We start from the raw sequence: 144,179 nt of genomic DNA, 5'->3' as shown, positions 1-144,179 counted from the left end.
GCGAAATTGTTGTATGTGCATTCCTGCATAATTTGAGAATCAGGCAACAGGACAGAACAACTCCAGGAACCTCAGATAAGCTGTCTAAATTTTGTTTAATTTCTGGCCAGTAAATTCTTCATAAATGTAGGCAAAAGGGGAGATCCTGTACATTACACATTAAACTCCAGTCAAATTGGTGAGTGATATTAAGATATATTTTCCTTCTGTTATGTAATTGTGTATATATATATATATATAACCATTTATTATTTTAATATACAGTCCACAAAATTTACATATTTACCAGTATTCCTGGTTATACATATTTCATTGGTAATTAATAGGTCCAGAGCAACTTGTGGATATGACAGTGGTAGGTATCGAAGGGGGACATTTTTGCGACCTAGGTGTCCCAAATTCCTACTTGTCTAACTGATAAATAATAATTATCTATGTTCATTTATTGTTATGTACATAATGGTACATTCAGATAAATGGGAAAGCCTGCGTCTGCGCAGAAGGGCAGTCGCCATTTTGTTTGAATTGAATAACACATTAGTGTAATGGGAAGAATTTTTTTGTGCTCTAGAGGTTAAAATCGGGCTGACACCTCTCAAATAGGAGGCGAAATTGTTGTATGTGCATTCCTGCATAATTTGAGAATCAGGCGACAGGACAGGACAACTCCAGGAACCTCAGATAAGCTGTCTAAATTATGTTTAATTTCTGGCCAGTAAATTCTTCATAAATGTAGGCAAAAGGGGGGAGGGTCCTGTACATGACACATTAAACTCCAGTCAAATTGGTGAGTGATATTAAGATATATTTTCCTTCTGTTATGTAATTGTGTATATATATAACCATTTATTATTTTTAATATACAGTCCACAAAATTTATATATTTACCAGTATTCCTGGTGATACATATTTCGTTGGTAATTAATAGGTCCAGAGCAACTTGTGGATATGACAGTGGTAGGTATCGAAGGGGGACATTTTTGCGACCTAGGTGTCCCAAATTCCTACTTGTCTAACTGATAAATAATAATTATCTATGTTCGTTTATTGTTATGTGCATAATGATACATTCAGATAAATGCAATTTTCCACAGTCGGTACCTGACCAGCCGGGCTGTGGCTCGTACGTTAGTTTGCGTGCAGCCATCAGTAACAGCCTGGTTGATCAGGCTCTGATCCACCAGGAGGCCTGGTCACAGACCGGGCCGCGGGGGCGTTGACTCCCGGAACTCTCTCCAGGTAAACTCCAGGTATATATATATTACCTTGAGTAGCTCACTCATTTCCTTGCTGTCATCTGTGTAGGACCCATCTTGTTTAAGTAGGGGCCCAATACTGGACGTTGTTCTCGACTTTGAGTTGGCCTATATATATATATACATATATATATATATCTATATATATATATATCTATATATATATATATATATATATATATATATATATATAACCTAGCAACCATGGAGACGAGGATAGCCCATAGGTGGATTGGTAGCTCACTCAGTTCACACACTGAGGTCCGTGGTTTGATTCCCGGTGTGGAAAATACTGTATATATTTTCTGGATATACGGTAATTTATAGGTAAATAGATGCCCTATATTGTATTTTTAAAAGAAGTATGTTATCGAAAATGGGAAACCTGCGGCTGGGGAGGTCAGTCGCCATTTTGTTTGAATTTGGATTAGAAACGTTGTGTAATGGGAAGAATTTTTCGTGCTCTAGATGTTAAAATTGGGCTGACACCTCTCAAATAGGAGGCGAAATTGTTGGATGTGCATTCCTGCATAACTTGAGAATGAGGCGACTGGACAAGACAGCTCCAGGAACCCCAGCTAAGTCATGTCTATATTATGTTTATAGTTCTGGCCAGTATTATTATCATGAATGTAGACAGGGGGGTTTTCTGAGTATGATACACCTTAATCTCCAGTCAAATTGGTGAGTGATATTAATATATATTTTCTTTCTGTTATGTAATTGTGTATATATATAACCATTTATTATTTTTAATATGCAGTCCACAAAATTTATGTATTTACCAGTATTCCTGGTTATACATATTTCATTGGTAATTAATAGGTCCAGAGCAACTTGTGGAGATGACAGTGGTAGGTATCGAAGGGGGACATTTTTGCGACCTAGGTGTCCCAAATTCCTACTTGTCTAACTGATAAATAATAATTATCTGTATTCATTTATTGTTATGCACATAATGATACATTCAGATAAATGCAATTTTCCACACCCGGTACAGGCGAAACATTAGGACCTGTTTCCTTAAAACACCTGTTCACCTAGCAGTAAAACTGGTTAGTGGACTGGTGTGGGTCGCATCCTGGGGTCAAAATTAACCCAATTTGCAGGAAATGTTGTACATAACAAGGTTTCTATATAGTAAGTAAGCTTTTTCAGGTATACACAAATACAGTTACATAGAATTATCATGCATAGCAGCATATGTGTATCACTGGAATTTACCTGGAGAGAGTTCCGGGGGTCAACGCCCCCGCTGCCCGGTCTGTGACCAGGCCTCCTGGTGTATCAGAGCCTGATCAACCAGGCTGTTGCTGCTGGCTGCACGCAGACCAACGTACGAGCCACAGCCCGGCTGGTCAGGAACCGACTTTAGGTGCTTGTCCATTGCCAGCTTGAAGACTTATGGCCTTTGGCTTTATACATGCTCATGTAGAAATAAAGATTATTATTGTTATAGTGTAAGTTACCTGGATAACCCAAAAAGTCAAGAGTGGCTTATTTACACTCATGTCCTTAAACAATATCTAATTTGGATGCGAAACTAAATTGCCACAATATTATATAAATCAGGGATGGTGCCACATAATGCAATGTATCATAATTTGGTAATAAAATGAATATAAACAAATGTATTAATATAACAGTTTAAAAATTGATTGAGAAACGATTCTGCTCAAAATGGTTATGCATGGTAGTGGCTTTCTTTGTGTTAACATTACTTTATTACATTTAAACTACACATTATATACTATACAAAGAAATACAAATTTCGACTTTTTTTTAAATTTTAATTTTTTTAATGCGATTTCCCGCGCATTTTCCGAGTTCCTCCTGAGAACAACCACTGAAAACTCTGTAAATGAGAGACTCTGAAGCTTATCTGAATAAGAAATAAAAGCTCAGGTTTAGTTATATATGATGGATAAGGAGGTACAGGTTATATATAAGGTTTTATTAAGAATATTATTACAGAGGCCGGGGGGGGGGGGCGCATGCGCAGGTCCGCCATACTTGGCGCCATCAAGACACTCACTCGTATATTATTATCATTTACAACACTTGTTTTACTCCAAGATGACGGACAAAGAGGGCACCAAGGGTAAGCATACAACCACCAAGAAATCCAGTAGGTGCCAGTGAGGTTTTTGTTATTATTTGATAAGTAGAATAGGTGTGTTTTGTGAGTAAAGGAAATGTATGTGGCTGAGTTGTCTTTGTTGACAGGTGTTTTATGTTGTGTTTGTGTGTGTTGGTATTTGTGTTTGTGAAAGGTTGTAGGAGTGTGTCCAGACTGGTGTATACTGTAGTGAAGAAAGTAGCAGGAAGCAGTACTAGGAGAGTAGCAGTCGTGGTGGTGGGTCAGGCTTCATCATCACTTGTCTCCTCAGGTAGTCACTCTTTCTTCTTTTACTTTACTATTAATAAATCGCCTTTTTTTTTTGTACCTGCAGTGTCCGAAATGGGCATTGCTGCCCGATATACCCATTTCTGAAGTTGGTAAGGATCCCATTAGAAATAAGTCACTTCGGGTTAATCTAGGTAATTACACATGTGCCGCTATATATGATAATTTGTGTAACTGGATTAATGTGTACCTGTACCTGAATAAACTTGCTTATTCGTGGAAAAGTACTAAACCTGTAGGGGTTATACAAAGGCTGGAGAATGAGAGGTAATTAGGTTTGATCCAGGTACTAAGCAGGTAGCTCGGATTTTTTTAAGGGCCCTTCAGCAGCATCAAGGTACCTCCTTCAAGGTCCTGAGTCTGTGTTAGCAAGTCTTTCACTACATACTGAGGGACTCCACTGGAAATAAGTCAGACTTGTTTTTGGGCTACTCTGGGTAATTTACACTTTGATAATTATACTTGTGTACCTGTGCCTAAGATAAGATAAAATTTCGTTCGGATTTTTAACCCCAGAGGGTTAGCCACCCAGGATAACCCAAGAAAGTCAGTGCGTCATCGAGGACTGTCTCTTATTTCCATTGGGGTCCTTAATCTTGTCCCCCAGGATGCGACCCACACCAGTCGACTAACACCCAGGTACCTATTTGCTGCTAGGTGAACAAGACAACAGGTGTAAGGAAACGTGTCGAAACGTTTCCACCCACTGGGAATCGAACCCGGGTCCTCCGTGTGTGAAGCAGGAGCTTTAGCCACCGGGCCTATATGAACTTTCTAACAGGTTTACAGGTTGGTAGCATCCTTGGCTTGTACACTTAGGTCATTATGGGTAAAACATTGGGCATGTGGGGCAGTGGGCCTCTGGCAGCAACAGCCTGGTTAACCAGGCAAGCACCAGACTAACCTAGCCCATGGCTGGGCTCCGAAAGTAGTGAAACTCTCAAAACTCTTCAAAGGTATGTTTCCTCAGACCTGCTGCCCTTGTTCACTTGGCTGTAAGTAGGAACCTAACATTTTGTCAGTAATTCTACCATTATTACCAGGGTTAATTTAGATTGCTTGAAATGCTCTGCATAGCCAGGGGACTTCTATATAGTAAGCCAGTAATGTCAATTAGGTCTGTATCAGATGTATTATGTACTTGTAGAAAGGAAGATTATTATTATTACCTCAGGATAACTAGCTAGCAAGCAAGCTGTGTGATTCATTTCTGCTTGGTTCCCTTGGTTGTCACAAGGATGCGAGTCACAACAGGCACCTAACATCTAGGTACAGTACCTATTTATTGTTAGGTGAGCAAAGAGGCAACGGTATGAGGAAACTCCCATACTAAGTCTCGCCTCAACCAGGGGATTGAATTGGGGATCCTTAAGGTTATAAACTGAATGCCTTACTGCTAAGCTTAGTTACTTGTTTTTAGTTAGGAATCCATTCATTTTTTTTTTCTCAATTTTTTTTTTTTTATAGTTTATGATTCCAATCATCATACTATCACTCTTGAATGTAAACTTTTTGGTAATTTTTACATCTGTTTTATGGTTTGGCTTGCAAGCACCTGTGTTACTTAAAAGAATATACTACATACACTCTAGAATTATAAAATCCCAAATTATTATTATTATTAATTATTATTTCTTGCTAAAAGGTAAATTAACAGAAATTGCCAACCTCTATACTGCCTAGTAGTGCCTGTGGCCTCAAGAACAGTCATTTTCATTTTTAATACTTAGAAAATAAAAAATTACACTGAAAGGACTTGTAAACTAAGCACACACTAGATCTTAATTAAACTAGAGGCAAAAATGACTTTAGAGTTCTGGTTAACTGAAATCAAGCCAAGACAATAATGCTTCTTTCACTATAAAGCTAATACATATCTTGGCTTTGTATCATGTAGTATAAATAGTCCAACCTATCCTCTTAGGTACTCTCACTTCTTTACATAGGGTAGGTTATTCTGTACCCCAAAAAAAAAAAAAAAAAAAAATTATAACTCGATGGAAAAGCTATAAGATAAAAGGTGATAAAAAATTCTGCCATGGGAACAGAAAATGCACCCACTGCAGGTGACTGATTTAAGTCATATTTCAACTTTAAGGCACTGTCAACAGTCCCTCGTATGATTGGTTTTACCAGTGCCATAATGTCTGCGGTTAAGAGGATGGGTTGAAATAGTTGTAAGCTTCAACTTTGTATATCTTTAGTAAGGTCTTTAGATTATTCTGCTCATTTCTGGCCTTCCTATTACAGAATGGATGAAGCTGGTCCCCTGTATTCTCAGCAGCATATTAGTTAGATAAATTTAGATTTAGAAAGGGCATACGAAAGCACTGGTTTATAATAGCTGTAGACAGTAGAACAAACTCCAAGTATTAGGTAAATAGACACAGATGCAGTGAATGTGACATTTTATTGTGGCCACAGAATGTTGCATTCATGTTCATTTATCTAACATTTTGTCTGTAAATTCTACTATTACATGTATTCCCAAACTCCAAGTAGTCGTTGAAACTAGTACTTTTAGGTTGAACAAGTACATGAGTGAATAAGCTTGAGGGTGAGTATGCCCTACCTAGCATGGATCAGTAGACCTATTGTAGTGCTGCACTGTTTTCTGTTATTTTATGTACCAACCTGTAGCTCAGTGCTTGAAGAGTTTGCCTCAGTGGAAAGGATTTGATTCCAGAGCAAGATGAGATGTGTAGGAAAGACTTCTTACACCTTCTGCCCATTCATCTAGCAGTTAAGAGTTAGTCGGCTGATGTGGGTAGCAGCCTAGCAAATGGTAGTACAATAGTCTTTTTCAGAGATGATATATTATTGATCAAGGGCATTCCTCCCACAACAGAGCCCATCCTCTTGCCCATGTAGCAAGTGTATTGGTTCCATTGAAATTTAAGCAATGCCAGTGTCTCCCCCATTTCCATATGTTACTCTGGTCCATGTAATTTTGTTTTGGGTGATTATTTTGGGTGTATATTTAAGATAATGTAAATTAAAGTACATATAGCAATACCCTAACCTAACAAAATAATTTAATCCTTTGACTGTTGCGGTCGTATATATACGTCTTACGAGGTACCGTGTTTGATGTATATATACTCGTAAATTCTGGCGGCTTCAAATCAAGCAGGAGAAAGCTGGTAGGCCCACATGTGAGAGAATGGGTCTGTGTGGTCAGTGTGCACCATATAAAAAAAATCCTGGAGCACGCAGTGCATAATGAGAAAAAAAAAACTCCGACCGTTTTTTTTTAATTAAAATGCCGACTTTGTGATCTATTTTCGTATAGTATTTATGGTTGTACAGTGGACCCCCGGTTAACGATATTTTTTCACTCCAGAAGTATGTTCAGGTGCCAGTACTGACCGAATTTGTTCCCATAAGAAATATTGTGAAGTAGATTAGTCCATTTCAGACCCCCAAACATACACGTACAAACGCACTTACATAAATACACTTACATAATTGGTCACATTCGGAGGTAATCGTTATGCGGGGGTCCACTGTATTCTCGTTTTCTTGGTCTCATTTGATAGAATGGAAAACATGTTATAGAAATAGAGGTGATTTTGATTGATTTTACTATAAAAAGAACCTAGAAATGGAGCTCAAAGTAGGGTAAATGTTTGATTTTTGCCAATGTTCAAAAGTAAACAAATGATGCCATTGTCCAATAAATGTCCAACTAGCCATTCTAATATGCAGTCATGAATGGGTTCATGTTATTTATACAATTATTGCAGTATTGCAGTAGTCTGCATAATAGTAAGTCTTCTATTTTTTGTTTGAATAAAAATTCAAAATAGAAAGCAAGAGTAATATCAGAGGGGCTTGGAGACATGACTGATGAGCAAAGAAAATGTTATTTTAGAGCCAGGAATGTCTGCATTGTTCATTCTGGACCTTATTTTGAAATTGTCATATTTTTTAGTTTTCGTGAAATTGGCCAAATTGCAAATTTCTGACCATATTATTAGGTAGTTGAAATCGGTAAATGGGCAGTTTCTTGTACTCAATCGATAGACAAAATGGAGTTCTAAAGAAATAGCTATGAGTTTGGGCGACTGGAACAATGGAATTAGCCGAAAATAGGGCTCAAAGTGGGAGAAATAGCCGATTTGTAAACAGTGCCGAGGTCGCTAACTTCGCGAGAGCATAATTCCGTCAGTTTTCCATCAAATTTCGTTTTTTTGGTGTCATTGCAATCTGGAAGATTGTAATGACACCAGGAGACACCTCAGGATTGGGGGTTGCGACAGTCGAAGGGTTAATTAGTCCATGCATAGAATATTCAGGAATCGATTCACATTACTATTGTACATTAGATAAATGTAAAGTGCATTTTGATGCCTGGTTGTTCGTTGAGACTAGTATAGGCAGCTATTGTACCAGTATGAATTGAGGAAATTGTACAGTAGTGTACTGTACGTGTATTGGGGAAGTTGACTTGCCAAAGTAAAATAGCCTAAATGTTCATACCATGCTGTGCATTCATAGCAAAAGCATTGGTAAAACCTCTTTTATGAGTTCAATGCTGTTGAATGTATGTATGCTTACATTTTGTTCATTGGTAAAAGTACTTTTTAACCATATTTTTTTGTATTTTGCTTTGAACCAAAATTAAACAAAAAGAGGGAAAAAATGCATCTAAAAATATACACACTGCCACATTCATGGACCATTTACAAATACTTTACTGCAAATGATATCAGCTTTATTAGATCCAGTTGGCATATTGCTGACAGTAGTGAGGAAAATACACGTCTCAAAACAAACTTTTGTCTGGACATTTCGCTTTGCATAGAGTTTGTTCTGAAACATCTTTTCATGGTACCAGCTGTATTGTACAGATAGAAAGAATAGCCTGCTTAGGTGATTATTCAGTGAAAATGAGAGGGGAATTTCCTGAAGTTAATATTGAATACTATTACATCAACAGATGATAATTAACCCTTTGAGGGTCGACAGGCCCTCTCCAAGACTCGTTCTCAGAGTCGGCCAACTTTTAAAAAAAAAATAATAATTTTTTCTTTTTAATGGCACCAAAAGTATGAAATTTGATGGAAAACTTAGGGAAATATGCTCTCGCGAAGTTAGCGGTCTCAGTGATGGTTACGCATCGGCGATTTTGCCCACTTTCAGCCCCATTTTCGGCCAATTCCACTGTACAAGTAGACAAAAAACATGAATATTTCAATAGAACTCCATTTTTTCTATCGAATGAGTGCAAGAAACCACCCATTTACCATTTTCAACTATCCAGTACAGTGGTCCGAAGTTAGCAATTTTGCCAATTTCACACAAATTTCAAAAGATGCCAATTTCCGAATAGGGTCCAGAATAAACAAGACAGACATTCCTGGCACTAAAATGACATTTCCTCTGTTCATTAGTCACGTCTCAAGGCCCCTCTTACATTCTTTTGCTTTTCACTTTGAATTTTTATTTTCACAGAAAATAGAAGATTTACTGTTATGCAGACTAGTACTGCATTAGTGTAAAAAATGGTATAAATAATATTGGTGCACTTGCGAAAGAATGTTAGACTCACCAGTTGACGTGTATTGGACGCTTGGCATGATTTGTTTACTTTTGGACTTTGGTAAAAATCGAACATTTCTGCTACTTTGAGCTCAGTTTCCAGGTACTTTTCATTGTAAAACCAGTCAAAATCATCTCAATTTCTGTAATATGTCTTCCATTCTATAAAATAAGACCAAGAAAACGAGAATACAACAATAAATACCATACGAAAATACAGTGCAAAGTTGCTGTTTTATTCCCAAAAAAACTTCGTTTTTTTTTCTCATTATGCACTGTGTGCTGCAGGATTTTTTTATACTGTGCGCACTGACCACATAGACCCATTCTTTCATATGTAGGCCTACCAGCTTTCTCCCACTAGATTTGAGGGCGCTAGAATTAGGCGTATTAGTATGTCAGAAATCCTGGGTCGTAAGCCGTACTAGTACGGCCGAAACTCTCAAAGGGTTAAGTTAAATTTTATTGAATCCGGTGTGGCATGGCCTAGCTTTAATCTCGTTCCTAATTTGTTAGGATTCACAGGTAATAGGAGCCCTTATAATTCGTTATGAAATATATTTTTAACCTGACCGTTTACTTCATTGAAGAATGCTTACTTCCAGCCACTCTGGCTCAATTACAAGCTTCCTGAAGTTCTGGAAAAAAGTGTAGGAAGATTTAAATTTTTTTTTATCATGTTTGTAGGAAGTACAGTTTCTGCACTCTGAAAGAGGGGTGTTAATGTTGCAGTTTTATAAACTGTAGTGTAAAGCACCCCTCTGGCAAGACAGTGATAGTGAATGATGAAAGTTTTTCTTTTTTCGGCCACCCTGTCTTGGTGGGAATCGGCCAATGTGTTAATAATAAATAATGTACGTTTGTAGGTACTTTGACATGTGTATTATCAGTGCATTATATTGTTAATTACTATAAAACATTTTTATGCTTATGCCAACTCTGAATTCATAAAGTAATGCTAAATAAAACTTGTGTACAGTATATAGTTGCAGTAGTATTAGTTTGTGTATATTATGGTGTGATAAATGGCTTTTTGTGTTCAGCAGCTTGGTAGACATTTAGATGCACCTCACATGCCCTTGTTCCTGTGAAACTTTAAAACCCCATTCTTTTAATTTCAAGAAAATGTATTTTTGCTTCATAATTTTTGTAATGTCTCCTTTATTTCAAAGGCATTCACACTTTAGTTTTTGCATGTGATGTAAGTACAATAGTCAAGCTTGAACACAAATGTTAATTAATGGCTGCTCAGTTTGGCACATTTTTACATAAATTTTTTCTTATGACATTTTTCTTATGCAAAATTTGTTTGGTTGAAAGAAATTTAGCCACAAAGAAATGCACAGTGTTTTAGCTTTTGTTTGATGCACTCTTATAAATTCAGTAAATCTTGATATAAATGATTCCAGGTATTACTGCAATGGTATTTTGGGAATGCCAGTTTTAGGGAGCTGCCTACTTTAAGTACGAATTGTGATTAAATTGTATTTTCTTTTTAATTTTATTTTATTTTCAGATATAGGCCATATGCTATCAGTAGTAATTGCCTACTTGTAGCTACAGGAACATAGCTATGCTTGTAGTGTCCTGTCTGCTATAATTTGTGCCTCATAATTTTTTAAGATTTCCAATGACGGAAACACGATATCCTCTTGTAATTTATTCCATTGATCTACCACTCGTTAATTCCTGGATGTCTACCCCTAGATATTATTTGAATATTTCCATAGGTTGTCTTTTATCATATATCGCTAATCTGTCTACTTTGGTACCTTAAGTCATTTTCATGTTATTGTAACTTCATGTTTATTGCGTAATAAATTTATTACTCAGTCTTTCTTCAGTTTTCTATTTGGTGTGAATTGTGATTGTTTGTGCAAGAGAAGGAATGAATGAATGAATGAGAGAATTGATGTAAAATTTTTGTAGAAATTACTGATCAGAGACATGCATGCATACAGTTTGGAGTCAAGAGAAGCTTTAAGTAATTTGTGGCTCAGATTTTGTTTGCTTTGCTCTAGTATTTTAAATTTCTTTAAATACCTGTAATTAAAAAAATATTTAAAAATTTTAATTGTTTGACAGAGGAGAATTTGCATATTTTTGCAGCAGTGCTTGTTCACTGCTGTGGCACACAAGGAAGTCATTTAATATTTTCTAGTAATGGATAAATGTTTGCTAGGAAATATTGAATTATATTTTTCAAATTTTGCATCAGTAACTAAAGAATTACACACATTAAAATTGAAATTGCATGTTTTCCAATATGAAAGTAAATGCAGAAGCATATACAGGTACAGTATTGCCAGTATGGTGAAACGAGGATTTTCCATTCATAATTCTGCCCGATAACTTGGGCATGGAATTTAAGAATGCAATTTTTTTTTTTTTTTTTTTAAGTTTAGAACTAGTGTTCTAGTATATACTTTATTTATAGGGTCACTAAAAGAGGATGTTCTTTTGTGTTATGTAGTAGGGGATGGCGGTGGCCCTGCGCCTGTGCGTGCGCCACCAGACCTCCCGACAACCGTGGCTGTGGCAGAGGTAACACCTGTGCAACGTCTGCAAGGTGGGCCACGGAGTCATTTGCTAGATTGGTGACATTTCACCTTCTTATCTAAGTGGCACTTCTGTGCTTTCCTTTTAAAATTACTCAAAGCTGCCCACTGTGGTAAAGGATTACACCTGATCCATGGCTGATGTTCACTGAGTTTATCATTTAGCCTTATAAATTGCCCATGAGGGGTTCTATTTTAACCTCTCTTTCAGTGTATTATAGATTGTGTTGGTAGTTTACATGGTGCTTAATCCTTTTGATTCTAAACCCTAGTGGGTGAATCAGGCACATTTGTAATGGAAAGGGCAACTGTTTAACAAGCACACTTAAATTATGTGCTACTTGTTCTATTTTTACATACAGTACTTCAAAACTTCACATCCGTTAGATGTTAATTATCTTTGACTTCTCTATCTAGCAGCGTATGCTACATGTGAATCTTTCATATTGTTACAGACACATTTGATGATGCCGTGGAGGAGCGGGTTATTAATGAGGAGTACAAGATATGGAAGAAGAATACCCCATTTTTGTATGACCTTGTCATGACCCATGCCCTAGAGTGGCCATCACTAACAGCACAGTGGCTACCTGATGTCACAAGGTACCTTAACCCTTTTGGTGTCTGTCCCGTTATTCAACAGCTTTGAAGCCAGTGTTGGTTCCGTAGTACTACGCCATGAACTCAGATAAGCGGTGAACCATAAATTTGGGCCTAGATATGAGAGAATGGGTCTGTGCAGTAAGTATGCACCATTTAAAAAAAAAAAAATATTGCAACATGCAGTGTATAATGAAACAAAGAAAGCTGAAATCATGTTTTTGGTCTAAAACAGTGACTTTGTGGTGTATTTTAGTATGGTTTGTATGGTTGTATTATGGGTTTCTTGGTCTCATTTGATAGAATGGAAGACCTTTCAACAAACCATCCATATCCTACCAAGGTAGGGTGGCCCAAAAATTAAAACAAAAGTTTCTCTTCATAACATTAGTAATGTATACAGCAGGAGTAGTTACTAGGCCCTTGCTTCCAACATTTTAGTTGCCTCTTATGACACATGGCTTATGGAGGAGGAATTCTGTAGAATGGAAGATATACAGGTTGGCCATCACTAATCCGGCAATCGGTTATCCGGTTCTATCAGTAATCCAGCACTAATTTTGGCTAGTATATTTTAAAATTTCATCATTATCCTGACTCAAATTTCATCATTATACTAACTCAGAAATTGTGCAGATAGTTGTAAATCCACAGAAGCAAGCCAATAGAGGAGAAATCAGTGATGAAAATGAGGGAGATGTGGCAGTCTGTTGATAGGTTTATTAAGTGTATTCTAACCTAACCACTCTGTAATCCGGCAAACATGATAATCCAGCACACTACAGGTCCCAATGATGCCGGATTAGTGATGGCCGACCTGTATTACAGAAATAATGATTCTGACCAGTTTCAGAACTGAGAGTAGCTTGAAATTGAGCTCAAAATAGCAGAAATGTTTGATTTTTGCCGATATTCTAGAGTACACAAACAATGTTACTTGTCCAATACACGTCCAACCAGGAATGATTGGACATAGTTCACAGTGTACCAGTAATTGAATTGTACCTATTAAAAACCTATAAATCAGACTGGGGAATATAGAGGGCCTCGCCCATCAGGAAAATCGACAAAAATAAAATTTCTGCTACTTTGAGCCCAATTTCAAGCTACTTCTGGTCCTGACACCATAAAAAAAAAAAATCTGTTTCAGTAGTACATCTTTCATTCTATCAAATGATACCAATAAAATCATGAAAACCATTCTAGAAAACACTCAGTCCTTATTTTAAACCCAACACATGGTCAGGGTTTTGTTTTTTCCCATCATGCACTGTGTGTTGGGAGCAGGGCTTTTTTTTTTACATACATATATATATATATATATATTTTTATATATATATATATATATATATATATATATATATTATTTTCTTTCTTTCTTTCAACACACCGGCCGTATCCCACCGAGGTGGGGTGGCCCAAAAGGAAAAACAAAAGTTTCTCCTTTTACATTTAGTAATATATACAGAAGAGGTTACTAGCCCCTTGCTCCCGGCATTTTAGTCGCCTCTTACAACACGCATGGCTTACGGAGGAAGAATTCTGTTCCACTTCCCCATGGAGATAAGAGGAAATAAACAAGAATAAGAACTAGAAAGAAAATAGAAGAAAACCCAGAGGGGTGTGTATATATGTGCTTGTACATGTATGTGTAGTGTGACCTAAGTGTAAGTAGAAATAGCAAGACGTACCTGAAATCTTGCATGTTCTTTCTTCTTTCTTTCAACACACCGGCCGTATCCCACCGAGGCGGGGTGGCCCAAAAGGAAAAACGAAAGTTTCTCCTTTTACATTTAGTAATATATACAGGAGAAGAGGTTACTAGCCCCTTGCTCCCGGCATTTTAGTCGCCTCTTACAACACGCATGGCTTACGGAGGAAGAATTCTGTTCCACTTCCCCATGGAGATAAGAGGAAATAAACAAGAATAAGAACTAGAAAGAAAATAGAAGAAAACCCAGAGGGGTGTGTATATATGTGCTTGTACATGTATGTGTAGTGGGACCTAAGTGTAAGTAGAAGTAGCAAGACGTACCTGAAAACTTGCATGTTCATGAGACAGAAAAAAGGACACCAGCAATCCTACCATCATGTAAAACAATTACAGGCTTTCGTTTTACACTCACTTGGCAGGACGGTAGTACCTCCCTGGGCGGTTGCTGTCTACCAACCTACTACCTTTTTTTTTTCAACAAATAATATATATATATATATATATATATATATATATATAAATAATATATATATATATATATATATATATATATATATATATTTTTTTTTCAACTGTCTCCCACCGAGGCAGGGTGACCCAAAAAATTAAGAAAATCCCCAAAAAGAAAATACTTTCATCATTCAACACTTTCACCACACTCACACACTATCACTGTTTTTGCAGAGGTGCTCAGAATACAACAGTTTAAAAGCATATACATATAAAGATACACAACATATCCCTCCAAACTGCCAATATCCCAAACCCCTCCTTTAAAGTGCAGGCATTGTACTTCCCATTTCCAGGACTCAAGTCCGACTATATGAAAATAACCGGTTTCCCTGAATCCCTTCACTAAATATTACCCTGCTCACACTCCAACAGATCGTCAGGTCCCAAGTATCATTCGTCTCCATTCACTCCTATCTAACACGCTCATGCACGCTTGCTGGAAGTCCAAGCCCCTCGCCCACAAAACCTCCTTTACCCCCTCTTTCCAACCCTTTCGAGGACGACCCCTACCCCGAATTCCTTCCCCTATAGATTTATATGCTTTCCATGTCATTCTACTTTGATCCATTCTCTCTAAATGACCAAACCACCTCAACAACCCCTCTTCTGCCCTCTGACTAATACTTTTATTAACTCCACACCTTCTCCTAATTTCCACACTCCGAATTTTCTGCATAATATTTACACCACACATTGCCCTTAAACAGGACATCTCCACTGCCTCCAACCGTCTCCTCGCTGCTGCATTTACCACCCAAGCTTCACACCCATATAAGAGTGTTGGTACTACTATACTTTCATACATTCCCTTCTTTGCCTCCATAGATAACGTTTTTTGACTCCACATATACCTCAACGCACCACTCACTTTTTTTCCCTCATCAATTCTATGATTAACCTCATCCTTCATAAATCCATCCGCCGACACGTCAACTCCCAAGTATCTGAAAACATTCACTTCTTCCATACTCCTCCTCCCCAATTTGATATCCAATTTTTCTTTATCTAAATCATTTGATACCCTCATCACCTTACTCTTTTCTATGTTCACTTTCAACTTCCTACCTTTACACACATTCTCAAACTCATCCACTAACCTTTGCAATTTTTCTTTAGAATCTCCCATAAGCACAGTATCATCAGCAAAAAGTAACTGTGTCAATTCCCATTTTGAATTTGATTCCCCATAATTTAATCCCACCCCTCTCCCGAACACCCTAGCATTTACTTCTTTTACAACCCCATCTATAAATATATTAAACAACCATGGTGACATTACACATCCCTGTCTAAGACCTACTTTTACTGGGAAGTAGTCTCCCTCTCTTCTACACACCCTAACCTGAGCCTCACTATCCTCATAAATGCTCTTTACAGCATTTAGTAACGTACCACCTATTCCATATACTTGCAACATCTGCCACATTGCTCCTCTATCCACTCTATCATATGCCTTTTCTAAATCCATAAATGCAATAAAAACTTCCCTACCTTTATCTAAATACTGTTCACATATATGCTTCAATGTAAACACTTGATCTACACATCCCCTACCCACTCTGAAACCTCCTTGCTCATCCGCAATCCTACATTCTGTCTTACCTCTAATTCTTTCAATTATAACCCTACCGTATACTTTTCCTGGTATACTCAGTAAGCTTATTCCTCTATAATTTTTACAATCTCTTTTGTCCCCCTTCCCTTTATATAAAGGGACTATACATGCTCTCTGCCAATCCCTAGGTACCTTCCCCTCTTTCATACATTTATTAAACAAAAGTACCAACCACTCCAACACTATACCCCCCCCTGCTTTTAACATTTCTGTCATGATCCCATCAGTTCCAGCTGCTTTACCCCCTTTCATTCTACGTAATGCCTCGCGTACCTCCATCACACTTACATTCTTCACTCCTTCACTCCTAAAAGATGGTATACCTCCCTGGCCAGTGCATGAAATTACCGCCTCCCTTTCTTCCTCAACATTTAAAAGTTCCTCAAAATATTCTCACCATCTACCTGATACCTCCCTCTCCCCATCTACTAACTCCCCTACTCTGTTTTTAACTGACAAATCCATACTTTCCCTAGGCTTTCTTAACTTGTTTAACTGCAAAATTTTTTCTTATTTTCATTAAAATTTCTTGACAGTGCCTCTCCCACTCTTTCATCTGCTCTCCTTTTGCACTCTCTCACCACTCTCTTCACCTTTCTTTTACTTTCCATATACTCTGCTCTTCTTATAACACTTCTGCTTTGTAAAAACCTCTCGTAAGCTACCTTTTTCTCTTTTATCACACCCTTTACTTCATCATTCCACCAATCACTCCTCTTTCCTCCTGCCCCCACCCTCCTTTAACCACAAACTTCTGCCCCACATTCTAATACTGCATTTTTAAAACTATTCCAACCCTCTTCAACCCCCCCACTACTCATCTTTGCACTAGCCCACCTTTCTGCCAATAGTCGCTTATATCTCGCTCGAACTTCCTCCTCCCTTAGTTTATACACTTTCACCTCCCTCTTACTTGTTGTTGCCACCTTCCTCTTTTCCCATCTACCTCTTACTCTAACTGTAGCTACAACTAAATAATGATCTGATATATCAGTTGCCCCTCTATAAACATGTACATCCTGGAGCCTACCCATCAACCTTTTATCCACCAATACATAATCTAACAAACTACTTTCATTACGTGCTACATCATACCTTGTATATTTATTTATCCTCTTTTTCATAAAATATGTATTACTTATTACCAAATTTCTTTCTACACATAGCTCAATTAAAGGCTCCCCATTTACATTTACCCCTGGCATCCCAAATTTACCTACTACTCCCTCCATAACATTTTTACCCACTTTAGCATTGAAATCCCCAACCACCATTACTCTCACACTTGATTCAAAACTCCCCACGCATTCACTCAACATTTCCCAGAATCTCTCTCTCTCCTCTACACTTCTCTCTTCTCCAGGTGCATACACGCTTACTATAACCCACTTTTCACATCCAATCTTTATTTTACTCCACATAATCCTTGAATTTATTCATTTGTAGTCCCTCTTTTCCTGCCATAGCTTATCCTTCAACATTATTGCTACTCCTTCTTTAGCTCTAACTCTATTTGAAACCCCTGACCTAATCCCATTTATTCCTCTCCATTGAAACTCTCCCACCCCCTTCAGCTTTGTTTCACTTAAAGCCAGGACATCCAGTTTCTTCTCATTCATAACATCCACAATCATCTCTTTCTTATCATTTGCACAACATCCACGCACATTCAGAATTCCCACTTTGACAGTTTTCTTCTTATTCTTTTTAGTAATCTTTACAGGAAAAGGGGTTACTAGCCCATTGTTCCCGGCATTTTAGTTGACTTTTACAACATGCATGGCTTACGGAGGAAAGATTCTTATTCCACTTCCCCATGGATATAAAAGGAAAAGTAATAAGACCAAGAACTATTAAGATAAAATCAAAGAAAACTCAGATGAGTGTGTATAAATAAACGTGTACATGTATGTGTAGTGTGACCTAAGTGTAAGTAGAAGTAGCAAGACATGCCTGTAATCTTGCATGTTTATGAGACAGACAAAAGACACCAGCAATCCTACCATCATGTAAAACAATTACAGGCTTTCGTTTTACACTCACTTGGCAGGACGGTAGTACCTCCCTGGGTGGTTGCTGTCTACCAACCTACTACCTATAATATAATATATATATATATATATATATATATATATATATATATATATATATATATATATATATATATGTATATATATATATATATATATATATATTGGCAGTTTGGAGGGATATGTTGTGTATCTTTATATGTTTATGCTTCTAGACTGTTGTATTCTGAGCACCTCTGCAAAAACAGTGATAATGTGCGAGTGTGGTGAAAGTGTTGAATGATGATGAAAGTATTTTCTTTTTGGGGATTTTCTTTCTTTTTTGGGTCACCCTGCCTCGGTGGGAGACGGCCGACTTGTTGAAAAAAAAAAAAAAAAAAAAAAAAAAAAAATATATATATATATATATATATATATATATATATATATATATATATTTATATATATATTTATATATATATATATTTATATATATATTTATATATATATTTATATATATATTTATATATATATTTATATATTTATATTTTAAACTCACACACATACTATGCACGTTCACCGCATAGTGCCATAATTTCACAATTTACCACTCGCAGCTTGTGAGTGAGCTGAGCTCATGACGTAGAACTACGTGAGGGAGCCCTGGCCTTGGTGATGTAGTTCTATATGATGGTCACTAAAAGGCTAAATGATACAAGGAGGGAAGAGTATATGGAGAGAAAGAGAGGTTAAGAGAGTGGTGAGGCAATGTAAAAAGAGAGCAAATGAGAGTGGGTGAGATGTTACCCACAATTTTGTTGAAAATAAGAAAGTTTTGGAGTGAGATGAATAAGTTGAGGAAGCCTAGGGAACAAATGGATTTGACAGTTAAAAATAGGAGAGGAGAGTTATTAAATGAAGAGTTAGAGGGAAGATGGAGGGAATATTTTGAGGAATTGTTAAATGTTTTTGAAGATAGGGAAGCTGTGATTTTGTGTATAGGGCAAGGAGGAATAACATCTTGTAGGAGTGAGGAAGAGCCAATGGCGAGTGTGGGGGAAAGTTTGTGAGGCAGTGGATAGAATGAAAGGGTTGGTAAGGCAGCTGGGATTGATGGGATAAAGATAGAAATGTTAAAAGCAGGAAGGGATATAGTTTTGGAGTGGTTGGTGCTATTATTTAATAAATGTATGGAAGAGGGTAAGGCACCTAGGTATTGGCAGAGAGCATGCATAGTTCCTTTGTATAAAGGCAAAGGGGATAAAAGAGAGTGCAAAAATTATAGGGGAATAAGTCTGTTGAGTATACCTGGTAAAGTATATGGTAGATTTATTATTGAAAGAATTAAGAGTAAGACAGAGAGTAGGATAGCAGACGAACAAGGAGGCCTTAGGAAAGGTAGGGGGTGTGTAGACCAAATGTTTACAGTGAAACATACAGGTGAACAGTATTTAGATAAGCATGATTTTTAACCTGATCATAATTGCTTCTGTTTTTTCCTGATACTGTTACTTGGGTAGAGTTTCAAATTGCTTAAACTGTTTTACAAGTATTAATAATATGCTTAATTGCAACTCATTTTATGTAGTTGCTTATTTTAACATTATGCTGTGTTTTCACAGGCCAGAAGGCAAGGACTACAGTATTCACCGGCTGATACTTGGTACACACACCAGTGATGAACAGAACCACCTGCTCATTGCCTCTGTTCAGCTTCCAAATGAAGATGCACAGTTTGATGCATCACATTATGACAATGAGAAAGGAGGTATGTATGAATGTTTTCCAGACCCCCTTCTTAGCCTCAAATTTTTGTTGTTACAATCCCCTTTCTTATTTTTTTATATATAAAATTAAAAAATTTGAATTAGCTTCTGTGATTACTGTTTAAATTCATTCTTTTTTCAACAAATCGGCTATCTCCCACCGAGGCAGGGTGACCCAAAAAGAAAGAAAATCCCCAAAAAGAAAATACTTTCATCAATCAACACTTTCACCTCACTCACACATAATCACTGTTTTTGCAGAGGTGCCCAGAATACCACAGTTTAGAAGTAGATATGTATAAAAATACACAATATATCCCTCCAAACTGCCAATATCTTGTATGCAGTGTAAATCAGATGAATTTGATGTGCATTTTAAGAAACTAGTTTGATACCCCTCCCCTTTATTTTATATATATATATATATATATATATATATATATATATATATATATATATATATATATATATATATATATATATATATATATATATATATATATATATATATATATATATATATATATATATATATATATATATATATATATATTATATATATTATATATTTATAGGTAGTAGGTTGGTAGACAGCAACCACCCAGGGAGGTACTACCGTCCTGCCAAGTGAGTGTAAAACGAAAGCCTGTAATTGTTTTACATGATGGTAGGATTGCTGGTGAAAGAAAGAAGATATATATTATATATATATATATATATATATATATATTATAGGTAGTAGGTTGGTAGACAGCAACCACCCAGGGAGGTACTACCGTCCTGCCAAGTGAGTGTAAAACGAAAGCCTGTAATTGTTTTACATGATGGTAGGATTGCTGATGTCTTTTGTCTGTCTCATAAATATGCAAGATTACAGGCATGTCTTGCTACTTCTACTTACACTTAGGTCACACTACACATACATATACACATTTATTCATACACACTCATCTGAGTTTTCTTTGATTTTATCTTAATAGTTCTTGGTCTTATTAATTTTCCTTTTATATCCATGGGGAAGTGGAATAAGAATCTTTCCTCCGTAAGCCATGCGTGTTGTAAAAGTCAACTAAAATGCCGGGAACAATGGGCTAGTAACCCCTTTTCCTGTAAAGATTACTAAAAAGAATAAGAAGAAGAAAATTGTCAAAGTGGGAAGTCTGAATGTGCGTGGATGTTGTGCAGATGATAAGAAAGAGATGATTGTGGATGTTATGAATGAGAAGAAGCTGGATGTCCTGGCTTTAAGTGAAACAAAGCTGAAGGGGGTGGGAGAGTTTCAATGGAGAGGAATAAATGGGATTAGGTCAGGGGTTTCAAATAGAGTTAGAGCTAAAGAAGGAGTAGCAATAATGTTGAAGGATAAGCTATGGCAGGAAAAGAGGGACTATAAATGTATTAATTCAAGGATTATGTGGAGTAAAATAAAGATTGGATGTGAAAAGTGGGTTATAATAAGCGTGTATGCACCTGGAGAAGAGAGAAGTGTAGAGGAGAGAGAGAGATTTTGGGAAATGTTGAGTGAATGCGTGGGGAGTTTTGAATCAAGTGTGAGAGTAATGGTGGTTGGGGATTTCAATGCTAAAGTGGGTAAAAATGTTATGGAGGGAGTAGTAGGTAAATTTGGGGTGCCAGGGGTAAATGTAAATGGGGAGCCTTTAATTGAGCTATGTGTAGAAAGAAATTTGGTAATAAGTAATACATATTTTATGAAAAAGAGGATAAATAAATATACAAGGTATGATGTAGCACGTAATGAAAGTAGTTTATTAGATTATGTATTGGTGGATAAAAGGTTGATGGGTAGGCTCCAGGATGTACATGTTTATAGAGGGGCAACTGATATATCGGATCATTATTTAGTTGTAGCTACAGTTAGAGTAAGAGGTAGATGGGAAAAGAGGAAGGTGGCAACAACAAGTAAGAGGGAGGTGAAAGTGTATAAACTAAGGGAGGAGGAAGTTCGGGCGAGATATAAGCGACTATTGGCAGAAAGGTGGGATAGTGCAAAGATGAGTAATGGGGGGGTTGAAGAGGGTTGGAATAGTTTTAAAAATGCAGTATTAGAATGTGGGGCAGAAGTTTGTGGTTATAGGAGGGTGGGTGCAGGAGGAAAGAGGAGTGATTGGTGGAATGATGAAGTAAAGGGTGTGATAAAAGAGAAAAAGGTAGCTTATGAGAGGTTTTTACAAAGCAGAAGTGTTATAAGAAGAGCAGAATATATGGAGAGTAAAAGAAAGGTAAAGAGAGTGGTGAGAGAGTGCAAAAGGAGAGCAGATGATAGAGTGGGAGAGGCACTGTCAAGAAATTTTAATGAAAATAAGAAAAAATTTTGGAGTGAGTTAAACAAGTTAAGAAAGCCAAGGGAAAATATGGATTTGTCAGTTAAAAACAGAGTAGGGGAGTTAGTAGATGGGGAGATGGAGGTATTAGGTAGATGGCGAGAATATTTTGAGGAACTTTTAAATGTTAAGGAAGAAACAGAGGCAGTAATTTCATGCACTGGTCAGGGAGGTATACCATCTTTTAGGAGTGAAGAAGAGCAGAATGTAAGTGTGGGGGAGGTACGTGAGGCATTACGTAAAATGAAAGGGGGTAAAGCAGCTGGTACTGATGGGATCATGACAGAAATGTTAAAAGCAGGGGGGGATATAGTGTTGGAGTGGTTGGTACTTTTGTTCAATAAATGTATGAAAGAGGGGAAGGTACCTAGGGATTGGCGGAGAGCATGTATAGTCCCTTTATATAAAGGGAAAGGGGACAAAAGAGACTGTAAAAATTATAGAGGAATAAGCTTACTGAGTATACCAGGAAAAGTGTACGGTAGGGTTATAATTGAAAGAATTAGAGGTAAGACAGAATGTAGGATTGCGGATGAGCAAGGAGGTTTCAGAGTGGGTAGGGGATGTGTAGATCAAGTGTTTACATTGAAGCATATATGTGAACAGTATTTAGATAAAGGTAGGGAAGTTTTTATTGCATTTATGGATTTAGAAAAGGCATATGATAGAGTGGATAGAGGAGCAATGTGGCAGATGTTGCAAGTATATGGAATAGGTGGTAAGTTATTAAATGCTGTAAAGAGTTTTTATGAAGATAGTGAGGCTCAGGTTAGGGTGTGTAGAAGAGAGGGAGACTATTTCCCGGTAAAAGTAGGTCTTAGACAGGGATGTGTAATGTCACCATGGTTGTTTAATATATTTATAGATGGGGTTGTTAAGGAAGTAAATGCTAGGGTGTTTGGGAGAGGGGTGGGATTAAATTATGGGGAATCAAATTCAAAATGGGAATTGACACAGTTACTTTTTGCTGATGATACTGTGCTTATGGGAGATTCTAAAGAAAAATTGCAAAGGTTAGTGGATGAGTTTGGGAATGTGTGTAAAGGTAGAAAGTTGAAAGTGAACATAGAAAAGAGTAAGGTGATGAGGGTGTCAAATGATTTAGATAAAGAAAAATTGGATATCAAATTGGGGAGGAGGAGTATGGAAGAAGTGAATGTTTTCAGATACTTGGGAGTTGACGTGTCGGCGGATGGATTTATGAAGGATGAGGTTAATCATAGAATTGATGAGGGAAAAAAGGTGAGTGGTGCGTTGAGGTATATGTGGAGTCAAAAAACGTTATCTATGGAGGCAAAGAAGGGAATGTATGAAAGTATAGTAGTACCAACACTCTTATATGGGTGTGAAGCTTGGGTGGTAAATGCAGCAGCGAGGAGACGGTTGGAGGCAGTGGAGATGTCCTGTTTAAGGGCAATGTGTGGTGTAAATATTATGCAGAAAATTCGGAGTGTGGAAATTAGGAGAAGGTGTGGAGTTAATAAAAGTATTAGTCAGAGGGCAGAAGAGGGGTTGTTGAGGTGGTTTGGTCATTTAGAGAGAATGGATCAAAGTAGAATGACATGGAAAGCATATAAATCTATAGGGGAAGGAAGGCGGGGTAGGGGTCGTCCTCGAAAGGGTTGGAGAGAGGGGGTAAAGGAGGTTTTGTGGGTAAGGGGCTTGGACTTCCAGCAAGCGTGCGTGAGCGTGTTAGATAGGAGTGAATGGAGACGAATGGTACTTGGGACCTGACGATCTGTTGGAGTGTGAGCAGGGTAATATTTAGTGAAGGGATTCAGGGAAACCGGTTATTTTCATATAGTCGGACTTGAGTCCTGGAAATGGGAAGTACAATGCCTGCACTTTAAAGGAGGGGTTTGGGATATTGGCAGTTTGGAGGGATATGTTGTGTATCTTTATATGTGTATGCTTCTAGACTGTTGTATTCTGAGCACCTCTGCAAAAACAGTGATAATGTGCGAGTGTGGTGAAAGTGTTGAATGATGATGAAAGTATTTTCTTTTTGGGGATTTTCTTTCTTTTTTGGGTCACCCTGCCTCGGTGGGAGACGGCCGACTTGTTGAAAAAAAAAAAAAAAAAATATATATATATATATATATATATATATATACAGTGGACCCCCGGTTAACGATTTTAATCCGTGCAAGAGGGGTAATTGTTATGCGAAATAATCGTTATGTGAATGAATTTTCCCCATAAGAAATAATGGAAATAAAATTAATCCGTGCAAGACACCCAAAAGTATGAAAAAAATTTTTTTTTACCACATGAAATGTTAATTTTAATACACACAAACTGAAAAAGGCATGCACACTTACATGACACTTACTTTTATTGAAGATCTGGTGATGATTGATGGGATGGGAGGAGGGGAGAGCATTATCTTCTTACTGTTTAGAAGGGGAATCCCCTTCCATTAGGACTTGAGGTAGCAAGTCCTTTTCTGGGGTTACTTCCCTTCTTCTTTTAATGCCACTAGGGCCAGCTTCAGAGTCACTGGACTTCTTTCGCACAAGATATCTGTCCATAGTGGCCTGTACCTCTCGTTCCTTTATGACTTCCCTAAAGTGTTTCACAACATTGTCAGTGTACAGGTTGCCAGCACGGCTTGCAATAGCTGTGTGAGGGTGATTTTCATCCATGAAGGTTTGCACTTCAAGCCACTTTGCACAGATTTCCTTTATCTTTGTAGTAGGCAACTTCTTCAATTTCTCTCTCCCCTCCTCTGAACCAGTTTCCCCAGGTCTGGCCTCTTGCTCTTGAAGTTGATCTATCAGCTCATCAGTGGTTAGTTCTTCATTGTCCTCCTCCACCAACTCTTCCACATCCTCCCCACTAACCTCCAACCCCAAGGACTTTCCCAATGCCACAATGGATTCCTCAACTGGCATAATCCTCTCAGGGTTAGCCTCAAACCCTTCAAAATCCCTTTTGTCTACACATTCTGGCCACAGTTTCTTCCAAGCAGAGTTCAAGGTCCTCTTAGTCACTTCCTCCCAAGCCTTACCTATAAGGTTTACACAATTGAGGATATTAAAGTGATCTCTCCAAAACTCTCTTAGAGTCAGTTGAGTTTCTGAGGTCATTACAAAGCACCTTTCAAACAGAGCTTTTGTGTACAGTTTCTTGAAGTTGGAAATAACCTGCTGGTCCATGGGCTGCAGGAGAGGAGTGGTATTAGGAGGCAAAAACTTCACCTTAATGAAGCTCATGTCCCCATAAAGTCGCTCTGCCACGTCTGTAGGATGACCAGGGGCATTGTCTAACACCAGGAGGCACTTAAGTTCTAATTTCTTTTCAGTTAGGTAATCTTTCACATTGGGGGCAAATGCATGGTGTAACCAGTTATAGAAAAATTCCCTAGTGACCCATGCCTTACTGTTTGCCCTCCACAGCACACACAAATTATCCTTGAGGACATTCTTTTGCCTGAACGCTCTGGGAGTTTCAGAGTGATACACTAATAAAGGCTTCACTTTGCAATCACCAGTAGCATTGGCACACATCAACAGAGTAAGCCTGTCTTTCATAGGCTTATGTCCTGGGAGTGCCTTTTCCTCCTGAGTAATGTAGGTCCTGCTTGGCATTTTCTTCCAGAACAGGCCTGTTTCATCACAATTAAACACTTGTTCAGGTTTCAGTCCTTCAGTTTCTATGTACTCCTTGAATTCCTGCACATATTTTTCAGCCGCTTTGTGGTCCGAACTGGCAGCCTCACCATGCCTTATCACACTATGGATGCCACTACGCTTCTTAAATCTCTCAAACCAACCTTTGCTGGCCTTAAATTCACTCACATCATCACTAGTTGCAGGCATTTTTTTAATTAAATCCTCATGCAACTTCCTAGCCTTTTCACATATGATCGCTTGAGAGACGCTATCTCCTGCTAGCTGTTTTTCATTTATCCACACCAATAAGAGTCTCTCAACATCTTCCATCACTTGCGATCTTTGTTTCGAAAACACAGTTAAACCTTTGGCAAGAACAGCTTCCTTGATTGTCTTTCTGGTGCCCACAATAGTAGCGATGGTTGATTGGGGTTTCTTGTACAACTTGACTAGGTCGGCGATACGCACTCCACTTTCATACTTATCAATGATCTCTTTCTTCATTTCAATGGGAATTCTTACCCTTATTGGTGTACGGTTGGCACTAGAAGCTTTCTTGGGGCCCATGGTCACTTATTTTCCAGAAACAGCACCGAAAACACTGTAATAATACGAAATATTCCGAGTGTATGCTTGGATGTTACCGCGGAGGCTGGCTGGTAAACAATGGCACGGGCGGCACATGTGAGGCTGGCTGAGGGCGCACATTGGACGCGTCTCGGACGAAAATCGGTGAGCGGGTTTTTAATCGGTATGCGCGGCAAAAATTTTGCGATTAAAGTAAGCGGTATGCGAAATAATCGCTATGTGATGCCATCGTTATGCGGGGGTCCACTGTATTATATATTATATATATATATATATATATAATTATATATATATATATTATATATATATATTATATATATATATATACACTATATATATATATATATATATATATATATATATATATATATAGGGATTCAGGGAAACCGGTTATTTTCATATAGTCGGACTTGAGTCCTGGAAATGGGAAGTACAATGCCTGCACTTTAAAGGAGGGGTTTGTGATATTGGCAGTTTGGAGGGATATGTTGTGTATCTTTATATGTGTATGCTTCTAGACTGTTGTATTCTGAGCACCTCTGCAAAAACAGTGATAATGTGCGAGTGTGGTGAAAGTGTTGAATGATGATGAAAGTATTTTCTTTTTGGGGATTTTCTTTCTTTTTTGGGTCACCCTGCCTCGGTGAGAGACGGCCGACTTGTTGAAAAAAAAAAAAAATATAATAAATAAATAAAAATATATATATATATATATATATATATATATATATATATATATATATATATATATATATATATATTATTTATTTTGATTTATTTATTTTATTTTTTTATTTATTTTATTTTTTTATTTATTTTATTTTTTTATTTATTTTATTTTTTTATTTATTTTTTTATTTATTTTTTTATTTATTTTTTTATTTATTTTTTTATTTATTTTTTTATTTATTTTTTTATTTATTTTTTTATTTATTTTTTTATTTTTTTATTTATTTTTTTATTTATTTTATTTATTTTTTTATTTATTTATTTTTTTATTTATTTATTTTTTTATTTATTTATTTTTTTATTTATTTACTTTTATTCATTTATTTATTTTTTATTTATTTATTTATTTTTATTTATTTATTTTAATTAATTTATTTTTTTATTTATTTTTTTATTTTTATTTATTTATTTACTGTTATTTATTTATTTATTTATTTATTTTTTTAGGTGAAAGTGTATAAACTAAGGGAGGAGGAAGTTCGGGTGAGATATAAGCGACTATTGGCTGAAAGGTGGGCTAGTGCAAAGATGAGTAATGGGGGGGTTGAAGAGGGGTCCAACAGCACGTCAAGTATTAAAAACCATTTGTCTCCATTCACTCCTATCAAACACGCTCACGCATGCCTGCTGGAAGTCCAAGCCCCTCGCACACAAAACCTCCTTTACCCCCTCTCTCCAACCTTTCCTAGGCCGACCCCTACCCCGCCTTCCTTCCACTACAGACTGATACACTCTTGAAGTTATTCTGTTTCGCTCCATTCTCTCCACATGTCCGAACCACCTCAACAACCCTTCCTCAGCCCTCTGGACAACAGTTTTGGTAATCCTGCACCTCCTCCTAACTTCCAAACTACGAATTCTCTGCATTATATTCACACCACACATTGCTGTGAATATAATGCAGAGAATTCGTAGTTTGGAAGTTAGGAGGAGGTGCGGGATTACCAAAACTGTTGTCCAAGATCTATTGTGTAGATCTACATCATTAGCTCAGCTCACTCCAATAAGCTGTGAGTGGTAAACTTCGGCTTAGATACAAGAGAATGGGTCTGTGGTGAGAGTGCACAGTATATAAAAAAAAAACCTAACTTGCACAGTGCATGATGGAATAAATCAAAACTCTTGCCTTGTTTAGTTTATAATAGCGACTCTGAGGAGTTTTCTAGGATGCTTTTCTGGTTGTATTGGCTGTTTTTTGTTTGATATAATGGAAGACGTACTACTGAAATAGAAATGAATTTAGGTGGTTCCAGGACTAAAAGTACATAGTTTAAAATCTGACTCAAAATAGTGGAAATTATTCTAATTTTGCTGATATTTCTGAGGACAGGTTAGGCCTCCCATAACCCCCCACCCCCCCACTCAGTTTGTTTTATGGTTTTTACCAGGTTTATTTAAAAAAAAATTTTCTTATGAAATGGTAGAGAATTTTTTTTCTGAGGGTAATAAAACAAGAAGTGTGAAATTTGATGGGAAATTGACAAAATTATGCTTTTGCAAATTTTGCTGCATCAGCAATATTTACCCATTGGTGATTTTTGCCCAATTTTAGGACAATTATATTGTTCAAGTTGACCAAATCCTTTGCTGTTTCACTAGTATGTCTTCCATTGTATCAATTGAGCACAAGAAATTGCCTAATCAGCTATTTCAACTACCCAATAAAGTAACCGGTAATTTGGTCAATTTCACACATTTCAAAATATTCCAATTTTGAAATAGGGTTTAGAATAAACATTGTAGGCATTCCTAGTACTAAAATAACATTTCCTTTTGTTCATTTTATGCTTCCAGGCTTTACACGTGAATTTCATTTTAATTTTTATTCACACCAAAAGAATGGAAGATTTACTGTTAAGCAATATTGTAATAATTGTGTAAATATCAGCACATTCGAGAATGCATATTAGACTCGACAGTTGGACGTGTATTGGATGAGTGACGTGATTTGTTTACTCTTGAATATCAGCAAAAATCAAACATTTTTGCTACTTTGAGTTCAATTTCAAGCTATTTTCAATCCTGAAACCAATCAAAATCAGCTCTACTTCTGTACTAGATCTTCCGTTCTATCAAGTGAGACCAAAAAACTGAGGATACAACTATAAAAACCATGTGGAAATACACCGCAAAGCCACTGTTTTAAGCCAATAACACGGTCGTAGTTTTTTCTCATTATGCAGTACGTGCTGCAGGATTTTTTTTTATGTATTGTAGTGGGTTTGCCAGTGTTGGCCTGGCCTGGGTCTTTTCCAGGTGGTCACCTGGCATTTTTTTTTGTGGTGCACACTTATCACATAAACCCATTCTCTTATATCTAGGCCCAAATTTACCTCTCACAGCTTAGCTGAGCTCAGCTCATGGTGTAGTACTATGGCTCAGTCAGCAAAAGAGCTAAAGTTTACAATGAACCCTCTTAATTTTGGGTGTCTGGACATTTGTAAGGGTTAAATCACATATACAAGTATTTTAAATACTTGCTTCTCAGAGGCATTGCCAGTAAATAACATACCAAGGAGGTAATTCATTGCTTGCCCTCAAACAAATTCAGTGCTGTCACTAATGAACTGTATCACAAAAATTGCTGAACCTATTTTGTTCTTGTGCAGCTTGTGGTGTTCATATATATTGAGATATGACATTGTTAATTCCTCCTTACTTTTAATATTTAGGTACTTGGAGGTTTATTGGATGATTGTAGGTTGCAAGTGTTAATTGTGCATTTGGTCAGGAATCCCATCTTTTCCAGAGTTTGGAGGTTTTGGATCTGTCAGTGGAAAAATTGAAATTGAAATAAAAATCAATCATGAAGGAGAAGTGAATAGAGCTCGATACATGCCTCAAAATCCCTGTGTTATTGCAACTAAAACCCCATCTAGTGATGTCCTTGTTTTTGACTATACTAAGCACCCATCCAAACCTGACCCATCAGGAGAGTGTCATCCAGATCTCAGGTGAGCAAGGAAGTGGTTATCAAAGAACACCGCTCTATAGTTTTTAATGATCAGTCTTCAGGTCTAGGGCTCTTTTGAGTTAACAGCATATTACTATTTACAAACTAGATTATTCAGAGGAGGAATGATAGTCGTGGTAATACATTTTACTCGACAAGTTACAAAATGGGTCTGTATTATGGTTAAAAAATTATAATTCTGATTGTTTTAGTATATTATAAGGCTGTTGGAATTTAGCTTGTATGGACAGAATGTGCTCATGTTAAATTAAGGTTAGCCTTGTACACAAATTTACTTTTACTGTGGTAGAAGCATTCACGATAATTTGCATATTTGAGTTGTTAAAAATTTTCAACAGTGGTTTCGTTTCATATTCTATGAAAGGTGTTTCTTCACAGGCTACGAGGTCACCAAAAGGAAGGCTATGGTTTATCATGGAATCCTAACCTGAATGGTTATCTTCTTAGTGCATCTGATGACCATACTATCTGTTTATGGGATATTAATGCCACCCCTAAAGAAAACAGAGTTATTGATGCGAAAACTATCTTCACGGGACATACAGCAGTTGTTGAGGTGAGTTGCAGAATTAACCCTTAACGGCGTTGAACGCGCGCATATATATGTATATATATATATATATATATATATATATATATATATATATATATATATATATATATATATATATATATATATATATATATATATATATAATATATATATATATATATATATATATATATATATATATATATAATATATATATATATATATATATATATTATATATATATATATTATATATAATATGTATATTTTTTTTTTTTTTTTTTTTCAACAAGTCGGCCGTCTCCCACCGAGGCAGGGTGACCCAAAAAAGAAAGAAAATCCCCAAAAAGAAAATACTTTCATCATCATTCAACACTTTCACCACACTCGCACATTATCACTGTTTTTGCAGAGGTGCTCAGAATACAACAGTCTAGAAGCATAAACATATAAAGATACACAACATATCCCTCCAAACTGCCAATATCCCAAACCCCTCCTTTAAAGTGCAGGCATTGTACTTCCCATTTCCAGGACTCAAGTCCGACTATATGAAAATAACCGGTTTCCCTGAATCCCTTCACTAAATATTACCCTGCTCACACTCCAACAGATCGTCAGGTCCCAAGTACCATTCGTCTCCATTCACTCCTATCTAACACGCTCACGCACGCTTGCTGGAAGTCCAAGCCCCTTACCCACAAAACCTCCTTTACCCCCTCTCTCCAACCCTTTCGAGGACGACCCCTACCCCGCCTTCCTTCCCCTATAGATTTATATGCTTTCCATGTCATTCTACTGTGATCCATTCTCTCTAAATGACCAAACCACCTCAACAACCCCTCTTCTGCCCTCTGACTAATACTTTTATTAACTCCACACCTTCTCCTAATTTCCACACTCCGAATTTTCTGCATAATATTTACACCACACATTGCCCTTAAACAGGACATCTCCGCTGCCTCCAACCGTCTCCTCGCTGCTGCATTTACCACCCAAGCTTCACACCCATATAAGAGTGTTGGTACTACTATACTTTCATACATTCCCTTCTTTGCCTCCATAGATAACGTTTTTTGACTCCACATATACCTCAACGCACCACTCACCTTTTTTCCCTCATCAATTCTATGATTAACCTCATCCTTCATAAATCCATCCGCCGACACGTCAACTCCCAAGTATCTGAAAACATTCACTTCTTCCATACTCCTCCTCCCCAATTTGATATCCAATTTTTCTTTATCTAAATCATTTGACACCCTCATCACCTTACTCTTTTCTATGTTCACTTTCAACTTTCTACCTTTACACACATTCCCAAACTCATCCACTAACCTTTGCAATTTTTCTTTAGAATCTCCCATAAGCACAGTATCATCAGCAAAAAGTAACTGTGTCAATTCCCATTTTGAATTTGATTCCCCATAATTTAATCCCACCCCTCTCCCAAACACCCTAGCATTTACTTCCTTTACAACCCCATCTATAAATATATTAAACAACCATGGTGACATTACACATCCCTGTCTAAGACCTACTTTTACCGGGAAGTAGTCTCCCTCTCTTCTACACACCCTAACCTGAGCCTCACTATCCTCATAAAAACTCTTTACAGCATTTAATAACTTACCACCTATTCCATATACTTGCAACATCTGCCACATTGCTCCTCTATCCACTCTATCATATGCCTTTTCTAAATCCATAAATGCAATAAAAACTTCCCTATCTTTATCTAAATACTGTTCACATATATGCTTCAATGTAAACACCTGATCTACACATCCCCTACCCACTCTAAAACCTCCTTGCTCATCCGCAATCCTACATTCTGTCTTACCTCTAATTCTTTCAATTATAACCCTACCGTACACTTTTCCTGGTATACTCAGTAAGCTTATTCCTCTATAATTTTTACAGTCTCTTTTGTCCCCTTTCCCTTTATATAAAGGGACTATACATGCTCTCTGCCAATCCCTAGGTACCTTCCCCTCTTTCATACATTTATTAAACAAAAGTACCAACCACTCCAACACTATATCCCCCCCTGCTTTTAACATTTCTGTCATGATCCCATCAGTTCCAGCTGCTTTACCCCCTTTCATTTTACGTAATGCCTCACGTACCTCCCCCACACTTACATTCTGCTCTTCTTCACTCCTAAAAGATGGTATACCTCCCTGACCAGTGCATGAAATTACTGCCTCTGTTTCTTCCTTAACATTTAAAAGTTCCTCAAAATATTCTCGCCATCTTCCCAATACCTCCATCTCCCCATCTACTAACTCCCCTACTCTGTTTTTAACTGACAAATCCATATTTTCCCTAGGCTTTCTTAACTTGTTTAACTCATTCCAAAATTTTTTCTTATTTTCATTAAAATTTCTTGACAGTGCCTCTCCCACTCTATCATCTGCTCTCCTTTTGCACTCTCTCACCACTCTCTTTACCTTTCTTTTACTCTCCATATACTCTGCTCTTCTTATAACACTTCTGCTTTGTAAAAACCTCTCATAAGCTACCTTTTTCTCTTTTATCACACCCTTTACTTCATCATTCCACCAATCACTCCTCTTTCCTCCTGCCCCCACCCTCCTATAACCACAAACTTCTGCCCCACATTCTAATACTGCATTTTTAAAACTATTCCAACCCTCTTCAACCCCCCCACTACTCATCTTTGCACTAGCCCACCTTTCTGCCAATAGTCGCTTATATCTCACCCGAACTTCCTCCTCCCTTAGTTTATACACTTTCACCTCCCTCTTACTTGTTGTTGCCACCTTCCTCTTTTCCCATCTACCTCTTACTCTAACTGTAGCTACAACTAAATAATGATCCGATATATCAGTTGCCCCTCTATAAACATGTACATCCTGGAGCCTACTCATCAACCTTTTATCCACCAATACATAATCTAATAAACTACTTTCATTACGTGCTACATCATACCTTGTATATTTATTTATCCTCTTTTTCATAAAATATGTATTACTTATTACCAAATTTCTTTCTACACATAGCTCAATTAAAGGCTCCCCATTTACATTTACCCCTGGCACCCCAAATTTACCTACTACTCCCTCCATAACATTTTTACCCACTTTAGCATTAAAATCCCCAACCACCATTACTCTCACACTTGATTCAAAACTCCCCACGCATTCACTCAACATTTCCCAAAATCTCTCTCTCTCCTCTACACTTCTCTCTTCTCCAGGTGCATACACGCTTATTATAACCCACTTTTCACATCCAATCTTTATTTTACTCCACATAATCCTTGAATTAATACATTTATAGTCCCTCTTTTCCTGCCATAGCTTATCCTTCAACATTATTGCTACTCCTTCTTTAGCTCTAAATATATATATATATATATATATATATTATATATATATATATATTATATATATATAATTTTTTTTTTTTTTTTTTTTTTTTTTTAAAAATTCGGCCGTCTCCCACCGAGGCAGGGTGACCCAAAAAAAGAAAGAAAATCCCCAAAAAGAAAATACTTTCATCATCATTCAACACTTTCACCACACTCACACATTATCACTGTTTTTGCAGAGGTGCTCAGAATGCAACAGTTTAGAAGCATATACGTATAAAGATACACAACATATCCCTCCAAACTGCCAATATCCCAAACCCCTCCTTTAAAGTGCAGGCATTGTACTTCCCATTTCCAGGACTCGAGTCCGACTGTATGAAAATAACCGGTTTCCCTGAATCCCTTCACTAAATATTACCCTGCTCACACTCCAACAGATCGTCAGGTCCCAAGTATCATTCGTCTCCATTCACTCCTATCTAACACGCTCATGCACGCTGGCCGATTCCCACCAAGGCAGGGTGGCCCGAAAAAGAAAAACTTTCACCATCATTCACTCCATCACTGTCTTGCCAGAAGGGTGCTTTACACTACAGTTTTTAAACTGCAACATTAACACCCCTCCTTCAGAGTGCAGGCACTGTACTTCCCATCTCCAGGACTCAAGTCCGGCCTGCCGGTTTCCCTGAACCCCTTCATAAATGTTACTTTGCTCACACCAACAGCACGTCAAGTATTAAAAACCATTTGTCTCCATTCACTCCTATCAAACACGCTCACGCATGCCTGCTGGAAGTCCAAGCCCCTCACACACAAAACCTCCTTTACCCCCTCCCTCCAACCTTTCCTAGGCCGACCCCTACCCCGCCTTCCTTCCACTACAGACTGATACACTCTTGAAGTCATTCTGTTTCGCTCCATTCTCTCTACATGTCCGAACCACCTCAACAACCCTTCCTCAGCCCTCTGGACAACAGTTTTGGTAATCCCGCACCTCCTCCTAACTTCCAAACTACGAATTCTCTGCATTATATTCACACCACACATTTCCCTCAGACATGACATCTCCACTGCCTCCAGCCTTCTCCTCGCTGCAACATTCATCACCCATGCTTCATACCCATATAAGAGTGTTGGTAAAACTATACTCTCATACATTCCCCTCTTTGCCTCCAAGGACAAAGTTCTTTGTCTCCACAGACTCCTAAGTGCACCACTCACCCTTTTCCCCTCATCAATTCTATGATTCGCCTCATCTTTCATAGACCCATCTGCTGACACGTCCACTCCCAAATATCTGAATACATTCACCTCCTCCATACTCTCTCCCTCCAATCTGATATCCAATCTTTCATCACCTAATCTTTTTGTTATCCTCATAACCTTACTCTTTCCTGTATTCACTTTAATTTTCTTCTTTTGCATACCCTACCAAATTCATCCACCAACCTCTACAGCTTCTCTTCAGAATCTCCCAAGAGCACAGTGTCATCAGCAAAGAGCAACTGTGACAAATCCCACTTTGTGTGATTCTTTATCTTTTAACTCCACGCCTCTTGCCAAGACCCTCGCATTTACTTCTCTTACAACCCCATCTATAAATATATTAAACGACCACGGCGACATCACACACCTTTGTCTAAGGCCTACTTTTACTGGGAAATAATTTCCCTCTTTCCTACATACTCTAACTTTAGCCTCACTATCCTCGTAAAAACTCTTCACTGCTTTCAGTAACCTACCTCCTACACCATACACCTGCAACATCTGCCACATTGCCCCCCTATCCACCCTGTCATATGCCTTTTCCAAATCCATAAATGCCACAAAGACACCTTTAGCCTTATCTAAATAATGTTCACTTATGTTTCACTGTAAACACCTGGTTTACAGGTTTACATATATTTTATATGTATACAGTGGACCCCCGCATACCGTCGCCATCACATAACGTACAATCCGCATACCGCTCGCTTTTATCGCAAAAATTTTGCCTCGCATACCGCTCAAAAACCCGCTCACCGCTCTTCGTCCGAGACGCGTCCAATGTGCGCCCTTAGCCAGCCTCACATGTGCCGCTGTTGGCATTGTTTACCAGCCTGCCTCCGCGGTAACATCCAAGCATACAATCGGAACATTTCGTATTATTACAGTGTTTTTGGTGATTTTATCTGCCAAATAAGTGACCATGGGCCCCAAGAAAGCTTCTAGTGCCAACCCTACAGCAATAAGGGTGAGAATTACAATAGAGATGAAGAAAGAGATCATTGATAAGTATGAAAGTGGAGTGCGTGTCGCCGACCTGGCCAGGTTGTACAAGAAACCCAAATCAACCATCGCTACTATTGTGGGCAACAGAAAGGCAATCAAGGAAGCTGTTCTTGCCAAAGGTTTAACTGTGTTTTCGAAACAGAGATCGCAAGTGATGGAAGATGTTGAGAGACTCTTATTGGTGTGGATAAATGAAAAACAGCTAGCAGGAGATAGCGTTTCTCAAGCGATCATAAGCAAAAAGGCTAGGAAGTTGCATGAGGATTTAATTAAAAAAATGCCTGCAACTAGTGATGATGTGAGTGAATATAAGGCCAGCAAAGGTTAGTTTGAGAGATTTAAGAAGCGTAGTGGCATACATAGTGTGATAAGGCATGGTGAGGCTGCCAGTTCGGACCACAAAGCAGCTGAAAAATATGTGCAGGAATTCAAGGAGTACATAGACAGTGAAGGACTGAAACCTGAACAAGTGTTTAATTGTGATGAAACAGGCCTGTTTTGGAAGAAAATGCCAAGCAGGACCTACATTACCGAGGAGGAAAAGGCACTCCCAGGACATAAGCCTATGAAAGACAGGCTTACTTTGTTGATGTGTTCCAATGCTACTGGTGATTGCAAAGTGAAGCCTTTATTAGTGTATCACTCTGAAACTCCCAGACCGTTCAGGCAAAAGAATGTCCTCAAGGAGAATTTGTGTGTGCTGTGGAGGGCAAACAGTAAGGCATGGGTCACTAGGGACTTTTTCGATGACTGGTTACACCATGCATTTGCCCCCAATGTGAAAGATTACCTAACTGAAAAGAAATTAGAACTTAAGTGCCTCCTGGTGTTAGACAATGCCCCTGGTCATCCTACAGACGTGGCAGAGCGACTTTATGGGGACATGAAATTCATTAAGGTGAAGTTTTTGCCTCCTAATACCACTCCTCTCCTGCAGCCCATGGACCAGCAGGTTATTGCAAACTTCAAAAAACTGTACACAAAAGCTCTGTTTGAAAGGTGCTTTGTAGTGACCTCAGAAACTCAATTGACTCTAAGAGAGTTTTGGAGAGAGCACTTTAATATCCTCAATTGTGTAAACCTTATAGGTAAGGCTTGGGAGGGAGTGACTAAGAAGACCTTGAACTCTGCTTGGAAGAAACTGTGACCAGAATGTGTAGACAAAAGGGATTTTGAAGGGTTTGAGGCTAACCCTGAGAGGATTTTGCCAGTTGAGGAATCCATTGTGGCATTGGGAAAGTCCTTGGGGTTGGAGGTTAGTGGGGAGGATGTGGAAGAGTTGGTGGAGGAGGACAATGAAGAACTAACCACTGATGAGCTGATAGATCAACTTCAACAGCAAGAGGCCAGACCTGAGGAAACTGGTTCAGAGGAGGGGAGAGAGAAATTGAAGAAGTTGCCTACTACAAAGATTAAGGAAATCTGTGCAAAGTGGCTTGAAGTGCAAACCTTCATGGATGAAAATCACCCTCATACAGCTATTGCAAGCCGTGTTGGCAACCTGTACACTGACAATGTTGTGAAACACTTTAGGGAAGTCATAAAGGAACGAGAGGTACAGGCCACTATGGACAGATATGTTGTGCGAAAGAAGTCCAGTGACTCTGAAGCTGGTCCTAGTGGCATTAAAAGAAGGGAAGTAACCCCAGAAAAGGACTCGACACCTCAAGTCTTAATGGAAGGGGATTCCCCTTCTAAACACTAACACACACTCTCCCCTCCTCCCATCCCATCAGTCATCACCAGATCTTCAATAAAAGTAAGTGTCATGTAATTGTGCATGCCTTTTTCAGTTTGTGTGTATTAAAATTAACATTTCATGTGGTAAATTTTTTTTTTTTTTTCATACTTTTGGGTGTCTTGCAAATGAGAGAGTGGGTGAGATGTTCTCAACAAATTTTGTTGAAAATAAGAAAAAGTTTTGGAGTGAGATTAACAAGTTAAGAAAGCCTAGAGAACAAATGGATTTGTCAGTTAAAAATAGGAGAGGAGAGTTATTAAATGGAGAGTTAGAGGTATTGGGAAGATGGAAGGAATATTTTGAGGAATTGTTAAATGTTGATGAAGATAGGGAAGCTGTGATTTCGTGTATAGGGCAAGGAGGAATAACATCTTGTAGGAGTGAGGAAGAGCCAGTTGTGAGTGTGGGGGAAGTTCGTGAGGCAGTAGGTAAAATGAAAGGGGGTAAGGCAGCCGGGATTGATGGGATAAAGATAGAAATGTTAAAAGCAGGTGGGGATATAGTTTTGGAGTGGTTGGTGCAATTATTTAATAAATGTATGGAAGAGGGTAAGGTACCTAGGGATTGGCAGAGAGCATGCATAGTTCCTTTGTATAAAGGCAAAGGGGATAAAAGAGAGTGCAAAAATTATAGGGGGATAAGTCTGTTGAGTGTACCTGGTAAAGTGTATGGTAGAGTTATAATTGAAAGAATTAAGAGTAAGACGGAGAATAGGATAGCAGATGAACAAGGAGGCTTTAGGAAAGGTAGGGGGTGTGTGGACCAGGTGTTTACAGTGAAACATATAAGTGAACAGTATTTAGATAAGGCTAAAGAGGTCTTTGTGGCATTTATGGATTTGGAAAAGGCGTATGACAGGGTGGATAGGGGGGCAATGTGGCAGATGTTGCAAGTGTATGGTGTAGGAGGTAGGTTACTGAAAGCAGTGAAGAGTTTTTACGAGGATAGTGAGGCTCAAGTTAGAGTATGTAGGAAAGAGGGAAATTTTTTCCCAGTAAAAGTAGGCCTTAGACAAGGATGTGTGATGTCACCGTGGTTGTTTAATATATTTATAGATGGGGTTGTAAGAGAAGTAAATACGAGGGTCTTGGCAAGAGGCGTGGAGTTAAAAGATAAAGAATCACACACAAAGTGGGAGTTGTCACAGCTGCTCTTTGCTGATGACACTGTGCTCTTGGGAGATTCTGAAGAGAAGTTGCAGAGATTGGTGGATGAATTTGGTAGGGTGTGCAAAAGAAGAAAATTAAAGGTGAATACAGGAAAGAGTAAGGTTATGAGGATAACAAAAAGATTAGGTGATGAAAGATTGAATATCAGATTGGAGGGAGAGAGTATGGAGGAGGTGAACGTATTCAGATATTTGGGAGTGGACGTGTCAGCGGATGGGTCTATGAAAGATGAGGTGAATCGTAGAATTGATGAGGGAAAAAGAGTGAGTGGTGCACTTAGGAGTCTGTGGAGACAAAGAACTTTGTCCTTGGAGGCAAAGAGGGGAATGTATGAGAGTATAGTTTTACCAACGCTCTTATATGGGTGTGAAGCGTGGGTGATGAATGTTGCAGCGAGGAGAAGGCTGGAGGCAGTGGAGATGTCATGTCTGAGGGCAATGTGTGGTGTGAATATAATGCAGAGAATTCGTAGTTTGGAAGTTAGGAGGAGGTGCGGGATTACCAAAACTGTTGTCCAGAGGGCTGAGGAAGGGTTGTTGAGGTGGTTCGGACATGTAGAGAGAATGGAGCGAAACAGAATGACTTCAAGAGTGTAGCAGTCTGTAGTGGAAGGAAGGCGGGGTAGGGGTCGGCCTAGGAAGGGTTGGAGGGAGGGGGTAAAGGAGGTTTTGTGTGCGAGGGGCTTGGACTTCCACTTGACGTGCTGTTGGAGTGTGAGCAAAGTAACATTTATGAAGGGATTCAGGGAAACCGGCAGGCCGGACTTGAGTCCTGGAGATGGGAAGTACAGTGCCTGCACTCTGAAGGAGGGGTGTTAATGTTGCAGTTTAAAAACTGTAGTGTAAAGCACCCTTCTGGCAAGACAGTGATGGAGTGAATGATGGTGAAAGTTTTTCTTTTTCGGGCCACCCTGCCTTGGTGGGAATCGGCCGGTGTGATAATAATAATAATATTTCTTATGGGGAAAATTCATTCGCATACCGACCATTTCACATAACAAAGAGCCCTCTTGCATGGCTATATACATATATAATTTTTTTTTTTTTTTTTTTAAATATGCCACCTGCTAATATTTTTGACCTTGTCTTTATTTTTAACCACCTGACATAAAACAGTAATTGGTTTAGGTGAATTGTGCATGGCACTAGCTTTTATTTTGTCATCACAGGGTTAAAAGACGGCTCCAGGATGAACAGAACAGTAATTTGAAGCAGTTTTCTTAAGATATCTCATCTGTTAATCTCCCCTTAGGTTGTCTTGTTTACGAATTCCATGGTTACTATGAGGGCTAGTGTAAGTAAAATGCTAAATTCTTTCAGGATGTTGCGTGGCATCTTCTTCACGAATCGCTTTTTGGTTCAGTAGCAGATGACCAAAAGCTGATGATCTGGGATACACGTGCCAATAACACCAATAAGCCTTCCCACACAGTTGATGCCCACACAGCAGAGGTCAATTGCCTCTCCTTTAATCCCTATTCTGAATTTATTCTGGCTACTGGCAGTGCCGATAAGGTAATATATTTTTAGAAAGTATGTTAGTTATACAACAGATACATCCTATAATCTTCCATCCTCCCCTCTACTAGTATGCTTTTTATCTATGCATACAAAAGCAGAATGCCTTGAAATTTTTTATCACTTGGTTCACCAGTGGAAACATGGGTAAAGTATATTTCTATATTTGTATTTTAAACACAGCTTAAAGGATGGGGTAGCGAGGGTGTTTCTCATACATTAGATTTGAATTTTTATCATTCCCAGCATCCTGTGACTTGACTTTTTCATCTCTAGTGTAATTGTTCATTTTTCAGTTTTTAAAATGGATTTTGGGGTGGAGAATTGTTGCAGATTGTACTGCATGACCTATTTTATTTTCCCTTATCAGCCATCTCCCATCAAGGTAGGGGGAACAGGAAAAAAAAAATATTCACAATTATTCATTACCTTGTCTTGCCAGAAGTCTGGTTGTAAAAATTCAAATGGCTCTCCGAACTGCAACACCCACCCCTCCTTCGCAGTGCAGGCTCTGTATTTCCCATTCCCAGGACTGAAGTCTGGCTACCCAGTTTCCCTGATTACCTTTATAAGTGTTACCTTATTCTCATCCCACCAACACTTCAAGCCGTAAAAACAACTTCATCTCCACTCTGATCCAACACTCTTGGATGGTCAAGCCCCTAGCACTCTAAACTTCCTTTACCCTGTCATTCCAACCCTTCCTGCGATGACCTGAGATACATTGTCTTGGTCAGGTCATTCTTTCTAAATGCTCAGATCACCTAAACATCTGAGTTATGCCTTTAGTAATTCCATCCCATCTTCTGATTTCTGTGCTTCAAATCCCTGCATAATACTCACACCATATATTGCTCTTAATCATGACTTTACTGCTTCTAGCCTCTTTCTGTAACATTGAAAGCCCATGACTCCTACTTATATAAATGTTATTGCTGCTATTACTCTGGTACATTGTTTTATTTTTGCCTTCATAGTTAATTTTTTTTCTTTCTACAAATTATTCAACATGTCATTTATTTTGTTCCTTATCTGTTCTATGGTTTGCCTCTTTCTTCATAGCCCCAGCTGCTCAAATGTCCACTCTAAAATATCTAAATACAGTACATTAAAGAACCATGGTGACATTTATGCATTCCTTTCTATGACCAGTTTTCCCTCTTCTGTGTACCCTAACCTGAGTCTCTCACTTCTTTTTAAAACTCTCTACTGCTTTTCATAACGTACTAAAAATTTTATACACTTGCAATATCTGCCACATTCCTCCCCTGTCCACCTTATGTGTTTTCTAATTCCATAAATTTAACAGACTATTCCACACACTTATCTAGGAATTGTGTACCTATATGCTACATTGTAAGCATATGGTCTATCCTTTCTAAATCCTTGGGCCTCTGCAATCCTTCTTTCCTATCCCGACTCTTTCAATAATAATGCTATCAGGTATGCTCAACATAACATCTTTCATTACTGTATTTTATTGCTCCAGAATTTGGATGTAGTGTGTACAGCATATTTGAAAATAATTATAGTCATATGTATTATTTGAATATGATTTCTATTTACACTGGTGATGACATGTAACTAATTTTTTTTTCTTGTACTCGAGACTGTGTACCTGTCAGTTTTACATTTAAAACGCATTATAGTTTAGATTTTTTTTATAATTTACCCTTGTTTATCTTTTTTCAGCTCCATATTCTTGTAATTTGTGTTTATAATTCCTTGACAATTACACCTTTTATTGCATATCTTTCCTTGGTTTGCCAAAACCTATATACACAGTAAAGTAGCAGTATTGTAATCAAGCAACTACTGGGTTTTCTATTTTGCTGGTGTTTTAGAAATTAAAGCAATGGAACCAAAGTTGTAGTCCAAAATTGTTAGCTTTGTTTTACTATGTTTAGAAGCCTAAGATAATGGAGACCAATTTTCTAGCATAATATTGCATGACTAGCAGTCTTATTTACCTTATAGTTTGTCATTAGACTTGTGTAGAAATGTACAAACAAAGGGAGACTTTTGCAAGAGAATGCAGAGATTAGTGAAGAAGTTAGAGGGTGTGTATAAGGAATTTGCAACAGGTGAATAAGAAAGTGCAGTTGTCCAATCAAGTAAAACTGAATGTCATATTAGAGAGGCTATATATAATTTTTTTTATCCAGCCCCCCCTCCCCTTCCTATGAAGGTACAGTCACCTGACAAGGAAAACTTTCACTCACTCATAAGTCATGATCCCCACCCCTCCTGAGTGCAAACACTGTACTGCCTACCTTCAGGATTTGGGTCTGGATGACAAGTTTCCCCAAATCCCTTCGTAAATGTTACCTTGCTCACACTTCAGCAACTTCCACTCATAAAAATCACTGGCCTCCATTCCTATATTCATATCTAATGTGCTCATGCAGGCCCCTAGCACTTGAAACCTTAACTCCACTCCAGAAAAGGGGAAGGAGGTACTTACTGTGAGTCGATTGTTGAGAACTTGTCACCATGTGTAGCACACAGTATTAAGATAATCAAAACACTTATTAGAATCAGTTTCATTATATAATTTAAATATTTTCATTCCAATTTTTTATATAATTGGATGACCCTCTCATGCGTGATTGTACTGCCATTCCATTATTATGATTTTTGAAGTTTTTTTTTCATTGTAGTAAAACATATGCTCTAATGCACCCTGCCTTGGTGGAAAATGACCAGCATGATAAAAAAAAAAATTGTGCCTCGTAAAAATAATTTATTTCATGACTTCTTTTTACCTGAAATGTTGAATCACCCATTGTGGGGTTAAAGGTCAGCAGGTATAACAGGAAATAAGGGAAATGTATTTAATTTCTAACAGATCTCAGTGGTAGTAAACAAAACAGTCCAGGCTCAGTATAGTAAAAGTTCAGTGCACCAAGGCAGTCCTAACACCATTTCTCATACACAAATAACCTGCACATGAAAGAGAGAAGCTTACGACGACGTTTCGGTCCGACTTGGACCATTTACAAAGTGACTTTGTAAATGGTCCAAGTCGGACCGAAACGTCGTTGTAAGCTTCTCTCTTTTATGTGCGGGTTATTTGTGTATCGTTCCAGTCACGGTATTGTGCCTTTTTTTTTTTGTTATTTATTGTTACCATTTCTCATGCTTGTGGGAGACAGGGAACAGCAACTACAGCTTCATATCATCTTGTACAGGTGATATCAAATTATGAAAGTTACTGCAAAAACTACAGACATGACCAAAGCCTTCCACTGGGTCAGTGAAATAGAATGATGTTCAGTGGTGACAAATTTTAACTCTTAGGTATGAAGACCTTGAAGCAAGCATGGTATACAAGTCAGGTAGATCGAATCATAGAGCACAAGAAACTGGTGAAAACAGATAAAACTTAGCAATAATTGTGGAAGGATTTTTCCATTTGGCAAGTGCAGCAAACGTCAGGAAAATGATGGGTTAGGAAAACTTAAACTACGCCAATGATGTTTTCCAGTCATTATCATCGACACCATGCCCAGCCCTTCTAGGGTAGGGTAGGTGCCTGAGCCCGAGCTTTCAGCTCACAAGACTTTCATTCCCATTAGCCCCCTTGGGGGGGGGATGGCAGACCAGAGGCGCCTGGCTTCTCCCTACTAGCCCCGTGAGGGCGGGAAATGTGGCTAGGCCTGGGGACAGTTGGTCTCAAAGATGAGGGGGGTACTTGTGCCTCATCCCATGGGAGACTTGGGTCTCAGACACTCCCAAGACAGGGAGACAAGGCTGGGCCACCACTTGGAAAAGACCCGGGCCAGGAGAATACCGGCGAATCTTTAAAAAAAAAAAAAAAAAAAAAATTCCAATTGTGCTTTCTCGACATTGTTCTGTAATTACAGTGCCTTTCAGGGCAGGAGATATAGGAGAGCTGGAAAATGTACAAACTTGTACTACTATCGTGGGATCTATAAAACCTTTAAAGTATTGGGAATGCTTCAAAGAAGTTGGAGTGTTATCTCTGAAGTAAAAAGATACCTGATACTGTATATGTGTGTTTTAATATTAGCACACTGTTATTAAATACTAGATGAGATTTTTGTATAAATACACAAGGGCATTTATTTCTGGGAGGAGAATATTTAATACTTGAATGTTCATTGAGCAAGGAATATCCAAATATTTTCTCCTTGTCAGTAATAAAATTTAATTTTACATATGCTTTAGCTCAAAAGTACAAAAAAGCAGACAGTACAGATCTTTATTTTAGCCATTGTTGACACTGTTCATATAAATAACTATATTAGTGCTCATTCTCCATAGGGAAATGGAACAGAATTTTCTCTGCAAGCCAAGCGTGTCGTAAAAGGACACTAAAATGTCGGGAGCAAGGAGCTAGTATCCGCTTCTCCTGTATACATTACTATAGTTAAAAAGAGAAACTTTTGTTTTTCTTTTTGGGTCACCCTGCCTCGGTGGGATACGACCGCTTTGTTGAAAGTAGTAGTAGTAGTAGTAGTGTTCATAATGCTATAATTTATTAGTTTTTATCACCACACGAAATCAGATTTTTTACACCTTTTACCTTTATAATTACATAATCAGTGCATTTTCAGGACAGGAAAAGCAGCTGTAAGACAAAGGTCCATCTCTGGTTTGTTCTTAGTGAGGAGTATTTATAATATACGTATTACTGAAACCTCAGCAGCTAATCAGTAATCTTGACGATTTTTAAATTAATAACTATATTGTGTCTTCAAAGCCTCCTTACTCTAGACTATTTCATCAAAAAAAAAAAAATTGAGAATAAAAATTTTGTTAGAATTTTATAGTATCAGTAATGTAGTTCATTTCGTTCGTATACTGGAGTTAAAATTCAAGTAGTGTAAGTAATGCTGGTACACATAGGCTACATGCCAAAATTGTCGTTCTGTTGTGATTTTCGTTTCTTGAGGAGTTAGAAGAATGTGCGTGAGAACAGTTCAACATCCAGCTTCCCTTACAGACGGTCGCTCTGTGGGATTTACGTAATCTGAGCTTGAAGCTTCACTCGTTTGCCATGCACAAGGACGAAATCTTCCAGGTAAGTAGTGCTTGCATGCTCCATGTGTGTGGTGAGTGCATGTGTCCTCAGTTATAATTTTCCACCCACCTTGCAGACAGTTGCCTTGTGGGACCTGCGCAATCTCAAGCTGAAACTTCACTCATTTGAGTCGCACAAAGATGAGGTTTTCCAGGTGAGCTTGACCGAGTTGGAGCAGCCGTGGGTAATTATTGTCAGGACTTAATGAAGACAACAAGAACTGAACTGATGTTTGGTGTTAATCTTTTTTCTACTTTTGGAACGGGAGTTTCAGTTGTGTGAGAGGGTAGCATAAATTTTAGTTAAATGTTTTCTATGAATGTAGTTAATGGCTAGTTACATGTTCAAAATTTATAAAACAAACATTTAAAAGTACATTATCTCCTTATTCAAATTTTTATATATTTTTATTCCAAAATAAGACTAATATCTTTACTACAAGAATAGTGTATACTTAACATGCTCATTATACATTCTGCATATACGTATACACTAAAGTAATTGGGTAGAATGAGATGAGCGTCTTCAAAATGGGTAATCATTCATTTATTTTTACTGTAATAAAAATTTGATTTTGTCAACCTGCTTGTATGTGGAAGTGACTACCAATTGGTTTGCGTAGCTGTTTTGTGTTGGCTATTGAATATTATTATAGTACTCTGTTCAAATGTGAATAAAAAAGGTATCTTGGTTATATTTTTAACAAGTCCAATTTTATTACCGTTATCTGTTTGAGACACATTCACATAACCTGTATTTTGAGGCAGTCTTAACAGCTTTTGGCCTCTTCTGGTTGCACAGGTTCAGTGGTCACCTCATAACGAGACAATCCTTGCAAGTTCAGGCACAGATCGTCGGCTGCATGTGTGGGACCTCAGCAAGATAGGTGAAGAACAGAGTGCTGAGGATGCTGAAGATGGACCTCCTGAACTATTGGTATTGTATTTTTTAATTCGCGTAATTTATTTACTTTTAAGGATCTGTTCCTGACAAGTAAAGTTTATATATAATACATATATAATACCTTTTCCTGTGAACTCATGGCAGAAAAGCCTTCAAATAATTTCTTGTAAAAGAATAACTTGTGGTCTATCATAACTCACAAAATCAATAACATGACTGCAAGCAAACCATGGAATGGGTGACTTACACACTGGCCTAGAATTTTAGGACTTCTTTGCCATAGTTCAAACCCCACCCATTATGTGGTTTGTGCTCTTCCCTTAAATCGGTGTTGGGATGCATTTCTCCAGTATTTTTCATTTAAACCTTGCTGTAAAATAAGGTGTTGGACCTTCAAATAATCCCCTTCAGTCTCAGTCTCTTGTTTGCCTAACATTGGTTACTCTCCAGATTTCTGCACATAGATTTGTTGCTATGTCCTCATACCTTATACCAGGCACCACATGTAACCCACATCCTTCAATTACTTCATCCTATATTTATCAATATAGTATTGACAAATTTTTTTTGTGCATCTACACAAGTCTTGTGCACAGAAATAATTGTAATATTTATTTTTTCAGTTCATTCATGGAGGTCATACTGCTAAGATTTCTGATTTCTCATGGAACCCTAATGAGCCTTGGGTAATCTGTTCTGTCAGTGAAGACAATATTATGCAGGTATGTATGTACAGCTGTCTTGGTTTTGTACATTTTTAAGACAGTTGTATGGTTGTCCAGGGAAGGACTACTATCCTATCATTGTTTCCTGTAGGTTACCTCGAGAGGGTTCAAGGGTCATCACTTCTGCAGCCCAATCCCCAACCAGGGTACCCAGTTGTTGTCCTAATTGCCCAGGCTGTTGGTGCTAGCCACATCAACGAAAGGTGGTTATATGTTTTGAGCCTTAGGATTGCTGATAACTTGCAAAATTCTCTACACTCAGTGTAATGATCTTTTATAAATAGCTCTTATTCCTGCAAAATTTGCTTTACAGTTTAGGTGATCCAGTCGAGCTCTTGGAGCACTGACCCCTAAAATTATTGGGCTGTTTGGCTGGAAATGTTCTGAATTTGAATTTTCTTAAGACTTCGAATCTCTTTAAACATATAAATTATGGTAGGTTGCAAACGTAACAACTTTCACTCCATATTGCTGACTGATATCATCATTTATCTGTTGGTGGTACTGTGAATTATCTTTCCCATGGCTCAGTCTCAGACCAAGTCTCCTAGCGTGGAAAGTAAATGTTACACATAGGAAAGCAATGGTACGTTTATATGGAATGTTGGAAGTTTGTAAGGTTTAACTTACAATGAAGAAATAGAAGTCATGCAAGAAATTTAACCGGCTTCCCTTTTTAAAATATTTGACTTTACGGTAGTGCCTCCCTAAATGGTTGCAGGGAATACGTGCTTGATGTACATGTTTTGATTATTTTTCCTTCAAGTGTTCAGTTCTGAGTTTTTAGCTTTTTTTATCCCAAGAGGATGAACTGAAAGAAATGCAGATGTCAGTCTAGTTTGGAAACACTCAAGTTGCAGACTAAGATTTTAGTGGGATGTTTTGTTCATGTAGATAACACTGCACAATGAATATACCAATAAAAGGCTATGCAACCTGACCAAAAGGAAAAGCTTCTTTTTTTATTATCATAACTAGGCACTAAACCACCAGGCGAGAAATCTAGTGTTTAGTGTGTTACTCTGTTCACTATATCTGTATGTAAAGTGGGAAGTCTGAATGTGCATGGATGTTGTGCGAATGATAAGAAAGAGATGATTGTTGATGTTATGAATGAGAAGAAGCTGGATGTCCTGGCTTTAAGTGAAACAAAGCTGAAGGGGGTGGGTGAGTTTCAGTTGAGAGGAATAAATGGGATTAGGTCAGGGGTTTCAAATAGAGCTAAAGTAGTAGCAATAATGTTGAAGAATAAGCTATGGCAGGAAAAGAGGGACTATAAATGTATTAATTCAAGGATTATGTGGAGTAAAATAAAGGTTGGATGTGAGAAGTGGGTTATAGTAAGTGTATATGCACCTGGGGAAGAGAGAAGTATAGAGAGAGATTTTGGGAAATGTTGAGTGAATGTGTGGGGAGTTTTGAACCAAGTGTGAGAGTACTTGTGGTGGGGGATTTTAATGCTAAAGTGGGTAAAAATGTTGTGGAAGGAGTAGTAGGTAAATTTGGGGTACCAGGGGTAAATGAAAATGGGGAGCCTTTAATTGAGCTGTGTGTAGAAAGAGGTTTGGTAATAAGTAATACATATTTTATTAAAAAGAGGATAAATATACAAGGTATGATATAGTGCGTAATGAAAGTAATTTGTTAGATAATGTATTGGTGGATAAAAGGTTGATGGGTAGGCTCCAGGATGTACATGTTTATAGAGGGGCAACTGATATATCAGATCATTATCTAGTTGTAGCTACAATTAGAGTAAGAGGTAGATGGGATAAGAGGAAAATGGCAACAAGAAGAGGGAGGTGAAAGTGTATAAACTAGAGGAGGAGGAAGTTCGTGTGAAATATAAGCAACTGTTGGCAGAAAGGTGGGCTAGTGCAAAGATGAGTAGTGGGGGGGGTTGAAGAGGGTTGGAATAGTTTTAAAAATGCAGTATTAGAATGTGGGACAGAAGTTTGTGGTTATAGGAGGGTGGGTGCAGGAGGAAAGAGGAGTGATTGGTGGAATGATGAAGTAAAAGGTGTGATAAGAGAAAAAGGTAGCTTATGAGAGGTATTTACAAAGCAGAAGTGTTATAAGAAGAGTAGAGTATATCTGGAGAGTAAAAGAAAGGTGGAGAGAGTGGATGATAGTGGGAGAGGCACTGTCAAGAAATTTTAATGAAAATAAGAAAAAATTTTGGAGTTAAACAAAGTTAAGAAAGCCTAGGGAACGAATGGATTTCAGTTAAAAACAGTAGTGGAGTTAGTAGATGGGGAGATGGAGGTATTGAGTAGATTGCGAGAATATTTTGAGGAACTTTTAAATGTCGATGAAGAAAGGGAGGCGGTAATTTCATGCACTGGCCAGGGAGGTATACCATCTTTTAGGAGTGAAGAAGAGCAGGATGAGAGTGTGGGGAAGGTGCGCGAGGCATTACGTAGAATGAAAGGGGGCAAAGCAGCTGGAACTGACTGGATCATGACAGAAATGTTAAAAGCAGGGGGGATATGGTGTTGGAGTGGTTGGTATTTTTGTTTAATAAATGCATGAAAGAGGGGAAGGTACGTAGAGATTGGCGGAGAGCGTGTATAGTCCCTTTATATAAAGAGAAGGGGGACAAAAGAGATTGTAAAAATTATAGAGTAATAAGTTTACCGAGTATACCAGGAAAAGTGTACGGTAGGGTTATAATTAAAAGAATTAGAGGTAAGACAGAATGTAGGATTGTGGATGAGCAAAGAGGTTTTAGAGTAGTTAGGGGATGTGTAGATGAAGTGTTTACATTGAAGCATATATGTGAACAGTATTTAGATAAAGGTAGGGAAGTTCTTATTGCATTTATGGATTTAGAAATGGCATATGATAGTGGATAGGGGAGCAATGTGGAATAGGTGGTAAGTTACTAAATGCTGTAAAGAGTTTTTATAAGGATAGTGATGCTCAGGTTAGTGTGTGTAGAAGAGAGGGAGACTACTTCCTGGTAAAAGTAGGTCTTAGACAGGAATGTGTAATGTCACCATGGTTGTTTAATATATTTATAGATGGGGTTGTAAAAGAAGTAAATGCTAGGGTGTTCGGGAGAGGGGTGGGATTAAATTATGAGGAATCAAATACAAAATGGGAATTGACACAGTTGCTTTTTGCTGATGATACTGTGCTAATGGGAGATTCTAAAGAAAAATTGCAAAGTTTAGTGGACCAGTTTGGGAGTGTGTGTAAAGGTAGAAAGTTGAAAGTGAACATAGAAAAGAGTAAGGTGATGAGGGTATCAAATGATTTAGATAAAGAAAAATTGGATATCAAATTGGGGAGGAGGAGTATGGAAGAAGTGAATGTTTTCAGATACTTGGGAGTTGACGTGTCGGCGGATGGATTTATGAAGGATGAGGTTAATCATAGAATTGATGAGGGAAAAAGGGTGAGTGGTGCATTGAGGTATATGTGGAGACAAAAAACATTATCTATGGAGGCAAAGAAGGGAATGTATGAAAGTATAGTAGTACCAACACTTATACGAGTGAAGCTTGGGTTGTGAATGTAGCAGCAAGGAGGCGGTTGGAGGCAGTGGAGATGTCCTCTCTAAGGGCAATGTGTGGTGTAAATATTATGCAGAAAATTCGGAGTGTGGAAATTAGGAGAAGGTGTGGAGTTAATAAAAGTATTAGTCAGAGGGCTGAAGAGGGGTTGTTGAGGTGGTTTACCTGGAGAGAGTTCCGGGGGTCAACGCCCCCGCGGCCCGGTCTGTGACCAGGCCTCCTGGTGGATCAGAGCCTGTGTCAGCATAATTGCTGAATCCCCTTATATGTGTTCTATAGCGTATCATAGTACCATCCATGTGTTTACATAGAAGATCCCTAGGCCTGTGACTGTGTGACATCACGGGATGCTCCATGAGTGAACGGGACAGGCTACCTCGGCCTCAGTCGGCGTGTAGACATAGGCAGGACATGGCAGGCTGGGGGCTCCATCACCCATCTCCCATCCAACAAGTGTCTACCTTCACCCTCGATATCTCCTTTTAAGAACCCCTACGACAAAGATTTGTCATAGGGGATTCAGCAACTATGCTGACACCTGATCAACCAGGCTGTTACTGCTGGCTGCACGCAAACCAACGTACGAGCCACAGCCCAGTTGGTCAGGGACCGACTTTAGGAGCTTGTCCAGTGCCAGCTTGAAGACTGCCAGGGGTCTGTTGGTAATCCCCCTTATGTATGCTGGGAGGCAGTTGAACAGTCTCAGGCCCCTGACACTTATTGTATGGTCTCTTAACCTGCTAGTGACACCCCTGCTTTTCATTGGGGGGATGTTGCATCGTCTGCCAAGTCTTTTGCTTTCATAGCGAGTGATTTTCGTGTGCAAGTTCGGTACTAGTCCCTCTAGGATTTTCCAGGTGTATATAATCATGTATCTCTCCCGCCTGCGTTCCAGGGAATACAGGTTCAGGAACCTCAAGTGCTCCCAGTAATTTAGGTGTTTTATCTCCGTTATGCGCGCCGTGAAGGTTCTCTGTACATTTTCTAGGTCAGCAATTTCACCTGCCTTGAAAGGTGCTGTTAGTGTGCAGCAATATTCCAGCCTAGATAAAACAAGTGACCTGAAGAGTGTCATCATGGGCTTGGCATCCCTAGTTTTGAAGGCTCTCATTATCCATCCTGTCATTTTCCTAGCAGATGTGATTGATACAATGTTATGGTCCTTGAAGGTGAGATCCTCCGACATGATCACTCCCAGGTCTTTGACGTTGGTGTTTCGCTCTATTTTGTGGCCAGAATTTGTTTTGTACTCTGATGAAGATTTAATTTCCTCGTGTTTATCATATCTGAGTAATTGAAATTTCTCATCGTTGAACTTCATATTGTTTTCTGCAGCCCACTGAAAGATTTGGTTGATGTCCACCTGGAGCCTTGCAGTGTCTGCAATGGAAGACACTGTCATGCAGATTCGGGTGTCATCTGCAAAGGAAGACACGGTGCTGTGGCTGACATCCTTGTCTATGTCAGATATGAGGATGAGGAACAAGATGGGAGCGAGTACTGTGCCTTGTGGAACAGAGCTTTTCACCGTAGCTGCCTCGAACTTTACTCTGTTGACTACTACTATGTTCTGTTAGTGAGGAAATTATAGATCCATCGACCGACTTTTCCTGTTATTCCTTTAGCACACATTTTGTGCGTTATTACGCCATGGTCACATTTGTCGAAGGCTTTTGCAAAGTCTGTATATATTACATCTGCATTCTTTTTGTCTTCTAGTGCATCTAGGACCTTGTCGTAGTGATACAATAGTTAAGACAGACAGGAGCAACGTGTTCTAAACCCATGTTGCCCTGGGTTGTGTAATTTATGGGTTTCTAGATGGGTGGTGATCTTGCTTCTTAGGACCCTTTCAAAGATTTTTATGATATGGGATGTTAGTGCTATCGGTCTGTAGTTCTTTGCTAATGCTTTACTGCCCCCTTTGTGGAGTGGGGCTATGTTGTTTTTAGCAACTGTGGGATGACCCCCGTGTCCATGCTCCCTCTCCATAGGATGGTAAAAGCTCGTGATGGGGGCTTCTTGCAGTTCTTGATGAACACGGAGTTCCACGAGTCTGGCCCTGGGGCAGAGTGCATGGGCATGTCATTTATCGCCTGTTCGAAGTCATTTGGCATCAGGATAACATCAGATAGGCTTGTGTTAACCAAATTCTGTGGCTCATAAAAAATTCATTTTGATCTTCGACTCTGTCTGGTTAGCGGCTTGCTAAAAACTGAAGTCATATTGGGACTTGAGTAGCTCACTCATTTCCTTGCTGTCATCTGTGTAGGACCCATCTTGTTTAAGTAGGGGCCCAATACTGGACATTGTTCTCGACTTTGATTTGGCATAGAAGAAATGCTTTGGGTTTCTTTAGATTTCATTTATGGCTTTTAGTTCTTCCCGCGATTCCTGACTCCTATAAGATTCCTTTAGCTTAAGTTCGATGCTTGCTGTTTCTCTGACCAGTGTCTCCCTACGCATTTCAGATATATTGACCTCTTTTAGCCACTCTGTTATTCTTTTCCGTCGCCTGTAAAGGGAGCGCCTGTCTCTATTTTACATCTACTCCTCCTTTTTCTTAGAGGAATAAGCCTTGTGCATACATCGAGTGCCACCGAGTTCATCTGTTCTAGGCATAAGTTGGGGTCTGTGTTGCTTAGTATATCTTCCCAGCTTATATCGGTTAGGACTTGGTTTACTTGGTCCCACTTTGTTTTTGTTATTGAAGTTGAATTTGGTGAATGCTCCCTCATGACTAATCTCATTATGTCGGTCTGGGGCTCCGCGCATACATGTCTGAACATCAATTATGTTGTGATGTGAGTATATTGTTTTTGATATGGTGACATTTCGTATCAGATCATCAGTTAGTGAAGATGAGGTCTAGTGTATTCTCCAGTCTAGTAGGCTCTATTATTTGCTGGTTTAAATTGAAATTTGTGCAGAGATTTAAAAGCTCATGTGAGTGTGAGTTTTCATCAGAGCTGCCTCCTGGTGTTATTACTGCAACAGTATTATTTGCTATATTCCTCCATTTTAGGTGCCTTAAGTTGAAATCCCCCAGGAGCAAGATGTTGGGTGCAGGAGCTGGCAGATTTTCCAGACAGTGGTCAATTTTTAACAGCTGTTCCGGGAATTGCTGGGATGTTGCATCTGGAGGCTTGTAGACTACCACAATGACTAGGTTTTGGTTCTCTATCTTTACTGCTAAAACCACCACTACGTCATTTGAGGTTTGGTCATTTAGAGAGAATGGATCAAAGTAGAATGACATTTGTAGCATTTAAATCTGTAGGGGAAGGAAGGCGGGGTAGGGGTCATCTTCGAAAAGGTTGGAAGGAAGGGGTAAGGGAGATTTTGTGGGCGAGGGGCTTGGACTTCCAGCAGGCGTGCGGGAGCGTGTTCGATAGGAGTGAATGGAGACGAATGGTATTTGGGACCTTACGATCTGTTGGAGTGTGAGCAGGGTAATATTTAGTGAAAAGATTCAGGGAAACCGGTTATTTTATATAACTGGACTTGAGTCCTGGAAATGGGAAGTACAATGCCTGCACTCTAAAGGAGGAGTTTGGGATATTGGCAGTTTGGAGAGATGTATTGTGTATTTTTATACGTATATACTTCTAAACTGTTGTATTCTGGGCACCTCTGCAAAAAGTGATTGTGTGAGTGAGGTGAAAGTGTTGAATGATGATGAAAGTATTTTCTTTTTGGGGATTTTCTTTCTCTTTGGGTCACCCTGCCTTGGTGGTAGACGGCCGACTTGTTGAAAAATTATATATTTATATACATACATACAAACTTGCTAGGCAGTACATTGGTAGACAGCAACTGCCTAGGGAGGTACTACTGTCCTGCCAAGTGAGTGTAATATGGAAGCCTGTACATGTTTTGCATGATGGTAGTATTGCTTGTGCCTTTTGTCTGTCTCAGAAACATTAAAGATTTCAGATACGTCTTGCTACTTCTACTCACTTAGGTCACACTACACATGTTTTCTTTCAACAAATTGGCCCTATATATACACACCCCTCTGGGTTTTCTTCTATTTTCTTACTAGTTCTTGTTTTTGTTTATTTCCTCTTGTCTCCATGGGGAAGTGGAACAGAATTCTTCCTCCATAAGCCATGTATGTTGTAAGAACATAAGAAAGGAGGAACACTGCAGGAGGCCTGATGGCCCATACTAGGCAGGTCCTTTACAATTCATCCCACTAACAAAACATTTGCCCAATTTTCAATGCCACCCAAGAAATAAGCTCTGATGTGAAAGTCCCACTCAAATCCAACCCCTCCCACTTATGTACTTATCCAACCTAGATTTGAAACTACCCAAAGTCCCAGCCTCAATAACCCAACTAGGTAGACTGTTCCACTCATCAACTACCCTATTTCCAAACCAATACTTTCCTATGTCCTTTCTAAATCTAAACTTATCTAATTTAAATCCATTACTGCGGGTTCTCTCTTGGAGAGACATCCTCAAGACCTTATTAATATCCCCTTTATTAATACCTATCTTCCACTTATACACTTCGATCAGGTCTCCCCTAACAAGTGAATGTAACTTAAGAGTCTTCAATCTTTCTTCATAAGGAAGATTTCTAATGCTATGTATTAATTTAGTCATCCTACGCTGAAAGAGATGACTAAGATGCCAGGAGCAGGGGGCTAGTAACCCATTCTCTATAAATTACTAAATTTAAAGAGAAACTTTCGTTTTTCTTTTTGGGCCACCCTGCCTTGGTGGATTACAGCTGGTTTGTTGAAAGATGATATAGGCCTCGAGTCCAATGCCTGCACTTTAAACGAGGGGTTAGGGATATTAGCTGTTTGGAGTGACATCTAAACTGTCGTACCTGAGTGCTTCTGCAAGGATGGCTTTTATGTATAAATGATGAAAGTGTTGAATGGTGGAAGTTTTTTCTTTCTATTTTGGGTCACCCTGCCTCAGTGGGAAACAGCTGATGTGTTAAAAAAAAAAAATATACATTTTGTCTTTGCAGGTGTGGCAGATGGCAGAAAATATCTACAATGATGAGGAACCAGAGACTCCGGCTTCAGAACTAGAATCTGGGGCATCTTAAATTGTGCATAGCCTTTTGCAGCACCATTTTCATGCATCAAGACCCACTTATCAGATTTGTCAGTATTCATAAAGTGAAGCAAGTATTATATGGTTTGCATTGTAATACATACAGTAAGCAGTGTATTATCCAGAAAAGGAAGTATGCCTTTAATTCCTGTAGATCATTGGCATCTTCTTATGAATTTCTAATATGAAAGTTCAATTAGATGACATTTAAATTGTACATGAATTAGATAATTTTTGTGGATCTTTGGTAATTTTGTTGTAAAAGTATAGTATTTATATTGCTATTCCATATAATGCATAATTCCATTGAAAATGATAATTGTTGCAAGAATTTCATTAGAATTATCATTTTTATAATAAAAGAAACATGTCAAAACTCCTTTCATTGATTGTTACTAAGAAGTGATGATTATACCCTAAAATATAGGTACGTGTGTTTCCTCAAAGGTGATGCCTTGATCCTGGTGAAGGGCTCTTGGTTAATGAAGAGTGGACTTTTTATCCCCTTGGAGTGAACCAGATATCTTCCTATTCTCTAAGTATGAGTTCTTGAAAGTTTAGTGGTTCCCTATAATTGATGGCAATGCATGGCTTAAGTGGTTACAGCATAATTTTAGTCCCAAAGTCCAATGATACCTGAATAAAAGTAACTTCACATTCAATATTGGAATTCTTGATAATTCCTGTATAATCCTCAGTTCTTACAGTATGTTTACACGGTGTAATTTTTTACTGCTTAGTATAACGTTGATACAACTTGTTCAGTCATTAGAGATTTAAAGTGCATTTACACATGCACAATGATGCAGAATGATCAGTCATCGTTCAGGTATAAATTCAGCATTGCAGATGCAATACCCCACATTAATGCTGCATGGTGTAACTTGTCCAAATAGAAAATAAATGCAGGCTTGAAAAATTATGGCCTAGTTTTCTAGTATGTTGAATAATTTTGCAGTTTTTTTTCATCAATAGAGAACCATGTCCAGGAAATTGGTGACTTGGCAAGGAAACTGCCAGGTGAAGTTATGGAGCCAGATGCTAATGAAATCTTTAGATGAAATTTTGGAAGTGGTCCTTTCCCAGATAAAGGAAGTGATAAGGAAGAATTGTTAGATGAAACAATAGTAATGTGATAATTTCCATGCTATTACTAAAACTGCAGACTTTTCACTAGCACATCTAGAAGCTCTGATCTTCAGTGTATTATGGACCAAGCAATGATGTCTTGCCATCAACTGTATAAAGCATTGCATGAGACAATCTGAGGGCTTCAGTTAGTAACAACTGCATTGACCTTGGCCCACAAACCCCAGCCAGCCACTTTGCTCAGGAACTCCAGCCAGGTGCCTTATCCTAAGATCCCATCATCTATCTTGCCCCAGTAGGGCTTTAATAACCATCTCCATTGACATCATCCATCTACTACCTACAGCCAAAATATGGCACATTAATTGGTCCTACTTTCATGGGTCAATTCACATGTGATGGATAACTGTTGCTGCTCTGGCCCTAAGAGTTTATTACCCCGTCCCATAATGTAATAATGACAGGTACTTCTTGCTAACCCCTCAAGGTGGTGCCTGGATGATGCTGAGGAGCTCTTAATCTAAGGAATTGAATCTATCCTCTCCTTGAATCAGATCTGTTTCCCATTCCCTCAGGTATTCCCCCAATATTAGTGCCTTTCCCTCCAAGAAATTAATAACCTTTTGCCAAAACCGTTGTGGTTTACTACTTTTCTGATTGTAATAATTTGCCAAGCCAATATACACTGCAGTTTGGGCAGAGATTTATGAGAATGAATCGGTAATATATTAGCTGGATTATTGTTCATGTAAAGAGTACCTTAAGATCACTCACTGCTGACATTGGGCAGAAATATGACTAATAGAGCCCCTCAAGGAAGGGACATAATACAGGTGAGGGGGCTCTTGATCTGAGGAAGTATTTTATTATTATAATCAAGGGGAAGCGCTAAACCCGGAGGATTATACAGCGCCTGGGGGGGATGTGGAAGGCATTCAGGCTTAATTCGGGGAACTGGAGCACAGATCCAATTCCCTAAATCAAGAGCCCCTCACCAACATCAAGGAACCTTCCTTGAGGGGTCTGAGGAAGTAGACCCATCCTGTTACCCAAGTGCTATATGACCCAGGATAAGAAAGAGGTACTGTGTTTTTGCTTAAACTAATTATTATTATTATAATCAAAAAGAAGCGCTAAGCCACAAGGGCTATACAGCGCTGCAGGGTAGGGAAGGAAGCAAGGGAATTGGATGGCAGAAGGGAGGGGGGATGATCAGCAGGTTACAGAAAACAGCGGGGCAGGGGATAGTACGGGGGTAGAGGGTAGCAAGAGATACAAGTAGAAAGGGCTGAAAGTATCAGAATTTGTGAAGTAAGTCAGTCGTTGTCAAAAAGTCAATGAGAGAGTCCGGATGAAAGGTGGGTCCATCAGCGAGAAGGGAAGGTAAAGAGAGAGCAGCGGGGCGAAGACGACGACAGAGGTAAATTCTGCGTGCTCGTTGATAAAGTGGGCAGTCCAACAGAATGTGGCTGACTGATAATGGAGCTTGGCAATTCTCACAGAGAGGAGCAAGACGCCTCTCCATGAGATATCCATGAGTAAGACGAGTATGGCCAATGCGAAGACGGGAGAGAGTAGTCTCCCAACCTCGACACTGGTGATAAGAAGACGGCCAGTAACCTATACTCGGTTTAATAGACTGAAGTTTGTTGCCGAGCATAGTAGACCAACGTTGTTGCCAACGGGTGTGAAGGTGGGAAGATATTACAGCAAAATAGTCCGTACATGGAATACCTCTATAAGAAACTGGTAGGTCATGTACTGCTGACCGCGCAGCAGTGTCTGCCTGTTCATTGCCCTGTACGTCAACATGACCAGGGACCCAACAAAAAACAATATCTTTATGCTTAGTAAAGATGCGGCGTAGCCAAAGTTGGATACGGAGGACTAAGGGGTGAGGTGTATCAAATTTTTGTATAGCCTGTAAAGCACTAAGGGAGTCTGAGACAACCACAAATGATGACACAGGCATAGATGCAATACGGATAAGTGCTGTAAGGATGGCATATAATTCAGCAGTAAAAATACTAGCTGAAGATAGTAAATGCCCTTGTACGACGCTGTCCGGAAACACTGCTGCGAATCCTACGCCGTCAGAAGACTTAGAGCCATCTGTGTACACAGCAATGGCATGAGAATGAGAGTGAAAGTGGTCAAGAAAAAGAGAGCGGGAAGCGACCGTAGACAGTTGGGCTTTCGAGCAAGGGAGGGAGAAAGAACAGACTCGAACAGCTGGAACTTCCCAGGGGGGTAGGGAAAAGTGAGATGCTACATGTACATAGAAAGGTGGTAGTTGAAGAGAAGACAAGAGCGAATGAAGGCGAAGAGAGAAGGGACGGAGTAAGCAGGGGCGGCGAACAAATAAAGAATGTCTACTAATATCAGTGACCATTCTATAAATGGAAGGATTGCGGAGATCATGAGAGCGTACATAGTAGCGCAGGCAATGGGCATCACGGCGATCAGATAAGGATGGAACGTTCGCTTCTGCATAGAGGCTTTCGACAGGGGAAGAGGCATAAACGTAATCCTTGGTGATGAATGGGGTTAAGGCTAGAGAGAGTAGCAGGAGATGCCGCTGAATAGATCTGGTCACCATAATCAAGTTTCGATAAAATAAGGGTGGAATGTAGGTGAAGGAGGGTTCGACGATCAGCTCCCCACGAAAGATGAGCAAGGGTTTTAAGAAGGTTCAGCCGGCTGTGACAAGTTGCCTTCAGAGAGGTAATGTGAGGTTTCCAGGATAACCTACGATCAAAGAGGAGGCCCAGAAACTTGACTGTATCACGTTCAGGGATACGTGAGCCATAGAGGTACAAAGGATGATTAGAGATGACAGAGCGTCTAGTGAAAGTGATTTGGTGGGTTTTAGTGCTGGAAAATTTAAACCCATGTGTGGTGGCCCAATTGGACACACGGTCGACTGCATGCTGAAGAGAAACTGTAAGGAGGTGACAGTCAGCGCCTGCACAGGCAATAGCGAAGTCATCAACATAGAGTGATGACCAAATATTTGATGGAAGACTAGAGGCCAAATCATTAATAGCAAGGAGAAAAAGTGTTGTGCTCAGAACACATCCCTGGGGGACACCTTCAGCTTGGATAAAGTCCGGGGAGAGCACATTATTAACCCGAACACGGAAATGCCTGTCAGTTAAAAAGTTCTTAAGGAAGGATGGTAGATTGCCTCGAAGGCCTAAGGAGTGGGCTTGGGCTAAAATATTATACCTCCAAGTTGTGTCATATGCCTTCTCAAGGTCAAAAAATATGGCAATAACTGAGTGGTGATTCGCAAAGGCATTACGAACATACGTATCCAAGCGCAGTAAGGGGTCTATGGTAGAACGTCCCTTACGAAAGCCATATTGACGAGTGGAGAGACTGTTGTGTGTCTCTAAATACCACACTAAACGTCTATTTACTAGACGTTCCATTACTTTGCAAACTGCACTGGTAAGAGCAATGGGACGATAGTGGGAGGTTTCATGTCCCGTAGTGCCTGGTTTGCGGAAAGGGAGAACAATGGCAGATTTCCACAGCTGTGGAAGAACTCCTTGTGACCAAATAAGATTGTAAAGGCGTAATAGGACTGCAAGGGCTGACTGATGTAAATGTTGTAGCATACGAATATGAATGTCGTCGGGCCCAGCTGCCGATGATCGACAAGCTGAGAGTGTTGCCTCCAGTTCTTGAAGTGTAAAAGGCACATTATACTGTTCTTCTCTGAGAGAAGAAAAGTCCAAGGGTGCTAACTCTCTGGCAGACTTTGAGGAAAGAAATGAGGGGCATAGATGGAGTCCCTGAGAAATACGGACCAGATGATTGCCAATTTCATTGGCAACATCTAGTGGGTTTGCTATATCAACACCGGCAACCCGCAGAACAGGAGCCGGGTCAGGAGAATATTTACCACTCAGTTTTCGTACTTTTTTCCAGACTGCACTCATAGAGGAAGCAGAGGTGATGGTGGAGACATAATCTCGCCAGCAAGTGCGTTTAGCGTCACGGATGACACGGCGAGCGATCGCACGCTTCTGTTTAAAATCAAGGAGTCGCTCTGTGGTTCTATTGTACCGGTACCTGCCCCATGCAGCGCGTTTCAAACGTACTGCACGAGCACAAGCAGGAGACCACCAAGGCACGCATTTCTGAGAATGCCTGCCCGAAGTTTGGGGTATAGAATGAGAAGCTGCAGTGAAAACGGAGGACGAGAAGAGGTGTAAAAGCTCATCGATGGAGGACGAAGAAGGAACCTCTTTAAAAACAGTCAGGTGTGAGTAAAGGTTCCAATTTGCCCGATTAAATTGCCAGCGTGGGGTGCGAAGAGGTGGCGAATATGAAGGGGAAGTAAGAATGATTGGGAAATGATCACTGTCATGTAAGTCCGGGAGAACAGACCAAGTAAAGTCTAATGCGGTGGAGGAAGAGCAAACTGAGAGATCGATGCAAGAGAGAGTATGAGTCCGAGGATCAAAATGGGTGTGAGTACCTGTATTTAAAACATGGAGGGGGTGGATGGCAAGAAAAGCCTCTAACTGAATTCCTCGGGAATCACAGTGAGACCCTCCCCAGAGGAAATGGTGGGCATTAAAATCACCAAGTAACAGAATCGGTGGCGGTAATGACGAAACAAGGAAGGCAAAATCCGGAATAGATAATGCCCGAGAAGGAGAGAGATATAAAGAACAGAGCGTATACCACCTATGTAAGTGGATACGGGCTGCTGTGTAATGCAGCGAAGTATGAACAAATAGCTGATGGTACGGAATATCAGTGCGGAGAAGAATGGCACTTTCATTAAAGGTCCCATCAGGAAAAGGATCTGAAGAATACAATAAATTATAGCCTGAGATGTGAGAAATAACAGCAGAGTGTAATTTTGGTTCCTGTAAGCAAACACCAACAGGGGCAAACTGGGAGAGTAACATCTGAAGCTCACCCCGATTACCCCTGAGGCCACGTATATTCCACTGTAAAAAGGCCATGATTGGCAATGATAAAGATACTTGAAATCCGCAGGTAAGGGTTCCTACGGACTAGGAGGGTTAGAAAAGTCCACATGCGGAGGCAGTGGAAAATGTTCAAGCAGCGAAGGAACGGTGCGCTGTGAAGAAAGGAGTTGCGCAGATGGAGCAGAGGAGAGAGAAAGAGCGGAAGGTGGATCAGTGTCCATTGATGGTTTGGTCTCTGCAATATATTCAGAGATTGCTTCAAGTGTTTCGGAATTCAGAGATGTCGTATGGGAGACAATATTGGGAATGGTAGGGGGAGGATGAGTAAAGATTGGAACTGTATTGGACTGTACCAAGGTAGGGGGGGGCGAAAGGGTGGAGGGAACTGGAGAAGCGTGGCAGGGGACAGAAGAGACAGGAACCTGGGAGGTGGCAGAAGAGGAAGAAACTTGGGAGGGAACAGGGGAGGAAGGTACATTACGAGGAGGAGGGTGAACCTCTGCACTTGTAACTGAGCCAGTGAGAGGGGAAGAACTAGGGACAGAGACAGGGAGGGTAAAATGAGGAGGTGGAAGATGGGTAGGAGGTGTTACCGGACCTTTTTTTGACTTTTGAGAAGTAGAGGGACGATTGGGAAGAGGTGTCGTACGAGGTCTCGTCGATACTGAGGCTTGTAAGAGAGAACTCGAAGAAGCGAGATTAGACTGAGGCGTTGAAGTAGGGACGTCTGAGCCGAGGACAGCAAAAGGATTAGATACAGGAGTGATTATGGGAGAGGTAACCACAGAGGTGGGTGTAGAAGATGGGATACCAGAAGTGGGGGGACGTTTTGAAACACGGGAATAAGAAACACGTGGGAGTCTCCCTTGGAGGCGGAGATGAGAAACTGCCATGGCATAAGGGAGACCTTCTGTCTCTTTGAGGTAACGGATTTCCCGCTCGTTTAAATAGACCTGACAACGGCGAGAGTACGAAGGGTGAGCCTCATGACAGTTAAGGCAAGAGGGAGATCGATTGCAAGACGTATTAGAATGGTCATCGGCACCACAGACTGGGCATTCGGCGATAGATCTGCAATATTTCGCTGGATGGCCAAATCGCCAGCAATTTCTACACTGTTGTGGTGTAGGGATCACCTTTCGAACTTGTAACCGATGTCCTGCTATATAAACTGAGGATGGGAGTTCTCGGCTGTCAAAAGTTAAACGAGCCACATTGCTAGGGTATCGTCTCCGCCCACGGGCAGGAAGAACGTAAGTGTCTACCTTGAGGATTGGGAGATCTTGGAGTTCCAGCTGTTCTAGAATGTCGGTGCCACATGTCTGGAAATTTTGTTGAACTATGGTATGGGGCAGAATAACGGTACCACTACAAGAATTGAGGGAATGATGTTTTTCAAGGGTGACAGGAACAGTATCTATATGGGAAAGACGAGAGAGCTCACGAGCCTGGGTAGCATTCTGTACGGTAATGATGCGCGTACCGCTCTTAAGAGCATGAAAAGAAATATCTTTACCAACATGGCGTAGGAGTGCCTTGCCAATACTATGGTCAGAAAGATAGGCAGTAGAGGAAGTTGGTCGTAAAGTGAAGAATTTAGTCCACTGTTCAGTCTGAAACTGAGCGTGGAAAGGTAGTGAAGGACGTGTCGATCTTTTCTGAGAAGAACGAGAAGGTGAAGGTGGAGAAGTATCATCAGCAGGTAATTGTCGTTGACGTTTAGGCGTGGGACCAGAGTTGGTCCGACGTGGAACGGGTCGGCGATTTGAAAATTGCCGCACCGTAGAGGGAGAGGCCGGAAGCATAGTCAGAGGAGAGCGAAGGTCTGATAAATCGAAGGAGTCAGTCGAGGCCTCAGTACCTGAAGCAGGTGAGGAAACAGCACCGGCAATAGGTACAGAGGCATGAGGAATGTCTGAAGAGTGGTCCAAAGACGAGGCGGGGTCAGAACGGGGTGCGGTATCAAGAAGGGGCCCGGGGGTACCAGGTTCATGGACTAGGGCTGCCATGGTTAGGTTACTTCTTTCTTTTTGTTTTTAAGAAAAAAAAAGAAAGAAGAAAAGAAAATAAAAATAAAAAAAAGAAAAAAAAAGGGGGGACCGGGGAGGGATAGTTCCTAGGAGGAATGAAAGGGCCAGAAATCTCCCTCCGCGCCCAAGAGGACTCGACACCGCTAGTAGCGCAGATGCAGCATGGAACCCGTGCCATACCCTACCCTTCATGCCAGTAAACCAGCAATCTGGGATAGCAACCTCACATCTGCCGAGCTACCTCGGTGGACAAAAGAGAGGGCGGCCGGATATCCGCCACAAAGCATACCTCCTTCAGCCACCACCCCCGGAATCCGAAAGGTGGCTTCCAGAGATACACCCGTCGCCCAAAAGACACCCAAAGCTACTCCGGGATACCGGAGAGGGATCGGGACATCCCTAGGCAATCCAGATTCCACGGCAAACTACGCCACCGCCAAGAAACCTCAACGGAATGGGATGGACCCCGGTGTCCTTTCCCCTACCTAGGAACTAGCGCGCCTGTGGGAGAAATCCCAAAGGACAAAAAGAGGAAGGGCAAAAGGGAGGAGTGGGGAGGAGGAGGAGGAAAGGAAAAAGGGGAGGATGGGGAGGATGGGATAGGGGAGGGGAGATTGGGGGGTAATTAGGTTCGGTCTGAGGAAGAAGACCGATAGGTCTAATTCCTCAGACCAAGAGGCTTAAACTAATATTAACAAGCACTAGTCAGTTGAATAAAAAATAAATTACTAAAATTTCCTCAATGGATAAAATTTTTGAAATGCAAATAAGGAATTTACAGTAAAACAATTTTTCTTCCATTTTATTTACCGTGCTGAACATTTGTACATTTTATTTGTAAAGACCCAGTAAGTTTCACTCGGTGAACTACAGGCTATCCAGGAAGTTGATTACCCTCATCCCACTGTTCTACATATACAGGTCTCCCTCAACTGTTGACAGGGTTAGGGGATCAAGAACCTCGTGAATGTTTGGTGTCCCCAATATATTGTAGGGAAATATAATACAATACTGCTTCCTTAACCTATTGAATCATGAACAATCAATGCATGAAAACATCATAAAATATTGTACTATATACATACATGTTATGTAAAGTAAAAGTATACAAGTGCAACTAATGTGACTTCTTTTTTGTGGCAACATTTCGCTTTCAAGCAGCTTTGTCAAGCCGGCTTGACAAAGCTCCTGGAGAGCGAAACGTTGCCACAATAAAAAGTCACATTAGTTGCACTTGTTCTTTTACTTTACATATTGTCGGTAATTATGCACGTTATGGTTTAATAACATTATTAAATACTACTGCCTCAACTGCTACCGTGCACTGTCTTGTATTTTTGTACAATTTCTTTCTTCAATTCTACCATGTTTCTCAATTTCTTTGGGCCCATGGTTAATTATGTAGCAGTCACACTCAATCAGCAAGCACCAAATACAATGAATTATTGTGAAATGTTTGAATGAGCACAGAGGCTAATGCTTACTCCAGCATAAACAAAGCCACACTGACTCATGATGCCTTGACCACTGCTTCAACCCTCATTTTTATACAATTTCCTTCAATTTATCGTATTATTAGCAGTAGCAGAAATGTTAATTCTTCGCCGTGTTGAGTAAACAAATTGTCATCCAATACCTGTCCAAATGGCCATTCCAATATGCAGTCATGAATGGGTTGACATTTATACTGTAGTTTAACAAATGAACAGTTACCCAAATAATGATAGTTAGCCATGCAGTTACTGATGACAGTTGAAGGGAGGTGATTATATGGAGTAACTTTTTTGGGTTATCCTAGGTACTTTACACATTTGCTGCTAAGTATGATAATCTGTGTAACTGTATTTGTGTATACCTGAATAAACTTTGTTTACTTTACTGCATGGCATGACGAGTCTAGGCAGGTGGGCGGGCTGGCTGGCTGCCAGTTGCGGGAGTTGGAGGGAGTGTAGTAGGGACGTGCGGGTGGCGGAAAACTTAAATACGATTTGGTGGCTGGGAATTCGCAAATGCGTGAAGCCCGCGAATGTTGAGGGAGACCTGTACAACCTTGGTTGTCGTATCTCTAGTAAACAGACATTTTCTCCTGAGTCCCTGGATGGATAGACGTTTGGAGCAATGAACAGACAAGCTCCAATGTTCTGTCGGCAGTTCATGACCTCATTGTATACAGGAGTCTTCCTCTTTCAGACTATTTTTCCATAATTTCTCGACAAATTTCCTACATAGTTGGGTTAGTAACAATATGTCTGTCAAACTACATTTGGGTTTCTTGCCATTGCTGTAGTGTTTGGGGAAGACTACACTCAGGCCTGTGCATCCGACACTTCTCACTCACGGGAAAACTTATGGAAAAATGCTCTGTGAGGATTGCCAAATTACATTATTAGTTCAACATCTCTTAATTGATTGTCCTGTGCATCAGTGGGCACACTTGCTATCTAACCTTGCTGAAGGTCCCACCTTTGCTGCAGACTTCCTCTGACTATAAGAAACTAACTTGCTGCATCAACTTTGTGTTACATTTAGCACTACCCCACTACCCTCATTACCTCTTGCATACTCCTACCCCACACTGGTCTCTGACTTTTGCATATTCTTTGTTTAGCACTTTCCACCTGACCCTATTGGGTTTGGCACTATAAAAGCTTGTTCAACAGTCTTTTTTTACCTTTAACATTAATTATTACCTAATGCACAGTATCTCTTGAGATATTGGCAAACTACTGCCGTACTTAAAAAGTGAACATGAAATATGGTTAAAGTTTCACCAATCTACTGCTGTCTAGCTCCAAACCTTGGAAGCAAGACAGCAGTCCTATTAGCATGCCCCCATCAATGGGGGGGGGGGGTCCTTGATGCAAGGAATTAAACCTGCCCTCCCAGTCCTTGGCTTGAACCAAATTCTCCCTTATTCCCCAGGCACTGTATGACCCCTTATGGGTTTAATGCTTTACCCTAAATAAAATTTATTAGTATACCTGTGAATATCGAAATGAAATTTTTGACTAGGAAGAAAGTTTAGCAGGTAAACTGTTGCAACAATTCAATGTCACTTCCATATACATAATGGAAACATTCATTGTGGTTCGAGGAGAATCCAGATGTAGGCTTATAAAGATAATACGTATAATACTAACATCAGAAGTCAGGGTGAACAATGATCCAAGTCAACAGGTATTGAGAAAGACATTTAAAATATTTTGTAAATATTCAATAAATTGATCAGTAAGACACTTGCAACACCTGTGTATTTATGGCCAAAATGTTTTGCCTCCAAAACAGGCTTCTAGCAAATAAAACACTGTAGATGATAGAAGTAAATTTTAGGTGATCAGCACTTGGGCTAAAAGCAGATGTGGCCAGACTACAGGAGCAAAAGTGAGGTGTAGCAGCTGGAGGTGACATCACAGGCAAAACTGACCCACTAGTGATGTAGCCCAGCCTCTAAACCTCTCTTCCTCTCTCGTATAAGGTGGTCTGGCTGTATGCCTCTTGCTTTAGACAGGGACTGATCACCACCAATTAAGGCTGAGACTGAACACCTCAAACTGACTATCTCCAGTGTTTTATTTGCCTGTATTTGAATGAAGAAGCCTGCTACATTGATAACGTTTTGGCAAGAAACACACCAGTGTTGTACATGTCTTAACTTGCATTGATAGCATACAATGACATGATACTTGCCTGATAACAGTAACAACATTGCATTTTGTTAGAGGCACTAACTCCTTTGCTAAACTATTTACAATAATCTACTGCTAGTATCATAGTTTAAAGGGGAAACCTTTATTGTCTTTCACACAGTATGAAAAAAAAAAAATACTTTTCCACTGTGGTCTTAACAGACCTTTGAAGCCTCAATGAAGTTTTGATTTGTAGATTCTATGAAAAGGCACTACGACTTTTCAACACAGTTGTCTTGAGCAATGTCTTAAGTATTCAGTTTTAAAATTTTTCAATATTTTCACTAAAAAAAAATATAGAATGAAAATCGTGTCATAAATCAATTTTTTTTTTCACTATTTTCTACCACTGCACAGAAGCACTATGATCCTTATGGCTTTAGTTCCTGGTTATGATTGTAATAATAATACCACTGCACATGAGGATCAAAGTCAAGGGTTTTGTTTGGAATTTGATATGACAAGTTCAAACTTATCTGTGTGCTTGTGTTTATTAATAAATTCCTGAGGATGTGGCATGACATAACGCAACTTCTCCCAGAACTTTGGGTCACGCCACTGAAGATACGTCCTTGTGGAAAGATACAGTCTGAGCTCTTCATCCAACTCTGAATCTGGTGGCACCTAACAAAATAAAAACTGTTATCTCTACAGTAATACAGGCGAGCCCCGCTTTACGACATTTCACTAATACAGCAGGTATTCAATTATACCCAATCTTCATTTATTGAGACCTACAATAAACATTCACTCACTATAAGCTAGACAAAAATATTTTAAAATAAGTAATGTGTACTGTGTATGCATTTTTTTTGGTCTAGCTCTATTGCTCACTTAATAGTATATGATAGTGTAAATATGTTATCAGGGTTTTATAAGAATTTGTAAGTGCACAAAGGTCTTGTTTTGCTTTACAATGGTGGCCTGAGACTTAACCTGCTGTATGAGCATGGCCCTCCTGTATACCACTTTCTGATGTATTTTTGTATTAGTATCAACACATTTAATAGCTTGATTTAACAAACTTCTGAAATACATAGTGTACGCTAGGTCAACTGATTAGAGAGCAGCAGACAAAGTGCACTGGTCAAGGAATTTACAGCTTTTGTCCGGATTAGGCAAAATACTGTCTTTTTATAGTACCACAATCACCACTACCAGTCACCTGCTACATTCTATTGATCTGTTAAATCAAGGCTTTGCTGTATATTTATGCATACCAAATTTATAATAAAATCATACACAAGAAAATTAATGCACAACCAACTGTAGTTTTTTAATTATACTGGTAATTTTTTTTTTTTTTTTTTTAACCCTTCGAGGGTTTTCGTCGTACTAGTACGTCTTACGCGTAGGGGTTTTTGACGTACTAGTATGCATAAATTCTAGCGGCCTCAAATCTAGTGGGAGAAAGCTGGTAGGCCTTCATATGAAAGAATGGGTCTATGTGGTCAGTGTGCACAGTCTAAAAACAATCCTGCAGCACACAGTGCATGAGAAAAAAAAAACTGACCATTTTTTTGGAATAAATCAGCGACTTTGCAGTGTATTTTCGTATGGTATTTATTGTATTCTAGTTTTCTTGGTCTCATTTTATAGAATGGAAGACATATTACAGAAATTGAGATGATTTTGACTGGTTTTACAATGAAAGGTGCCTTGAAATTGAGCTCAAAGTAGCAGAAATGTTCGATTTTTACCAAACTTCAAAAGTAAACAAATCGTGCCAAGCGTGCAATACACGTCAACTGGCGAGTCTAATATTCTTTCACAAGTGCACCAATAATATTTATACCATTTTTTACACTAATGCAGTAGTCTGCATAACAGTAAATCTTATATTTTTTGTGAGAATAAAAATTCAAAATGGAAAGCAAAAGAATATAAGAGGGGCCTTGAGACGTGACTAATGACTAGAGGAAATGTCATTTTAGTGCCAGGAATGTCTTTCTTGTTTATTCTGGACCCTATTCGGAAATTGGCATCTTTTGAAATTTGTGTGAAATTGGCAAAATTGCTAAATTCTGACCACTGTACTGGATAGTTGAATTTAATAAATGGGTGGTTTCTTGTACCCATTCGATAGAAAAAATGGAGTTCTAGTGAAATATTCATGTTTTTTGTCGACTAGTACAGCGAAATTGGCCGAAAATGGGGCTCAAAGTGGGCAAAATCGCCGATGCGTAAACATCGCCGAGACCGCTAACTTTGCGAGAGCATAATTCCGTAAGTTTTCTATCAAATTTCAAACTTATGGTGTCTTTATGATCGGGAAAAGATTCTCTATCTTTTCATAAGAGAAAAATTTTTTTTTTTTTTTTAAATTTGGCCGACCCTGAGAACGAGTTTCGGAGAGGGCCTGTCGACCCTCAAAGGGTTAAACACCGGCTGTTTCCCACCAAGGCAGGGGGACCCAAAAAAGAAACATTTATCATTTACACAATCACTGTCTTTGCAGAGGTACCCAGATATGACAGTTTAGATGTCACTCCACACAGTCAATATCCCAATCCCAGTGCAGGCACTGTACTTTAACTTCCAGGACTCAAGTCTGGCTAACCAGCTATGTAACCCCTTATGTATACAAACACAATCTTTTGTATGCAATACAGAGGGGCATCAGGTTTCAACACTTAATATTTTTAATATCCTCTAAAGAGAGCCAAACTGATAGAGCATAGAGATTTAAGGTCCTACTTTTGATGAAGACTTGTTAAAGAAAACTAACCTACTGCACCAACTCTGAATTAAACTAGACTCGCCTTTGACTCAGACTTCCTCATTGACTTTTTGACAGCAACTCCTCAGTGCTTTCTAACTCCCTCTGTTGTCCACTCCACCCTTGCTACTTTATAATCCTGCACTATCCCGTCCCACTGCGCTGTATGACCTTTACCTCTGAAGAGTTTCGAGAGTTTCACTATCAGAGCACGGCCATGGGCCAGGCTCATCCTTGTAGGTTTACCATTTCTTTTTGATTATAATAATAATTTGAATTAAACTTTATTCTTGCATCCTTCCCTATGTCCACTAACCCCTGTGAAGGGGAAACTTAAGTTTACACATCTCTCCTTGCAACTCTGACCCTTTTGGGTTTAGCTCTTGCCTTAACAGATTTAATATTTGTGATTCCCAGTTTTCAGGAAGAGTTTTGGTGGTGTGATCTCATTTTGATGTATGGTACAGTGGGCAATGCTCTTGCTGCTGAGGCAGTATGAGAAAAATAAAGCTTTACCTGAAGAGGGTTTCGGGGGTCAACACCCCACGCGGCCCGGTCTGTGACCGGGCCTCATGGTGGATCAGGGGCTGATCAATTAGGCTGTTAAAAGATAAGTGAAAAATGCAACAGAACTCAAAGGGTTTCAGATGCTGGCCTTTAATAATTTTTCAAAAGATGGGTATACGTATATCACAAAGGATAAATTTACAAACTATGAAACAAACAGAAGCAGTGTTTTATAACTTACCTCTCCAAAAACAATAACAATAATCTTGTTGGTTTTTTCTTTGAGGGCTTTGGAATGGGCAGTTTTAAACTGCAATTGCCCCCAAACATTTTCAACAGAATTGGACGAGAGTATGACAATTGTTCGACGGCTGGCCTCTATGCTTTGATCAATCTGGTCCTGAATGTACTCTCCTGGGACCCAGTCACGATAGTGGAGACATACTTTGTACTTTGGATCACCAGACTCTAGACCAGGCACTAGTACGGAGTTCACAAATTCTTCGTCCTGGAAAAATGCACCAATTTTTTTTTTTTTTTATTTAGTACATAAAGTCTTACTAATGTTGCCACCCATACTGGGATCGAACCATGGACCTCAGTGTGTGATCTGAGTGCACTAGCAGTTGTTACAGTGGTAACAATAAGTGCATTGGTATGAATGCCAATTGAGATCTGGACAAGTCAATTGTGCCAAATTCAGGGGTTTCTATTTTAACTCAGTGCTGTATGACCCTTGTGGGTTTAGTGCTTAGTTACAATAATAACAGTAATTAATTTTAACTATTTAAAGCAGTTGCCTGAGAAAAGTTTTTCCAAAAACTGTCAAAATATAACAATGTTTTTAAAATTATGTACAAATGTGTAGAACAAGGTACAACCTCTCCTCACTTAACGATGAAGTTCCGTTCCTAACACCACGTCGGTAAACAAATTCGCCGCTAAGGGAGGAGCATACTATAATGGTAGTGGGTTTGTCAATCATTGATATTGTTTTAATGTCACCTTTGCACCATTTACAACATTTCTGACATTTTTAAGTGTTTCTACAGTAGTGTACTGTATATTGTAATAAACAGAATAGAGGAAATCAGCTCTAATATACTACATTATTTAGGTATGCATACTGGTCAGAGCCCACTAAGTCTGAGCTGTCAGTAAACGAGTACGTCGCTAAGTGAGGAGAGGCTGTATTAATAGTATACTGTATTATGTGTTGTACTGTAATGGGGTCTCAACATGTCTAGTAATTCTAATCTATAAGCTTTCATAAACACTTACGTACTTTGTTTGAATAACTGATAAAAGCGTCATATTTCTTATTAGCCTCGTGTTCCTCTTCAACAACAGCCCATAGACAAATGCGATGTGTAAATAACCACACTTTAACATCTTGCTTGTATTTGTAAACACTGACAGTTCCTGCAAATAAAAAAAATACATTATTAAATTTGTTTTGAAGAATGTGAAATTATTAACACTAAATTTTAAAAAGCGCAGCTTTCATTTGAACATATTTTGTCTCGGGTTCCATAGCAGTGTTCATGTATTGAGTCAACTTCAATCTGTGTCAGATGTTTTGACAAGAATTAGTCTACAGTTGGAGAATAAAGTTCATACATAATACATTAACCCTTTGGGGGTTTCGGCCGTACTATTACGGCTTACGCCCCAGGGTTTTTGACGTACTAGTACGCATAAATTCTAGCGCCCTCAAATCTAGTGAGAGAAAGCTGGTAGGCCTACATACGAAAGAATGGGTCTATGTGGTCAGTGTGCGCAGTATAAAAAAAAATCCTGCAACACAGCGACTTTGCACTGTAATTTCCAATGGTATTTATTGTTGTATTCTAGTTTTCTTGGTCTCATTTTATAGAATGGAAGACATATTACAGAAATTGAGATGATTTTGACTGGTTTTACAATGAAAAGTACCTTGAAATTGAGCTCAAAGTAGCAGAAATGTTCGATTTTTACCAAAGTTCAAAAATAAACAAATCATGCCAAGCGTCCAATACACGTCAACTGGCAAATCTAATATTCTTTCACAAGTGCGCTGATATTATTTGTACCATTTCTACACTAATGCAGTAGTCTGCATAACAGTAAATCATCTATTTTTTGTGAGAATAAAAATTCAAAGTGGAAAGCAAAAGAATGTAATAGGGGCCTTGAGACGTGACTAATGAACAGAGGAAATGTTATTTTAGTGCCTGGAATGTCTTTGTTTATTCTGAACCCTATTCGGAAATTGGCATCTTTTGAAATTTGTGTGAAATTGGTAAAATTGCTAAATTCTGACCACTTTATTGGATAGTTGAAATCGGTAAATGGGTGGTTTCTTGTACTCATTCGATAGAAAAAATAGAGTTCTAGCGAAATAGTTATGATTTTTGTCGACTAGTACATTGGAATTGGCCGAAAATAGGGCTGAAAGTGGGCAAAATCGCCGATGCGTAAACATCGAGACCGCTAACTTCGCAAGAGCATAATTCCGTAAGTTTTCCATAAAATTTCATACTTTTGGTGTCATTATGATCGGGATTATTATTATAATCAAGGGGGAAGTGCTAAACCCGGAGGATTATACAGCGCTATCTTTTCATAAGATTTTTTTTTTTTTTTTTAAATTGGCGACCCTGAGAACAAGTCTCTGAGAGGGCCTGGTGACCCCCAAAGGGTTAATTGCAAATATTTGTAAATACTGTAACCTGCACTTCAGGGAAAAAAAAAAAAAAAAAAAAATTCCATCCTGGATCACCGTCAAATCACAAGTGAGAGAGAAGTAAAATGGACTAGAAGACAGGTTGGGAAGAGGAAACAGTTACCTGGGGTATACCTGGAGAGGGTTTTGGGGTTCAACGCCCCTCGCAGCCCAGTCTGAGACCAGGCCGTGGTAGTGATAGTTGAAGCTACAGTAGTAAGAGCAGCGGCGACACAGAAGTAAGGCAGAGGCAGATAAGAAAAGGCTCAAAAAAAAAAAAATAGTCAGGTGGTCAGATATTAGATTACAATCAAGAAACTGGAAATAAGGAGCATAGGTATGAGAGTCAGAGGGCAAGAAGTGCTTTTCAGAGATAATCCTAGGCAATTAAGGAGAACCACTACCCTTCAGGGAGGTTCCTTGATTTAAGGTGCTCGATTCAGGGAAATGAACCTGTCCATCCCTTTCTCGGATCAAACCTGAGTGCCCTCCAGGCACTGTATTATAAATACACAATATTGACAAGATGAGCACAATGCGTGCAGCACTCGTTTATTTCTTTGGTCGAAGGGATTCATTACACAGCAGGCTTCAGTCTAATATAAAAAATTATAACACTGGAGACAGTAGGATTGGAGAGGTAATTTGGAAGTGATCAGTCCCTCAGTCTTAACAGGGTGGTCAGTCCTTTAAAGCAAGGGTATGAACCAGGGATTTACAATATATACTGGAAGTAGAAGCAAGGTGGCTGCATGGCCCCAGTGGGCTTAGGTCTTCATGAATGTAATAATAAACTTCAGACTCACCGAGTACACAGAAGAGAAACAGAAAGATGGTTATGCAGGTAATGGTAACTATGACCATTGCCTGCCGGATAATGGGGCATAGGTCTTCTTTTTGAACATTGATTAAAGGCTCATCCAAGTTGTCACAGATTATGTTGTGGGAGTCAGTCACCTGTGTATATGAGAACCATGTCAATATTACATTTCTATATAAATTTAGTTTTGCTTTGAAGACATTATATGACACAATGTTTTAATATTTAGCATAACTATTCTTGCTTAGAGATTTTGAACTCTCATGAAGATCATGAAGTGTGAATAAGTAGTCATGTGAAAACTCCTAAGAAAGCACCTGTGTACCACTAAAAGGATCAAAAGAAAAACTGGAATGGCTAAATAAATCCTCTAACTTGGTTAGAAAGTGTGAGAAAATGTGATTAAGAGAACAATAGTGGACAAGACATGAAATTTCTTTTCTTTTAAGCCCTCATTCTTGCAGGGTTAACATGCTTACAAATGTGCATGCTCACACATCTTATTTATACAATTATCATTTTTCTAAAGTTCAGTTCAGTAATAACACTAGATTAACCTAATTTACACAGATTCATACAAATATCCTACCTTTCTGTTAGGATCCCGAAGAAATGTATGGAGGTCATCCAGATCACAGTTGCAGTGCCAGGGATTCTCTCCCAAGCTGAGCGTGACAGAAGAATTCAAAAATTCTAACAATGACTTTGAGAGAGATGTAAAGTTATTCCCACGGATGTCTAAAACTTTTAAATGGTCCGGTAAGACTGATTCATTAATGAATGACAATTTATTATTTGGTACTGTCAAATTCACAAGAGATGAATATTCAGAATCTTGAAGGCCATTCAAATTTGTAATGGTATTGTTGCTTAAATTCAAAGTTAATGAATAGTTTCCTTTTACCAAGTCATGTGTTAACTTTGGTATGGACTGTAGTCCTTGATAAGCACAGTTAATGATGAGCATCATATCATGAGGACGTGTGAAACATCTGCATCTGTTGGGACATTCTTGAACCTGGCATGTTAGGACGTCTGTGTTGACTTTCATGACAGGGATCTGTAAATTCTGGTTCTCTGGATAAGAACAAGTGATTTTTTCCCGATTCTCGACTTGATATTGAAATGTGTTTTCGCCCTTTTGAAAAGACTTTCCCTGCAACAGTCTAGCAAACTTATATATATTACAATCACAACTTAATTGGTTGCCCTCTAGCTGCACATTGACAATTTTTGGGGGCTGAGTGTGTGCTGCATCCTGTAAAGATATGCTTTTGATTTTGTTATTGTTAAGTTTAATGACTACATTATCTGATTTGAATGAAAGATAATTAAAGTCCAAGTACTCTATTATATTTCCATCAAGATCTAGTTCTTCTAGCTCTGGGAAATTGGTAGTGAAAGCTTGTGATACTACAGGAATTCTGTTATTACTTAGGCACAATAATGTTAGATTTGTTTGTTCAGAAAGAGGAAAATGTTCTTCAAGTGTAATAAGTTGTGAGGCTGAATCCATATTACTTTGTACTGAAAATGATATATTGTTGTTGGCAAGATCTAGAAGTTCAAGAGATGTTCTTGGATGTGGAAATGAAGAGCTCTGGAGGACACTTAAGTTGTTGTAACTCACGTAAAGCTTTTTCAAGCTTTCACAGTTTTTAAAAATGTCATCAGGTAGTTCACTAATGCTATTGTTTTTCAGAACCAATACATTCATTTGCCTTAGGTTATCAAAACAGCGAGATGGGAGAGCCACCAAGAGGTTTGACTGAAGATCCAAGGCTTCAAGATTCGTCAAATCTGTGAATATATCCACAGGTAAACTTGTCAAGCCATTTCTCTTTAATAAAAGCTTAGCTAAGTCATTCAAGCCCTTAAATATGTTCTGTGGGAGACTGCGAATTTGGTTATTGCTAAAATCCAACCGTTTTAATTTTGTGGATTTCTTGAAGAGCTCTGAAGACAGGGAAGTAATTTTATTGAAATTACTTTCCAAAATTTCTAAATTGGGACAGTTATGAAATATATTCTCAGGAAGAAATTCAAGTGAGTTAGAATTAAGTAAAACACTTCTAAGGTTCGTAAGGTTAGAAAATACACCTGAATCAAACTGTGATATTTTGTTATGAGTCAGTTCGAGTGACAACAGTTGTGGAACTGTTGATAACAACTCGGGATGTAATTCAGTCAATTTGTTCTCCCAAAGGCTCAAATTTGTCAATTTAGAAAGATTTGCAAACAAACCAACTGGTAAACTAGTAAAAGCATTATTATACAGATATATTTCTGTCAAGTTTGGTGTACTTTTAAATAAAGATTCTGGGAGACTTTCCATTTTATTTGAGGTAAAACTAAAATGACGCAGTTTTGGAGTGGCTTCCAATAGATTTGGTGGTATGGCAGTAAAACTGTTAGCTTCAAACACCAAATTCTTCAGGTTTTTTAAACCTCTGAGATGCCATTCTTCTAATTCTAATCCACTTCGCTGGCCGACATTACTAAATAATAATGAGGTTACATTTTCCGGACGTATACCAATCTGTTCAAAGATTTCACTGAACGATGTGTTAAATAAGGGGCACCTCTGAAATTCTACATACTTGACTGAAGAAAACTCACAATCTTCAATCAGCGAAATATTAATGGCTGGTGCATCATATCGACATGTAAGGTGTAGCACACTCTGTGGGTAATCCTTATGGTCAGTTACTGACACCTTAAACCTCTGAGGATCAATGGACCTAGGGCACTCCAGCTCAGCGTTAGTGTTTCTCTCGCACTGTCCACATGATATAATACTGGCATAGGTTGAAGCCACCCAGAAGTGTAGCAGGTGGAGAACCAGTATCATCCGTGAGGCCATGATGGTGCACCATCTGAACAATCTCTGTCGGATGATGCTCAAAACTTGTAGTACTCGCTGCTAGCAGCAATCACCTGCAAAAAAAAAAAAAAAATGTACATATGTAAGTAGTATGTATATTATATATTCTTTCAACAAACCGGCCGTATCCCACCAAGGCAGGGTGGCCCGTAAAGAAAAACAAGTTTCTTTTTAAATTTAGTAATGTATACAGGAGGTGTTACTAGCCCCTTGCTCCCGGCATTTTAGTCGCCTCTTACAACACGCATGGCTTACGGAGGAAGAATTCTGTTCCACTTCCCCATGGAGAAAAGAGGAAATAAACAAGAACAAGAACTAGAAAGAAAATAGAAAACCCAGAGGGGTGTGTGTGTGTGTATATATATGCTTGTACGTGTATGTGTAGTGCGACGTAAGTGTAAGTAGAAGTAGTAAGACGTACCTGAAATCTTGCATGTTTACGAGACAGAAAAAAAGGACACCAGCAATCCTACCATCATGTAAAACAATTAGACTTTTGTTTTACACTCACTTGGCAGGACGGTAGTACCTCCCTGGGTGGTTGCTGTCTACCAACCTACTACTAGTATATGTCTAGGTAGTAGGTTGGTAGACAGCAACCACCCAGGGAGCTAAAATATACATATACAATACACACTACCTTAAAATATTTTCGTCCTTAGCTTATAGTGAGTGGTGAACATATTTATTGTAGGTCTCAATAAATAAATAGGTATAATTGAAAACTGCTGCATTAGTAAAATGCCATAAAGTGAAGGACTGTAAGGGCCCCTCCTGTACACGTGTATGTATGTATGTGTATGTATGTATGTAGTGTGTGTGTGCATGCATGCACACACACACACACACACACACACACACCAAGCCATGGGGGATGGAAATCTTCAGCTCAAGATCTTTCATACGTCTCTGTGCATTATCAGGAGCTATGCAAGATTAGCAACAGGTAGAATAAGAGGAAGTTTTCTCAGAGTAAGGTAACATGGTGATGCCAGTCAGGACTGCCTTTCTGCAATTTGTATTGCACACACACTAATATATATATATATATATATATATATATATATATATATATATATATATATATATGTGTGTGTGTGTGTGTGTGTATGTATGTGTGTGTACATGTGTGTGTGTGTGTGTGTGTGTGTGTGTGTGTGTGTGTGTGTGTGTGTGTGTGTGTGTGTGTGTGTGTGTGTGTGTGTGTGTGTGTGTGTGTGTGTGTGTGTGTGTGTGTGTGTGTGTGTGAGATAAAAGATACAGAATAACAACAGGGGGACTTGAATGATAGCTCTAGGCATCTTCCAACATTACAGAAATAGACTAAGATATCCAGCAGATTCGTTCAGGAAATGGCTCTCTCCAGGATCATTCTTTTCTTCAGCTATACTTAGTGACTATGAAAAGGGGGGAAGAGTTGTCTTGATGCCAATGAAAGGCTATTGATCCAGGAAACCAGAACTACCCCCTCACCTTGGATCCAACCTGATTAGTATTAATTTCCCAGGTGCTGTCAGAGAAGCACAGGAATTAATGGTTTTCATCCGTAGGGATGTACCCAAGTATCAGTATCGGCCATTTTATGGTATATGTTGAAAATCAGCTGATACTTTCTAACCTATTGTTACTACACGTGTGTTTAAAAATAACATTAACACTGCCTCACAATTGTGAGAGTTACTCATGCACACACACGCGCGCGCACGCGCACACACACACACACACACACACACACACACACACACACACACACACACACACACACACACACACACACGTGCGCGCACACAAAATACTGCGTGGAATAGATAAGAGACAGGATGTTCCACAGAGGGGACACAGAAACAAGGGGCCACAATTGGGAGTTGAAGACTCGGACGAGTCAATGGGATGTTAGGAAGTATTTCTTCAGTCATAGAGTTGTCAGGAAGTGGAATAGCCTAGCAAGTGACGTAGTGGAGGCGGGAACCATACATAGTTTTATGACGAGGTATGATGAAGCTCATGGAGTAGGGAGAGAGGACCTAGTGACCAGTGAATTATTATAATCAAGGGGGAAGCGCTAAACCCGGAGGATTAGAGGCGGGGCCAGGAGCTGAGTCTCGACCCCTGCAACCACAATTAGGCGAGTACGTACGTACGTACGTACACACACACACACACACACACACACACACACACACACACACACACACACACACACACACACACACACACGAGAGTACACAGACAGGGCTACGTTTCAGAGATGGGACACAGGAATAAGGAGACACCTGAAAGTTGAAATTCAGATAAGCCACAGGGATGTTAGGTAGTATTTCTTCAGCTTTAGATTTGTCAGGAAGTGGAACAATTCGGAAAGTTTAGTAGTGGAGGCAGGATCCATACATAGCTTTAAGAAGAGGTACGATAAGGTTCTTGGAGCAAGGAGAGAATGGACCTTAAAGCACGCAGCGAAAAGGCAGGGCCAGGAGTTGTGAATCGACCCCAGCAACCACAAATAGGAAAGTACGAACACATTGAGAAGTGCCTTAACAACCAGCAGTTAACAACAGCCAAGTAATGACTAACAACATTATCATCTCAAAGAAATTATTTAATAATCTTCCTGTGGAAAATTTTGATAATCTTCCTGTAATTTGTGTGTAAGAATTAATGGAGATAATGTTTATCTGAAAACTGTATAGGTATATAACTTCAGTCACTTTTAAAAGATGTTCTGCGACATGATAACTTATATTCTCTAATATTTCCCTATATTCTGTAAGGAGTTGAATAAAGTGAAAATGTTGTCATTTAAAGGAAATTAGTATTTCAATAATGAAAATGTAGTGCACATCTAGAAGTGTTATTAAATTAATTGAAAAGATGTATTGGTAGAAAAAAAAAAAGGGAGAACAATGAAAATGGCGGAACGTATATATTAACTGGGGGAGTGTTGCAGAATTTGATCCTGGGTAATCGAAGCCGACGAAAAGTGTCGGCAATTATTGGGGACCATGAAATGAGTGAATATAATAGTTATCCGGAAGGATTCAGATACATAGTAATCGGGTCATAATAAGACTGATAATGAAGATAATTCTGGACGCGGTCATTCAACATGTTGATCATCGTGTGTACCAACAATTATTTAATTTCGCTTCATATAGGGTATCAACCCACCAAATAGGGAAGGTATCTAGTACTGACCAACATTTAACCTACCTGCCTGCTCAGGAGGAGTTAGGATGCATCACCAAAATACTAACTTGGTAAATAACTTATGTTCTGCATTTACGTACACTCGCCCAGTTTTATATAATATAAAAGTGATGTATATAATGAATTTAAACCGTGGATAAACAAATTACTTGAGGGTGTCCAGTCCAAAGTAATTTTTCGGTAATATAAACAGTCCACAACTAAATTTAATACAGCTAGTGTTACTGGCTGGAAATCCCCTCAAGGGAGGTTCCTTGATGCTGGTGAGGGGCTCTTGATCTAGGGAACTGGATTTGTGCTCCGGTTCCCCGAATTAAGCCTGAATACCTTCCACCCCCCCCACCCACAAGCGCTGTATAATCCTACGGGTTTATATAATTATACCTGGAGAGAGTTCCGGGGGTCAACGCCCCCGTCGTCCGGCCTCATGGTGGATCAGGGTCTGATCAACCAGGCAGTTACTGTTGACCGCACGCAACCCGGCGTACGAACCACAGCCCGGCTGGTCAGGTACTGACTTTAGGTGCTTGTCCAGTGCCTGCTTGAAGACAGCCAGGGGTCTATTGGTAATCCACCTTATGTATGCTCGGAGGCAGTTGAACAGTCTTGGGCCTCTAACACGGGAAAAGTATCGATATTATGTATATCGGCCAAAATTTTGGTATCGTCCCATCCCCATTTACAGGGATGTTACTCACACTTAACAGAGCAGAAACCAATAGACCGATGTTCATGAAACACACATTCGCCTCACAGTGTCCGTGGTTCATTCCCCGGCACGGGTGGAAACATTGGGTGTTTCCTTACACCTGTTGTCCCTGTTCACCTAGCAAGCACATAAGTACCTGGTGTTAGTCGACTGGTGTGGGTCGCATCCTGGGGGACAAGATTAAGGACCCCAATAGAAATAAGACAAGACGGTCCTCGATGACGCACTGACTTTCTTAGGTTATTCTGGATGGCTAACCCTCAGGGGTTAAAAACCCGAACAAAAGTCTTGTCCACAGAGATTCCTTTAAATCTTACGAAAACCTTGTGTGTAATAAAGATTACATATTCCCAAGACAGATAGATCAGGCGCAGAATTAAGTAAAAAAAATTATTGAAATACAGGCTCTTCTGAGTAACTCTGAATAACTTATAGATGAAAGAGTAGATACATAGAGGCAAAAAGGGATGGAGGAGGAGCCAGGGGGGGCAGAGATGACGGCTATGAAATGGTTATAACTATAGCCATAATTTTTTAAGGGGTGGAGGAGTAAGCCTGTGGAAGGCCTGGGCCAGATGACCAAAAGCTCAATCTGCGGGTCATATGACAGACCCGCGTCAGGCAACGCTTATCCTTTTTCCTGTCAAATTTTACCTAACCTAATGACGGCTAACAACATCGATAATTTATAGGAATTTTAGGAAACACGTTGTCTGCCCCAGTGACAAGTGTTATAATAATAATCTATTTCTACATATACAAGGTATACAAACCATAACAGACATCAGTGACATATAGAAAGCCCCTTGTTTCGCAGAGCATTTCGGGCAAATTAGGTCAGTTTTGACCAGGATACGACCCACACCAGTCGACTAACACTCAGGTACCTATTTTACTGCTAGGTGAACAGGGGCAGCAGGTATCTTAAGGAAACACGTCCTAATGTTTCCAGCCGTGCCGGGAACCGAACCACGAAATCGAGCTACGGGACAACTAGAAACTATATGAAGAGGCGGTGGAGGCACACACAATAATACATTTTCCAGAGCAGTTATGATGGAGACCCGGACTTCAGAAATCGATAATGACGCTAACAAGAGACGGGGCCAGGAGCTATGAATCGACCCCTGTAAAGTAAAGACACACATGCAACCCTTAGGATATTTAATTAATGAAACATATCGCTCACTACGGGTTCTATCAATCCCATGATATTTTTTTTTCAGTCTTGAATCAAAATCCTGTTAACTATGAAAGCAGAAAGAAAAACTTCCCGTTATCCTGAAGAACAAAGGCACAATACCGTGACTGGAACATTACACAAATAACCCGACTTGGACAACTTAGAAAGTCACACTGTAAATGGTCCAAGTCGGACCAAAACCTCGTAAGTTTCTCCGGGAGCCCTTATGTGCGGGTTATCTGTGTACAGCTATTATCCTGTTATATCCCATCACACGGCATGATTTAGAGACAGGTGGGGGGGGCAGATTATTATAATAAAAAAAAAGAAGCGCTAAACCAAGGGAGGGAGGGAGGGGGGGAGAATATGCTTAAACAAAATAAGAAGAAACAGCAAGTAATGATTAGTGTGGATGACGGTAGTGATGACTCAGGATGACTGGAGGTACTGCTGAAGAACCTAGCCAACAGCAGCAGCGGTGGGATTCCCACAGCTTCCAGCTGCTCCATCCATCATTACAGCTTCCAGCTGCTCCATTCCAGCTTCCAGCTGCTCCATTCCAGCTTCCAGCTGTTCCATAATTCAAGCTTCCAGGTGCTCCATAATTGCAACTTCCAGCTTCCAGGTGCTCCATTCCAGCTTCCAGCTGCTCCATTCCAGCTTCCAGCTGCTCCATTCCAGTTTCCAGGTGTTCCATCATTCCAGCTTCCAGGTGCTCCATTCCAGCTTCCAGGTGCTCCATCATTCCAGCTGCTCCATCCATCACCCCAGCCTCACATTATTCGTCTCGCTAGAAATTATATTAAAAAAAATATTCGCCAACTAGGTATAGTACATAGTATAGCAGCCCACCGAGGCTGGGCGACCTAAAAAAAAAAAACCCGCACGTTTTCTTTTTGTATTTAGTAATTTATACAGGAGAAGGGTGTCCAGTAGCTCAGTTGGTAGCGCACTCAGCTCACACACCAAGGTCTGTAGTTCGATCCCCTGTACGGGTGAAAACTTTAGGACGTGTTCCCTTAAGACAACTGTTGTCCATGTTCACCTAGCAGTAAGTAGGTACCGGGATGTTAGTGGACTGGTGTGGGTCGCATCCTAGGGACAGAATTGACCTAATTTGCCCGAAATGCACTGAATAACCAGGGGGTTCCTATATAGTATGTCACTGGTGTCAGCTATGGTCTGTATAAGTTGTATCATGTACTTAAAGAAATTAAGATTATTCATTTTCTATCCCCTTGCTCCTGGCAGTTTAGTCGCCTCTTAAAGACAGGCATGGCCTACGGAGGAAGGATTCTTCTCCACTTCCAGAAATCTGACTATAATTTATAAACCCATATCTCCACACGTTTATCTATTTTAGTAGTTATTGTGACAGTTTGGTGATGATCCGTCTATTTCCCCAACGAAACAGTTAAAGGACATTTTTATTAACACAATTAGATACAATACAGCTCATTTTGTCGACGTCTTCGTTTAAATGACATTTTGCAAGGTTATAACATATAATAATATTATTATCTTTGTTTACTACAAGTACATGTAGAAGGTATACAGTCCTAACTGACATCAATGACATACTACTATATAGCAAGCCCCTCGTTATGATCAGCATTTCGGGCAAATTAGGTCAGTATACCAGGATGCGACCCACACCAGTCGACTAATACCCAGGTACCCATTTTACTGATGGGGTACAAAGACAACAGGTGTAAAGAAATACGACCAATGTTTCTACCCTGGCTGGGAATCTAACCCAGACCCTCGCCGTGTGAAGCGAGAGCTTCAGCCACCAGGCCACCAGAATGGTTATAACAAACATAACACAAGATGGTTTTCCTGGTATACTCCATAAACAAGGATGGTTTTCCTGGTATACTCCATAAACAAGGATGGTTTTCCTGGTATACTCCATAAACAAGGATGGTTTTCCTGGTATACTCCATAAACAAGGATGGTTTTCCTGGTATACTCCATAAACAAGGATGGTTTTCCTGGTGTACTCCATAAACAAGGATGGTTTTCCTGGTGTACTCCATAAACAAGGATGGTTTTCCTGGTATACTCCATAATGGTTTTCCTGGTATACTCCATAAACAAGGATGGTTTTCCTGGTATACATAAAAGGATAAACAAGGATGGTTTTCCTGGTATACTCCATAAACAAGGGTGTACTCCATAAACAAGGATGGTTTTCCTGGTATACTCCATAAACAAGGATGGTTTTCCTGGTATACTCCATAAACAAGGATGGTTTTCCTGGTATACTCCATAAACAAGGATGGTTTTCCTGGTATACTCCATAAACAAGGATGGTTTTCCTGGTATACTCCATAAATAAGGATGGTTTTCTTGGTATACTCCATAAATAAGGATGGTTTTCTTGGTATACTCCATAAATAAGGATGGTCTCTCATTCCAGTAACGATATCAGCCACCCTGATCTGGGAGACTCCAGTATCACCATGAAATACTGCCAAACCTTCCACTCTGGGAATCACAATTAAGTGCACCAAGGAATGTGTATACAGTGAATAATAATAATAATAATAATAATTATTATTATTATTATTATTATTTCTACAAGGTGCATTACAGATCATAGATGACGTCAAAGACATACTAGTATATCGACAGTATTATTATGCTGAGCATTTCGGGCAAATTAGGTTAGTTTTGTCCCAGGATGCGACCCACACGAGTCGGCTGACACCGAGGTATCTTTTACTGTTAGGTGAACATGGACAACAGCTGTCTTAAGGGGACACGTCCTAAAGGTTCCACCCGTACCGGGAATCGAACCTCGGACTTCAGTGTGCGACCTGAGTACGCTACCAATCGAGCTACGGGACACCACATGTTACCTGGAGGTTATTCCGGGGATCAACGCCCCCGCGGCCCGGTCCATGACCATGCCTCCCGATGGATCAGGGCCTGATCAACCAGGCTGTTACTGCAGGCCGCACACAGTCCAACGTATGAACCACAGCCCGGCTGATCCGGCACTGACTTGAGGTATCTGTCCAGCTCTCTCTTGAAGGCAGCCAGGAGTTTATTGGCAATTCCCCTAATGCTTGATGGGAGGCTGTTGAACAGTCTTGGGCCCCGGACACTTATGGTGTTTTCCCTTAGTGTACCAATGGCGCCCCTACTTTTAATTGGGGGCATTTTGCATCGCCTGCCCAGTCTTCTACTTTCGTAGGGAGTGATTTGTGTGTGCAGATTTGAGACCATTCCTTCCAAGATTTTCCAAGTGTAGATTATGATATATCTCTCCCTCCTGCGTTCCAGCGAGTACAAGTCAAGTGCTTCCAAGCGTTCCCAGTAGTTAAGGTGCTTGACAGAACTTATACGTGCAGTAAAGGATCTCTCTACACTCTCTAGATCTGTGTACAGATGCAGCAAATATAGAAGAGTACAGGGAAATGATAGAGGAAGACGAGAGGGGGAGTGTTTATATCAAGTGACCACTAGAGCTTGTTTTCAAGGTTGCACTGGGACGGGGGTGAGGGACGGGGGGATTAAGACGAGCAACGAATAACGAGGACGTGGGGAAAACCACCCATAGTACAGGGCCCTTGCTTAAGGCATGTGGAGCTTTCACCGATAGCAACAGAGTGGGAAATACAGAGGCTGAGGCACCACTTGTTTTTTCAATGTTCTTCCTTCTTTTAAATCCATCTCAAATTCTTATGTGGCTGTTACTACCTCCAGGCGTCGTAAAAACCAGCTTCACTTACTACTTGTAAATAGTTCAAGAACCCTAATGGAAATTAGTCACTGTTACTTTTGGGTTATCCTAGGTAATATACATATATGCTGCTATGTATGAAAATTTATGCAAGTTTATTTATGTGTACCGAAACGTCGTGGTAAGCTCCTGTCTCCTACGTGCGGGTTATTTGTCTATTGTCCCAGTCACGGTATTGTGTCTTTTTTGTTCCTTACGATTTCTGTGGCTTACGCTGTGTCCGGGGAGCCATTTAAATAACCAGACTACAGAATGACCAATCCACAGCATTCTCTGGCGACTGTGATACCAGACACATTCCAGTATAGCCCTGACCTGACCCCCAACTTCTCTAGAAAGGTCACTGATAGCTGCTTTAACATTTAAGGTTTAAATAGTACAAGCTTCCCTAATTGTAATAAGTTACTAAGCTTATTTTTCGGGTTATCATAGGTAATTTATAAGCATGTTACTATGTATGATAATTTGTGTATGCTTATACCCACAAGCTTACTTATAACGTGTCTCAGAGTCGTGCAGTCCAAAATTTTTAAGAACAATTACTGGCTTTAAATATCCTCTGGGATAATCTACTCAAAAATAAACAATACTCACAAACTCTAAAAATAATGATAAAGCCCCACTTCACAGATTAGAGCCCCACGCTCCTGCCTCTCATATTAGAGCCCCACGCTCCTGCCTCTCATATTAGAGCCCCACGCTCCTGCCTCTCATATTAGAGCCCCACGCTCCTGCCTCTCATATTAGAGCCCCACGCTCCTGCCTCTCATATTAGAGCCCCACGCTCCTGCCTCTCGTACTAGAGCCCCACGCTCCTGCCTCTCGTACTAGAGCCCCACGCTCCTGCCTCTCATACTAGAGCCCCACGCTCCCGCCTCTCACATTAGAGCCCCACGCTCCCGCCTCTCACATTAGAGCCCCACGCTCCCGCCTCTCACATTAGAGCCCCACGCTCCCGCCTCTCACATTAGAGCCCCACGCTCCCGCCTCTCACATTAGAGCCCCACGCTCCCGCCTCTCACATTAGAGCCTCTCACCCCACGCTCCTGCCTCTCACATTAGAGCCCCACGCTCCTGCCTCTCACATTAGAGCCCCACGCTCCTGCCTCTCACATTAGAGCCCCACGCCTCTCACTAGAGCCCCACCTGCCTCTCACATTAGAGCCCCACGCCTCTCACATTAGAGCCCCACGCTGCCTCTCACATTAGAGCCCCACGCTCCCGCCTCTCACATTAGAGCCCCACGCTCCAGCCTCTCACATTAGAGCCCCAAGCTCCAGCCTCTCACATTAGAGCCCCACGCTCCCGCCTCTCACATTCGAGCCCCACGCTCCCGCCTCTCACATTCGAGCCCCACGCTCCCGCCTCTCACATTCGAGCCCCACGCTCCCGCCTCTCACATTCGAGCCCCACGCTCCCGCCTCTCACATTCGAGCCCCACGCTCCCGCCTCTCACATTCGAGCCCCACGCTCCTGCCTCTCACATTCGAGCCCCACGCTCCTGCCTCTCACATTCGAGCCCCACGCTCCTGCCTCTCACATTAGAGCCCCACGCTCCTGCCTCTCACATTAGAGAGCTCCCACGCTCCTGCCTCTCACATTAGAGCCCCACGCTCCTGCCTCTCACATTAGAGCCCCACGCTCCTGCCTCTCACATTAGAGCCCCACGCTCCTGCCTCTCACATTAGAGCCCCACGCTCCTGCCTCTCACATTAGAGCCCCACGCTCCTGCCTCTCACATTAGAGCCCCACGCTCCTGCCTCTCACATTAGAGCCCCACGCTCCTGCCTCTCACATTAGAGCCCCACGCTCCTGCCTCTCACATTAGAGCCCCACGCTCCTGCCTCTCACATTAGAGCCCCACGCTCCTGCCTCTCATATTAAGAGCCCCACGCTCCTGCCTCTCACAGAGCCCCACGCTCCTGCCTCTCATATTAGAGCCCCACGCTCCTGCCTCTCATATTAGAGCCCCATGCTCCTGCCTCTCACATTAGAGCCCCACGCTCCTGCCTCTCAGATCAGCGCTCAGGACGGGGTCTATTACCATATTTATAGGCAGGGGCGGCACCAGAATTTTTATACCGAGAGGGGGGGGAGGTAACTTAGGGGTAGTTATCCTGCTGAGGGAACTTAGGGGTGGTTATCTTGTTGGGGGGAGTGGGGAACTTAGGGGTAGTGGAAAGCGCTACACTCGTAAGGCCGTGTAGCGCCTAAGGTATGGGAGACATTCGGGTTCGAGCCAAGGAGAGGATAAATCGAGTTTCTTGGATTAAGAGCCCTTCACTGAAGTCTTAAAGCAACGTTATAGGATTCTGTTCCCCGTAGAAAGTTCTCACCAGGACTCGAGTCCTGGTTATGAACCGGGCTGCGGGGGCGTCGACCCCCGGAAAACACCCTCCAGGTGCATGTATAGTGCTGGTATGAGATTCAACTTGCTGAGCTGACTTAATTGGTAGCGTCCTCAGCTTCCATACTGAGGGACCAAGTTCGATTCCCAGACGAGCGGGAAAAATTGAGCACGATTCCTCGTGTTTGTCGTCATTGTTCACCAAACACGAAGTAGGTACCTGGGTGTTAGTCGACTGGTGTGGGTCGCATCCTGGGGGAGAGGCTTAGAGGACGCCAGTGGAAGTCAGTCAGTCTGATATTATGGCTTTACTGGTTTATACTGGGTTACTGACCCGAACGAAGTCCTCTTCTATAAGAGGTACAAGTATCGGGAGAGTACATCACACCAGGTACCACTCGCTGAAGTGATCCATAAGAGGTACAAGTATCGGGAGAGTACATCACACCAGGTACCACTCGCTGAAGTGATACATAAGAGGTACAAGTATCGGGAGAGTACATCACACCAGGTACCACTCGCTGAAGTGATACATAAGAGGTACAAGTATCGGGAGAGAGCGACTACTGAGGATGGTGGTGGAAGAATAACAAGAGGTTGGAGGAGCGGGGGAGTGGAGTGGGTGGGCACCCTTAGCCACTCTTACCTTGCCCTTGACAACCCGGTCCAAGACCCGCTCCACTGACTATACTGTCAGTGTCTACCACCTCTCTCACACTACCTCTAGCCACTCCTTACCTTTACTCTAATCATTCCTTCAAACACACTATGTATTTCTACAGTATACTAAATATAGTTAACATGGCTGAGTGTCCGGGTTCGATTCCTGGCAGGGGTAGAAACACTGGGCGTGTTTCCTTACACCTGTTGTCCATGTTCATCCATCAGTAAAATAGGTACCTAGGTGTTAGTCGACTGGTGTGGGTCGCATCCTGGGACAAAAATTTACCTAATTTGCCCGAAATGCTCAGCATAACAAGGGGCTTTCTATACAGTAGTATGTCACTGATGTCGGCTACATGTACTTGTATGCAATAACTGCCCCCTTCAATGCAGGCGAAACTGCACACAAGTACGATAAAACACCAAAATTACTGGAAACGGTTTAAGTCCCTTGATTTGTAATACCTGGAACACAAGGTCCTGGAGGGATTGGTACCAAACCTGCACACGAAAATCACTCCCTATGAAAGCAAAAGACTCGGCAGGAGATGCAACATTTCCCCAATGACAAGCAGTGGCGCAACAAGTACACAGATAGAACACAGTAAGTATCAGGGGCCCAAAATTGTTCAACTGCCTTCCAGCATACATACGGGGGATTACCAGTAGACCCCTGGCTGTCTTCAAGAAGGCACACTGGAGAAGCACCTAAGTCAATACCTGACCAGCCGGGCTGTGGTTCGTACGTCAGTCTGCGTGCGGCCAACAGTAAGCCTAATTGATCAGACCCTGATCCACCACGAGGCCTGGTCTCAGACCGAGCCGCGGGGGCGTTGACCCCCGAAACCCTCTTCAGGTACACTCCAAGTATTATCATCAGCATTCAGTATATAATTATCCTCACTCTTCTAGCGGCCCGACCACACACGAGACATCTCGTGGAAATTCAGATAGATTTTTTTTCGCGTTTTCTTAAGCCAGGATATTTCTACGTACTCTTGAGTTTTGTAGGAATGTACCATTATCCTGAGTAGAAACCAGGCCATGATAACTAAACGGAGGATCGAGTTGTCATCATTCCTTGCGCTGAATGACAGTTTATTCAGGTATACACAAATACAGTTACATAGAATTATCATACATAGCAGCATATGTGTAGACAACCTGGGATAACCCAAAAAAGTAAGACAGTGATTTCCACAATCTTTTTATACATTTACAGGCTAAGAGGTGTTATCTTACCTCAGCTCACTTACAGGCCAGGAGTTGTTATCTTACCTCAGTTCACTTACAGGCCAGGAGCTGTTATCTTACCTCAGCTCACTTACAGGCCAGGAGCTGTTATCTTACCTCAGCTCACTTACAGGCCAGGAGCTGTTATCTCAGCTCACTTACAGGCCAGGAGCTGTTATCTCAGCTCACTTACAGGCCAGGAGCTGTTATCTTACCTCAGCTCACTTACAGGCCAGGAGCTGTTATCTTACCTCAGCTCACTTACAGGCCAGGAGCTGTTATCTTACCTCAGCTCACTTACAGGCCAGGAGCTGTTATCTTACCTCAGCTCACTTACAGGCCAGGAGCTGTTATCTTACCTCAGCTAACTTACAGGCCAGGAGCTGTTATCTTACCTCAGCTCACTTACAGGCCAGGAGCTGTTATCTTAGCTCACTTACAGGCCAGGAGCTGTTATCTTACCTCACCTCACATACAGGCCAGGAGCTGTTATCTTCTCAGCTCACTTACAGGCCAGGAGCTGTTATCTTACCTCAGCTCACTTACAGGCCAGGAGCTGTTATCTTACCTCAGCTCACTTACAGGCCAGGAGCTGTTATCTTACCTCAGCTCACTTACAGGCCAGGAGCTATCTTACCTCAGCTCACTTACAGGCCAGGAGCTGTTATCTTACCTCAGCTCACTTACAGGCCAGGAGCTGTTATCTTACCTCAGCTCATTTACAGGCCAGGAGCTGTTATCTTACCTCAGCTCATTTACAGGCCAGGAGCTGTTATCTTACCTCAGCTCATTTACAGGCCAGGAGCTGTTATCTTACCTCAGCTCATTTACAGGCCAGGAGCTGTTATCTTACCTCAGCTCATTTACAGGCCAGGAGCTGTTATCTTACCTCAGCTCACTTACAGGCCAGGAGCTGTTATCTTACCTCAGCTCACTTACAGGCCAGGAGCTGTTATCTTACCTCAGCTCACTTACAGGCCAGGAGCTGTTATCTTACCTCAGCTCACTTACAGGCCAGGAGCTGTTATCTTACCTCAGCTCACTTACAGGCCAGGAGCTGTTATCTTACCTCAGCTCACTTACAGGCCAGGAGCTGTTATCTTACCTCAGCTCACTTACAGGCCAGGAGCTGTTATCTTACCTCAGCTCACTTACAGGCCAGGAGCTGTTATCTTACCTCAGCTCACTTACAGGCCAGGAGCTGTTATCTTATCTCAGCTCACTTACAGGCCAGGAGCTGTTATCTTAGCTCACAGGCCAGGAGCTGTTATCTCGGCTCACAGGCCAGGAGCTGTTATCTTAGCTCACTTACAGGCCAGGAGCTGTTATCTGACCTCAGCTCACTTACAGGCCAGGGGCTGTTATCTTACCTCAGCTCACTTACAGGCCAGGAGCTGTTATCTTACCTCAGCTCACTTACAGGCCAGGAGCTGTTATCTTACCTCAGCTCACTTACAGGCCAGGAGCTGTTATCTCAGCTCACTTACAGGCCAGGAGCTGTTATCTCAGCTCACTTACAGGCCAGGAGCTGTTATCTCAGCTCACTTACAGGCCAGGAGCTGTTATCTCAGCTCACTTACAGGCCAGGAGCTGTTATCTCAGCTCACTTACAGGCCAGGAGCTGTTAGCTCACTTACAGGCCAGGAGCTGTTATCTCAGCTCACTTACAGGCCAGGAGCTGTTATCTCAGCTCACTTACAGGCCAGGAGCTGTTATCTCAGCTCACTTACAGGCCAGGAGCTGTTATCTCAGCTCACTTACAGGCCAGGAGCTGTTATCTCAGCTCACTTACAGGCCAGGAGCTGTTATCTTACCTCAGCTCACTTACAGGCCAGGAGCTGTTATCTTATCTCAGCTCACTTACAGGCCAGGAGCTGTTATCTTACCTCAGCTCACTTACAGGCCAGGAGCTGTTATCTTACCTCAGCTCACTTACAGGCCAGGAGCTGTTATCTCAGCTTAGCTCACTTACAGGCCAGGAGCTGTTATCTTACCTCAGCTCACTTACAGGCCAGGAGCTGTTATCTTACCTCAGCTCACTTACAGGCCAGGAGCTGTTATCTTAGCTCACTTACAGGCCAGGAGCTGTTATCTTAGCTCACAGGCCAGGAGCTGTTATCTCGGCTCACAGGCCAGGAGCTGTTATCTTAGCTCACTTACAGGCCAGGAGCTGTTATCTGACCTCAGCTCACTTACAGGCCAGGGGCTGTTATCTTACCTCAGCTCACTTACAGGCCAGGAGCTGTTATCTTATCTCAGCTCACTTACAGGCCAGGAGCTGTTATCTCAGCTCACTTACAGGCCAGGAGCTGTTATCTCAGCTCACTTACAGGCCAGGAGCTGTTATCTCAGCTCACTTACAGGCCAGGAGCTGTTATCTCAGCTCACTTACAGGCCAGGAGCTGTTATCTCAGCTCACTTACAGGCCAGGAGCTGTTATCTCAGCTCACTTACAGGCCAGGAGCTGTTATCTCAGCTCACTTACAGGCCAGGAGCTGTTATCTCAGCTCACTTACAGGCCAGGAGCTGTTATCTCAGCTCACTTACAGGCCAGGAGCTGTTATCTCAGCTCACTTACAGGCCAGGAGCTGTTATCTCAGCTCACTTACAGGCCAGGAGCTGTTATCTCAGCTCACTTACAGGCCAGGAGCTGTTATCTCAGCTCACTTACAGGCCAGGAGCTGTTATCTCAGCTCACTTACAGGCCAGGAGCTGTTATCTCAGCTCACTTACAGGCCAGGAGCTGTTATCTCAGCTCACTTACAGGCCAGGAGCTGTTATCTCAGCTCACTTACAGGCCAGGAGCTGTTATCTCAGCTCACTTACAGGCCAGGAGCTGTTATCTCAGCTCACTTACAGGCCAGGAGCTGTTATCTCAGCTCACTTACAGGCCAGGAGCTGTTATCTCAGCTCACTTACAGGCCAGGAGCTGTTATCTTACCTCAGCTCACTTACAGGCCAGGAGCTGTTATCTTATCTCAGCTCACTTACAGGCCAGGATCTGTTATCTTACCTCAGCTCACTTACAGGCCAGGAGCTGTTATCTTATCTCAGCTCACTTACAGGCCAGGAGCTGTTATCTTACCTCAGCTCACTTACAGGCCAGGAGCTGTTATCTTACCTCAGCTCACTTACAGGCCAGGAGCTGTTATCTCAGCTTAGCTCACTTACAGGCCAGGAGCTGTTATCTTACCTCAGCTCACTTACAGGCCAGGAGCTGTTATCTTACCTCAGCTCACTTACAGGCCAGGAGCTGTTATCTTACCTCAGCTCACTTACAGGCCAGGAGCTGTTATCTTACCTCAGCTCATTTCAAAGCTAAGTCCTATTTAAGGTATGCTAACACCCCAGGATGCGACCCGACAACAGATGACTTACACCCAGGTACCTACGTACTGCTAGGTGAACAAGGACAATAAGTGTTAGGAAACGTTCCAACTGTACTGAGGATCGAAACTCGGTCCCTCAGTATGTGAGCCTGGGAGATGTCGATTTTTTTCCCATCATGTTTTTTTTACCCCCCCCCCCTTTTTTTGTGCCAGTTGCTGCAAGAGTTTAAATATTGAGATGAGACACTGAGGTGACGCTTCCTGTTAACACTGACCGCAGGACCAAGAGGAAATAAGTCGTGTGCAACTCTTAGTAACTTATAAGGTTTAGATAATAAGGTAATACAAGGACCCATAGTGGAAAAATAAGGCTGCCCGAAATGCCTAGGCATGCTGGTGGCTTTTTTTGTAATATTTTATAACGTGTAAACCACACATTTTCTGGGGTTATGCTAGAGCACTCAGTTCACACACTGAGGTCCGTGGTTCGATCCCCGGTACGGCAGGAAAAACATTAGGACGTATTTCGTCAAGACACCTGCTGTTCATGTTCACCCATCAGTAAAATGGGTACCTGGGTGTTAGTGGACTGGTGTGGGTCGCATCCTGGGACAAAACTGACCTAATTTGCCCGAAATGCTGTGCATAACAAGAGGCTTTCTGTATAGTAGTATGACAGCGGCAGACTGGTTAACCAGGCAAGGACCAGACGATCCTGGCCCAAGGCCGGGCTGCGGGAGTAGGAAAACTATCCCTCATAAAAGGTACAAATATATAATGAAAGGTTGAAAACATTAAAGTTGCCTCTGGTGGCTGATAGGAGGAAAATAAGAGACATGATAAATGCATATAAACTATTGAAAGTACTTGAAATAAGCAGATAAGATTTGTTAGAGGCTGCAACAAGGATAACAGTAGGTAACCCTTGTAAATTATGGAATACACAGGAGTGGAAAGATCAGTAGAGCATTTTACTTCTCAGAGTTATTGACCAGTGGAATGAATTAAAGCAGGGATTTGTGATGCGACTATATTACACACACACACAATATATATATTATATATATATATATATATATATATATATATATATATATATATTATGTCGTGCCGAATATGTAAAACTGGTCAATTAACAAGAACTCATTTAAAATTAAGTCCTTTCTGAAATTTTCTCTTATACGTTTAAAGATACATTTTTTTCATTAATGTTGATGTAAAAATTTATAATTTTGCACCAAAAGGAACTTAGAAAACTTACCTAACCTTATTGTAGCAAGAACAATTTATTTTAGCCTAACCCAACTAAATATATTTTAGATTTGTTTACAATAATTTAATACTAAACAAACACAGTGAAATATATTTTTTTCGTTAGGTTGAGAATGATTTTGGCGAAATTATTGCATACACAAATTTTCACTTGCCCTATATGGCAAGATGAGCGTTGCTATTTAAGCCAAGATGGCAAGTTCTGCCTATTCGGCACGACATATATATATATATATGTGTGAGAGAGAGAGAGAGAGAGAGAGAGAGAGAGAGAGAGAGAGAGAGAGAGAGAGAGAGAGAGAGAGAGAGAGAGAGAGAGAGAGAGAGAGAGAGAGAGAGAGAGAGAGAGAGAGAGAGAGAGAGAGAGAGAGATGAACAGAGTATTGAAGACGAGACACCACGAACATAACTCTGCTACTGTAACTACAGAATTAGACACAAACACACACACACCCCCCAGAGGCCAGGAGCTGTGACCCGACAACTACAATCACATATAGTTAAGTACAAACACACACCCATACACACAGGGCCAGGAGCTGTGAATTGACCCCTGCAACCACAAATAGGTTATTACACCACACACAAACACGACGCCACCCTCAACAGACAATAATAATAATAATCTTCATTTCGACATGGGAGAACGTACGTCTGTTTCTTGCATTCTTTGAAACATTTGTGTTAAACTTAAGATAAACAGTGTGTGTGTGAGCAACGTGTGTGTGAGAACGTCACAGTGACCAGCAGGACCTGGCCACACCTCCATCCACCACCACCACAGTAAACATTACTGTCTGGTCCACACTGTCCCAGCAGGACCTGGCCACACCTCCATCCACCACCACCACAGTAAACATTACTGTCTGGTCCCACACTGTCAAACCCAGACCCACATAAGCACCTGGCCACACCTCTATCCACCACCACCACTACCACAGTAAACATTACTGTCTGGCCCACACTGTCCCAGCAGGACCTGACCACACCATCCACCACCACCACAGTAAACATTACTGTCTGGTCCACACTGTCCCAAGAGGACCTGGCCACACCTCCATCCTCCACCACCACAGTAAACATTACTGTCTGGCCCACACTGTCCCAGCAGCACCTGGCCACACCTCCATCCACCACCACCACAGTAAACATTACTGTCTGGCCCACACTACCTCCCAGCACACCTGGCCACACCTCTATCCACCACCACCACAGTAAACATTACTGTCTGGCCCACACTGTCCCAGCAGGACCTGGCCACACCTCCATCCACCACCACCACAGTAAACATTACTGTCTGGCCCACACTGTCCCAGCAGGACCTGGCCACACCTCTATCCACCACCACCACAGTAAACATTACTGTCTGGCCCACACTGTCCCAGCAAGACCTGGCCACACCTCTATCCACCACCACCACAGTAAACATTACTGTCTGGCCCACACTGTCCCAGCAAGACCTGGCCACACCTCTATCCATCCACCCACCACAGTAAACATTACTGTCTGGTCCACACTGTCCCAGCAGGACCTGGCCACACCTCCATCCACCACCACCACAGTAAACATTACTGTCTGGTCCACACTGTCCCAGCAGGACCTGGCCACACCTCCATCCACCACCACCACAGTAAACATTACTGTCTGGCCCACACTGTCCCAGCAAGACCTGGCCACACCTCCATCCACCACCACCACAGTAAACATTACTGTCTGGTCCACACTGTCCCAGCAGGACCTGGCCACACCTCCATCCACCACCACCACAGTAAACATTACTGTCTGGTCCACACTGTCCCAGCAGGACCTGGCCACACCTCCATCCACCACCACCACCACAGTAAATACGCTGTCTGGTCCACACTGTCCCAGCAGGACCTGGCCACACCTCCATCCACCACCACCACAGTAAACATTACTGTCTGGCCCACACTGTCCCAGCAGGACCTGGCCACACCTCCATCCACCACCACCACAGTAAATATTACTGTCTGGTCCACACTGTCCCAGCAGGACCTGGCCACACCTCCATCCACCACCACCACAGTAAACATTACTGTCTGGTCCACACTGTCCCAGCAGGACCTGGCCACACCTCCATCCACCACCACCACAGTAAACATTACTGTCTGGTCCACACTGTCCCAGCAGGACCTGGCCACACCTCCATCCACCACCACCACAGTAAATATTACTGTCTGGTCCACACTGTCCCAGCAGGACCTGGCCACACCTCTATCCACCACCACCACACCAAACATTACTATCCGGCTGACAGTGTTCCAGCAGGCTGTGAAACTAACACAAGCATCACTTCTGATGCTACTCATCTCAACAAGGTCTTCATCACTAGCCATCATGTGACACGAATTACAGAAAAGTGACAAATATTAATAGCGTACAATATATAGTTGAATCAAGTAACACATTATGTTGTAGAGGATAGTAACACATGTTGTAGAGGATAGTAACACATTATGTTGTAGAAGATAGTACCACATGTTGTAGAGGATAGTAACACATTATGTTGTAGAAGATAGTACCACATGTTATAGAGGATAGTAACACATTATGTTGTAGAAGATAGTACCACATGTTGTAGAGGATAGTAACACATTATGTTGTAGAAGATAGTACCACATGTTGTAGAGGATAGTAACACATTATGTTGTAGAAGATAGTACCACATGTTGTAGAGGATAGTAACACATTATGTTGTAGAAGATAGTACCACATGTTGTAGAGGATAGTAACACATTATACTGTAGAAACTCGCTGGTAATATATGTCCGTGTGGTGACACAGGCCTGGCCACTTGGTGTAAACAGACGCAGTGTAGACAGAACCAGAGTGTAAACAGACGCAGTGTAGACAGAACCAGGGTGTAAACAGACGCAGTGTAGACAGAACCAGGGTGTAAACAGACGCAGTGTAGACAGAACCAGGGTGTAAACAGAACCAGGGTGTAAACAGACGCAGTGTAGACAGAACCAGGGTGTAAACAGAACCAGGGTGTAAACAGACGCAGTGTAGACAGAACCAGGGTGTAAACAGACGCAGTGTAGACAGAACCAGGGTGTAAACAGACGCAGTGTAGACAGAACCAGGGTGTAAACAGAACCAGGGTGTAAACAGACGCAGTGTAGACAGAACCAGGGTGTAAACAGACGCAGTGTAGACAGAACCAGAGTGTAAACAGACGCAGTGTAGACAGAACCAGGGTGTAAACAGACGCAGTGTAGACAGAACCAGGGTGTAAACAGACGCAGTGTAGACAGAACCAGGGTGTAAACAGACGCAGTGTAGACAGAACCAGAGTGTAAACAGACGCAGTGTAGACAGAACCAGGGTGTAAACAGACGCAGTGTAGACAGAACCAGGGTGTAAACAGACGCAGTGTAGACAGAACCAGGGTGTAAACAGACGCAGTGTAGACAGAACCAGGGTGTAAACAGAACCAGGGTGTAAACAGACGCAGTGTAGACAGAACCAGGGTGTAAACAGACGCAGTGTAGACAGAACCAGGGTGTAAACAGACGCAGTGTAGACAGAACCAGGGTGTAAACAGACGCAGTGTAGACAGAACCAGGGTGTAAACAGAACCAGGGTATAAACAGACGCAGTGTAGACAGAACCAGGGTGTAAACAGACGCAGTGTAGACAGAACCAGGGTGTAAACAGACGCAGTGTAGACAGAACCAGGGTGTAAACAGACGCAGTGTAGACAGAACCAGGGTGTAAACACACCTCCCCCCCACCAGGGAGGGGGGGAGGTGTCACTTCTCCAAGTCGGACTTAGATCTTCGCATCATTTATAATTTACTGATGCCTGCCCATATAGATCTCAAGAACAGTATAATATTTGAACCCCGCTTCCCCGAGGGATCCTATGTGGAGGATAAACAAGTGAAGTTCCTCTGTATTCCACTGATGGAGCCTGCTATGTAGGCGGAACGTTTCGGAGCAAAGGTGCCAAAATGCAGCACGTGTCTTATTTACGTACCTGTTGGTATTGTATACCACTGAAGAATGAGATGCTTGTGAAACATTTGGGAATCTTTATTGGGGAAACTTCTCGCCAGCCAGTGGCTTCTTCAGTCCAATACAGAGAAGAATGGTGGGAGAGTAGTAGTAGTTTGAGGTAATCAGTCCCTCAGCCTAATTACCTACTACTACCAGATATGCTACAGCTACAGCCTTGGCTCCCACACCCACCAGTATGAAGCATTTCCTTCCAGGCAAATATCTCCTGAGTCACACCCTCCTGAAGCCGCTGTATTGGTGAAGGTAATTCATTGTTCTTACTCTCCCCTTCCCCTCCCCCCTCCCTCCTCCCTCTGCTGTATCCTAACCTCAATTATCTAGACAGAACTCAAGGTAATTACAATGATGCCTTACTCATCAGACAGCCTGGATATGGCCCAAGGGAGTCTATCTTCCTCACATAAGAACATAAAGAACAGTGCAGCAGGCCTAGTGGCCCATGCTAGGCATGTTCGACTCACACCCAACTACACTTATTCCTGTATCCGTCCAACCTATAAAGTTACCCAAAGTTTTCGTCCCAGTGACGATGGGCAGACACCTCAAGTCAGTACCCGATCAGCCGGGCTGTGGTTCGTAGGTTGGACTACGTGCATCCAGTGGTAACAGCCTGGTTAATCAGGCCCTGATCCACCAGGGGTGTTGGCCTCCGAACACCCTCCACGTATACCTAGGAGTGTTTCGCTCATATGTAACTTCGACACCAAACCAGTGCTTCCCAGCATCCTTGCTAACTTGAATTCACTGCTGCGAGTCCTGTCTTGGTTCGTTACTTTCAGTACGTTTATATCCCCTTTATCTGTTCCCGTTACCCATTTGTACATTTCAGTCATATCTCACCCCTAATTCCATGTCTTCTCAGAGAGCTGAAATTCAGTGGGTGAAGGGAGGTAGGTGCTTTCACTAGCGTCATGGCGCTTGCTTTCACGAGAGACAATGGTGTAAGCAGGCTGCTTAAGTTGTAATAATGTTGGTAGAATTGCCGACAACATGTTAGGTCAAAGGACACATGTACAACTAATGGCGACATTTTTATTGTGGCAACGTTTCGCTCTCCAGGAGCTTTGTCAAGCCGCAACGGCTGTAATAGCTTGACAAAGCTCCTGGAGAGCGAAACGTTCCCACAATAAAAATGTAGCATTAGTTGCACTTGTGTCCTTTTACCCAAAATACGAGGGAGTTGTAGTGAGCAGCAGTAGTGGTGACAAAGATAAGATTTCTTCGGATTTTTAACCCCGGAAGGTTAGCCACCCAGGATAACCCAAGAAAGTCAGTACGTCATCGAGGACTGTCTAATTTCCACTGGGGTCCTCAATCTTGTCCCCCAGGATGCGACCCACACCAGTCAACACCCAGGTACCTACTTGCTGCTAGGTGAACAGGACAACAGGTGTATGGAAACACGTCGAAATGTTTCTACCCCGCCGGGAATCGAACCCAGGCCCTCCGTGTGTGAAGCGAGACCTTTGCCAGCCAGGCCACGGGGGACACAAGGGGTGACGAGTACAAGGCGAGTGGTAGGAGAATGCCGGGAAAGTAATGATGGGTGACAGTCAAGAATGTAAACATTAGGGTAGCAGTGACATGAGCTGTCAGCACCCGGAAGCATCACCTCTGACAGTAACAGATCAAAGCCAGCCTTTACACACACACACACACACACACACACACACACACACACACACACACACACACACACAGTTTAACACCCCTTCCCCTAAACATCAATTTAAAGCTGAATCCATGTGTAAAGGTGGGTTACATCCTGGGGCCAGTGGAGACGTGAAGCATGTTTCCTTACACCTGTTCACCTAGCAGTAAATAGGTACCTGGATGTTATTAAACCTGTTGTGGGTGGCATCTCTGGGAAGCTGCACCATACCTTAGACAGGAAACAGTTCTTACCCTGTATATTCTGCGGTGTACAAATATAAATATTCATCATAGCCTCACAGAAGTGTGAACGTTTCACTAGAGAAATCTGAGTACTTGATGTGCTTGGGTTATTGCGTTATTCGAAAGATATTCCCATGTCACAAAGCCCAAAAGCACGCCAAAGGTATAGTACAAAGTGCAGCCTCAGTTTCTAATGCGGTTAAGTATCTGTATTGAAGGTTTGAAGCCTGTCAGAAGAGGTATTCACAGGTTCCCACATGGAAACTAATTCCCCGATTTCAATAAAAATGACAAAGCATAACAGTCCAAAATCAACCTAAACCTTTTTCCAGATAAAAAAAAAAAACTTTAAAAGTTTGAAATCAATCTGAAGATGCATTCTCCAGTTTTTGAAAAAGAGACCAATTTGCCTATTAAAATCGGCAAATAAAGACTTAACCCAAAATTAACGCGACGTTTTCTTTTAAAAGACCTGACCAGCTTGAAAAAATTCAAGCCTACTAGAACCTAATACTGGAACTGTCCTCTAGTATAAGACATGTGTAACTGTCAGGTGTCTCTATTCCGAGAAGTTTCGCCTACGCAGTAGGCTTCTTCAGTCGAGTACAGAGGAGGCAGCAGTAGAGATGTAAAGACGAAGTAATCAGTCCATCAGCCTTCAAGACGTAGTTCTGAGGTGGTCAGTCCCTCAGCCTAGAGAAGAGTTTTGATCCATAGTCTTGAACAATGTTCCAGACTATGGACACTGCGAGTCATACTGAAAATTATATAAAATACCGACAAGTTGAAGATTAAGACACATGCTACAGTTTGGTATCTTTATTTATACCAAACTTTTCGCCTACACAGTAGGCTTTCTCAGAAATATACTGTGTAAACGAAATGTTTTTATCAATATAGTAAACTGCCAGTCGTGTTGAGCTGACAAATACTACATAGAAAATGTACATATAATTTATTAGAAGGTAAACTCAAGCAATAACGAGATACAAACGTACACGCTGGAAAACACCTCCAAATTTTCCTACTTCAATATTTTTCTCCAAATTGTGAAATTCACGATGATTTCCTTAAACCTGGTTACAAATATATATTTTTTTTTGAGGTTTCAATTGAGCTTCATTATACCCCTTCCCTCAAAATGTTGGGCATAGACACACAAAAGTTAGACCCGGAGGTTCAAAAGTTAGACCCGGAGGTTCAAAAGTAAGATCCGGAGGTTCAAAAGTAAGATCCGGAGGTTCAAAAGTAAGATCCGGAGGTTCAAAAGTAAGATCCGGAGGTTCAAAAGTAAGATCCGGAGGTTCAAAAGTTTGGCCTGGAGGTTCAGTATTTACGTCTGGACACTCAACGTAAACACAATGACCTGCCAGTCTTGTACTGTGTTGATATGCAAACTTCTGTCATTCTCCTGCGCAAGGTAACCAGTCACTACACTCTTGCACCAGGCAGCCAGTCACTACACTCTTGCACCAGGCAGCCAGTCACTACACTCTTGCACCAGCCAGCCAGTCACTACACTCTTGCACCAGCCAGCCAGTCACTACACTCTTGCACCAGCCAGCCAGTCACTACACTCTTGCACCAGCCAGCCAGTCACTACACTCTTGCACCAGCCAGCCAGTCACTACACTCTTGCACCAGCCAGCCAGTCACTACACTCTTGCACCAGCCAGCCAGTCACTACACTCTTGCACCAGCCAGCCAGTCACTACACTCTTGCACCAGCCAGCCAGTCACTACACTCTTGCACCAGCCAGCCAGTCACTACACTCTTGCACCAGCCAGCCAGTCACTACACTCTTGCACCAGCCAGCCAGTCACTACACTCTTGCACCAGCCAGCCAGTCACTACACTCTTGCACCAGCCAGCCAGTCACTACACTCTTGCACCAGCCAGCCAGTCACTACACTCTTGCACCAGCCAGCCAGTCACTACACTCTTGCACCAGCCAGCCAGTCACTACACTCTTGCACCAGCCAGCCAGTCACTACACTCTTGCACCAGCCAGCCAGTCACTACACTCTTGCACCAGCCAGCCAGTCACTACACTCTTGCACCAGCCAGCCAGTCACTACACTCTTGCACCAGCCAGCCAGTCACTACACTCTTGCACCAGCCAGCCAGTCACTACACTCTTGCACCAGCCAGCCAGTCACTACACTCTTGCACCAGCCAGCCAGTCACTACACTCTTGCACCAGCCAGCCAGTCACTACACTCTTGCACCAGCCAGCCAGTCACTACACTCTTGCACCAGCCAGCCAGTCACTACACTCTTGCACCAGCCAGCCAGTCACTACACTCTTGCACCAGCCAGCCAGTCACTACACTCTTGCACCAGGCAGCCAGTCACTACACTCTTGCACCAGGCAGCCAGTCACTACACTCTTGCACCAGGCAGCCAGTCACTACACTCTTGCACCAGGCAGCCAGTCACTACACTCTTGCACCAGGCAGCCAGTCACTACACTCTTGCACCAGGCAGCCAGTCACTACACTCTTGCACCAGGCAGCCAGTCACTACACTCTTGCACCAGGCAGCCAGTCACTACACTCTTGCACCAGGCAGCCAGTCACTACACTCTTGCACCAGGCAGCCAGTCACTACACTCTTGCACCAGGCAGCCAGTCACTACACTCTTGCACCAGGCAGCCAGTCACTACACTCTTGCACCAGGCAGCCAGTCACTACACTCTTGCACCAGGCAGCCAGTCACTACACTCTTGCACCAGGCAGCCAGTCACTACACTCTTGCACCAGGCAGCCAGTCACTACACTCTTGCACCAGGCAGCTAGTCATTACACTCTTGCACCAGGCAGCTAGTCATTACACTCTTGCACCAGGCAGCTAGTCATTTCACTCTTGCACCAGGCAGCCAGTCACTACACTCTTGCACCAGGCAGCCAGTCACTACACTCTTGCACCAGGCAGCTAGTCATTACACTCTTGCACCAGGCAGCCAGTCACTACACTCTTGCACCAGGCAGCCAGTCACTACACTCTTGCACCAGGCAGCCAGCCACTACACTCTTGCACCAGGCAGCCAGCCACTACACTCTTGCACCAGGCAGCCAGCCACTACACTCTTGCACCAGGCAGCCAGTCACTACACTCTTGCACCAGGCAGCCAGTCACTACACTCTTGCACCAGGCAGCCAGTCACTACACTCTTGCACCAGGCAGCCAGTCACTACACTCTTGCACCAGGCAGCCAGTCATTACACTCTTGCACCAGGCAGCCAGTCACTACTATATACCTGGAATATTTTCACTATATACCTGAGAAGTACTTTAGAGATATGGAAGTGAAAAAATAAACCCGGTGAAAAGCAGGTGCGCCGTGGGTCCAATTGGTGAACACTGTATCAACATCCGTAGACCCAGACTATTTAACATCTTATCACAAGATACCAGAAATACTGCCCAGACAAGTGTGGAATAATTCAAGAGGAAATTGGACAAGTATCTTCAATAAGTGACAGATCCACCAGGCTGTGATGGATATGTGGGCCAGTGGACCGTCAACAGCAGCAGCCTGGCCGACTAGGTAAACATCAGACAAGCCTAGCCCAGGACCGGGCTTCGGGTGTAGAAAAACTCTCGACACTCATCAAAGGTAAATAATAAAGTGTCAAAGGTAAGGTACAAGGCAGCCAGTGCACTCCTTCACTGGGAAGGAAGGGAGCCAGCAAAGGGCACTCCTTCACTGGGAAGGAAGGGAGCCAGCAAAGAAGTGCACTCCTTCACCGGGAAGGAAGGGAGCCAGCAAAGTGCACTCCTTCACCGGGAAGGAAGGGAGCCAGCAAAGGGCACTCCTTCACCGGGAAGGAAGGGAGCCAGCAAAGTGCACTCCTTCACCGGGAAGGAAGGGAGCCAGCAAAGTGCACTCCTTCACCGGGAAGGAAGGGAGCCAGCAAAGTGCACTCCTTCACCGGGAAGGAAGGGAGCCAGCAAAGTGCACTCCTTCACCGGGAAGGAAGGGAGCCAGCAAAGGGCACTCCTTCACCGGGAAGGAAGGGAGCCAGCAAAGTGCACTCCTTCACCGGGAAGGAAGGGAGCCAGCAAAGGGCACTCCTTCACCGGGAAGGAAGGGAGCCAGCAAAGGGCACTCCTTCACCGGGAAGGAAGGGAGCCAGCAAAGGGCACTCCTTCACCGGGAAGGAAGGGAGCCAGCAAAGGACACTCCTTCACCGGGAAGGAAGGGAGCCAGCAAAGGGCACTCCTTCACCGGAAAGGAAGGGAGCCAGCAAAGTGCACTCCTTCACCGGGAAGGAAGGGAGCCAGCAAAGGGCACTCCTTCACCGGGAAGGAAGGGAGCCAGCAACGTCCACTCCTTCACCGGGAAGGAAGGGAGCCAGCAAAGGGCACTCCTTCACCGGGAAGGAAGGGAGCCAGCAAAGGGCACTCCTTCACCGGGAAGGAAGGGAGCCAGCAAAGGGCACTCCTTCACCGGGAAGGAAGGGAGCCAGCAAAGGGCACTCCTTCACCGGGAAGGAAGGGAGCCAGCAAAGGGCACTCCTTCACCGGGAAGGAAGGGAGCCAGCAAAGGGCACTCCTTCACCGGGAAGGAAGGGAGCCAGCAAAGGGCACTCCTTCACCGGGAAGGAAGGGAGCCAGCAAAGTGCACTCCTTCACCGGGAAGGAAGGGAGCCAGCAAAGGGCACTCCTTCACCGGGAAGGAAGGGAGCCAGCAAAGGGCACTCCTTCACCGGGAAGGAAGGGAGCCAGCAAAGGGCACTCCTTCACCGGGAAGGAAGGGAGCCAGCAAAGGGCACTCCTTCACCGGGAAGGAAGGGAGCCAGCAAAGGGCACTCCTTCACCGGGAAGGAAGGGAGCCAGCAAAGGGCACTCCTTCACCGGGAAGGAAGGGAGCCAGCAAAGGGCACTCCTTCACCGGGAAGGAAGGGAGCCAGCAAAGGGCACTCCTTCACCGGGAAGGAAGGGAGCCAGCAAAGGGCACTCCTTCACCGGGAAGGAAGGGAGCCAGCAAAGGGCACTCCTTCACCGGGAAGGAAGGGCAGCCAGCAAAGGGCACTCCTTCACCGGGAAGGAAGGCAGCCAGCAAAGGGCACTCCTTCACCGGGAAGGAAGGCAGCCAGCAAAGGGCACTCCTTCACCGGGAAGGAAGGCAGCCAGCAAAGGGCACTCCTTCACCGGGAAGGAAGGCAGCCAGCAAAGGGCACTCCTTCACCGGGAAGGAAGGCAGCCAGCAAAGGGCACTCCTTCACCGGGAAGGAAGGCAGCCAGCAAAGGGCACTCCTTCACCGGGAAGGAAGGCAGCCAGCAAAGGGCACTCCTTCACCGGGAAGGAAGGCAGCCAGCAAAGGGCACTCCTTCACCGGGAAGGAAGGCAGCCAGCAAAGGGCACTCCTTCACCGGGAAGGAAGGCAGCCAGCAAAGGGCACTCCTTCACCGGGAAGGAAGGCAGCCAGCAAAGGGCACTCCTTCACCGGGAAGGAAGGCAGCCAGCAAAGGGCACTCCTTCACCGGGAAGGAAGGCAGCCAGCAAAGGGCACTCCTTCACCGGGAAGGAAGGCAGCCAGCAAAGGGCACTCCTTCACCGGGAAGGAAGGCAGCCAGCAAAGGGCACTCCTTCACCGGGAAGGAAGGCAGCCAGCAAAGGGCACTCCTTCACCTGGAAGGAAGGCAGCCGCAAAGTGCACTCCTTCACCGGGAAGGAAGGCAGCCAGCAAAGTGCACTCCTTCACCGGGAAGGAAGGCAGCCAGCAAAGTGCACTCCTTCACCGGGAAGGAAGGCAGCCAGCAAAGTGCACTCCTTCACCGGGAAGGAAGGCAGCCAGCAAAGGGCACTCCTTCACCGGGAAGGAAGGCAGCCAGCAAAGGGCACTCCTTCACCGGGAAGGAAGGCAGCCAGCAAAGGGCACTCCTTCACCTGGAAGGAAGGCAGCCGCAAAGGGCACTCCTTCACCGGGAAGGAAGGCAGCCAGCAAAGTGCACTCCTTCACCGGGAAGGAAGGCAGCCAGCAAAGTGCACTCCTTCACCGGGAAGGAAGGCAGCCAGCAAAGTGCACTCCTTCACCGGGAAGGAAGGCAGCCAGCAAAGTGCACTCCTTCACCGGGAAGGAAGGCAGCCAGCAAAGTGCACTCCTTCACCGGGAAGGAAGGCAGCCAGCAAAGTGCACTCCTTCACCGGGAAGGAAGGCAGCCAGCAAAGTGCACTCCTTCACCGGGAAGGAAGGCAGCCAGCAAAGTGCACTCCTTCACCGGGAAGGAAGGCAGCCAGCAAAGTGCACTCCTTCACCGGGAAGGAAGGCAGCCAGCAAAGTGCACTCCTTCACCGGGAAGGAAGGCAGCCAGCAAAGTGCACTCCTTCACCGGGAAGGAAGGGAGCCAGCAAAGTGCACTCCTTCACCGGGAAGGAAGGGAGCCAGCAAAGTGCACTCCTTCACCGGGAAGGAAGGGAGCCAGCAAAGTGCACTCCTTCACCGGGAAGGAAGGGAGCCAGCAAAGTGCACTCCTTCACCGGGAAGGAAGGGAGCCAGCAAAGTGCACTCCTTCACCGGGAAGGAAGGGAGCCAGCAAAGTGCACTCCTTCACCGGGAAGGAAGGGAGCCAGCAAAGTGCACTCCTTCACCGGGAAGGAAGGGAGCCAGCAAAGTGCACTCCTTCACCGGGAAGGAAGGGAGCCAGCAAAGTGCACTCCTTCACCGGGAAGGAAGGGAGCCAGCAAAGTGCACTCCTTCACCGGGAAGGAAGGGAGCCAGCAAAGTGAACTCCTTCACCGGGAAGGAAGGGAGCCAGCAAAGTGCACTCCTTCACCGGGAAGGAAGGGAGCCAGCAAAGGGCACTCCTTCACCGGGAAGGAAGGGAGCCAGCAAAGTGCACTCCTTCACCGGGAAGGAAGGGAGCCAGCAAAGTGCACTCCTTCACCGGGAAGGAAGGGAGCCAGCAAAGGGCACTCCTTCACCGGGAAGGAAGGGAGCCAGCAAAGGGCACTCCTTCACCGGGAAGGAAGGGAGCCAGCAAAGGGCACTCCTTCACAGGGAAGGGAGCCAGCAAAGGGCACTCCTTCACCGGAAAGGAATTGAGCCAGCAAAGTGCACTCCTTCACCGGGAAGGAAGGGAGCCAGCAAAGTGCACTCCTTCACCGGGAAGGAAGGGAGCCAGCAAAGGGCACTCCTTCACCGGGAAGGAAGGGAGCCAGCAAAGGGCACTCCTTCACCGGGAAGGAAGGGAGCCAGCAAAGGGCACTCCTTCACCGGGAAGGAAGGGAGCCAGCAAAGGGCACTCCTTCACCGGGAAGGAAGGGAGCCAGCAAAGGGCACTCCTTCACCGGGAAGGAAGGGAGCCAGCAAAGGGCACTCCTTCACCGGGAAGGAAGGGAGCCAGCAAAGGGCACTCCTTCACCGGGAAGGAAGGGAGCCAGCAAAGGGCACTCCTTCACCGGGAAGGAAGGGAGCCAGCAAAGGGCACTCCTTCACCGGGAAGGAAGGCAGCCAGCAAAGGGCACTCCTTCACCGGGAAGGAAGGCAGCCAGCAAAGGGCACTCCTTCACCGGGAAGGAAGGCAGCCAGCAAAGGGCACTCCTTCACCGGGAAGGAAGGCAGCCAGCAAAGGGCACTCCTTCACCGGGAAGGAAGGCAGCCAGCAAAGGGCACTCCTTCACCGGGAAGGAAGGCAGCCAGCAAAGTGCACTCCTTCACCGGGAAGGAAGGCAGCCAGCAAAGTGCACTCCTTCACCGGGAAGGAAGGCAGCCAGCAAAGTGCACTCCTTCACCGGGAAGGAAGGCAGCCAGCAAAGTGCACTCCTTCACCGGGAAGGAAGGCAGCCAGCAAAGTGCACTCCTTCACCGGGAAGGAAGGCAGCCAGCAAAGTGCACTCCTTCACCGGGAAGGAAGGCAGCCAGCAAAGTGCACTCCTTCACCGGGAAGGAAGGCAGCCAGCAAAGTGCACTCCTTCACCGGGAAGGAAGGCAGCCAGCAAAGTGCACTCCTTCACCGGGAAGGAAGGCAGCCAGCAAAGTGCACTCCTTCACCGGGAAGGAAGGCAGCCAGCAAAGTGCACTCCTTCACCGGGAAGGAAGGCAGCCAGCAAAGTGCACTCCTTCACCGGGAAGGAAGGCAGCCAGCAAAGTGCACTCCTTCACCGGGAAGGAAGGCAGCCAGCAAAGTGCACTCCTTCACCGGGAAGGAAGGCAGCCAGCAAAGTGCACTCCTTCACCGGGAAGGAAGGCAGCCAGCAAAGGGCACTCCTTCACCGGGAAGGAAGGGAGCCAGCAAAGGGCACTCCTTCACCGGGAAGGAAGGGAGCCAGCAAAGGGCACTCCTTCACCGGGAAGGAAGGGAGCCAGCAAAGGGCACTCCTTCACCGGGAAGGAAGGGAGCCAGCAAAGGGCACTCCTTCACCGGGAAGGAAGGGAGCCAGCAAAGGGCACTCCTTCACCGGGAAGGAAGGGAGCCAGCAAAGGGCACTCCTTCACCGGGAAGGAAGGGAGCCAGCAAAGGGCACTCCTTCACCGGGAAGGAAGGGAGCCAGCAAAGGGCACTCCTTCACCGGGAAGGAAGGGAGCCAGCAAAGGGCACTCCTTCACCGGGAAGGAAGGGAGCCAGCAAAGGGCACTCCTTCACCGGGAAGGAAGGGAGCCAGCAAAGGGCACTCCTTCACCGGGAAGGAAGGGAGCCAGCAAAGGGCACTCCTTCACCGGGAAGGAAGGGAGCCAGCAAAGGGCACTCCTTCACCGGGAAGGACGGGAGCCAGCAAAGGGCACTCCTTCACCGGGAAGGAAGGGAGCCAGCAAAGGGCACTCCTTCACCGGGAAGGAAGGGAGCCAGCAAAGGGCACTCCTTCACCGGGAAGGAAGGGAGCCAGCAAAGGGCACTCCTTCACCGGGAAGGAAGGGAGCCAGCAAAGGGCACTCCTTCACCGGGAAGGAAGGGAGCCAGCAAAGGGCACTCCTTCACCGGGAAGGAAGGGAGCCAGCAAAGGGCACTCCTTCACCGGGAAGGAAGGGAGCCAGCAAAGGGCACTCCTTCACCGGGAAGGAAGGGAGCCAGCAAAGGGCACTCCTTCACCGGGAAGGAAGGGAGCCAGCAAAGGGCACTCCTTCACCGGGAAGGAAGGGAGCCAGCAAAGGGCACTCCTTCACCGGGAAGGAAGGGAGCCAGCAAAGGGCACTCCTTCACCGGGAAGGAAGGGAGCCAGCAAAGGGCACTCCTTCACCGGGAAGGAAGGGAGCCAGCAAAGGGCACTCCTTCACCGGGAAGGAAGGGAGCCAGCAAAGGGCACTCCTTCACCGGGAAGGAAGGGAGCCAGCAAAGGGCACTCCTTCACCGGGAAGGAAGGGAGCCAGCAAAGGGCACTCCTTCACCGGGAAGGAAGGGAGCCAGCAAAGGGCACTCCTTCACCGGGAAGGAAGGGAGCCAGCAAAGGGCACTCCTTCACCGGGAAGGAAGGGAGCCAGCAAAGGGCACTCCTTCACCGGGAAGGAAGGGAGCCAGCAAAGGGCACTCCTTCACCGGGAAGGAAGGGAGCCAGCAAAGGGCACTCCTTCACCGGGAAGGAAGGGAGCCAGCAAAGGGCACTCCTTCACCGGGAAGGAAGGGAGCCAGCAAAGGGCACTCCTTCACCGGGAAGGAAGGGAGCCAGCAAAGGGCACTCCTTCACCGGGAAGGAAGGGAGCCAGCAAAGGGCACTCCTTCACCGGGAAGGAAGGGAGCCAGCAAAGGGCACTCCTTCACCGGGAAGGAAGGGAGCCAGCAAAGGGCACTCCTTCACCGGGAAGGAAGGGAGCCAGCAAAGGGCACTCCTTCACCGGGAAGGAAGGGAGCCAGCAAAGGGCACTCCTTCACCGGGAAGGAAGGGAGCCAGCAAAGGGCACTCCTTCACCGGGAAGGAAGGGAGCCAGCAAAGGGCACTCCTTCACCGGGAAGGAAGGGAGCCAGCAAAGGGCACTCCTTCACCGGGAAGGAAGGGAGCCAGCAAAGGGCACTCCTTCACCGGGAAGGAAGGGAGCCAGCAAAGGGCACTCCTTCACCGGGAAGGAAGGGAGCCAGCAAAGGGCACTCCTTCACCGGGAAGGAAGGGAGCCAGCAAAGTGCACTCCTTCACCGGGAAGGAAGGGAGCCAGCAAAGTGCACTCCTTCACCGGGAAGGAAGGGAGCCAGCAAAGGGCACTCCTTCACCGGGAAGGAAGGGAGCCAGCAAAGTGCACTCCTTCACCGGGAAGGAAGGGAGCCAGCAAAGGGCACTCCTTCACCGGGAAGGAAGGGAGCCAGCAAAGTGCACTCCTTCACCGGGAAGGAAGGGAGCCAGCAAAGTGCACTCCTTCACCGGGAAGGAAGGGAGCCAGCAAAGGGCACTCCTTCACCGGGAAGGAAGGGAGCCAGCAAAGGGCACTCCTTCACCGGGAAGGAAGGGAGCCAGCAAAGTGCACTCCTTCACCGGGAAGGAAGGGAGCCAGCAAAGTGCACTCCTTCACCGGGAAGGAAGGGAGCCAGCAAAGTGCACTCCTTCACCGGGAAGGAAGGGAGCCAGCAAAGGGCACTCCTTCACCGGGAAGGAAGGGAGCCAGCAAAGTGCACTCCTTCACCGGGAAGGAAGGGAGCCAGCAAAGTGCACTCCTTCACCGGGAAGGAAGGGAGCCAGCAAAGTGCACTCCTTCACCGGGAAGGAAGGGAGCCAGCAAAGTGCACTCCTTCACCGGGAAGGAAGGGAGCCAGCAAAGTGCACTCCTTCACCGGGAAGGAAGGGAGCCAGCAAAGGGCACTCCTTCACCGGGAAGGAAGGGAGCCAGCAAAGTGCACTCCTTCACCGGGAAGGAAGGGAGCCAGCAAAGGGCACTCCTTCACCGGGAAGGAAGGGAGCCAGCAAAGGGCACTCCTTCACAGGGAAGGAAGGGAGCCAGCAAAGGGCACTCCTTCACCGGGAAGGAAGGGAGCCAGCAAAGGGCACTCCTTCACCGGGAAGGAAGGGAGCCAGCAAAGGGCACTCCTTCACCGGGAAGGGAGCCAGCAAAGGGCACTCCTTCACTGGGAAGGAAGGGAGCCAGCAAAGGGCACTCCTTCACTGGGAAGGAAGGGAGCCAGCCAGTGCACTCCTTCACTAGGAAGGTAGCCAGCTAGTACACTCCCTCACTAGACAGGCAGGCAGCCAGTACACTCCCTCACTAGACAGGCAGGGAGCCAGTACACTCCCTCACTAGTCAGGCAAGCAGGCAGCCAGCCAGTACATGCCTTCACTAGACAGGCAGCCTATACATTACTACACAATCTTCCATATTTTATAATCCCCGAACTTGGTTATCACGTCTCTCCATGGAAGATCCAACTCGCAGAGTTCAACAGAATCGCCGATACAGTATAATTAAAGTCAAACAACGTCTGCTGCATCCTAACTCCACGTATATCTTACAAAATACGGATGTATATGAAACTACTTCACTGTCGCATTACAGAGAATTTCACTACGTAAATAAAGTTAGAATTATTGGAAAATTTAAACAAAGCTTGTAAATCCTGTTAATACATATTCAATATATAATATCACGAAAATCCCTGGACAGGCGGGTGCCGCGGGCCTGAGCCGGGTAAGCCAATGTGGATTTTGACCAGTCAGACGCTAATCTTCATAACTAAACTATGACTACACTGACTGCCACCCGAGCTTCCCCAAACTTACCTCCCTTGCATACAAATCACGACTGAGTAACATTGAATTATGATTAAAAAAACTAAACCTGCAGTGCAACATCTCTAAAAATACACTTGAAGTATAGTATCGTGTAATACACACGAGAGGACCAAGAGTGTGGAGGGCATTAATGTTAGAATATCAAATAGACAAGTTTGTCCTTCATGGGTGAATGATGTTTCCAGTTCCTTCGAGACAGTGCCGAGGCTACGACCTACACACGTGTGGTTTAAATCTTCCCTAGTGTGTACAATACTGCATACGCAGAATATAATCAGCGAATTACGTCTAAATTCAATGCTGAAGAGAACCGCGTTCACGCCTACTTAAATGTAAAAATAATTGACGTACGTGTGTGTGTGTGTGTGTGTGTGTGTGTGTGTGTGTGTGTGTGTGTGTGTGTGTGTGTGTGTGTGTGTGTGTGTGTGTGTGTGTGTCTTGCACAAGCAGCGGTGACATTGCTGCCCCAACTGATTAATTCTGGATACAATGCTGGTCAGGGCACCACAGCCTCCAGCCTGTGTAGCTATCTCTACCCACTATACCTATAATAATACCTATTAAACTTAACATTAATAACCATAACTTTCAAAAGAAGAGATACCAAGCCAGTAATGATACTCTAAGTCATTTGTTCTCTCTGGACTAGAATACTGCTGCATATAAAGTCTTCTTTAAGTCAAGCGAAATCGCAGACCTGGAGAAGGCACAGATAAGTCATCAATCACCTAAATTATTAGGAATGCCTGTAGGCCTTTGAGCTGTATTCCCTAGAACATAGGCGATAAATATACAAAATTGACATCTGGAAAATTAGAGGGATTGGTCCCAAATCTGGAATGTAGGCGATAAAGACACAAAACTGACACATGGAAGACTTGGTCCCAAATCTGCACACCGATATCACTCCTACGAGAGCAAGAGGCTGAGCAATGGTGTCATGTCACCAATGAAAGGCAACAGAGCAAAGAAAAAATGAGATACAAGTCAATAAGTGCAAGTGGAACCATGACTTCCCATCACTCTTCACACATAAGGGAAAACTACCAGAAGACTCCTTGCTGTCTTCAAGAGGGAACTGGATAAGTTGTTCTAGTTCCTAGGCTGTGGTGCATACTTTGGAATCCTTGCGGCAAGCACCAACAACCTTGGTTATAAGGCCATTAACCAGGAGGCCTGGTCTGGAACTGGGGGGTGATGACTGAATATTCAGGTAAAACATACACGCACACAAATGGAATTCCCACATGTTTTTTTACATAGCCTCGTGACGCATGAAGCCTATTCTGAAGAGGCAGGTATCCACGAGGATGTTGCTGTGGAAGGCTGCAAGGGCTGACCCAGGGCCTCTATCCTCGGGCTGACCCAGGGCCTCTATCCTCGGGCTGACCCTGGGCCCCTATCCTCGGGCTGACCCTGGGCCCCTATCCTCGGGCTGACCCTGGGCCTCTATCCTCGGGCTGACCCTGGGCCTCTATCCTCGGGCTGACCCTGGGCCTCGATCCTCGGGCTGACCCTGGGCCTCGATCCTCGGGCTGACCCTGGGCCTCGATCCTCGGGCTGACCCTGGGCCTCGATCCTCGGGCTGACCCTGGGCCTCGATCCTCGGGCTGACCCTGGGCCTCGATCCTCGGGCTGACCCTGGGCCCCTATCCTCGGGCTGACCCTGGGCCCCTATCCTCGGGATGACCCTGGGCCCCTATCCTCGGGCTGACCCTGGGCCTCTATCCTCGGGCTGACCCTGGGCCCCTATCCTCGGGCTGACCCTGGGCCTCTATCCTCGGGCTGACCCTGGGCCCCTATCCTCGGGCTGACCCTGGGCCTCTATCCTCGGGCTGACCCTGGGCCCCTATCCTCGGGCTGACCCTGGGCCTCTATCCTCGGGCTGACCCTGGGCCTCTATCCTCGGGCTGACCCTGGGCCTCTATCCTCGGGCTGACCCTGGGCCCCTATCCTCGGGCTGACCCTGGGCCCCTATCCTCGGGCTGACCCTGGGCCCCTATCCACACTATCCTATCCTCATTCTACCTAGTTAATTTTCTTAGGTAGTTTCTAAGGCGAGTTTCAGAACGCACCACGTAAAATTTAGCATATTTTCTTTAGGCTAGGTTTTAGTTGGGTGCATAAGCCTATAAAAAATGTACATTTAACCATTAACAGAAAAATACTGCCGCTACACGTCTGGCAGTGAGGTAGTTATCCCAGGAAACGTTGAAATCTGCATGATCGTTGTACTTTCCCAAGAGTGAGGCAGCAGTACTGTTCACCATTAACGTGGTTTTTGTCCACTGTACCATCACACATACCTGTAACCGATTTCCAGATTTTGTTTCTTTTTCGTAGCCAGGACTGAGGCTAAGTTTCCCTTCTGTGGTGGCGAGCAGCCAGGCTATTGCTGTCTGCAAATAAAAACAACCATCACAACTTGCCTGATCAAATACCTCCTGCAGGAGGTATCCGAGAGAAATACACCTTTCTGTGTATATGCCCTCTGCATGTATCCAGGATGTACTCTTGGGTTAGTTTTACTGAGATCTGGACTCAACTTCCAGAGCTTTGTCATACCTGCTCTGGAAGCTGCAGTTAAGAGACCTCCACCGCGTCTAGTTCATTCCGTATCATTCCCAGGGAGAGAATGTGTCGAGTAAGCAGAGTATGAGAAGCGTCACGTGGAATGATGTGCCCACTGAGCAGTGTATGATGAGGACAAGCGTCTCGGGGGAAAGTATGATGTGCCCACTGAGCAGTTGTCAGCATAGTTGCTGATCCCTGTGTTATATAGCATAGCATATTAGTATCATCCATGTGCTTTAGATAGGAGATCCCTTGTAGGCCTGTGACTTTGTGTATGATACTAATATGCTATGCTATATAACACAGGGATCAGCAACTATGCTGACACAGTGTATGATGAGGACAAGCGTCTCGGGGGAAAGTATGATGTGCCCAGCTGGCAGTGTATGACGAGGACAAGCGTCTCGGGGAAAGTATGATGTGCCTAGCTGGCAGTGTATGATGAGGACAAGCGTCTCGGGGAAAGTATGATGTGCCCAGCTGGCAGTGTATGATGAGGACAAGCGTCTCGGGGAAAGTATGATGTGCCTAGCTGGCAGTGTATGATGAGGACAAGCGTCTCGGGGAAAGTATGATGTGCCTAGCTGGCAGTGTATGATGAGGGCAAGCGTCTCGGGGAAAGTATGATGTGCCTAGCTGGCAGTGTATGATGAGGGCAAGTGTCTCGGGGAAAGTATGATGTGCCCAGCTGGCAGTGTATGAGGACAAGCGTCTCGGGGAAAGTATGATGTGCCCAGCTGGCAGTGTATGAGGACAAGCGTCTCGGGGAAAGTATGATGTGCCTAGCTGGCAGTGTATGATGAGGGCAAGTGTCTCGGGGAAAGTATGATGTGCCCAGCTGGCAGTGTATGAGGACAAGCGTCTCGGGGAAAGTATGATGTGCCCAGCTGGCAGTGTATGAGGACAAGCGTCTCGGGGAAAGTATGATGTGCCTAGCTGGCAGTGTATGATGAGGGCAAGCGTCTCGGGGAAAGTATGATGTGCCTAGCTGGCAGTGTATGATGAGGGCAAGTGTCTCGGGGAAAGTATGATGTGCCCAGCTGGCAGTGTATGATGAGGACAAGCGTCTCGGGGGAAAGTATGATGTGCCTAGCTGGCAGTGTATGATGAGGACAAGCGTCTCGGGGGAAAGTATGATGTGCCCAGCGGGCAGTGTATGATGAGGACAAGCGTCCCAGGGAGAGGCATTTATCAGTGAGGCTGAGTGCAGGAGAGAGCAAGATGTCTGTACACCACCACAAGGCCAACACCAGCTCGCTTCTTCACAATGTTTCCAGGAGTTTTTTGTATTTACCATATATATGGTTTAGTACAGTTGTTCACAGCTGCCCAGGTACGTAGGTACCCCTCCCTCGCTAACTACCGCTGGTCACTAGTAAGCCAGGCTGCATGTGTTGCCGGTAGCTGCCGGCACAGAGCTTCCAGCTTCAGTAATATGTTTTCTACGTTCTTGGGAGCCGAATTCAATATTCGAATTTCGTACGTTGTGTTTACGTTCTTTAGCACTGAACCAGATGTCCAGGTTCAGTATGTTGCCAGCAATTGGCTTCTACTGGGTTCACTCCTTTCTGGCTTCGTGAGCTCTGTCGTATTTACCATTTCGCTATCCAGGTCCTGTTTAATCAGAGGTGGAAGAAACATTTCTAAACAGCCCTGCGACTCATTTGTACATTTAACTACCAGGCCGTGCCCTTGTGTATCTGTTTCCCGCCCCTCGAACAGCCTATTCCTATCCGTTCGGTATTTTTAAAGTCTATATTATCCTTTCCTTGGTTCTTGTCTTCTAATGTTGTGTACATTCTTAAATGCAGAATCAGATATCCGGATTTATGTTGACGTTCTTGAGAAATGAGTCGGACATTTGGATTCTGTATATTTTGTTTAAAATACATAATATACAGATGTAATATACAGTGTATAATATAAAAGATTATCACCGCAAGAGTTGGTAGATACCACCACCTCTTCCTCCCTCTCCAGTCTATTTTGATAATTCATATACGGTAACCCTAGCACACTCGCACGGTCCTTGATCGAAAGTGTTCAGGAGGGATATAACTAAGGTGTAAAGTTATCTTGATATTATATCAAGTGGTAGTGGCGGCGGAGATGTTGCTAGTAATGGTGGTAATTGTGGTAATGGTAGTGGTGGTGGTATTTCCTGACTGTTGCACTTTCACTCTGACGCTCATGGCAATGACTGACGTAGTAATTTAATCTCTCCTAACTAGTTGGTTACTGGCTTAATTGGAATTAATGTTTGAAATGGGGATTATAGTTTATTATGCACAACGAAATGCCCATGATCATTCGTAGACTGTGTGTAAAGTATTGGGCGTTATTACGTTTAAAAATCAAGATTTTATACCACCACTTAAGTATATTTTAATTCCAAATGTAGAGACTGTTAAACTTTTAGGCGTATACATGATGGTTGGTTAATTGAATTAACTACTACCAAGACATTAAGGCGCATGTCATTTGTTCAACACCAGTCAAGAATAATCATTTAAAAGGGATTAAGGTATACTCCGTGTACATACAGACATACACCTCTCTATAAATATTGTGTATACATACTGAGATATACGCTCCTTCAAGCATATATACACAGCTGCTCTTGGTGCATACAGGATATATATTTTTCTTCAAACACACCAGCTGTCTCCCACCGAGGTAGGGTGACCCTCCCCCAAAATAGAGGAAACCACATTCACCATTAATCAATCTTCGTCTTGTCAGAAGTGTGCCTAAATCACACTTCAAACCTTCCTAACTGGTGAAAAAGAATTGCAGAAAGGAGTTTTAATGAGTGAACAGACTTCTTTAGTCATTCACATCAGCTTAAGAAGCCTTATCCACGGGCGAAACATTGTTCCTCTTTACAAATGTCTCTTTCACCACTTGTAGACTTAGTGCCGTATGTTTCCACTTTCTGATCTACATCCTCCTCCTCTTCCCTCCTTTAGAGTACAAGCACTGTTCCTCTCACCTCTAGGACTCGAGATTTGGTTAATCGGTTTCCTCCGAATACCTTCATAAATGTTACCTTGTTCACAGTCCAGCAGTACGCCGGGTCATGGGTTAGGTTAGGCAAGGTTCGTCAGGAAACAGGATGTGTTTCCTGACGAGGGTCTTAGATGATGACCCGCCGCTGGAGGTTTTGGTCATCTGACCGAGGCCTTCCGCTGGCTTACCGGTCCACCCCTTTAAAAATTATGGTCAGAGCTACAACCATTTTGTTAATTGCCGGGTTATAAGAAAAATAAACTGTCCAAGTCTATAGCACACTCACAGCTTCCCTCACCGCCTCCCTCCAACCCTTCCGGGGACCCCCCCCCCCTTCCTTCCACCCAAGAGTTAAATGCCCTTTTAGTTATCCTATTCTGCTCCATTCTCCCCCTGTACTCACGTATTTGTGGTTGCAGGGGGCGAGTCACAGCTCCTGGCCCCGCCTCTTCGTTCACGAAGCAGGGAGAGAGTGGACCTAAGTAGCGGCCAAAGAGGCGGGGCTAGGAGCTGTGAATCGACCACTGCAACCACAAATAGGTAAACACACACGCACACGCGCACACACGCGCACACACACACACACACACACACACACACACACACACACACACACACACACACACACACACACACACACACACACACACACACACACACACACACACACACCAGTTCCCTGGAAAATAAAGTTCATCCTTTGCAGACGCATCTCAGGTTTTCCATTTAATATTTTTTTTGTGGTTCTACACGGTGTATTATGAAGAGAAAATCTACAGATGGTGAAGAAAAGAAATTCCAAGCGTGTATATTAGTATTGTGTTCAGCGAGTGCACGCAGTCTTGACTCAACAAGGTGTTACGGTTAGAAACCGTCATGTACCAGTCACAGCATCCGTTTTGTACATGTGGCAACACATGTACAACACTGGTGGGAGGCAACACATGTACAACACTGGTGGGAGGCAACACAGGTACAACACTGGTACAACACTGGTGGGAGGCAACACAGGTACAACACTGGTGGGAGGCAACACATGTACAACACTGGTGGGAGGCAACACATGTACAACACTGGTGGGAGGCATCACAGGTACAATATTGGTGGGAGGCAACAGAGGTACAACACTGGTGGGAGGCAACACATGTACAACACTGGTGGGAGGCAACACATGTACAACACTGGTGGGAGGCAACACAGGTACAACACTGGTGGGAGGCAACAGAGGTACAACACTGGTGGGAGGCAACACAGGTACAACACTGGTGGGAGGCAACAGAGGTACAACACTGGTGGGAGGCAACACAGGTACAACACTGGTGGGAGGCAACACAGGTACAACACTGGTGGGAGGCAACACAGGTACAACACTGGTGGGAGGCAACACAGGTACAACACTGGTGGGAGGCAACAGAGGTACAACACTGGTGGGAGGCAACAGAGGTACAACACTGGTGGGAGGCAACACAGGTACAACACTGGTGGGAGGCAACACAGGTACAACACTGGTGGGAGGCAACAGAGGTACAACACTGGTGGGAGGCAACAGGTACAACACTGATGGGAGGCAACAGAGGTACAACACTGGTGGGAGGCAACAGAGGTACAACACTGGTGGGAGGCAACAGAGGTACAACACTGGTGGGAGGCAACAGAGGTACAACACTGGTGGGAGGCAACACATGTACAACACTGGTGGGAGGTAACACATGTACAACACTGGTGGGAGGTATCACAGGTACAATATTGGTGGGAGGTATCACAGGTACAACACTGGTGGGAAGCATCACAGGTACAACACTGGTGGGAGGTATCACAGGTACAATATTGGTGGGAGGTATCACAGGTACAACACTGGTGGGAGGCATCACAGGTACAACACTGGTGGGAGGCATCACAGGTACAACATTGGTGGGAGGCATCACAGGTACAACATTGGTGGGAGGCATCACAGGTACAACACTGGTGGGAGGCATCACAGGTACAATATTGGTGGGAGGCATCACAGGTACAACACTGGTGGGAGGCATCACAGGTACAATATTGGTGGGAGGCATCACAGGTACAACACTGGTGGGAGGCATCACAGGTACAACACTGGTGAGAGGTATCACAGGTACAACACTGGTGGGAGGCATCACAGGTACAACACTGGTGGGAAGCAACACAGGTACAACACTGGTGGGAAGCAACACGTGTACAACACTGGTGGGAGGCAACACATGTACAACACTGGTGGGAGGCAACACAGGTACAACACTGGTGGGAGGCAACACAGGTACAACACAGGTGGGAAGCATCACAGGTACAACACAGGTGGGAAGCATCACAGGTACAACACTGGTGGGAAGCATCACAGGTACAACACTGGTGGGAGGCATCACAGGTACAACACTGGTGGGAGGCATCACAGGTACAACACTGGTGGGAGGCATCACAGGTACAATGGTGGGAGGCATCACAGGTACAACACTGGTGGGAGGCATCACAGGTACAACACTGGTGGGAGGCATCACAGGTACAACACTGGTGGGAAGCATCACAGGTACAACACTGGTGGGAAGCATCACAGGTACAACACTGGTGGGAAGCATCACAGGTACAACACTGGTGGGAAGCATCACAGGTACAACACTGGTGGGAAGCATCACAGGTACAACACTGGTGGGAGGCATCACAGGTACAACACTGGTGGGAGGCATCACAGGTACAACACTGGTGGGAGGCATCACAGGTACAACACTGGTGGGAGGCATCACAGGTACAACACTGGTGGGAGGCATCACAGGTACAACACTGGTGGGAGGCATCACAGGTACAATGGTGGGAGGCATCACAGGTACAACACTGGTGGGAGGCATCACAGGTACAACACTGGTGGGAGGCATCACAGGTACAACACTGGTGGGAGGCATCACAGGTACAACACTGGTGGGAGGCATCACAGGTACAACACTGGTGGGAGGCATCACAGGTACAACACTGGTGGGAGGCATCACAGGTACAACACTGGTGGGAGGCATCACAGGTACAACACTGGTGGGAGGCATCACAGGTACAACACTGGTGGGAGGCATCACAGGTACAACACTGGTGGGAGGCATCACAGGTACAACACTGGTGGGAGGCATCACAGGTACAACACTGGTGGGAGGCATCACAGGTACAACACTGGTGGGAGGCATCACAGGTACAACACTGGTGGGAGGCAACACAGGTACAACACTGGTGGGAGGCATCACAGGTACAACACTGGTGGGAGGCATCACAGGTACAACACTGGTGGGAGGCATCACAGGTACAACACTGGTGGGAGGCATCACAGGTACAACACTGGTGGGAGGCATCACAGGTACAACACTGGTGGGAGGCAACACAGGTACAACACTGGTGGGAGGCATCACAGGTACAACACTGGTGGGAGGCATCACAGGTACAACACTGGTGGGAAGCATCACAGGTACAACACTAGTGGGAGGCATCACAGGTACAACACTGGTGGGAGGCATCACAGGTACAACACTGGTGGGAGGCATCACAGGTACAACACTGGTGGGAGGCATCACAGGTACAACACTGGTGGGAGGCATCACAGGTACAACACTGGTGGGAGGCATCACAGGTACAACACTGGTGGGAGGCATCACAGGTACAACACTGGTGGGAGGCATCACAGGTACAACACTGGTGGGAAGCATCACAGGTACAACACTGGTGGGAAGCATCACAGGTACAACACTGGTGGGAGGCATCACAGGTACAACACTGGTGGAGGCAAACACTGGAAAGTGCCACAACAAAACGTCTCGGCTCTTGCTCCTTGATCTTCCAGTTCTGAGAAACCATGTAGTCAGAATATATGAAGTAACTGGCGTCTCTGTTACCCCAAGTCCACTTTTCCAATTTCATTTCTCCGTGTTTTACCATAAAGGACAATTTATGTCACCTGATTACGTATCATCAACCTTGGTGTTAATGCTGTGAACAACGACTGTGTTCAAGAAGCGTTAAAACCGCAGGGGTCACACAGCGCCTGGGGAATGGAAGGATATCAAGTTTGATACCAGTAAGGTGAAGAGGATAGCTCTAATTCCTTGGGACAAGAGCCCTTCGCTGGAACTGCTGGCTCCCATGATGGGAACAATGATATACTAGTATTATCCCGAGACAGTCACATGATTGGTGTCACCACAACACCAGATAATGTCGTCTTCACGAAGCTGACGCTATAGCGACCCAGAGCCGAAGTAACATTTTGTTGGCCCCTGCTGGGCTACAATTACTGTGAGGCTCCCATTGATATTTTCAAGAGGGAAAAATGTTAAAGAAACGTTAAATTTATTTTTACAAGGCTAATCACAAATAAAATTCAAACTTTTGCTTCGCGTAATTTCTTGGAAACAAATTTCTCGAAAAATCAGTAAATTGTAAGTTACGAGCATTTCTGGGTCTTCCAGGTGGCCGAGGCTCCTGGGCGGCAGCCCCACTGGCCGAGGCCCCAGGGCGGCAGCCCCCCACTGGCCGAGGCCCCAGGGCGGCAGCCCCACTGGCCGAGGCCCCAGGGCGGCAGCCCCACTGGCCGAGGCCCCAGGGCGGCAGCCCCCCACTGGCCGAGGCTCCTGGGCGGCAGCCCCCCAGTGGCCGAGGCCTCTGGGCGGCAGCCCCCCAGGGGCCGAGGCCTCTGGGCGGCAGCCCCCCAGGGGCCGAGGCCTCTGGGCGGCAGCCCCCCAGGGGCCGAGGCCTCTGGGCGGCAGCCCCCCAGTGGCCGAGGCCTCTGGGCGGCAGCCCCCCAGTGGCCGAGGCCTCTGGGCGGCAGCCCCCCCCCCAGTGGCCGAGGCCTCTGGGCGGCAGCTCTTAATTAAAGCCCATGCCTTAATCTGGCCCTGCAGTGACCACTATATTGATCACTGTGGCACAACTGAGCTCTATAAGATTCTAAATCGACTGTTGCTACATTCTACATTCGCCACTGTAACATTTAACACTAACGACACACAGTACTAAATGCGTAGGGCCGACTGAGGAATGAAAGACAGTCGATCCAAAACAGGACGGGATGTCTCCAGTTCCTTTTATCAACAGTCCTTCACCGGCATCAAAACAGTCCTCGCCTGAAGGGAGAAAGACATGTTAAAATACCTACCTTGTAACCTGTGAACTGCATCAATATTTTTATTATTTTGTTCCGGAATTATTAACGAGGCACATAGGATAGGCTTCTTAAATTGTGTCCACGGCTAGGATAACAATATAGCCTAGGCTTCAGGACAGTACCTACATTCGAAGCTCCGTGGTTCGATCCCCTGTACGTGTGGAAACATTGGGACAAGTTTCCTCAAGACACCTGCTGTCCATGTTCACCTAGCAGTAAGCAGGTACCTGGGTGTTAGTCGACTGATGTAGGTCGCATCCTGGGGCCAAAATTAACCCAAGTTGACCGAAATGCTCTGCATAACCAGGCGAGTTTTGTATAGTACGTCACTGATGTCACCTATGGTCTATATTAGCCGTGTCATGTACTTGTAGACATAAAAGATCATTATTATTATTAGGTTTTGTCGTTGACGAATACAGGTATTAGCAATGCAGCGACACTCCTCTAAGACAGCAGTTTGCCGAGCCTACTAATGAGCGAGTTGCATCATGTATCAGTTTACATTCAACGTGAACTTTAATACGTCCAGGAAAATGATAGGGAAAGACATAAGTGTGATGGAGTATACGGGAAAACCATTCTACGTGATGGAGTATCATAGGATAACCATCTTGTGTGATGGCATATGACAGGAAAGCTATCCTGTATGATGGTGTATGCCAGGAAAACCATCCTGTGGTATGACGTATGACAAAAACCATCCTGTCGCATGACGCATGACAAAAACCATCTTGTGGTATGACGTATGACAGAAAAACCATCCTGTGGTATGACGTATGACAGAAAAACCATCCTCTGGTATGACGTATGACAGAAAAACCATCCTCTGGTATGACGTATGACAGAAAAACCATCCTGTCGCATGACGCATGACAAAAAACCATCCTGTGGTATGACGCATGACAAAAACCATCCTGTGGTATGACGCATGACAAAAACCATCCTGTGGTATGACGCATGACAAAAACCATCCTGTGGTATGACGCATGACAAAAACCATCCTGTGGTATGACGCATGACAAAAACCATCCTGTGGTATGACGCATGACAAAAACCATCCTGTGGTATGACGTATGACAAAAACCATCCTGTGATATGACGTATGACAAAAACCATCCTGTAGTATGACGTATGACAAAAACCATCCTGTGATATGACGTATGACTGTAGTATATGACAAAAACCATCCTGTAGTATATGATCCTGTAGTATGACGCATGACAAAAACCATCCTGTAGTATGACGCATGACAAAAACCATCCTGTAGTATGACGCATGACAAAAACCATCCTGTAGTATGACGCATGACAAAAACCATCCTGTAGTATGACGTATGACAAAAACCATCCTGTGGTATGACGTATGACAAACAATCCTGTGGTATGACGTGCGGAAGGACATCCATCCTGTGTACTGGAGAATGGAAACCAGGGTGTGTACTGGAGAATGGAAACCAGGGTGTGTACTGGAGAATGGAAACCAGGGTGTGTACTGGAGAATGGAAACCAGGGTGTGTACTGTGGTACTGGAGAATGGACAGGGTGTGTACTGGAGAATGGAAACCAGGGTGGACATCAGGGTGTGTACATCCTGTGTACTGGAGAATGGAAACCAGGGGTGTGTACAGGGTGTGTACTGGGAATGGAAACCAGGGTGTGTACTGGAGAATGGAAACCAGGGTGTGTACTGGAGAATGGAAACCAGGGTGTGTACTGGAGAATGGAAACCAGGGTGTGTACTGGAGAATGGAAACCAGGGTGTGTACTGGAGAATGGAAACCAGGGTGTGTACTGGAGAATGGAAACCAGGGTGTGTACTGGAGAATGGAAACCAGGGTGTGTACTGGAGAATGGAAACCAGGGTGTGTACTGGAGAATGGAAACCAGGGTGTGTACTGGAGAATAATGATAATTGTGTGGTTTACAACGAAAAATATCACCCCGTTTATTAGCGAATGATAAATTATCCTGGGCGATGGAGAATAATAATTATCCTGTGTCATGGTCAGGGTTAAACCATACTGTCATAATGTAAATAAAAACAAAAACATCTTGTTTGATGGAGCATGACAGAAAAAATTGTCCTACTATGAAAGAACACGAGGAAAAAAAAGTTTTTTTTTTTTTTTTTGGGGGGGAGGGGGTTTCCTTGATCATTTATGTTACTATAATAATTTGTGTAAACATTTGTGTGTACCTGTACCTAGATAAACTTGCTAGTTTTAACCTTGTAAAATATCAGATATGGGCAGTCACAGAGTGGTGCTTGCAATTCTGAGGTATATTATAATCAAGGGGGAGCGTTAAACCAGTAGGATTATACTGCGCCTGTAGGGAGGATGGAAGGCATTCAGGGAACTGTAGCATAGATCCAGTTCCCTAGATCAAGAGCCCATCACCAGCGTCAAGGAACCTCCTTTGAGGAGACTTCTGGGTGTAAACAGCCAGTAAATGTTTTTTTTTTTAAATTATGACCCCCCCCTAAATTAATAGGTGTTAAGGATTAAAGGCAACTTTTTTTCATTACATTTATGATTTTTTGACAATTTAATACTATGGATGATTTTTTTCCCTGCCTTTTTTTTTTTTACCATATGCAAACTATTTTGTACTTAGTGCTGGGACAGAATGTATATATTTTTTAATAGCATTATTACTGTTTAACCTACGGTAATTATAAAATATTTTTCAATTTTACTATTTTTTATTATTAGTTTTTATTATATTTCATTATTTTATCATTATTGTGGGGAAATACTCGTCATATTCAATAAACCTTGACGGGCATGATAACACTGCCTTTAAATGGCTACATAATAGGAAAAAAGTTATAAATACTTACAAAAAACAATGGTCTATCAAGACATAAGGTACATCAACACAAATCAATGAACGTAAGAATGGAGGAACACTGCAGAAGGCCTACTGGCCCATACAAGGCAGGTCCTTATCAAAACTACCATAATGTAAACCAGTATGGTGTGATATGGAATATTAGAGGGAAACAGCTGGTGGTATCCAGCACTTACCTTATTATGAATGAACATAGTGTTGGGAATCCCTTACACACATGCGTAGAGTGGCAAGATACGCCTCCAGAAGGCCACTTCAACCACCTGTTACAGCACACTCCACTCACTAGTAAACCAACTCCTCACATCACTTATTTGTCCAGCGAGTACCCTTATTAGCGCCAACTCTGTAATGTTATAGAGCAGCTGATCTGTGATGGCTGGAGAGGTAAATCAGAGGAGGATGATAGTAAAGATGTCCTCACACGACGGCTGTGTAGCCAGCACTCAACCCTCAGCACCAGCAACACTGAACGTCCCTCACTAGTCACTCCGGGTTGCCAGTCTTGCTAGTATTGTCAAACTATGTGTATAGTTACAGTTTTAGCCCAAGTCGAGTGCTAGTTACTTATTTCTTTTAGTCATGTATACAGTGAATTTGTATGAGTGGGATACAAGGACCCTAATAGAAATAAATCACTGACTTTTTTGGGGTATGATAGGCAATTTACACATGTTACTATGTATCATAATTTGTGTAATTGTGTTTATGTATTTCTGTATGTAGATAAACTTACTTTATATATTGTACAGGTTTTTTCAGTGTCATAGTGTTTAAAAGAAATTATGTGTCGATAACATAAATGTGTCTTTTTTTCAGACGTCTACAAAAAATTCTTCACTGTTGTCGACCAAGTCTTCAGATGCCTGTAAATTTTTCTCTGCTGTCGACCTATTACGCATTACATTATGTGCGTATGAGATCATCTTCATTGTGCGTTTAATCAGTGATCAACTTGCAACAAACATTAAGATTGCAATAGTCCAACTGGTTGACCACAAGCATGTGTCTTATTAAAAATAATCACACACACACACACACACACACACACACATATATATATTAGTTAAAATCAACTTGGAAATATTTTTATTGGGAGAAGGGCAATATAAAAAATAGTTTCAATTAGAGCGTCTGGAACTGGTTGACAACGTGTTCCGGCGAGTACAAACAAGAGTACGTCACATGGACACTCCAGGATGCGGCGTTGCCAACACTACAACTGTCATGCACGAGCTTACTTAATATTCCCACATAAAAAAAACAGTAATTGCAATGCACAGAAGAATGAGGAAAGATGTATCGGTTAAATATATCACAGACCTGGTCGTCAAGGCCTCCATGGCACTGAAACCTTCTTCCTACCTCCCTTTCCTACCTCTTCTTCATGACCTCGTTCTCTGTTATCTATAGTTGTACAAGTCAGCCACGCTGACATCAGTGACATATTGTATAGAAAGTCCCTTGTTATGCAGAGCATTTCGGGCAAATTAAGTCAGTTTTGTCCCCAGGATGCCACTCACACCAGTCGACTAACACCCTGGTACCTATTTTACTGCTAGGTGAACATGGACAGCAGGTGTCTTGAAGAAAAACGTCCTAATGTTTTTATCAGTACCGGGGATCGAACCACGGACCTCAGTGTGTGAGCTGAGTGAGCTACCACTCGAGCTCAGTGGAAGCAAGTCACTTCGACTTTTTTGGGGGTAGGGGGGTTATCTTAGGTAATTTACATATAAATTATGTAAGACAGTTGTAATCATCCAGATATTGAACAGTTTTAAGTTACCCCATCAAGGGAGGTTCCTTGATGCTGTGTAAGGGATCTTGATGCGAAAAGTCCGACCTGTCCTCTCTTTTCTCGGCTCAAACGGATTTAGCGCTTCCCCTAATATTATAACAATAATAATGATAAATTGTTTTGCAGGATGCATTCAGTTTTTAAGGTTGTTCTCCCGATAACTGCGCTAGTTGCAGTGTGTTATCACTGTCGTTTTGGCTCAGTGACATCTGTTGTCACTGTCGGTCGACTGCGTTGTTACTTGTGTCGGCTCAGTGACGTCTGTTGTTGATGTTAGTTGCCTGTGTGCTGTCACTGTTGTGTTTTTCATTGACGTCTGGCATCACTGTTGTTGTGTTGGTTCATTGATGTCTGGCGTTTCTGTTGTTGTGTTGGTTCATTGACGTCTGGTGTCATTGTTGTTGTGTTGGTTCATTGATGTCTGGCGTTACTGTTGTTGTGTTGGTTCATTGATGTCTGGCGTTGCTGTTGTTGTGTTGGTTCATTGATGTCTGGTGTCATTGTTGTTGTGTTGGTTCATTGATATCTGTTGTCACTGTTGTACTAGTTCAATAATATCTGTTTTCACTCTTGTGCTGGTTCAGCATTGTGTGTTGTAACTGTTGCGTTGGTTTCTAGTTGTCTGTTGTTACTGTTGTGCTGGTTCAGTGATGTGTGTGTTATCACTGTCGTTGTGTGGATTCACTTATGTCTGTTGTGCTGATTGTTTGATGCCTCTTGTTACTCTCGACTCGTTCGCTGGAAGCGTTCATCTCACTGTTTGGATAAGACTTACAGTGTTCGTGTTTAGATATAAACCAGTTTTTTTTTTGTTGTTGCTGTAAGAACTAGGTTAAACCTTTCTCTATTTTCTGCTTCATATGTAAGGGGTAAGGTCCCACCTCCCTCCCCCCATAAAACGTTATCAGTGTAGGTTTTTCTTCATTCTTAATTCTCTACATGGCACTGACACTACACACTGATCTCAGACATGGCATTACCACAGCCTCCAGGCTGCAACACTCAAGCAATGTGTATTACACTCAGACCACATCTTCGGTACCACTACATTCTGGTGCATTCCTCTGTTGCATCCACTGGGAAACTCTCTTTATTTAGGTTTATATATTTTATACACAAATAGCCCGCACATAGGAGAGAGGAGGAGCTTACCACGACGTTTCGGTCCTAATCGGACCATTTACAAAGTCACACATTTACAAAGTCACAGTGTGACTTTGTAAATAGTCCAAGTTGGACCGAGACGTTGTCGTAAGCTCCTCCTCTCTCCTATGTGCAAGTTAACATAGAACATAAGAAAGGGGGAGCACTGCAGCAGGCCTGTTGACCCAGTTGTTCCAGTCACGGTATTGTTCCAGTCACGGTATTGTTCCAGTCACGGTATTGTGCATTCTTATTCTTTATGTTTATGTAGGTTTTCGTGGTTTTCAAACTGATACAGTATAAACAACTATAATATTAAAAAATAGGAAGGAAGGAAGGAAGAAAGGAAGGAAGGAAGGAACGTGTGACATTTGAAATTCTCGCTCGGTTCTTGGTAGTACGAAGCCATTAAGAACCTACATATCACTTGGAATATAACTGTATAACAAAAATAAAAACCAATAACACAAACAGAACACAAATATAATCTGTTAATAATGAGTGATATACCCAGCAACACACCTGTCAAACTGGTAAACAGTGGATGGTATTCCTTGCAATGCTCCAGTGTAGTTGAAGGCACTCCACTAGATAATGCACTAGATAATACACTAGATAATACACTAGATGAATGGAGGGACTATAAACTGGTAAAACTTCCGCCGACCTTCGTCACAATCCACGACTCTCCGCAAAAGTTCTGCAATCAGCCAAATCTCACAGACAGTGTAACAAACTTAGTTTAGCGGATTTGATGGTCAGAAACCCTCTAAGGCACTAAAAAATGGTACGCAGAACTGACTGCTTTACTCATAATTGTAAAATTTCTTAGTATTGTTAAGTGGTTATGTTACACTGGTAACTAGTGGAAATTTCAGATTTCGCCGGAGTTGTGTTCATGAAATATTATTTAGCCATAAATGAATTTTCTGGAGTAAACACTACTCCAGACCAATTTTTTTTTCCAATAAAAAAACGTTTAACACTTCGTTCAAACCATACCACGAGTGGGGATAGAACCCGCGATCAGAGAGTCAGATCGCGGGTTCTATCCCCACCCGTGGTATGGTTTGTTTTGCAATCGTGTCATTACGATTTCGTGAGTCACTTCGTTCAGTTTTTCGTATGACTGGCTGCCCAGGAGACCTTCGATTGCTGTTAATGTTAACTCAGTTGCTAGGTTAATATGCTCTCTGGAGCAACAATTCAATTGACTATGGAACTGAACTTCTCCAGGCCGAGGGACTGACAACCTCAAATTCTACGACTTTAAGGGTTATGGACTGATTACATCGTCTTCACATCTCTACTGTTCCTGCCTACTTTCTGTATTCGACTGATGAAGCCTACTGTGTAGGCGAAACGTTTCGGAATAAAGTTGTCTAACTGTTGCATATGTGTCTTACCTAACAAATATTTTAATGTCTCAGTGAGTTCCTCTCACTGTTTTGTACCTAAAATTTACATCTTTTGTTATATTTAATTTTTCACGAACGTTTCTCAACATTAGGATTTGGACTACTGTTAATATTGTATGATCTCATGGCTTTAATGGTGACTCGAAGTACTTTATGTGCCTAAAAATTATTAATTTATAAGCAGTAAATTTAATTTTTTTGGCACCTTAACATGTAGAGTCAAGATTTTTCACATGTACAACGTATACAGTCCAGAGCTAACAACAATGACATGTCATATACAAAGAGCATGCCGGACAAATTATGACAGTTTTGTCCCAGGATGCGACCCACATTAGGCGACTAACACCCAGGTACTTATTTTACTACTAGGCGAACAGGGACAGAAGGTGCCTTAAAGAAACACCCTAATGTTTCCACCTGTACCGGGGATCGACCCCCAGACCTCTGTGTGATAGCAACCTAGCTACAGGACATTCATCAATTTCTGATACATTTACCTAACTAAACCTGTAGTTAGGTTAGGTAAGGTTCGTCAGGAAACAGGACAAATGTTTCCTCACACGGGACTTAGATGATGACCCGCCTTTGGAACTTTTGGTCATCTGACCGACGCCTTCCGCTGGCTTACCGGTCCACCCCTTTAAAGGTCCACCCCTTTAAAAATTATGGTCAAATAAAACCATTTTTGCATCTTTGTTAAACCTGCAGTTTAGTGACCAGAAAGAACTTCCCATTCCTGAGTTTCCTCCTATAAGTTCTTACATTGTGGAGTTTGAACGGTGCCGAAGCTGAAGGATGTGTTTGAACGGTGCCGAAGCTGAAGGATGTGTTTGAACGGTGCCGAAGCTGAAGGATGTGTTTGAACGGTGCCGAAGCTGAAGGACGTGTTTGAACGGTGCCGAAGCTGAAGGACGTGTTTGAACGGTGCCGAAGCTGAAGGATGTGTTTGAACGGTGCCGAAGCTGAAGGATGTGTTTGAACGGTGCCGAAGCTGAAGGACGTGTTTGAACGGTGCCGAAGCTGAAGGATGTGTTTGAACGGTGCCGAAGCTGAAGGATGTGTTTGAACGGTGCCGAAGCTGAAGGATGTGTTTGAACGGTGCCGAAGCTGAAGGATGTGTTTGAACGGTGCCGAAGCTGAAGGATGTGTTTGAACGGTGCCGAAGCTGAAGGATGTGTTTGAACGGTGCCGAAGCTGAAGGATGTGTTTGAACGGTGCCGAAGCTGAAGGATGTGTTTGAACGGTGCCGAAGCTGAAGGATGTGTTTGAACGGTGCCGAAGCTGTGTTTGAACGGTGCCGAAGCTGAAGGATGTGTTTGAACGGTGCCGAAGCTGAAGGATGTGTTTGAACGGTGCCGAAGCTGAAGGATGTGTTTGAACGGTGCCGAAGCTGAAGGATGTGTTTGAACGGTGCCGAAGCTGAAGGATGTGTTTGAACGGTGCCGAAGCTGAAGGATGTGTTTGAACGGTGCCGAAGCTGAAGGATGTGTTTGAACGGTGCCGAAGCTGAAGGATGTGTTTGAACGGTGCCGAAGCTGAAGGGCTGAAGGATGTGTTTGAACGGTGCCGAAGCTGAAGGATGTGTTTGAACGGTGCCGAAGCTGAAGGATGTGTTTGAACGGTGCCGAAGCTGAAGGATGTGTTTGAACGGTGCCGAAGCTGAAGGGCGTGTTTGAACGGTGCCGAAGCTGAAGGGCGTGTTTGAACGGTGCCGAAGCTGAAGGGCGTGTTTGAACGGTGCCGAAGCTGAAGGGCGTGTTTGAACGGTGCCGAAGCTGAAGGGCGTGTTTGAACGGTGCCGAAGCTGAAGGATGTGTTTGAACGGTGCCGAAGCTGAAGGATGTGTTTGAACGGTGCCGAAGCTGAAGGGCGTGTTTGAACGGTGCCGAAGCTGAAGGATGTGTTTGAACGGTGCCGAAGCTGAAGGATGTGTTTGAACGGTGCCGAAGCTGAAGGACGTGTTTGAACGGTGCCGAAGCTGAAGGATGTGTTTGAACGGTGCCGAAGCTGAAGGACGTGTTTGAACGGTGCCGAAGCTGAAGGACGTGTTTGAACGGTGCCGAAGCTGAAGGATGTGTTTGAACGGTGCCGAAGCTGAAGGATGTGTTTGAACGGTGCCGAAGCTGAAGGACGTGTTTGAACGGTGCCGAAGCTGAAGGACGTGTTTGAACGGTGCCGAAGCTGAAGGACGTGTTTGAACGGTGCCGAAGCTGAAGGACGTGTTTGAACGGTGCCGAAGCTGAAGGATGTGTTTGAACGGTGCCGAAGCTGAAGGATGTGTTTGAACGGTGCCGAAGCTGAAGGACGTGTTTGAACGGTGCCGAAGCTGAAGGACGTGTTTGAACGGTGCCGAAGCTGAAGGATGTGTTTGAACGGTGCCGAAGCTGAAGGACGTGTTTGAACGGTGCCGAAGCTGAAGGATGTGTTTGAACGGTGCCGAAGCTGAAGGATGTGTTTGAACGGTGCCGAAGCTGAAGGATGTGTTTGAACGGTGCCGAAGCTGAAGGATGTGTTTGAACGGTGCCGAAGCTGAAGGATGTGTTTGAACGGTGCCGAAGCTGAAGGATGTGTTTGAACGGTGCCGAAGCTGAAGGATGTGTTTGAACGGTGCCGAAGCTGAAGGACGTGTTTGAACGGTGCCGAAGCTGAAGGACGTGTTTGAACGGTGCCGAAGCTGAAGGACGTGTTTGAACGGTGCCGAAGCTGAAGGACGTGTTTGAACGGTGCCGAAGCTGAAGGATGTGTTTGAACGGTGCCGAAGCTGAAGGACGAGTTTGAACGGTGCCGAAGCTGAAGGACGTGTTTGAACGGTGCCGAAGCTGAAGGACGTGTTTGAACGGTGCCGAAGCTGAAGGACGTGTTTGAACGGTGCCGAAGCTGAAGGACGTGTTTGAACGGTGCCGAAGCTGAAGACGTGTTTGAACGGTGGAGCGTGTTTGAACGGTGCCGAAGCTGAAGGACGTGTTTGAACGGTGCCGAAGCTGAAGGACGTGTTTGAACGGTGCCGAAGCTGAAGGACGTGTTTGAACGGTGCCGAAGCTGAAGGACGTGTTTGAACGGTGCCGAAGCTGAAGGACGTGTTTGAACGGTGCCGAAGCTGAAGGACGTGTTTGAACGGTGCCGAAGCTGAAGGACGTGTTTGAACGGTGCCGAAGCTGAAGGATGTGTTTGAACGGTGCCGAAGCTGAAGGACGTGTTTGAACGGTGCCGAAGCTGAAGGATGTGTTTGAACGGTGCCGAAGCTGAAGGATGTGTTTGAACGGTGCCGAAGCTGAAGGACGTGTTTGAACGGTGCCGAAGCTGAAGGATGTGTTTGAACGGTGCCGAAGCTGAAGGACGTGTTTGAACGGTGCCGAAGCTGAAGGATGTGTTTGAACGGTGCCGAAGCTGAAGGATGTGTTTGAACGGTGCCGAAGCTGAAGGACGTGTTTGAACGGTGCCGAAGCTGAAGGACGTGTTTGAACGGTGCCGAAGCTGAAGGACGTGTTTGAACGGTGCCGAAGCTGAAGGACGTGTTTGAACGGTGCCGAAGCTGAAGGATGTGTTTGAACGGTGCCGAAGCTGAAGGATGTGTTTGAACGGTGCCGAAGCTGAAGGATGTGTTTGAACGGTGCCGAAGCTGAAGGATGTGTTTGAACGGTGCCGAAGCTGAAGGATGTGTTTGAACGGTGCCGAAGCTGAAGGACGTGTTTGAACGGTGCCGAAGCTGAAGGACGTGTTTGAACGGTGCCGAAGCTGAAGGACGTGTTTGAACGGTGCCGAAGCTGAAGGATGTGTTTGAACGGTGCCGAAGCTGAAGGATGTGTTTGAACGGTGCCGAAGCTGAAGGACGTGTTTGAACGGTGCCGAAGCTGAAGTTTTTACTGACACATTTAGATAAGTGTGAAACATATACCTATTCTGTAAATAATGAAAATATTTCTTTGTTTTTTTTTATATCTTCACACTGTCTTTCTTGGGGTGAGTAAGTGTAAGTTTATTTAGGCACAGTTACACATACCTGGAGGGTATTCGGGGGTCAACGTCCCCGCGACACATACCTGGAGGGCATTCCGGGGTCAACGTCCCCGCGACACATACCTGGAGGGTATTCCGGGGGTCAACGCCCCCGCGACACATACCTGGAGGGTATCCCGGGGGTCAACGCCCCCGCGACACATAAGTGCATCTATCACAGAGTAAATTATTTAGGATAACCCAAAAAAGAGTCAGGATTCTCCTAAGTTACATTGTTAATTAATTTTGATGACTTAGATTAGGTATTGATTAAAATTCAAGACCTTGAATATTCACCTAAACTAGACATTATTTCAAGATTATAATTATAGGTATAGTTATAGATTCTAGACAAAATTAATTTCTCTCAGGTATAATTTTTTTGGTTGAGGAATTTACTCAAGATAGCAAAATATTTTATTATAAGTCAGTATTATTATATTTTATTATAAGTCAGTATTTTAGTGACTGAAGCCTAGTTTTCTAGATAGCAAAACTAGACTTTATTCTGTGTGTGTGTGTGTGTGTGTGTGTGTGTGTGTGTGTGTGTGTGTGTGTGTGTGTGTGTGTGTGTGTGTACTCACCTATTTGTACTCACCTATTTGTGGTTGCAGGGGTCGAGTCCTAGCTCCTGGCCCCGCCTCTTCACCGGTTGCTACTAGGCCCTCTCTCTCCCCGCTCCATGAGCTTTATCAAACCTCGTCTTAAAACTGTGTATGGTTCCTGCCTCCACTACGTCATTTTCTAGGTTATTCCACTGCCTTACAACTCTATGACTGAAGAAATACTTCCTACTATCTCTCTGACTCATTTGTGTCTTCAACTTCCAATTGTGGCCTCTTGTTTCTGTGTCCCCTCCCTGGAACATCCTGTCTTTGTCCACCTTGTCTATTCCACGCAGTATTTTATATGTCGTTATCATGTCTCCCCTGACCCTCCTGTCCTCCAGTGTGGTCAGGCCGATTTCCCTTAATCTTTCCTCATAGGACATTCCCCTTAGCTCTGGAACTAACCTTGTCGCAAACCTTTGTACTTTCTCTAGTTTCTTGACGTGCTTTATCAAGTGCGGGTTCCAAACAGGTGCTGCATACTCCAGTATGGGCCTGACATACACGGTGTACAGTGTCTTGAATGATTCCTTACTAAGGTATCGGAATGCTGTTCTCAGGTTTGCCAGGCGCCCATATGCTGCAGCAGTTATCTGATTGATGTGTGCTTCCGGAGACATGCTCGGTGTTATACTCACCCCAAGATCTTTCTCCTTGAGTGAGGTTTGCAGTCTTTGGCCACCTAGCCTATACTCTGTCTGTGGTCTTCTGTGCCCTTCCCCTATCTTCATGACTTTGCATTTGGCAGGATTAAATTCGAGAAGCCATTTGCTGGACCAGGTGTCCAGTCTGTCCAGGTCTCTTTGAAGTCCTGCCTGGTCCTCATCAGATTTAATTCTCCTCATTAACTTCACATCATCTGCAAACAGGGACACTTCTGAGTCTAACCCTTCCGTCATGTCGTTCATATATACCAAAAATAGCACTGGTCCTAGGACCGACCCCTGTGGGACCCCGTTCGTCACAGGTGCCCACTGTGATACATCATTACGTACCATGACTCGTTGTTGCCTCCCTGTCAGGTATTCTCTGATCCATTGCAGTGCCCTTCCTGTTATATGCGCCTGATGCTCTAGCTTCTGCACTAATCTCTTGTGAGGAACTGTGTCAAAGGCCTTCTTGCAGTCCAAGAAGATGTGTGTGTGTGTGTGTGTGTGTGTGTGTGTGTGTGTGTGTGTGTGTGTGTGTGTGTGTGTGTGTGTGTGTGTGTGTGTGTGTGTGTGTGTGTGTGTGTGTGTGTGTGTGTGTGTGTGTGTGTGTGTAAGTTTGAGAAGGATGGACTTGAGAGGGGGTAGGCTAGGATAGCAAGATGTGACCTTTTACCCAAACACTGCCATCCTGGCCTTGCTTGCTGCTGCAGATAATGTTATCCTGTGATATGGTACTACACCCTCTATCACGACTCACTACTCACTCGACTTATACCTCACAATACACATACACTACATACACCATACACACACACACATTCCGTACACCACACAAGATCCATACATAGCTTTAAGAAGAGGTACGGTAGGGCTTTTGAAGCAGGGAAAGTGGATCTAGTAAGGACTAGCAAAGAGGCGGAGCCAGGAGCTAAGACACGACCCCTGTAACCACAGATGAGTACACACTGCATACACTCAAGCTATCTCACCCAACCAACAATGTTTCTATTCATTACCCAACGCTCCTACCCTCACCCTCATGGCACATAAATTTTATTATTATTATTAGTACTAGTAGTAGTGGCAGTAGATGCAGTAGCAATAGTAGTGGAAATAAATGGTATCAAATACCGACACAGTGGAAATATAAACACATATGCAGTATAATGTGATCCTTTATTGACGTTTCACCCACACAGTGGGCTTTCTCAAGTCACACACAGATCTACCAGATCTGTGTGTGACTTGAAAAAGCCCACTGTGTGGGTGAAACGTTGTCAATAAAGGATCACATTATACTGCATATGTGTTTATATTTCCAGCAATAGTAGTACTATTACTACTATTATTGGTTGGTTAATGATGTCTAAAGCCCATCGTCTACATTGAGGTTATTACGTCAAGGCTGCACCCAATTTTAACACCACTAGACAAGAACACTAATCCCTAACATAGGGGATAAAACAAACTCTCAGCATATATACTCTGAGAGACATACACCTCTCTGTGTATATATCCTGTATATTGCTATTATTATTGGTTGCGTGTGTGTCTAGATCCTCTCTGACTTATGCTCTACCGAAGATAGTTCCTACAGCCTTTCACAGTCCCTCTGGCTCATTGGAGACGCCTTGAAGAATTAGTCACAATACCGTGGCTGGAACAATAAGTTACAATACCGTGGCTGGAACAATAAAAGTCACAATACCGTTGCTGGAACAATAAAAGTTACAGTACCGTTGCTGGAACAATAAAAGTCACAATACCGTGGCTGGAACAATAAAAGTCACAATACCGTGGCTGGAACAATAAAAGTCACAATACCGTGGCTGGAACAATAAAAGTCACAATACCATGGCTGGAACAATAAAAGTCACAATACCGTGGCTGGAACAATAAGTCACAATACCGTGGCTGGAACAGTAAAAGTCACAATACCGTGACTGGAACAATAAAAGTCACAATACCGTGGCTGGAACAATAAAAGTCACAATACCGTGGCTGGAACAATAAAAGTCACAATACCGTGGCTGGAACAATAAGTCACAATACCGTGGCTGGAACAATAAAAGTCACAATACCGTGGCTGGAACAATAAGTCACAATACCGTGGCTGGAACAATAAAAGTTACAGTACCGTGGCTGGAACAATAAAAGTCACAATACCGTGGCTGGAACAATAAAAGTCACAATACCGTGGCTGGAACAATAAAAGTCACAATACCGTGGCTGGAACAATAAAAGTCACAATACCGTGGCTGGAACAATAAAAGTTACGTTAATAAATTTGTGTTTAAATGTGTTATGGCTTTCATTCATGGTGATCAAGCATCATAACTTCCGTAAAGCTAATTTTTGTTAAGGCTACACAATGAACATTAGCAAGGTACAACCTCTAATCACTCACAAAATCGTAATAACACGATTGCAAACAGTCATGGTCCACCATTGTGACCACAAAAGCATTTGTGCCCACAATGGTGGCCCATGCTAACCTCCCATTGATGTATACATGTATATCCCTAGTTGAATCAAGTTTTATTGAAGCCAGCTGGCCCAGTGGTTTATGCACTGGCCTGGAATTTTACGACTTATTTGCCATGGGTTCTAACCCCACCCGTTCCCTGGTTTGTTTTACATCTGATGTGTCAGTTCTTAATGTTTTATGGAGACATGGGTAGCCTCAGTGTTCTTGACTTAAGAAATATACCTAGTTGGATGAATCTTATTGTGGCTAGCTGGTCTAGTGGCTAACGCGACGGGCTGGAGTTTTGAGACTCTATGACCGCGGGTTCAATCCCGGCCGGGGGTATGGTTTCTCAGTGTTCTTACTGCTGAGTGAATCTATGCTCTTCTTGGATAAGGTTTCAGTAATTAATTTTTTTAATTGAAAAAAGTTCAGTGATCCCAAAACCTTCGAACACTAATGTAGAAGAGGATTAATAATTTCTATCCTGGCAGACAGAGGCCTCTGGTGACAGCAGGTTAAGTAAGATTGGTCAGGAAACAGGACAAGTGTTTCCTGATGCGGGTCTTATGATGACCCCACAGCAGGAACTTTTTGGTCATCTGACAGTAAGTTTTCATATGAGACTATAGAAAAGTACATTACGCAGTCATCCACACTGAACAGGATGTTAATGGTCGATTCTGCCAGTATTTGTGATAAACCTGAGAGGGTCGGACACTGGTTTCTGATCACTGAAATTTTTTCTTACAAGCTCAATGGCTGTTATGAATCTTATAATAATTTTTTATTTTCGTAGTTATTTGTTATTTATAACATCATTTATTATTATTTTCCTCTTGTTCTTCTTCTTGTTATTACTGTGTTATGGGTAAGACGTGAGCATCCCGGGTCTTCAGCTTCAAGATGCTGCGAGATAAACATTCCCCAGGGAGGCTGACCTCAGCTTATTGCTCCAGTGAAATATTGAAGACATGACCTATAAACATTATGAAGAGTCTCAATATAAGACACTAACTTTTTTTATTTGAGTCTAATGACACCAGATTCACGTAGACCGATACGTTGAGTAATAGTGAAAATATTACGGGCAGAATTGTTTATAAGCTATTTATAACAAATTATTTGTAACAAATCTGGAATATTTGGCAGTTAGTATACAGGACTATTTTATGATTAAGACATATGTGCAACAGTTAGGTATCTTTTATGGTTGAAATATTAGACTTACACAGCAGGCGCCTTCAGTCAGCTACAAGTGTAGCAGTGAAATGAAGATATAATTAGTGCGTCAACCTTGGAGAAAACGTATTTGAGGTGGTCAGTCCCTCAGCCTGGAGAAGAGTTCAGCTCCATGGAACTGAACTATTCTGTAATCAGAGAGATTGACCACATTCAATAATATTTCCCCAAGGCTGATGGGCTGACTATATCATCTTCACTTCACTACTACACCTACTGCCTCTGTAGCTGACTGAAGAAGCTTACTGTATAGGTGAAACATTACAATAATTGTGGAAAATATTTTCCCAAAATTATGCTGTGTAAATAAACCTGATTAAAAGTGTATTTTAGAGAATGGAGCCGACAGGGAGGGTCTGCGCCTGTGCTGACGAGCGGGGACGAGACGCCATTGTTTTTTGAATGTGTTACAGGCACTCTAATGTAATATGCTTAATTTTCGTCGCTCTAGGGGTTATATTGGGCTTAAAACCTCTCAGATATGAGCCGAAATTGTTGGATGTGCATTCCTGCATAACTTGAACATTAAACAGATGTACAAGACAGCTCCAGGAACCTCAGATAAGCTATCTAAATTATGTTTGTAATTCTGGCCAGTATTATCATCATAAATTTAGTTAGAGGGGGGTTCTGTACATGGCACACATTAATCTCCAGACTAATTCGTGAGTGTTATGATTATAAATTCTCCTTCTGTTATATGAATGTGTATATGTAATCATTTATTAATTTTAATATACAGTCCACAAATTTATATTAAATTTTACCAGAATTCCTGGTAATGTATATTTCATTTGCAATTAATAGGTCTAGAGCAATTTGTGGAGAGATAGATTATGGTAGGTATCGAACGTGGACATTTTTTGCGACCTAGGTGTCCCAAAAATTCCTACTTGTCTCTGTAACTTTGATAAATAATAATTATCCTTGTTACCATTTACTGGTATGTATCTAATGAGATACATCCAGGTAAATGTAATTTTCCACAATAATATTAATACCCAACGGTTGCATATGTGTCTTGATCATCAACTTGCCGGTATTTTATACCATTATCAGCATAGGAAATAGATTTATGGGACTCCTAGTTAAGTGGTAGTGCCTTTGGTTACCTTCTTCTATATGATCGATACCATGCCTAACATTTCTAGGGTAGGGTAGGTGCCTGAGCCCGAGCCTTTAGCTCATAAGACTGTCATTCCCATTAGCCCCCTTGTGGCGGGGATGGCAGACCAGAGAGGCCTAGCTTGTGGCTAGGCCTGGGGACAGTTGGTCCCAAAGATGAGGAGGTACTTGTGCCTCCTCCCATGGGAGACTTAGGTCTCAGACACTCCCTAAAGAGGGAGCCAAGGCCGGGCCACCACTTGGAAAAGGCCCGGGCCGGGAGAATACCGGCGAATATTTAATAAATAATAAATAAATAATTCTTCTATATGTCAGCTAATTTGTAAGTCAGTTTATATATGATAATTGTGCACATAAGTACAATTATCATATATAGTAACATGTGTAAATTATCTAGGATAATTCAAAAAAGTCAGATTGACTTATTTATATTGGGAAATAAAAGCTATGTTTGAGATAATCAATCACACAAGGGTAGATATCACAGTATGTGTTGAAACGTGTCAGCCTGAGATGGGAGACCAGTAAAACAATATCGTCAAGTATTGGACTAAAGGTTCAACAACTACGGCGGCTTTAGAGGCTTTGTTCCAGTAGAGCTGGAGTGACTACCTCTCGGCAGTCACTATCAGAATGGCATATTTCGTACACAAGAGAAATATAATATTTGTGACGATACTTCTATTATCATTTAATGGGTACCAGGTCTTCTTGTTGATTCGCCGGTATTCTCCCGGCCCGGGCCTTTTCCAAGTGGTGGCCCGGCCTTGGCTCCCTGTCTAGGGAGTGTCTGAAACTAAGTCTCCCATGGGAGGAGGTACAAGTACCCCCTCATCGTTGGGACCAACTGTCCCCAGGCCTAGCCACATTTCCCGCCCTCATACGGCTCGTAGGGAGAAGCTAGGCCTCTCTGGTCTGTCCTTTGTGAGCTGAAAGTTCTGGCTCAGGCACCTACCCTGCCCTAGAAGGGCTAGGCATGGTGTCGAGTCACACAGGGTACCAGGTTTTTTTTTTTTTTTTTTTTATTCGCCGGTATTCTCCCGGCCCGGGTCTTTTCCAAGTAGTGGTGACCCGGCCTTGGCTCCCTATCTGGGGAGTGTCTCGAGACTTAAGTCTCCCATGGGAGAAGGTATAGTACCTCCTCATCTTTGGGACCAAGTGTCCCCAGGCCTAGCCACATTCCCCGCCCTCACGGGGCTCGTAGAGAGAAGCTAGGCCTCTGGTCTGCCATCTGCCCCGCCTCAAAGGGGCTCGTGGGGATGGCAGTCTTATGAGCTGCAGATGGTAGCAAGCTCAGCCCTCTTGGGTACCAGGTGTTGACACTTTAGTTTTCCCTTAAAAACAAAATATAAAATTGTTCTACCACCCACATTCATATCCATATTTTTTTATATGTTCGGTATGGCTTATAGAATAAGTCACAACAGAAATATATATTTTTTTGTAATTTGTTATGTCAAACCATAGATTGACTGGACTAATCTTCCTGTATCAAGAGCTTACATGTGACGTCAAAGGTTGAGCGTCAGACATATTGGCGGTACATCATGGAATCTTGGTTCAGAGGACATCTACAAGACCTTCTTCACGGCTGCTGCAACTAACCCATCTCTTTGGGAAGGACCTACTTCCACTGGGGAATCCCGCCTACCAGTGACTGACCTCGTCTGCTGCCCGTCCCATTCACTGACGCCTATAAAAAGCGCCAGTCTTCTTGCCTTTGCTCCAGACTCTCCTCCACCACGATGCTGTGAACACTAACTCCAAGGCCGAGGGACTGATTACCTCATCTTTTGTATATAGTTCTACTGTCTTCCTATTATGTCCTAGAATCTGTATTGATAAAGCCACTGGATGGCGAAACGTCTACTACAATAAAGATATCCAGATGTTGCACATGTGTCTTAACTTTCATATTGTCGGTATTTTATACCTTTCTTTGCACAACTTGTCAGACACTGCAACATCATGGAATCTTGGTTCAGAGGACATCTACAAGACCTTCTTCACGGCTGCTGCAACTAACCCATCTCTTTGGGAAGGACCTACTTCCACTGGGGAATCCCGCCTACCAGTGACTGACCTCGTCTGCTGCCCGTCCCATTCACTGACGCCTATAAAAAGCGCCAGTCTTCTTGCCTTTGCTCCAGACTCTCCTCCACCACGATGCTGTGAACACTAACTCCAAGGCCGAGGGACTGATTACCTCATCTTTTGTATATAGTTCTACTGTCTTCCTATTATGTCCTAGAATCTGTATTGATAAAGCCACTGGATGGCGAAACGTCTACTACAATAAAGATATCCAGATGTTGCACATGTGTCTTAACTTTCATATTGGCGGTCAAGCGCATCCACTGATGCTGTGTTCATCTCACGGACACATACTTTATGTATGATATGTGATTACATAGCATCCAACAAAATCCTTTTGTTGCCAGAGAAGTTATCTGCTGTGCACCCGCAGCTCATCCTGTCAGCGGAAGCACTTTAATAACAACAGGATTAGTCACAGTGGGTCTTTGTGAGACCCAAGTGAGCACCACTATTTTCATCATTAGGATATTACAGTCGTTTCAGATACGCTATATTCAACAACGAAATTATTTACCAGTTTGGACGTGTCTCAGTTGCTGGATGTTTGGACGTGTCTAAATGGCTGGATGTTTGGACGTGTTTAAATGACTGGATGTTTGGACGTGTCTAAATGACTGGATGTTTGGACGTGTCTAAATGGCTGGATGTTTGGACGTGTTTAAATGGCTGGATGTTTGGACATGTCTAAATGACTGGATGCTTGGACGTGTCTAAATGGCTGGATGTTTGGACGTGTCTAAATGACTGGATGCTTGGACATGTCTAAATGGCTGGATGTTTGGATATGTCTAAATGGCTGGATGTTTGGACGTTCTAAAATGTGTTGTAGTGTGGCGTCTGTATATGTCTACGCACTACAGTGATTGGCACCTAAATCCAAATATAACTGCTAGTCTAGCCTTAATAGTCTACCACTGACAACGTCTTGTTATCTTCTGATCTTATTACTTTCTCCATAGACATGTTATTTTGATACATTTTATTACGATAGTATTGGATCAGCTCGGTCCTATACATGCTGTTCTCCTTCAAACTAACTTCGGTGCCGGATCAGCAGGGCTGTGGTTCTTACGTTGGACTACGTGCGGCCAGCAGTAACAGCCTCATTAATCAGGCCCTGATCCACCAGGAGGCCTGGTCATAGACCGGGCCGCGGGGGCGTTGATCCCCGGAATATCCTCCAGGTAGGCTCAGTCCTATACATGCTGCTCCACTTCTCCAAACTAACTTGCTTGTTCATTGCTAACACTGATTTTTAAACTTCTGTTTTAGAACCCAGAATTTTATTCGAC

The 144,179-nt window shown here is 43.1% G+C and overlaps 2 protein-coding genes across 11 annotated transcripts; one reads left to right on the top strand and one right to left on the bottom strand.

Annotated features, from left to right (window-relative positions):
- Positions 1–3,205: 3,205 nt before the first annotated feature.
- Caf1-55 (chromatin assembly factor 1 p55 subunit) lies at positions 3,206–56,446 on the top strand. 10 transcript variants are annotated; one of them, XM_070094018.1, is made up of 11 exons: positions 3,206–3,357; positions 11,681–11,776; positions 12,221–12,368; positions 19,839–19,984; positions 30,005–30,209; positions 30,608–30,785; positions 40,601–40,795; positions 45,922–45,999; positions 46,647–46,781; positions 47,372–47,470; positions 55,982–56,446. In XM_070094018.1, the coding sequence occupies exons 1-11, from the start codon at positions 3,333–3,335 to the stop codon at positions 56,060–56,062; spliced, it is 1,386 nt and encodes a 461-aa protein (XP_069950119.1). In that variant the 5' UTR covers positions 3,206–3,332; the 3' UTR covers positions 56,063–56,446. The 10 variants fall into 10 exon arrangements, with proteins under 10 accessions (XP_069950119.1, XP_069950117.1, XP_069950118.1 ...); XM_070094016.1 differs by lacking the exon at positions 45,922–45,999 and adding an exon at positions 45,768–45,847 and having other exon boundaries at positions 46,640–46,781; XM_070094017.1 differs by lacking the exon at positions 45,922–45,999 and adding an exon at positions 45,768–45,845 and having other exon boundaries at positions 3,207–3,357.
- An 8,482-nt stretch (positions 56,447–64,928) lies between these two features.
- LOC128697487 (protein toll) lies at positions 64,929–126,830 on the bottom strand. Its single transcript, XM_053789214.2, has 6 exons — positions 126,514–126,830; positions 75,167–77,514; positions 74,564–74,714; positions 72,339–72,475; positions 71,295–71,561; positions 64,929–68,451 (listed from the first exon to the last, which is right to left on the bottom strand). Exons 2-6 carry the CDS (start codon positions 77,438–77,440, stop codon positions 68,260–68,262), a joined length of 3,021 nt encoding a protein of 1,006 aa, XP_053645189.2. The 5' UTR covers positions 77,441–77,514; positions 126,514–126,830; the 3' UTR covers positions 64,929–68,259.
- Between the last annotated feature and the right edge of the window lie 17,349 nt (positions 126,831–144,179).

Source organism: Cherax quadricarinatus, chromosome 44 (genome assembly GCF_038502225.1).
Source record: "Cherax quadricarinatus isolate ZL_2023a chromosome 44, ASM3850222v1, whole genome shotgun sequence".
In the NCBI taxonomy this organism is placed as follows: domain Eukaryota; kingdom Metazoa; phylum Arthropoda; class Malacostraca; order Decapoda; family Parastacidae; genus Cherax; species Cherax quadricarinatus.
Note: the sequence above shows the minus strand (reverse complement) of the source record. Positions and strands in the feature narration are given on the sequence as shown.

Bases quoted from the DNA above. Each gene is read 5' to 3' on its own strand.
- LOC128697487 (XM_053789214.2), bottom strand. From the start codon at position 77,440: ATGGCCTCACGGATGATACTGGTTCTCCACCTGCTACACTTCTGGGTG. The intron at 72,476-74,563 runs GTGAGTCTGAAG...TTTTATTTGCAG, and splicing joins GTTTCTCTTCTGTGTACTCG to GAACTGTCAGTGTTTACAAA. The intron at 71,562-72,338 runs GTACGTAAGTGT...GCATTTTTCCAG, and splicing joins TTATCAGTTATTCAAACAAA to GACGAAGAATTTGTGAACTC.
- Caf1-55 (XM_070094019.1), top strand. From the start codon at position 3,490: ATGTTGTGTTTGTGTGTGTTGGTATTTGTGTTTGTGAAAGGTTGTAGG. The intron at 19,985-30,004 runs GTATGTATGAAT...CATCTTTTCCAG, and splicing joins TTATGACAATGAGAAAGGAG to AGTTTGGAGGTTTTGGATCT. The intron at 30,786-40,600 runs GTGAGTTGCAGA...AAATTCTTTCAG, and splicing joins GACATACAGCAGTTGTTGAG to GATGTTGCGTGGCATCTTCT.